Source organism: Sciurus carolinensis, chromosome 3 (assembly GCF_902686445.1).
Source record: "Sciurus carolinensis chromosome 3, mSciCar1.2, whole genome shotgun sequence".
NCBI lineage: Eukaryota > Metazoa > Chordata > Mammalia > Rodentia > Sciuridae > Sciurus > Sciurus carolinensis.
In genome coordinates this window covers 148,403,964-148,531,915 of record NC_062215.1, presented here as the reverse complement: position 1 = coordinate 148,531,915, position 127,952 = coordinate 148,403,964, and the positions used below count along the sequence as shown (strand labels likewise).

At 38.9% G+C, this 127,952-nt stretch overlaps 2 protein-coding genes and 2 pseudogenes across 8 annotated transcripts; 2 read left to right on the top strand and 2 right to left on the bottom strand.

Moving 5' to 3' along the window:
• Positions 1-3,503: 3,503 nt before the first annotated feature.
• Sumo1 (small ubiquitin like modifier 1) lies at positions 3,504-4,172 on the top strand. Its single transcript, XM_053743363.1, is given in 1 exon segment — positions 3,504-4,172. A coding segment is annotated over 1 exon segment (306 nt). The 3' UTR covers positions 3,810-4,172.
• Positions 4,173-20,011: 15,839 nt separating this feature from the next.
• Positions 20,012-20,371, top strand: LOC124980674 (protein yippee-like 2; annotated as a pseudogene).
• A 30,403-nt stretch (positions 20,372-50,774) lies between these two features.
• Positions 50,775-51,704, bottom strand: LOC124981090 (L-aminoadipate-semialdehyde dehydrogenase-phosphopantetheinyl transferase-like; annotated as a pseudogene).
• Positions 51,705-54,817: 3,113 nt separating this feature from the next.
• Positions 54,818-125,608, bottom strand: Casp10 (caspase 10). 7 transcript variants are annotated; one of them, XR_007107867.1, is made up of 11 exons: positions 113,997-114,143; positions 111,726-112,076; positions 110,389-110,482; positions 102,762-102,897; positions 100,160-100,269; positions 86,383-86,419; positions 84,209-84,297; positions 82,787-82,895; positions 81,685-82,171; positions 78,924-79,372; positions 54,818-54,913 (listed from the first exon to the last, which is right to left on the bottom strand). XR_007107867.1 is itself a non-coding variant. In XM_047546639.1 (10 exons), exons 2-10 carry the CDS (start codon positions 112,073-112,075, stop codon positions 79,225-79,227), a joined length of 1,560 nt encoding a protein of 519 aa, XP_047402595.1. In that variant the 5' UTR covers position 112,076; positions 125,482-125,608; the 3' UTR covers positions 73,602-79,224. The 7 variants fall into 7 exon arrangements, 6 of the variants coding, with proteins under 6 accessions (XP_047402595.1, XP_047402594.1, XP_047402596.1 ...); XM_047546639.1 differs by lacking the exons at positions 54,818-54,913; positions 113,997-114,143 and adding an exon at positions 125,482-125,608 and having other exon boundaries at positions 73,602-79,372; XM_047546638.1 differs by lacking the exon at positions 54,818-54,913 and having other exon boundaries at positions 73,602-79,372.
• Between the last annotated feature and the right edge of the window lie 2,344 nt (positions 125,609-127,952).

Below are 127,952 nucleotides of genomic sequence, written 5' to 3'. Positions count from 1 at the left end.
AGAGATTCTGGGGGAAAAAAACCCTTGAAATGAAGGAAACGATAAACCAAATTAAAAATTCAATAGAAAGCATCACCAACAGACTAGACCACTTGGAAGACAGAACCTCAGGCAATGAATATAAAATACATAATTTGAAAACAGAGTTGACCACACAGAGAAGATGTTAAGAAACCTTGAATAGAATTTCCAAGATTTATGGAATACCATGAAAAAAACAAATTTAAGATTTATCAGGATAGATGAAGGCACAAAGATACAATGCAAAGGAATGCACAATCTTTTCAATGAAATAACATCAGAAATTTTCCCAAATCTAAAGGATAAAATGGAAAATCAAATACAAGAGGCTTACAGGACCCCCTGTGCAAAATTACAATAGAACCAAATCAAGGCACATTATAATGAAAATACTTAGCATACAGCATAAGGATAGAATTTTAAAGGCTACAAGAAAAAAAAAATCAGATTACATATAGGAGGAAACCAACACAGATCTAGCTCTTTTCTCAACCCAGACCCTCAAAGATACAGAGACCTGGAATACTATATACCAATCTCTGAAAGAAATGAATGTCAACCAAGAATCCTATATCCAGCAAAATTAAGCTTCAGATTTGAAGATGAAATAAAAACCTTACATGATAAAAATTTTTAAAATTTTCAACCAGAAAGCCTGTACTTCAGAATATTCTCAACAAAATATTCCATGAAGATGAAATTAACAAAAAAAACAAAAAGAAAGAAAGAAAGAAAAAGTGAAAACCAGCAAAGGGAGGGACTAAAGGAATAGTCAATCAAAGGAGAAATTAATTGAAATTAAAAACTAGTAATTAATCAAAATGACCAGGAACACAAATCATATCTCAATAATAACCATGAATATTAATGACCTAAACTCATCAACCAAAAGACATAGACTGGCAGATTGGATTTAAAAAGAAAGATTCAACAATATTCTATCTCCAAGAGACTCTCTCATAGGCAAAGATAATACATATGGAGAATGAGAAATTCACAAGATAATGAGGCCTAAGAAAAAGAAGTAAAAATGAAGGCCATGCACTGATAGTCCTCATCTCCTAAGACAAAGTGTTTTCCAGGTGCTGGCTGAATTTCCTACACTGATTCACATTGTTACTACACTAGGTTTCAAACCTGGGTTCATCACATCTCAGAAGGACAGAATCAAGAGGCCAAACTTACTTTTCTCACCAGGCTCCCCTTCAGAGCAGGATATTAATATTAATTATTCATTAAATAGACCCCCATGCTTTCACCATAATCATGGGGACCCTTCACATAAATTGTTAAAATGGACTAAATGTGTTACACCTTATCCACAAAATTTTTCTTTTGCAGGAAAACAGGTTATAGGTTGGGGGTCACATGGAGTACTAATGGATGCTCAATCTAAAGATATGGGACGGACATACGATCATAAGAGCAGTTTAACTCAGGTGCATAAAATGAAATTGTTTTAGTCAGGGTTCTCACACAATATGGTTATAAAAGGGGATTTATTAGATTTGGCTTATACAACCAGAAGCTGGATAGTCCAAAATGGTCATCTGCAGCCAAAGAGCTGGAAGAACCAGCAGCTGCACAGTTCAAGATGCAGAAGCCCCAGAATAAGAAAGATCAATAGTGCTACCCTAGTCCAAGACCAAGGTTTCTGGAGAATCACTGGCAGAGTCCCCTTTGGAAGAGTGAAGAAACGAGAATCTGATATCCTCAGACGATTAAAGCAGCAATCAAGAACCCATTCAAGAAGAGCCAAGCTTATATCTGTATCTGCTTCCTTGTTCTTCCAGCTTTTATTCCATCTTATTTGGTGGTGCTGCCCATGCTTAGGGAGGGTCTCCACTCCATTTTCTATCCCACATTCCAGTTATTCCTAGACACACCATCATTGATACCTTCAGAAGCCTCTTAATCATTGGCATCTATTAATCCAATCAAGTTGATAATTCAAATTAACCATTACAGACATAGAGGCCCACATCATCCAGTATTGTTATAAAGGGGACTTATCAAACCCACCCTGAGAATGGATTTTGAGCCAATTCAGGATTCCATATGGAAACTAGGTTTAACTCAGGAAGATTTTCAAGTCTGGAATGGTGAGTCTCAATATGGGAAATTAAAAACAGTTATCCCCCTTAACTCTTCCTTTTATAAGGAATTCTACCTCACAGCATGTGTATTAAATTCCTATGTTTTATTATCTGGGCCCATTCAAATAAGATTTTGCCTCACAAAATATATACCATGTTACCTGTGAAAACTGTATGTTGCAGCACTGTATTAATCTGACCATATGGCAGGACCCCAAACTGTTATGATTCTTAAGAGGCCAGTAGCTACCTGGCTCTCCATAAAACTAAGAAAACCATGGCAGGGAATACCTTCAGTAGCATTCATGCATAAGCTGCGAAGACATTTAAATCACGGGGTTAAATGGTTTATCAGGTTGTTAATAGCTGGTGTTGTTGGTCTGGCTGGCCTCATTGCCTCTGCCTCCACAGCAGCAGTGGTCTTACACCAAGAAGTTCAAACAATACATTACCTTCAGCAACTTCATAAGAATTATACTGAAACCTAGCAGACTCAAGTATGTATGTATTGACCAGGAAATTCTAAGTGAGCTTCAGCAACTAAAAGATTCTGTTATCTGGCTAGGAGAACAAGTACAAGATTTTTGATGGACTCGGAGACTCCAATGCCATTATAATATTACTCACTTTTCCATACAATGACATTGAGGTTCAATGGCAGAGGTATGTAATCATTTAGTGCAACTTGATTCTTTTCACAATCCTCTTTGGATGTATTAATATTACAGTCTCAGGTCCTGGCCATGGTTAATGCCCATCCACCTACTTTTGATGATGAAAAAATTTGGAACAGTTTAGTTGAAGGAATATCTTCCCTTACCCTTTTAAGTGCTTTTCTACACATATAGCTAGGTTACTATCCTTGACAATACTGTTCATTGTGTCTCTGGCCTTATTTTATGTAATTTGTTGAACAGGATGGAGACAACTAAACCACTAGGAAAATATGGTTCCAAGATTAATCATGCTTGCTATGTTCCAAAGGAACCAAACTCATGAACTCATTGGAAGAACACCCCAAATCAGATTGGCCCTTGACTAAAATTAACAAAGCCCTCAATTATGTTACACATTAAAATCATTTTTCTTAACATTAACAAATTAATTAGAATTATGCCTTTAACATTAGTAAGCTAATTAGTCTTCATTCTATACCATGTAATTATTTCCCCTAACCTAACAAATTAATCTTCACATATTATTATAATGTTTTTCTTTTCCTTACTTTTAGCTTTACAGTTGTTTGTTTGTTTGTTTTGGTTTTTAAATAAAGTGGGCGGAAGTCCCTGCAGCCGTGGTGTTGTGCTGTGGCGAAGAGAGACGGATTTGTAAACTCGGACTCAGGTTCTGCCTGCCAGAGGACGCTGTGCGGAGACCCTGGGGTGAATGTCTGATCAGGAGGCAAAATCTTAGACTGAGGATTTGGGGGATAAGAAGGAAGGAGAATACATTAAGCTCAAAGTCATTGGATAGGATAGCAGTGAGATTCACTTCAAAGTGAAAATGACAACACATCTCAAGAAACTCAAAGAATCATACTGTCAAAAACAGGAGGTTCCAATGAATTCACTCAGGTTTCTCTTTGAAGGTCAGAGAATTGCTGATAATCATACTCCAAAAGAACTGGGAATGGAGGAAGAAGACGTGATTTAAGTTTATCAGGAACAAACAGGCGGTCATTCAACGGTTTAGATATTCTTTTAATTTTTTTTCTTTTCCTTCAATCCTTTTTTATTTTTAAAAAATAGTTCTTTTGTAATGTGGTGTTCAAATGGAATTGAAAACTGGCACCCATCTCTAAAACATCTGGTAATTTGAATTCTAGTGCTCATTATTCATTATTGTTTGTTTTCATTGTGCTGATTTTTTGGTGATCAAACCTCAGCTCCCTTCCTATTGCCCTCTCCTTTTAAAAAATTACACGTGTACACAGAGAGGCCACCTTTTTCAGGACTGTGCATTTTCAGGCTTGTGGTGGTAAAGAAGATCAACCAATGTGAGTGTCTATAATGACTTTCTAGTTGGCCCTGAAGTTCTAGCATGTGATTGCTTCACTCCTGGACTGTAACTTTCAGTGGGAGATGGAAGTTTTTCAGAGAACTGAACTGTGGGAAAATGACCTTTCCTTAACTTGATGCTACTTTTAAAATCTAGGGTCTGGACCAAAAGAGGAGGAATATCAGCTTTGGAGTCAGGACAACAGACATGGTGAGAATGATGACTAACTCCAAAGATGGCTTCACTGAAGAGAAAAGCATTTTAAGATTAAAAAAAAAAAAAATCTTGTCAGAAGATCCCAGAAAAGTTCTAATTTTCATTAGCAGTTAATAAAGTTATTCATGCAGAAGTGTATACAACAGAACACTGCTCCTTTGATTTTATTTGTACTTTTGGCCTGGGCTATGGGTTTTAAATGGACATTGTCTGTACCAGCTTCATTAAAATAAATAATATTTGTAAAAACCTTACTAATGCTTATTTGTTTTAATTGTATAGAAAAGAAAAAATTGCCTAAATAAGGTTTTCTTGCATAATACTGGAAATTATTTGCACATGATACAAATATTTCTTCAGTACTGTATAGTGATGATGCTAATGACTTTGAAGCACTGGAAATTATTAAAGTGCCTTCTGAATCAAAGATTTAATTAAGGCTAAAATATCTCTTTAAAAACTCACAGTGTTTTGTTTTTTAAAAATTTGATATTCCTGTATGGTGCATATATATGATAATCATGTTGAATAAATGGAAAAAAATTAAAATAAATAAATAAAGCGGTCAGTTCAAGAGCAACTGCCAAAAAACATCTCAGAATATCCCTCCTCCCACTGCTCACCACCTGACCTCCTAGACCCGCATGAAAAGAGTTAACATTCCCGGTGATGACTTCAGGACTTCCTCACACATTCCTCTCTACGCACCCCTATATTCTCTTCCAGAATTCTGAAAGGACGCCCTTTCCCCCACTTTGCCCCCTCCCAGCTCGATTTCCTCTTTCATTGCCCAATTTCCTCTTTCCTTTCAGAGTCTGGAATAATAGATATGGAAAATGAGAAATTCCCAAGATAATGAGGCCTGAGAAAGAGAAGTAAAAATGAAGGCCATGTACTGATGGCCTTCATGTCCCTGCAGAGAGGGAGGTGTTTTATCACCCCTAAAGTAACAGTCTCTAGGAGGCATTAATATCCTCCAAGGTAAATCCTCTCCAGACACTGCCCACAGAACTTTGACCAAAAAAGCTCAAATTCCAGAGTGATCAAGGAAACTGATATGTTCACTATACCATGCCTCAAAATAACCTACATAAACCCAGTCCCTTTCTTCATTCAGGGACTCTTTTTCCACCAGGAGAGTGAGTTCCACGATGCCATTTCATTCCTGCACCCACTGTTCCTGTGTGAAACTTCGTTCCTGAATAAAAGAGCTGAGCTGATTCATGGAGTTTGCACTCATCCTGGTTGCTCCTTTTCGTGCTAACAAAAGACATCCACAGACTGAAGGTAACAGGAGGGGGAAAAGCATATCACTCACATGGATCATGCAAACAAGCAGGGGTTTCTATGTTCATATCAGATAAAGTGGACTTCAAGTCATAGTTAATCAGAAGGGACAAAGAAGGACACTCATATTCCTAAAGGGAAGTATACATTGAGATATAGCACTCATAGATATTTATGCCCCAAACAATGGAGCATCTACGTACATCAGACAAATCCTTCTCAACTTCAAGAAACAAATAGACAACAACTCAGCAATACTGGGTGACTTTAACACACCTCTCTCACTACTGGATAGATCTTCCAAACAAAAACTAAACAAAGAAACCATAGAACTTGTAATATAAAGCTGATACCCCGCCTCCCAACCACCTGTCAATCTGCACTCTGCCCACCTCTTACATTACAGGAATTTCCGGCTTATGCTGCCACCATTATTCTGCTTCCCACATTACGTCCTAACATGCTAGCTGGCTATTGGTTCATCAGTCAACTTGCAAGTATTCTCCTCCGCTACTGGTTCCTTCCAGCCCAGGAGATTCCAATATCTGGGAGAAGTGCACACACCATCTTCCCCTTTTTTTTCCTTTCTTTTCACCCTGGAGCGGACATGTTAGTCATCTGCGTGAGGCCTGTGTCCGTGGTGCATTTTTCTGGGAGCTATTGGCGAGCCGCAACTGAGACGAGCGATAGGGCAGCAGTTCAGCGGGAGTGTGCAGTGGTGGCTAGAATCGCCGGGGGTCCCAAGCTGAGCATTTTTTTTTCCCTTACAGAATTAAATAATACAATCAACAATGTAGACTTAACAAACATATATAGAATATTTCATCCATGAATGAGTGAATACACTTTCTTCTCAGCAGCACATGGATCCTTCTGTAAAATTGATCATATATTATGCCATAAAGCAACTCTTAGCAAATACAAAAAATATAGAGACAATACCCTGCATCCTATCAGATCATAATGGAATGAAATTAGAAATCAACAATAGAATAAAAAATAGAAGCTACTCTAACACCTGGAGACTAAATAATATGCTACTGAATGATGAATAAATAACAGAAGAAATTAGGGATGAAATAAAAAAAACACTTAGTGGTAAATGAGAATAGTGATACAACATATCAAAATTTCTGGGACACCAAAAAGGCAGTGCTAAGAGGAAGGTTCATTGCATTGAGCTTATTCAGTAAAAGAATACAAGGTCAACAAATAAAATACCTAACATTACATCTCAAAGCCCTAGAAAAAGAAGAATATATCAAAAAGCTATAGAATTCAGGAAGTAATTAAAACCAGAGCTGCAATCAATGAAGTGGGAAAAAAAGAAACAATTCAAAAATATTGACAAAACAAAACAATGTCTGTTCTTTGAAACAAAAAACAATTTGATAACCCCTTAACCACACTAATGAAGAGAACAAGATAGAAAACTCAAACTATAATTTGTGATGAAAAAGGAAATATATGACAAACACTACTGAAATAGAGAGGATAATTAAAAATTATTTTGAAAATTTATATTCCAATAAAATAGAAAATCTTAAAGCTCTACAAGAACTTCAAAGAAGAATTAGCATCAATATTTCTAAAATTATTCCATGAAGAGAACCCTTCCAAACTCATTCTATGAAGCTAATATGACTCTGATACCAAAACCAAACAAAGACACATTAAGGAAAGAAAATTCAGACCAATATCCCTGATGAACACAGACCCAAAAATTTTCAATAAAATACTATGACAATGCATAAAAAACATATTAAAAAGAAAGTACACCATGATTAAGTGGGGTTCATTCCAGGAATGTGAGTTGGTTCAATGTATGGAAATCAATAAAATGTAATTCATCACATCAACAGACTTAAAGACAAGAATCACATGATCATCTCAGTAGATGCAGAGGAAGCATTTGACAAAATACAGCACCTCTTTATGTTCAAAACACTAGAAAAACCAGGGATAGTAGGAAACTACCTCAACATTGTAAAAGCTATCTATATTTAACTATAGGGTTTCTTCCACATCCAGCATGGGTGAGGGAAAAGATTTCTGTCAGAGGGATGAGCCAGCTGTAGATTAATCATAAAGAACTTATTTAATAGAATAACCACAGGAGAAAATTATATTTTTAAAGATAATTTTTAAAATTATCTTCTTTAGTTACGCTAAGATCTGACTTCTAACAATAATGAAGAAGTCCACCTTCCCTTTATTTATAGTTGTACAGGTAAAGAGGGACCAGGAGGACCTTCTTCTATGAGGAAAAGGATGGGGTGGAGTTAAAGAAGTCATTTGCTCTAGTGGGACATCCCAGAGGACCAGCACATTCCCAGTGGTGAGCCACTGCACAGACATCACATACTTCAGGTGATCTGGAACAATCGCTCAATGATGACCAGTTCCTAAAAGCCAGATTTCCAAGTCTGACAGCTCACCAAGCCTGGTTTTAATTGCTGGTCATAAATGGCTCCCCACATCTCCTCCCTTTTTCTTTTAAATGTAAGTGATGGGCAGCTACTTCGAGGTCCCAGATCTTGGTTCTGAGGGTATGGCAATCTATTATCATGATACAAAAAAGAATTAGTTGCATATCTATCATTCCAATAATATACCATTCAATTTAGGAAGTATTTGATCAGCTAGAGATGCAAGGTTCTTGAGATCAATTTTGCTTTTTCGAATATCCTGGATGTGGTGATGTAATTTTATAAGATCCAGGCTATTATTATTGCTGTGTCAAATGTCCATCCGATGATTCTTGATTATCTCCCAGTCCCATTGGGAAGTATGATATTTGGTTGCAGTAACAAAGATGTACTTACAGTCATCATGGCATTTAAGACTTTGTTTAAATCGGAGAGCAGAAAGCTCATTACTGGTATTTGTAATAGTAACTGTTAAACCATTTAATTTGATCTCAATCATTTTATTAATACTTAACTTTCAGGGGCCACAGCATCTTGACAGAATGTTCATGCCCCCAGATATATTGAATGTAGGAACACATAGAAGCCTGAAAGAATACATTAAAATATATAGAACCCAAATCATCATCAAATAAGAAATAACTGTTAGAATGCAAATGAGAATTACTCATCTTTCTAGTGTAACATCAATCAGTTTGCTTGGCTCTAATTTGGTTTTCATTGCATGGTTACTAGTAGGGCAAGGTAATATCCAAACAAAAGGGAAAAGTCTAAATTACATGGAGTTTCAAAAAATCAGAATGATTGTATATCTAATATTATTTTGTATTCTGAAAACAGTTTTAAATAACTCACCTATTTACCTAGTTTCTTAGATCTTCCCTTGTATTAAAAAATCAGATTAAACATGGTTGTTTATAAATTCTTTTCATGAAGAAGTAAAAGTGAAACATGTTTAGTGGCAATGCTGCCACGTTAAGCCTTCCTGGCTTTAAACCTTCTGGAGGAAGTGACGTTCTGATGTAACCATCTTTTATTAATTTTTCAAGATAATCCAAAACATACCCACCATCTTTAGAGATTTTATGTTGAACTGGCAAGACATTTGTATATTTTATCCATTTAGGAAAGGTGCAGATTCTATTGCAGAACAATTAGATGGTAAGATATTGGTGGATGTTTCATAGATATGACTGGCTTTTTATGAAAAAGTTCCATTTTAATGACTGTTCAAACATATAATGTTAAATTCCAAGAGCCAGTATGATTGGCTAGCCTAGGTATTCCCTATGCTGTCTTTTCCTTGGCAGTCACCTTTAGATAGGCAGTGTCTATCATGGGACCAGGATATAGATATGTTTCCAGTGGAGCCAGTACAGTTAAATCCAGTCACATGGATAGGTGTAATGTGAGTATCTGTAAAACCTCCCATCATGTGCATATCATCAGTAAATATTGGAATGGATTCTCCAGCCTACATCACTGGGTGTATTAAAGGTGGATCTGGGAAATAGGCCTAATAAGTTTCTCCATGGATTCCACCTACCTGACAGCTCAACAGAGCTAGCACACAAACATTGTGGTTGGAGATTTAAGATCTCCTTATTGTTGAACCATCCTGTCAGCCTGAAGTGTCAGGCCCTTCAGTTGTCTCCACAATGACAGGTTTTTTTGTTTGTTGGTTGGTTTTTGAAATATACAAACATAGCTTTTACCCTATAGTATTATAGAATCTGGTGCATTCTCAAGCTCCATGTATCACTCAGCAGTGGTGAGACTCCTAATATCATAATATTTAGAACATTTTTTGAAATTGAGTGGGTTTACATACATCTCTCTCTCTCACTTTTTAATTTTTTTAAATTATAGAAAAAAGTTAATATAAATTGGAGCATTATTAGCCTTAAATTGTAGACGATGACCTAGCATTTTATAAGTATTTAAACCATAAGAAGTGACTTAATAAATACTTTATTTGGCCAGGGAAATTGATAAAAAGTTACCTATTGTTAAAGTCAGTGTTGCAGCGTTGAAGAGGGTGTCACAGAAAAACAAGGCCTAGTTTTTACCAAATATATGATTTGATTTTGTCTCTAGTAGTGAACTGTGAGCAACAAAGTTATAAAATGGAGTCAGTATAAATACTGAAAGTCAGTTTTACTTGTCTTATAGGTAATGGCCTTATTATCTTAAATTAACTTGTTATTACGTGAGAATTGGTAGTATCTTTCAGGATAATGATCCAACAAATTATTTTAAAAGTTTTAGAATTTCATGTCATTGATCTATCAATCATATTTTAAGGAGTTTATGCAAAAATAATTTTTATATATAAAGATATAGCTGTATAAATATTTTTAACAACCTTGTTTTCAAAGTAGCAAAAATAATTTAAAATGTCCAACATAGGGTTTTGGATAAATGAACTATATGATAAAAAATCTGGCATTAAAAGTAATATTGTAAAAGAATACTAATATGTGCAATTTAAAATAATTTTACAAGTTCTAAAATTAACAATATGATTTTACATGTACAAAATAAGTATATGTTTAAGCTTACGTATGGAAAACAGTTCAGAAAGTTATTTACTAAGTGTTAATAATAGTTACTTATGGATGGTAGAACCTCAAAAGATTCCTATGTGTACTTAATTTTTTCTAAGTGGGTCTTTTGACAAAATTTAGGAAAGTGCTTTAATTTTGAAACCATCCCTATCCTATTATTTGAATATCATTTCATAAAACCTCTATATATAATTTTTTGGATTAATATAAATTAAGTAACAATTTAATATCATCTGAAACATGAAACAGACAAGTTAAGAGAGCTTTAATCCCCTCTTGGGGGAAGGTGTCAAAATATTTCTATATCCCATGTTGCTAACCTTTAAATAAGCTAGTGTCTCTAGAATGTGCTTTAGAAATATAGTTAAGTTTACTTCTCAGTGTAAAGAGTAACATAAAAATTGTATATATACTTTTATTTATTTAATTTTAAAATATTAAATGACAATTAAAATTTTGATTAATGTTATTATTATGTAAGTTTGTAAGAGATCATTATTGTAAAAAGCTTTAGTTTGGAGAGCATCAGCTTAGTAAAATGTCCCTTCAAATCTTATACTTTAAAGACTTCTTTATCTGGGAAACAAGAATACAATTAGCATAACAAGTTAATATTAATCACCATAGTTAATTAAAAAATAATTATTGATGTATTTATATTAACTAAATTTAGCTTTTAAAGAGAAATTTGAAATCTGGAATGTAAGCTGGTATTTTAAAATAACAGTTATTGTTTTAAATAAATTGTAGAAATCACAATTTCTTTAAAATTAACTTTTCTAAATAATAGAAACTCAACAGGTATAAGAAATTATTTTATTGGAATGAGAGATTAATGTTTTAATTATTTTCCTTTTTTTGTTTATCCTTAGAAATTTTAGACCTTCTTTATATCAACCAAATTACAAACACATCTAATGCTTAAGTATATTTTAGTTAAGAATATCTGATATTTTTATATTTAGTAGATGATATTTTAGTATCCAATGATCTTTTAGCATTTTATCCTTGTAAATCAACAAGTATCCCCTGCAATAAAGGTTTAGACAATTAATCCCATTCACTTTAAATTTAACTTATTTATTCTTAATTGCAAAAGTCAAGACAACAAACAAATGTAAATACCAGTATTAATCATCGCTTTCCTATGGAAGAAAATTGTCAGAAATAGATGGATATGGATTTTGAACATAATAGAAACTAGCAATTTTACTAATTATTTGACCAGTTGGAAAAATGCGAATAATAAATTATAAAGAAAACTTTATTTTTATTTGCTTATCCAATATAAATTAAACCTTATTAATTCATGTGAATTAAAGTTATTTGGATCCATTTTTATCTTAATTTTAAATTAAGCATGCTCATTGAACTATAAATTTTGATATCATGTAAATGTAATCATTGTGTGTACACCTTTATAGATCATTCAAATAAACAAAAGGAAAAATTTTATAACTTTTTGTAAGTGGAGACTCAAAAATATTTGTCCTGATCATTGTTATCCACCCTTAAAATCATCCCTAAAAAGCAAATAAATTGATTCATTAAAAAGCACAATTAGAAAATCTTTTATGAACTTCTGAATTTTTCTCGTTTAACTTTGGTTATATGTATAACCTATTTGAGAGAATGAAAGCAAACGCTGGCGAGAACAGTGAATTGCAACCTGTTAACAGGGATGCCCTGGTGCAACGGTCAGCTGAGATCAATCTATAAACACAATTGTTTGTTTTAGCAAGTAGTTACTCAGGGAAGTAGCCAAGATTTCAATTTCCCTTTCCTCTCGTGCTGTAGAATTAAGAAGAACTAGGTTTTGAGAGCAAAGGAACAGCGGGAAGGGACTAGAAATGATCCCGAGAAAACCGCGCATCTCCGCCTGTTTCTCGACTCTTTACAGCTTGCGCGGTATGGCGATTCCGATCCCCGGGTTATCTTTCCTCTCGTCTCGGTGGCCTGGCCCCGAAGGCCTCTGCCTACGCAGGAAGTCGCCCTGCTCTCTAGGAGCAAGTGGCACTCCGTGCGTTTTCCTGGCGGATCGGAGAGTGTCCCGGGTGTTGCTTCCCATCTTTCCCACCCGTGATCAAAAGCCATGCGGCTTCTGCAGCGGGGAAAGTCGAGGCTGGATTTAAACCTCGAAACCAGCCAAATAATCTCCCCTCCCTAGTTAGAGATCCTTAAATTCCTGATTAGGATGTTTTCTCCCAGGGTTTTAAAACTTTGTACCTGTCTCAGCCAAGTTAGGCTTCCCCCTCAAGCTAAGTGCACAGACTTTGCAGCGCTGCGGCCATGGAGACGCAGGCAGACCAGGTTAGGCAGACTTGCAGCTGGAGTCCGGAAGGTTTGTTACAACTTTCAAGAACTGTGAAAGTTGCGTTCTCTCCACTGAATTTCCATTCTGACTACTGTTATTGAGTACAACTGAATAGATTTGTCTTTTACTTTTTCTCTGCAGAGAGTGAATTCCGGGGCTTTACACCACACTATTAAAATTCCTTTCTCTTCCTCTTAATAAGCGATTCACACGCACGTGCTTCACAGGAGAAAGGGCCGGATACTCACCTTAATTTACTTCTTGTAAATTGCTCTCAAACATTCCCGTTCCAGGCTCCAAATTTAGGGTTTCTTCCACATCCAGCGTCGGTGAGGGAAAGGGTTTCTGTCGAGGAATGAGCTGTCTGTAGATTAATCACTAAGAAACTTATTTAATAGAATAGCCACAGGAGACAAATACCTTTTTAAATCAAAGGGGACTTGACGGATTGAATCATGCTAAGATCTGACTTCTAACAATAATGGAGGAATCCACCTTCCCTTTATTTATAGTTGTACAGGTAAAGAGGGACCAAGAGGACCTTCTTCTGTGAGGAACCAGATGGGGTGGAGTTAAGGAAGCCATTTGTTCTGGTGGGACATCCCAGCAGGACTAGCTTATTCCCAACGATGAGCCACTGCAAGGACATCACATACTTCAGGTGATCTGGAACAATCGCTCAAAGATGGCCAGTTCCTGAAAGCCAGATTTCCATGTCTGACAGCTCACCAAGCCTGGTTTTAATTGCCGATCATAAATGGCTCCCCACAGTAAACCCAAGGTCAACATCATTCTAAATGGAGGAAAATTGAAAGCACTCCCTATTAGAACTGAAACAGGGATGCCCTCTTTCACCACTTTTATTCAACATCATCCTTGAAACTCTAACCAGAGCAATTAGACAGGAGAAAGAAATTACAGTAATGCAAGTAGGAAAAGAACAACTCAAACTATCACTATTTGCTGATGACATGATTCTATATTTAGAAGATCCAAAAAATTCCACCAGAAACATTCTAGAATTAATACATGCATTCAGCAAAGTAGCAGGATATAAAATTAACACCCATAAGTCAAATGCATTCCTATACATCAGTGATGAATCCACTGAAAGAAAAATTAGGAAAGCTACCCCCATTCACAATAACCTCAAAAAAAATAATAAAATATTTGGGAATCTATCTAACAAAAGAAGTGAAAGACCTCTACAATGAAAACTATAGAACACTAGAGAAAGAAATTGAAGAAGACTTCAGGAGATGCAAAGATCTCCTATACTTTTGGATAGGCAGAATTAACATTGTCAAAATGGCCATACTACAAAAAGTGCTATACAGATTTAATGCGACTTCTATTAAAATCCCCATGACGTTCTTCATGGAAATAGAAAAAGCAGTCATGAAATTTATTTGGAAAAATCAGAGGCCCAGAATAGCCAAAGCAATCCTCAGTGAGAAAAGTGAAGCATGAGGAATCAAAATACCAGACCTTAATTATACTACAGAGCTATAGTAACAAAAATGGCATGGTATTGGTACCAAAATGGGCTAGAAGACCAATGGAACAGAATAGAAGACACAGAGACAAACCCACATAAATACAATTATCTCACACTAGACAAAGGCACCAAAAACATGCATTAGATAGCCTCTTCAACAAATGATGCTGGGAAAACTGGAAATCCATATGTAACAAAATGAAATTAAACCCCTATCTCTCACCCAGCACAAAAATCAACTCAATGTGGATCAAGGACATAAGAATTAGACCAGGGACCCTGTGCCTAATAGAAGAAAAGGTAGACCCAAATCTTTACCATGTCAGCTTAGGATCTGACTTCCTTAACAAGACTCCTAAAGCACAAGAAGTAAAATCAAGAATCAATAAGTGGGATGGAATCAAACTAAAAAACTTCACAGCAAAGGAAACAATCAATAATGTGAAGAGAGAGCATACAGAATGGGAATATATCTTTACCACACTCACCTCAGATACAGCATTAATCTCCAGGATATATAAAGAACTCAAAAAACTTAACACCCAAAAAACAGATAACCCAATCAAAAAATGGGCTAAGGAACTGAACAGACATTTCACAGAAGATATACAATCCTTCAACAAATATATGAAAAAATGTTCAACATATCTAGCAATTAGAAAAATGCAAATCAAAACTACATTGGGATTCCATCTCACTCCAGTCAGAATGGCAATCATCAAAGATATAAGCAACAAAAAATGTTGGCAAGGATGTGGGGGGAAAGGTACATTCATACAAGACTGGTGGGACTGTAAATTGGTGCAACTACTATGGAAAGCAATATGGAGATTCCTCAGAAATCTTAGAATGGAACCACCAATTAACCCAGTTATCTCACTCCTAGTTTTATACCCAAAGAACTTAAAATCAGCATCCTACAGTGTTGCAGCCACATCAATGTTTACAGCAGCTCAATTCATAATAGCTACACTATGAAACCAACCTAGATGCCCTTCAACAGATGTGGATAAAGAAACTGTGGTATATATACACAATGGAATATTACTCAGTCTTACAGAAGAATGAAATGATGGCATTCGCAGGTAAATGGATGGAATTGGAGAATATCATGCTAAGCAAAATAAATCCCAAAGAACCAAAGGTCAAATGTTTTATTTGATATGCAGAAGCTAATTCACAATAAGGGTGGGGGAGGGAAGAATAGAGGTAATTTAGACTAGACAGAGGGATGTGAAGGGAGGGGAGGGAGCAGGGGGTAGGAATAATAATAGAATGAATTAGACATTATTACCATATGTGCATATATAATAACATGACCTATGTAACTCTACATCATGCACTAGATGAATGAGAACTTATACTCCATTTATGTATGATATGTCAAAATGTATTCTACTGTCATGTATAACTAATTAGAACAAAGTAAAATATATATGTAAAAAGATTTTTTAAAAAGATTGTTATAGCTCTGACTTTTGCATTTCTCTATAAATTGTTGACATTTCCCCCTGTTTTAAAAAAGAAAAAAAGACGGGATTTTAATAGGGATCATGCTGAATCTGTAGGTTGCTTTAGGTAGTATACATAATAGATTAAAATTTGTGTTCCCTTTAAATTTGTATGTTGAAAACTTAATCCCCAGTGTGATGAAGTTATTTGGAGGTAGGGCCTTTATGAGGTGATTAGGTCATGAGGATGGAGTCCTCAAAAGTGGGATAAGTGCCCTGTGGAAGAAGCCCCACAGAGCTTCTTTATCCTAACACTAAGTGAGGATACAGCAAGAAACCTTCTGTGAGCCAGAAAACAGGCCCTTGCCAGCTACCAAATCTGCTGTGCCTTAGTCTTGGAATTCCCAGCCTCTAGAAATGTAAGAAACAAGTTTCTGTTCTTTATAAACAGCTATTGGTCCATGGTGTTCTGTTTTAGCATATCAATTGAACTAAGACACTGGATATGTGTGGATTTATTTCTGGGTTTTCTATTCTGTTCCATTGGTCTGTATGTTTGTTTTTACTATTTTGATTACTGTAGATTTGCAAAGTATTTTGAATAGTAAAGACCACAGCTAGGGGCTAGGGTAGTGGCTCAGTGGTAGAGCACTTGCCTAGCATGTGTGAGGCACTGGGTTTGATTCTCAGCACCACATAAAAACAAATAAAAATAAAGACTCATCCACAACCAAATACATACATACATATGTGTATATATATATATACTTATATATATATATATATATATATATATACTTATATATATATAAAAAATATATAAATAGAGAGAGAGAAAGAAAAGAAAAGCCCACAGCTAACACGATAGTCAATGGTGAGAAAATTTATATATGCCTTTGCTATGCTGAGGCACTTTTCTTCTACTCCAAGCTTGTTGAAAGTTTTTATCATGAAAGGATGTTGCATTTTATTAAGTGCTTTTTCTGCTTCTATTGAGATGATCATGTGATTTGTGCATCCTTTATTGTGTTAATGTGGTGTTAAACTTTAATTGATTTTCATATGCTGAACCATCTTTGTAACCCAGGGATAAATCCCACTTGGTCTTGGTGCCACTGAATTCACCTGGCTAGCATGTCATTGAGGTTTTTTGCATTTGTATTCATCACAGTTAGGCTTTTTTGTGATGCCTGTGTTTGACTTCAGTATCAGGGTAATTTTGACCACATAAAATGAGTTTGAGAAAAATTGGCATTACTTCTTTAAATATTGGGAGAATTTGCCAGTGATACCATCTGATCCGCAGCTTTTCTTTATTTTAAGGCTTCTGATTCAATTGATAGTTGAGCTCTTTTCATTTTTGTTAATGTGGAAGTCTATCACAATTGATTCAATTTCCATATGAATTATAGGTCTGTTCAGACTTCCTGGTTTTTTTTCTTTTTTTATTAATTTTTTTTTATTTTTACAGACTGCATTTTGATTCATTGTACACAAATGGGGTGGTACAACTTTCCAGTTCTGTGGTTGTACACAATGTAGATTCACACTATTCATGTAATCATACACATACATAGGGTAATATTGTCTGTCTCATCCTACCGTCTTTCCTTCCCCCACCTCCTCCCACCCCATTTTTCTCTACACCATCCAAAGTTCCTTCATTCTTCTTGCCCCCCCACCCCCCTCGTTATATATTGTCATCCACTTATCAGAGAAAACAATTGGTCTTTGGTTTTTTTGGGCAGACTTTCTGTTTCTTAATGATCAGTCTTGGACCCTTTTTCTAGGAATTTATCCACTTCTTCCAAGTATGCAGCTTGCTGGTGTATAATTGTTCATCGTGTAACAGTGGACCACTTCATCTTTTCAACACAGCCCTTGCTGCTTCTTTTAAAAGAGACATGTTTTTCTTTTCCTCTTCTCCCTTTCCTGCTCCCTAACCTGGGGGCAGGGAACAAGATTAACTTGAATTATCTCTTCTCCACAGGAAGGAGATTTCATCAGAAGAACTAGGAAGTGACTGTCTCCTGCATGAACAAGTGAATTTCGACACACCATAGGGGCATTCCGAGGACGGCCTGTTGGGGCACATCTGGAATGTAGCCTTTGAATAACTCCTTTAAAAGCCCTCTGTTTCCCCTGATGGGTAGAATCAGAGCCAGTAGAACAGAAGTCTCCTGTGTTTCTCCTTTGCTAGAAAAACAATAAAACTTGTTTTTCCTTTTTCTTAAAACCATGTTCTCATTATTGGAGTGGCATCAGGGACAAGGACTGAACTTTCAGTAACAAAATTGACACCCCGGATGAAAACTGAGAGCAGCCCCTGCTCCAACTTTCTTGGGCAGGCCTGGCAATCCAAGCAAGCTCACTACCATTCTGAGGATGTAAGGTGGACTTTTTGAGAGTTGACTGCTGGAAAGGTAGGAGAAGGGCGAGTGTGCCTTAGGTTGAACCAGAGGAGCTCTTCTTGTGAGTAAAGGGAGGGACTGAGGGAACATCCCAGCAGCTGCCAAAACCCCTTTTGCTTCCAGGAACTCCCACCTTCCTTTCCTGAACTGTATGGATTTTTCCATCTTGGTCTACTTTGAGAAAAAGAAAACCAAAAACAGTAAAGTTGCAATGCCTTAGCCATTTGGTAAGCTCACCCCATGTGCAAATGGAGAACTTTGATTTTACACATCTGGTTCCCCTTTGTGGGAACATCTGGTCCCTCTCATGGGGACATCTGTGGTTCTGCTGGTTTGAAAGTCACAGTTAAGCAGGAGAAGGGAACTTGGGGGAATTTTTCCCTCTCTGGTCTGTCTGTTTTAAAGGTTCTCGTCTATCAACCATGGTTTGGGGGATCCTTTCTGTTTATCTGTCTTTATGTTGTTTTGTTTCTTTGTTTGTATCTATTTCTGGTCCTTTAAGGCATGGGCACTACTGTGTTGATCCTATAGATCATTTCTTGGGAAAGATCCTGGCAGAATGGACCATATGGATATAAACCTATGAATATAAACCTATCTAAGAAAAAAATGATGTTTTACTGTAACAATTGGTCTTTCAATGGTTTTCTGAATTATTGTACAATCTTGCAGTTACAGTTGGTCTGTCAAAGATAAAATAAGTGAAAGATTCTGCATGTACAGGCACGTATGCAATTAAAGAGTTTAGACAGTCAAATACTACTTTGGATGCAAAAAAGGTGCTGCCTCTAATGTGTGATCATAGCAGGACACCAAAGAAAGGATTTAAAACATTTTTTTACCAAGATCTGACAGTTCAAGTACTACTTCTCAGCCTGGCCCCAGGCGACTGCAAATCTTCCTGCTGTGGGTCAGGGACACCAGTCCTGGGATAAAGGAAAAGAAAAAAAAAAAAAAAAAAAAAATCCCAGGAAAGCTGCCTGGTCTATAGAGAAGTGGGCAGAGGACCTGGCCTGTGCCTTGCTTTCCAACCACTCTTTGCCCATGGGAATAAAATGGGAGTTTGAAAACAGGGCTCAGTTCACTGCTTCTTCAGACAAATGAAATCTATGTGGGTTGTAGGTCTCACTGATTTTCTTTCTGTGTTCTTGTCTCATGAGTTCAAAGAATGAAATCCATGGATGGTGGCAGAGGACAAAAATAAAAGAAATAAAATTAGTTTTTAATGAAAGGAAAAAAGGTGGAACTCCCTGTGATGTGAGGGGGAAACTGGCAGAAAGTCTTTCCACTTGAGTATACGTAAGACTCCTAGGTAGGGCTAGGGATATAGCTCAGGTGGTAAAGTGCTTGCCTCACATGCACAAGGCCCTGGGTTCAATCCCCAGCATGCCCCCCCCCCAAAAAAAATTCTTCTGGATAAAGGCGTTGATCAGAGTCCATGCTGAACAGACATTAAAAAGCATGGGGGGTGGGCATCCTTCACTGCTGTGCACCCACACAGAGCTAAGCCCAGGGCTAGCCAGAAGGGGCAGCCTGCTGCAGGGCTACTGAGAACCAGCCCTTGACCTCTACTTGACATCAGTGTGTGGAGCCTGCCCCACACCCACCCTCTGAGAAATCACAGACTTTACCTGTGTCTTCCAGTGTTTCCCATGCCACCTACCTACCCTGTGGGAGTGCCCCTTTGGTTGCTCCAGAGCTCACCCCATGCTCCATGGTGCCAATGGTGAAGATGATAAGATCCAAGACTTTCCAGGAGTATCTGCCCTCCTGCTACCAGACCCGTAACTGCATTTACTGCAGGGCTCACTTGGCCAATCATGATGAACTCATTTCCAAGTCATTCCAAGGAAAACAAGGACGAGCATATCTCTGTAACTCAGTAGTCAATGTGGACTGTGGACCTGCAGAAGAGTGAGTGTTGCTAACAGGATTACATGCAATTACAGACATTTACTGTGAAATCTGCAAAACCACTCTGGACTGGAAATATGAACATAATTTTGAAAGCAGCTAGAAATATAAAGAAGGCAAATATATCATGGAGCTATTACACATGATTAAGGACAATGCCTGGGACTGATCTGACAGCATCTACCCAACCCAGTGTCCACATGAATGCCATCCAACTGAACATTCTACCCAAGCATGAGAGAGTGACTGAACATTTGGTTTTATCCACTTGAGGTTCTTGCCATCTGGGGCATCCTCCCACACTGACACCATCTTTCTCGTGACCAGCTTCTAATTTGCTGTCTCTCTGTCTTTGCTTTGTATCTGTGAGTTGATCCTGGCTCCTCTCTTTCTACTGTTGGCTGAAAACAAAACAATGAAAGGAACAGATCCTTGATCACATGGCCCAACTTGAAAAGGGCCCCAGGGCCATGGCAAGAGCTGCCTGATGGCCTCTTGTCAGGAGAGTAGTAGCACATCAGGTGGATGTTAGGAAGAGGGAAAGGGGGAATTCCGAGGGTCCTAAGAATGGGTAGGGGGTGGGAGGGTGGAGGTAGGAACAAAACCACACTGCTCCTAGAGACCTGACTTGAAGTAATCAACCTGTCTAAAAGGACAAAGAAAGACATGGATACCTCATGACTGCATTCTCTCTGATCAGAAGCTTCTGTTCCTGACACCAGGATAGCAAATGAGCACAAGCAGTGGCCCTAATTCTAACTGACTGGACAAGGGCCTTGTTCTCTTGGACTGAGTTGGGAAATGTACTGGCAGCAGTGAGTGAGGTGGGTGAATCCCTGATGGGTTCTGATCTGGTTCCTAACTCAGCCTCAGGGCAATCATCTCTGCTTCCTTAGTCACTGAAGATGAAGGCAGAGAGGACTGACATTTGGAATGAGTCAAAGATACAAATGTTCCAAAGTATTGCACCAGCAACCAAGCAAAATCAGTAATTGAGGCAAGAAGGGAATAAGAGGGGGGCTGTAGCTTGGGAGCTCCAAAAGAAATGACTGACATTGAAACAGAAAAATTGTGGGTTAGAACCAGTTAGCAATTCTGTTGGTCCTTTTTCCTGACCCTTAGTGATACTGAGTGATGTGGTCAGGGGAGGAAGCTAACTGCTATAGTGTGAGTAATGGTTTATATTTGAACCAGTCCAGATTAGGTGCATCCTTCCTTTTTGGATATGCAGTGGTTTCAGTGGGATCAGTGATTCTTTGCAGTGTTTTGGGCATTTTTCTTCACTTCCATGTTGTAGGTTGCAGAAAACAAAGGCCTATGGCCTTGAGCCTAGGGATCACCTGGTTGGTGGGATCCTCATGACCCTAGTGGCTCTTCTTGAACCAGAATGTCTTATGTGGAGAGAATCTGTCAGAGTGGTTCAGCAGTGGGAAGGGGTTACAAATTCCAATATTACACTCTTTCTCCTCCCCTCCCATCCAAACTTCACTGTATTAGGGAAATGAAGATCAAATCCCTATTAAAAAAGAAAAGTTTTTTCCATTTAATCAACAATGTGAAGTCTCCTCTGTTGCAGTTCAGCCAGTACATAGTGCATGACCAAAATTCATTTAACTGAGTTACTTTCATTGCTTAGACTGAAAATATTGTTAAGATACTTGTAGATTAGGTAATTCTAAGCATCTCATTCTCCAAGCAGGTTGCTCCTATAGGAAAATTCATCTTAACAGCCTCATAAAGAGAGATTTTATGAAGATAAGAATCTGTAAATTTAAGACTAAAGTAGCCAACCCAGGATATTTTCAGAATATCATCTGCGACAGAACCAAATTCCCATAAGAAATGAGTCTAAGATGGAGATACCTCTTATGTCTCCATGTACTGAGTATAGCATGGGAGATTTGAGATAGCCATGGTCCTGCCCTGCCACTGGCAGATGGCAGAATAACAAAAAACAGGGTAGTTCCAAGTTTAGCAATAAACTTGCCTCTCCTCTGTAAGACAGAAGGATTTCTAGGAATTGAATTCTGGCCAGACATGGTGGCATACCACTATAATCCCAGCAACTTGGGAAACTGAGGCAGGAGGAGCTCAAGTTCAAGATCAACCTCCACAACTTATTGAGAACCTGTCTCAATATAGAAATAGCTAGGAAAGTAATTTATTAGTAGAGTGTCCCTGGGTTCAATCTCCAGTACCAAGAAAAAAAAATTATATTTTGTTCTTGTCAAGGAAGCAGCCCTAGAGATTAAGTTGTTCTCCCCACTTTATTGCAAGGCAGATGAAGGTTCAGAAGAATTTATTTTCTGCTACCAAAGAAACCATCCTTTGGCTCCAGGCCCAAGTTTTCAAACATTTTCCAATTTTCACATTCCTAAGCTGACTTGCCATGACAAAAATCATGGATTTCCCCTCTTTATCGCTCCTGAAACAAGTGGTTTTCATTTATGGATTTGATTAGATCCTTTGCTCAAGGATTCTTCTGGCTATTAAGAGTCCATTTCATAAAAAGAAAATGGGAGTTAAATGAAGGCAGATGTTTTGTCTTTAAAACTACAGTTGGAATGTAATGATGTACTGAAACTGGACATGGGGTGTCCTAGAATTGTCAAGGGGTAGAGAGGGAGACCAATGTGCCACTGTTCTTCCTTGAAGATAGAGCCTCTGACTGTTGCATGGATCAGAGCAGTTTCCAATCAGACCCTGCTTCTGGTTTTTCTCCAGTCACTATCCATCGAGTATCCAGAGGGTACAAGAGATGTGAGTACACTTTTGTTTTTTCCATAAATATATGGGGGGAAAAAAAAACCCATTAGGCTTCTTTTTGTGTCAGTAAAACCAAAAATGTTTCTTATAACTAACTCCATTTGTGGTTTGTCTAACACTTAACAGTATTGGACAGGTCACAGTTGAGCAATGGAGACCCATCAACTCATGACCTTGGTCAGTTTATTCTTTAATTTTCTAATTAAATTATTGGTTCAGATCATAACCAAAGACCTCATCCACTCACCCTAAGTAGGTTCAAGGAAGTGGAGTTTGTTGATTAAACCTTGGGTGGGGTTGCAGGGGAAAGGGAAAGGAAAAGGAGAACTGGGAAAGGGAAAAGCAGGAAGTTCTGTACTCAGCCATCTACTGCTCTCATTTTTAACTGAAGTCTGACAGATTTGCCTCCAACTCCCCTGCACCACTCTAGGTCATGTGACCTTGGCTGCCCTGAAGTGCACCCAGACTCCCACTTCACCCCCCAGGATATTAGTCTCAGGCTGCTGATTGTAAACTCATGGCCCACAAATCATGGAGGCAGGAGACAGTAAGCAAACCTCCAATCAGCAAACTTTCCTTATTCTGCCACAAAGTCTATGGATCAGGCACGGGAAGACTCATTTTCTGGGTATGGAGCTGGCCCCTGGGTTGTAGGAGGAGGTCTGGATTTTATAGTTTCATTGGAGATTTGGGACATGCAGTTTGGATAGTCAGGGGCCAGTTGTGAAGGTCACTGGGAAGTGTTCACTGCTTATCTGCTTTCCTCTGGGATCCATTGTTACCTAGAGCTTTACTATTTGCTTTTCTCCTTACAGAACTCATCTACAGTGGGGAAGGGTAAAAGTCCAGGGCCCAACATTTCGTATTTGCCTCCTTCCTTCAAGATGCACTGGGGTTGGGAAGGGATAAATGTTTGCTTTTGGTGGAGATGCTGGCGATGAACATGGGAAGGGATGAAAGTTTGCTTCTTCCCCTCAGGGACCATTGTTATTGGGAAAGGATGTACTGGGAGAGGTTTAATATTTGGCTAATTTCCTTCCCTCCTCCTGGGCCTCCATTTTTATTTGGGAGCTGTCTTGTAGGAATATTATTTTCCATAACCCTTCACTGATGGATTGATTTTACATGAATCAAACAGAGCCAAACTTGATGCCCACACATTCTCAGCTGGGTCTGAGTACGGCCTCAGCTCCTGTGACAGTAAGATCACATAGATAGGATAAAATTAGTCTTCATTGGTCAGTATGTGCAAAAGAGGTGTCCCTTTATAGTAAGATTTCCAAGTATATAAATATATATATGAAAAAAGTTGATGTGAAATATATTTTTGTAAGTAATACTTAATTTTTTAAATAACATATTAGGTGCTGTTTTCTCAGATCCCCTGAGAGCACATTTTATTTTCATATTTAAAATTCTATGGTTTTGGGCTGGGATCATGGCTCAGTGGTACAGTGCTTGCCTCCCATGTATGAGGCACTGGGTTTGATCCTCAGCACCACATTAAAAAATGAATAAAATAAAATAAAGGTATTGTGTCCATCTACAACTAAAAAAAACTTTTAAAAAATTTCATAACTCATATGTGAGTTGATATTTTTTAAAAAATTCTATGATTTCCTCTGCATTTCTTAATATATATTTAAAGGAAACAGTAATCACCAATATACTTCTTTTTTTAAAGATATCTCACTTTAATCTGGATTGAGACAGCAATGCCTGTCTGTATTCCACCCCCCTCCTCCACCAAGAGAACAGATTGCAGGAAATTACCAGGTTGAGAACTGAAATATTTTCTTGTACCAGTATTGACTAGAAAAGAAAAAAAAATAAAACCAATGAAACAGACAGTATTACCCTATGTATGTATGGTTACATGAATGGTGTGAATCTACATTGTGCACAACCATAGAAATGAAAAGTTGTATCATTTGTGCACAGTGAATCAAAATGCAGTCTCTAAAAATAAAAAATAAAAAAAATTAATTAAAAAAAAGAAAGAAAACCAAGTAAATTTAGTATTAACAACAGAATAATTACACTTGTTGGGAAAAATTCCAACAAATTGGAATCTTGAATTTGTGTGTGGGTGTGTGTGTGTGTGTGTGTGTGTGTGTGTGAGAGAGAGAGAGAGAGAGAGAGAGAGAGAATGTGAGTGCAAACACTTCGGATTGTGCCTCCTCGCACGAAGCCACCTAGGACCTGCAATAAAACCTCAAGCTTGGTTGAGCTATCAGACAGGGAAATCTGGCAATCTGACTTCAGGAACTCATAATTATGACAAATTGTTCGAGATTGCCTGAAGTGGGTGGTTGCCCTGTGGCTGGAGTTTGAATGCAGCCCCTAGAAGTGGGTTTGAACTGCTAGAGTCAAATGGCTTAACTCCACCCCACCCTGTTTCTCAGGAAAGAAGCTTCTACCGGCTCCCTTTTGATCTGTACCACTATAAATAAAACCAAGGGCTCCATTTTTTATTAGAGCCAGTCCCATATAGACAGCTCACATGGTCACGCCCCTGCTTCAAAAGATAATTCTCTCTCCTGTCTTTCTTTATGATAAATAAATTTCTTAGCTCTTGCTTTTCAGCCAGCCCATTCCTTCTACAGGAACCCTTTCCCTCACCCATGTGGGATGTGCAGCAAGACCTCCTGTTTTCTTTTCTTTGGGGGCACTGTAACTACAGTTTACACTGTAGACACATAAGGTTTTCCTTCTTTCTGTCTGGTTGTTTTGTTTCTAAGTGGACCAACAGCACAAACCGTGAGGTCTCTGTTTTCCTGAGCACGGAGCAGTTGCCACTGTGTTCTGTGTGCTTAACTTTCACAGACTGTATTGAAAATCTGTTCGTGAAGATCAAGCAGAGTCAGATCTGTTTTAACTGAGATATGAGCTTATTAATCATGTGTTCCAGGGTGCCGATTGTTTTAGAAGCTACATCATGTTAAACATTAACTGGTTTGGGTTAAAAAAAACATTATTAACGTAGTACACATACCTCACATACCACCTAAATAAGCAGGTTTTTTTTTTTTTTTTTTTTTTTTTTTTTTCAAGGTCAGATTGCATCAGGTTCAGGAAGAGGCAGGGAAATCAAATCTTGAATGCAACCAACTTACATATCTTAAAAGAATCTGCCTTAAAGGAGAAAACATGTTCATCCTATGAGAAGAAAAAAGAGATTTAATAGTATATTTATATATATAGTCATAAAATTTGTTGGGAGTAAAAGATAAAGTCAAAAAACTAGCTATTTTCTCATTACCCAGTTTTATCTGCCCATGTGTTTTATACAACATTTTGTAAAAAGTAAGAGTTGGTTCCTTTCTCCCAACCTGCAAAGACTATCTTACAATACAGGATCTATTTATACTTGTGTTTACAAATTGAATTCTGGGGGTTGGGGTTGTTTTGTTTTTGTCTTTGTATTTTTTTCAGGTCACTTTGCTTCCATAAGAAGGTAATTGTTATCAAATAATTTGTCTTCAATTTTCCTGTATTCGTACAGAGTGATTCAGTATTAGAGAAGGGCATTTTTTCTGCCATATTTCTGATCTGTGTTGGTTCTCTTTTAAGTAAATAAAGTTTTCAAATATTAAAAAAAAAAAGCATTGGGGCTAATGATTGGAATCTATACTGTACAGATATTGGGAAGTTACCAAGGCCCCTGACTTTCTATTTGACTGTGCCTTTAGTCCTTAAGTCTGAATCTTTTGTAAACTCCATTTGGGTTCACCCCCATTTCCATTTTCCTGCCACTCTGGGACAAAGGAGTTGATTAGAATGCTTAACCTCACAGAATCAGCTTTACATTTGGAAAAAAAAAAAACAAAAAACCAAAAACCTTATTTAGAACCCATTACCCTCATTATCTGACAATTAACTACCCTATCTTAATGGGGTGGAGGATGAAAGATGCCAGTCACAAAGAACAGGGTAATGGGTTCCAGGGCTATTAAATTATAACCTGGGGACAAAATAGCCTCCCCTTTTAAGATCTGGCAGGATGCCCCATTTAGCCAGGGAACACTTTTGGGAGCAAAGAGCTAAAATAAAAGTGCTTCCCAGAGTCCCCACATATGCAAGTGCCTGTGTTCTGGTCCTGCTGATTTCTGCAGAGAGAGGCCCCTAACAGTCTGCATATGGTCAATGTGACCTTCATTGGACAGAGTGATATATATATATATATATATATATATATATATATATATATATATAAACATATATGTATATATCAAACTGGAAAGAAAAAAAAAGATTAAGCACTTTTTTTGTTTTTGTTTTTGTTTTTTGTTTTTATATGCCAAACTATCTGATCTCTCTCCTGGGATAAAATTTGTTGTGTAAATTAAATGTACAGATAACATTCCCACCCCAAAAGCAACTTCATTTGGAAGTGCTTCCCAGGAAAAGGAAACTGTCTGCTCCGTTGGAGGTCTACCAAAAGTGAGTCAGGCCTTTTAGGCCAAAGGGACCCTGAGAAAGATGATCAATGTAATTTAACCAAGATTTTGTTTTAGGAGGAAATACTCCCCCGCCCCAGGGGTGGGGATGTTGAGAAATAACCCCTTTAGAAAGAGGAATTGACTGGGATTCATTCTCTTATGGTCAATTGTTTAAAATGTGAATTGAGTCAGCTTTGCCAGATATCCTACTCTGCCTATTCCGCCTGTTAAAAAAAAAACTCACACTGATGAGTACCAATTTGGCAGGACTTGAGAGGTCTAAGTATAATTTCCCTTGCTTTTAGGATTTTTTTCTTTGTCAGATAAACAGATGACCTAAAATTTTGACCAGCCTTGATTTTCATGAATAACCTAAATATGACTAGAGACATATATACATCTGAAACTAAATATGTTTGTCTGAGCCTTATCTAAATGTTTTGAAAAAGTTTATAAAATGAAAGTTCATATAGGTTTAACTAATAAGTGCTTTTTTATATTGCATCTGGCATAAAAATTTCACACTGCCATTTGAAAAACTGGCTTGTATCTGCCTGCTTTAACTAAGTGTATTGCTGATCATTAACACTGTTCCCTAAATATACAAGATTTAAGGCTATCCTTAAGTTTTGCTAATACTGCCAAATTCTACAAGCCTTTAATTATCTATGGATCCTGAATTTTACTGTGAGAATTAAACCTAGTTAATATAAGGCCATCTGTGTAACTTATATCTGTGCTATTAGATATTCTTTGTATATTAAATATATTCATGTTCTTCCTAGTATACAAGTTTTAAAATACAAAGCTTAGAAGAGCACTTTACCAAGCTGGTGTTCTCCAAACTAAAGTTGTTTGTAATGGTAATTATAGAAATAGATAATTTATTTTTGAATTTATTTATGTTGTTTAATGGTCCGTAACTGGACATGTTATCAATAAGCTGTATGTGAAATTTCATGTTACTTTTTACACTGGAGTGGTAATTTAAATATGTCTGAAAGATAATGACAACCTGATCCTTTTAAAGGTTAATATTTGAAACATGAAAACATTTTGCCACTTGTCCACAAAAAAGGGTTAAAGTTTCCTTAGCTTTTGTTTGATTCATGCTTCAGATGTAATGTCATATCATATTAACTAACATTCATATAGACTCAGGAAACAGTATATAAAAACTTTGTAAAATAATATTTAAGAAAGAGGCAAAGATCAGCTTCCAAAATAAAACACTTTACCTTTGTCAAGAGACCCACCTCACCTAAATTAAGACTTTGCCTCTCACTTTACTGATTGTTAGGGTGATTTCAAAGTAAGCTAAACTTAAGCTCATTTAAAGTTATGTTCAAAGGATAAATTTTTATAATAAAAATTATTGTGATCTCAAAAATAAACAGGAGATCTAAAATATACCTAAGTAAGTTTGGGATTATAAAAATTATGGCTTGGGTCATAACTATTATACAAATTGAATATGTTTTTGCTATTGTTAATTTCATTTTGTATTTTCTTTGTAAACTTTATAACTGTTGCCTCTTACTGTTTTACAGAGGTACTCTTTCTAATAGAACACTCTGAGTTAATTTGAGATCATAAGCCATCACCTACAGGACAGAAAGGATACAAGGTTAACTTCCAGTGTTAATACTGACCCCAATTAAATGAAAGGGGTAACTTTAAAATGAAAACCCATTATTCTCACTTAAAGATTGGTGAAAACTGACTGGTTGGATGTTTAAAATGAAAAACTTGGAGACTAAATTCAAGGGAGAAAAAGGAAAAGCAGTCAATATTTGGCCCTTGCCCTCTAAGGTTAGCCAGTACCCAGAGAATGATGGGATTCCTCTAAGGGCCCTGCAACTCTGGAAAATCACCTGAACTGCCAATCAGAGAGGTCAAGAGGACCCCAGATAACATGAAGTCAAACAGTGCACATTCTGCTAAGAGGAGGGTCATTGGAGAGGGAAATGTTCCTGACACTTCCAAAAGAAGCCATGTATTGTCATCCTGGCAGATGGCACCACTGGTAGAGGAAAACTCACACAGCCAAGAGGTTTCACACATGTTCTCAAGAGTGTTCTCTGAGGAATCTCAGCTGACCCTTAACAGTAGATAAGAACAAGGTCAGTTTTGACCAACTTGCTCTTAAACACCTGGCAGGAGAGTATAGCCAAAGCAGTTCTATTGGACATTTAAAGGGAAAAACAACTTTTTAAAATGTAATTTAAGATGTACCTAGTGACAGCTCTACCCAAAATAAGTAAAGTTGGAGGATGTAAAAAAAAAAAAAAAAAAAAAAAAAAAAGGAAGGGAGGGTTCTTGTATGGGAATGCCTAATATTTAACTATCACAAAGGACTCTAGAGACACAAGTTTGTCCTGTGTTTCATAAAATGGCTAAACTACTATTTACTTTCGTATTAATTGTTTACAAAAAAGTAATGCTTTGCTGTCTTGTTTATTGTTGTCCAAGATCATGATCCTTTTTATTTCTGTAACTTCTGTTGTAATCTCTGTTCTTTCATTACTCATTTTTTCAGTTTATCTTCTTTTCTTCTTAATTGTTCAAGATAAAGGTGTCAATTTTATCTTTTGGAAAACAACTCTTAGTTTTGTCAATTTTTTCTTTTGTTTTACTATTCTCTAGTTCATTTATTTCATAATATTTGTTATTTCCTTCCTCTACAAACTTTGGGCTTAGTTTTTGAAAGCACCCAAAAAACCATCTGGATGCAGGAACTCACACAAGAGATTTTATTAAGTGGACAGGCAGAGTGTCTGCCCACAGGGTGAGAGAGAGAGAGAAAGAGAGAGAAAATGGCAAGGGAGTTATTCTTAAAAAGTGGAATTTTGCAGGCTACTAACAATCTGGACCAATGACTGACTAGGAAGTTTGAGGTAAGTGATTGGACTAATGACTGACTAGGAAGGTCACAGGCTAGCAATCTAAGTTGTAAAATGGTGTGAGGGAGGCAGAATAATGGCAGTAGCAAAATAGTAGGGGAGAAATAACTGCAGCCTTGTTAACCCACTGTTCCTTCAGTTCTTGTTCTTTTTTTCTTCTATCTTGCCTCCTCCCGCTTCTTTTCACCTTGAGTCTTAAAGTTAGGTTGTTTTTTTGAGCTCTTTCCACTTCTTTTGTTACAGAGCTGGGGCCTTCCAAGAAACTGAGACAGTGCAAAGACCTGCTTCAAACCCTGGTTCTTGTAATCAAGTCTGAAAGATTTCAGACGTCACTCAGAGTAGCAGGCATGAGTTTTATTGAAGGGATAGGAAAAGGGAAAGGGGACACTCTCAAGGTAAGGAGTGGGTCCTCTCAGAGAAGAGAGGGATAATGTGCATTTCCTGCACTGCATTTTTATTAGGGATCCCAGAGAAGTTTCTAGAGAGACCTGGTCAGGTCCATCTCTTGACTTTTGACTGACATCAGGGTGACATCAGACTTTCAAGTACCTATTGCCATGACAATTCTAGGTTCCCTTGGTCCATGCTGAGCAGTTCTAATTGGATTCTCAACCATAAAACCATAAATCAGGTTTTATGGTTAGGAGGAATTATCCTTATATCCTGGAATCTGGTCTGTGAAAAGCATAAAAAATGTCTCTCTTCCTTCAAAGTAACTTGGGTTCCTCTTATCAGGGTTATTTATTGCCTGCATTTCCTTGCAATTACAGGTAGTTTGTTGAGGAATATGACATATCCTGTCCACTTAGGTAAGGCAGGTAAATCGCTTTTTGGCAAATAAAGCAAGTGGAGATCAGCACAGTGGGCACATTTTATAGAATTATTCTCTAACCTCATGGTCCCACTGAAGCCAGAATTATAGACATGTCGTTAGGATAGATAGGTGATCTGGTCAAATTGGGAAAGTGGAGGCCAGTTGGATCCAGGAAATTGGAGACCGCCCCTGGGAGATTGGAATGTCAATGTCTCCAGAGTGCTTTGATCACCAAGGTTACCTACCTATGCTACCCCTCCCAAAAGGCTGCACACAGGGAGTTTTTAATTAATGCCCCTTGGGCTGCTACCTGCCTGGATCACTCCCTTCCCCCTGCCCATCTGCTTCCCAGCTTTTGGTCATCCCACCAGCATCTCCTGGGCCTAATCGTGTAGGCAGGAAGGAGGGAGATAAGGGGGGAAGGAGCAGGAGAACAAAGGAAACCTTAGTCTATAAAAGGGGCGGGGTGCTCTCACTTCCCCCTCCTGGGAGAAGTCTGTGTTACTACCTTTAAGTAAAACCTGCTCTATATGCTTGCCTTGGCGTGCTTCTCTAATGTTCAAACTCCAACATTTTAGAAAGCAGAACTCATCTCCAATAACTGGCGGTATCACCACCATTCTCATCTGTCTGTTCCCTAACACTGTGATTGTAGTTTTATCACAAATCTGTCTCTTAGTACTACTGTTGCTGCATCCCATAAGTTTTGGCATGTTGTCTTTTCATTTTCATTTATCTCAAGGTGTTTTCTAACTTCCTTTTTGTATATTTTTTTCTTTGATTAAAGATTGCTCCAGAGTGTCTGCTTTGATTTCCACATATTTGTGAACTTCTTAGTTTTCTATCTGCTGTTGATTTCTAGTCCCATTCCACTGTAACCAGAAAAGATACTTGGTACAAATTCAATGCCTTAAATTTGTTAAGGATTATTTTGTAACTTAACATGGCAATCTATCCTGGAGAATGTTCTGTGTGCACTTGAGAAGAATGTGCATTCAGAATGTTCTGTATATTTCTATTGGGTCCATAGGAAATATGTGAAGAAAGATATATGTATATATATCTTTCCCCAACCGAGGCTGAAGGTTTTATAACTCTATAGCCACAAGGCTGACATGATCTTCAATTTACCTTGAAGGAAGGTGAATTGAGGTTCATTTTGTCAGTCATTGATGTCAGTATGTCAAGTCTCCCATTGTGACAGGCAACCAACACTCCACTGAGCTGGGAAGACACCCTGATCCTTCTGGTGACTTCTCTACCCCAGGGCCATCTTTCACTTTGAATGCAAAAAGACCACTGATTGTCTATATGAACAGTTCCCCTTGCCCTTCAAACTCCTTCTCAATCTTACATCCATCACCCACAGAACTGTTTGGAGCCCCCTCAATTTGATGGTTCTGAAAGAACTGGCAGCTGCAGGAAATCTCATGCTGCAGTGTTAAAACCACAGCTCCTCCCACAGCAACCTCTCAGTAGGCCCTCTCTCCCCTTTCTGGCTTCCTCTCTCCTATTTACTTTAAATTCTCTTCGGTTCTTGAAAACAGTAAGTCCCAAAAGAAAAGAATTTTAATGGCTCAAATTTCATTTGTGTCTAGCCTCTTCCCACCCCATGCTAACAATGGGCCTGTTTTTAGTAACAGGAATTCTTCAGGAATATCTGTGAGGTTTTTTTTAAAGTAGTTTGTTCTAGTTGTAGGTGGACACAATACCTTTTTTTTATTTCTATGTGGTGCAGAGGATTAAACCCGGGGCCTCATCCATGCCAGGAGAACACTCTACCACTGAGCCACAACCCCAACCCGTTGAGCTAATTTGAGATCATTTATTTAGAAACTTACCTGTCAGTGAGGATAAAGGGGACAATGAATGGGTAAGAAGAAGGGAATGTAAGTTCCCCAAATGCATTAAGAGTAGGGAATTACTGGTATTGAAAAAAAAAGGGCAAAGCATTTGATTTCATTTATCAATGGACACTGTACCAGATTGCATTAGAAGCCACCAAAGGCAGCAGCAGAAGACTCACGGTGCTGCTGCAGGACCAGCTTCCCAAAAGTGTCAGAGGACTGGGGTAAGGATTTCCTGTCATGAGAGCTGGGAGGATGTTCTTGCTTGAAAAGGGTGAAAATGATCAAGCTAGAAGGGAAAGAAACTAAAAGATGTGACCACTAAGAAAAACCAAATGAATGCAAAGGCAATCTATCCAAGATACCCAGGAACTGAAGATAAATTGTATTAGAAAAGAGAGCTGGTAAATATCTATATAACTCCTAAAAAGGTTTCTTATTAACCTTTTTAGGTTAATAAGTTTAAGGTTAATAAATCAAATCAGGCAACTGCAAAACAGAAATTGAGATGGGGCAAAAGATAGGTAGTCAGAGTAGATAATGTTGGGTCAGTTATCAAAGAAAAGGAAATGGGGTGTTAACACCTCCAGGACACTGTCCCCCCTCAGCCACTCAACTGTTAAACTGGATGGTGATCTGAACTTTCCAATGCAATCAATTACCCCCTGGGGTTGCTCTTTCCTGCCTTTGAGCACCTACAAGGAATGGGGAGGAGGAGAGGAAGTCTGGGGTCTATAAAAGGGCAAGACACACACTCTCCCATAGACACCCAACTCTGGGCCCCCACTTCTCTCTAGAGAAGTCTGTTGTTTCTGGTCTCTTTCTTTAATAAAACTTGCCTTCTATGCTTGTAATACTGCTAGTTATCAGTGATGAGTTCTGCTTACTCAAATGTTGACATTTGAACATTAGAGAAGCACACTGAGGCAAATGTAGAAAGTAGATTTTATTTAAAAAGTAGTAACACAGACTTCTTCCAGGGGGAGAATGGGGCCATAGCTGGTGTCCTAGAATCCTCAGAAGTGAGAGTGTCCTGCCCCTTTTATACATTTTAGGTTTTATTTGTTCTCCTGCCCTCTTCCCCCTTATCTCCCTCCTTCCTGCCTATGTGACTAGGCCCAGCAGATGCTGGTGGGGTGGCCAAAAAGTGAGAAGCAGGTGGGGTGGAAGGGCCAAGGTGGAGTGATGGGGCAGAAAGGGAGTGGCAACCAGGGGGCATTAATTAGCAGCTTCCTGTCGAGGGGTGCTTCATTAATGACCTCTGGGAGGGGCAGTGTAGAAAGGTAATCTTGGCAATCAAGGGACTCTGGAGGCACTAACACTCCAATAACCCAGGGGTGGTTCCAACTTCGGGGACCCCAACTGGCCTCCATTTTCCAGATCTGCCCAGATTACCTATTTACATTGACTGCTTGTCTTTAAGACTTGCTTCACTTGAAATGTTTCTCAAATATTTAATCTTCAACACCCAGGAACAACAAGGGCTCAATCCTGATTTCCAAGACTGGTATCAAAATTAGATGAAGATACTTAACAGTTGAGGAGAAATGCATTTCAGAACAGTAAAGAGAATGAATGATTCAGCATCACCTGTGCTGAGATGTTCTCCAAAATTATCTCATAAATAACCTTTGGGGGTTGAGGTTGTAGCTCAGTGGTAGAGTACTTGCCTAGCACATGTGAGGCACTGGGTTTAATCCTTAGCACCACATTAAAAAATAAACAAAATTAAGTTATTTTAAAAAATAAACTTTAGAAAATGTAAGCCATGTGCCACGTATTTAGGACATATTTCTTCACTTGTCCCCAAAGATCCTAAGCTTTCTCAGGACTTCTGGGTCATTTCAATTTCCATTCAGCCTTAGGTCCCTGAGGATATCATGCTGTTCCCTCAACCTTTTCTCCTTTGTCCCCTGCCCTGTTTTGCCCAGTTTGGAATTCTCCCTCTACTTTGATCCCTTTAAATTTCACTTCCTCCAAGAGGCCCACCCAGACTAACCCAGACTAGAACTCTCTCATCTAAGTTCTTGCCCATTCTGTCAGAAATGGCTACTCCCCAATGTTCCCAGAGTTTCTATCAACATCGTTGGATCAGATTGAATAATGTGTCTTCCAATGTTTCCCATTCTAACCCATGTCATGCCTAACATCCAAGCTCCTGCTTGATTGTTGGCTGCCTGCAGCAACGAGACCGCGGGAATTTATCGGAGGCGGACTGGGAATGAACTACTTCTTTATTTTTCTCTGCTATGCTTCCTTGCTTGCTTCCTTGCTTGCTTGCTTGCTCCCTAGTTTATAGAGGAAGAGAGGCTTGCTCGCTTTTAGAGATGCTATGCTTTCAGAGGTCTAGCTGCTTCTTAGAGGTCTGCTGCTTCTTAGAGGTGCGTTCTCCTCCCAGGTGAAGAGAATGTCTTATATACACTAAAGCAGCCAATCAGCTTAGGATTAAGTAGCACGATTGGAGCACGCACCACGGTACCAATCAAGAAAGAATGAGGAACATCTGTTGACCATGAGCCCAGAAGAGACATCAACCAATCAGGCAAAAGGTCTTGAGAGATCACGCCATGTTAACACTAATTATGCACCACCTCTTGGCCCAATGACAGCCACCATCTTAGAGCTACTTCCTCAAACTGCTGTAAGTGTGTCTCTATACTTGATGGTTGCAGAAAGCTGACCCACAGGCAGCATTGGCAGAGACTGAAGACTCTCAGAGTTGAGTTGAATCTCAACTCTAACCTCTACCTATATGGGCTAAGATGAAGCCAGAACCATCCACTGATACACAAGTAAACTAATGACTACCAACCAGCATGCTTTCCTGGGATGAGTATGCATTTGGGAAAAGATGTGATTTTCTTAGTTCAGGGAGGAAAAAAAGAAATGAAAGTAAGTCTAAACAGCCAAAAAATTTATCAGGATGTACATTTATGACTTGTAACTTCTTCAGTATGTGTGTAGTATTTTGATACAAATCTTACATTAGAAAACCAACATCAGTCCAATCTTCTGACTTTTCTGGTTTTTTTTTTTTTTTTTTTTTTTTCCTCTTAGACCTTGCTAGATGTTGTTACAAAAATAGAGAAAAGGATTATACTGGGGGAAAGAAGCTGAACACATTGAAAAGAAGCCAAATGGTCAAGATCATAATCAAGAAAGTCAAAGACTCTGAAGATGAAAGGGAGAAGTTGTAGAAATACCTGACAGTGTTTTTCCATTAAACTCATTCTTTAATTGAAAAACTATACCATGTCACTCTTCTTGTTCGTTCATTTGTATGTTTTGCATTGTTTTTGCAGAGGAAAAAATGTGGGGAAATCAGAGGGAAGAATGTGCTCTAAGAAAGATCTATGTGAACCTTCAGGAATTGTTTATTTTCTATATTCATCACCTTTACTCCCACATTTAATCATTTACTTTTTGGTGGAAATATCTTACAGAACAGAAGGTCAGTAGCTTTTTTTTTTTTTTTTTTTTTTTGCTATGTGAAAAAAAGTTTGAAGGTTGTTGAAAAAGTCATGGTTCACTGCTTTGAGTTAGACCATTTGCAAACAGGTATTTCTCCCTTCTAAATGCCTTTCTGTTGTCAAGGAACTCAAACTCAGTTTTGATGGTCATGGGTATCTTCATTCTTCTCCTTTGCTTATATTTATTAATCAAATGTACCTGGTCTCTGTATAGTTCAAATGACCTCTGCTAATTTAAAATAAAACTGCAATTTGGATCTGAGGCCTTTTGGCTAGGATATATACATTTTCTCTGCCCTTCTTACCAAGTAGGAGGCTTCCCCCTCACTCCTCTTGAGACACAGTTCCCCATTTATCTGTCTTTCCTAATACAGGATGTGTCAATTAGATCAGACTCAGGGAACCTGTAAGCTTGAGGACAGGGGTTGGTGGACAAGAAAAGTGGGCAGAAAGTGGCCAAAGCAAACTTTATTGGGATTTGACTCTTGGGCAAAATTCCCAGCCCCCTGGGGTACAGATCAGGATGGAGACCGGGAGAAAATCGCATGTGGCCCCAGCTTCCCAGGGTCTTTATAGGCTAGAATAGGTGGGGGTCCTGCTGAGTGATAGGTGAACATAAGGGTCTGCAGAGTTTATCTGTCCCTGTTTGATTGGTTGCTGTTTGGTGTGCTACCTGCTGCCTCAGTTGTTTTGCTCTCTCTCATGTAGCCGCTCAAGTCCCGACCTAACACCTTCAACAAATAGTCCTAGGACCATGCTCAAAATGTGATCATTATCATTTTTTTCCAATTTTGAAAGTCTTATGTAGGAACCATAAATAAATTGGAAATGCAAAACTATAATAAGAATATAAAATTCTATAGCAATCACTACCCATAGGTATAGAGTCTGTGTGTGTACGTGTGTGTATGTGTGTGTGTAAGCTATTAGATCATAGTGCAGTTTTGTGTACACTTTCCTCTTGATGCTCACCCCAGTCTTCTTTCCCTGCCCTTTAAAGACTAACACTAAGCCCCCTACATTCTGCAGTTTCCTCCTTTTTCACCTGCCTGGACCTATAAATAATTGAATCAGAACTTTTTAAATAGAATTTCTTGTTTACTTGCTGCCCTCTGGTGGGATTATTAAAAAATATATCACAAATGGTATGAAATTCTCTCTGGCAATGATCACTGACATAAATTACCCATGGTTCTGGGTGAAGGGTTATGGAAAATAAAATTCCTGTAAGGTAGCCCCCGAATAAAAATGGAGAGAGGTGTGGCTTGGGAGGAGAGAAGAAAAACTAGCCAAATATTAACCTCCCAACAGATCCTTTTCTGATAACAATGGGCCCTGGGGGAAAGGGGCAGATACTAATGCTGGGCCCTAAACCTTGACCTTCCTCCATGGCAAATTAGTCCTAAATGGAGGCATATCAAATAACAATGGGCAAGATTTGAATACTCATCCCTCAGGCTCTGGACTCTTATCTCCCCAGACAAAAAAAGAGTTTCAACATTTTTACAACTACCCTCCTAAATTAAAGTTTTAACCTGGACAACTAACCCCTGACAATCAAAACTGCACGTGCTTGGCTTCCAATGATTACATCATCCTCATTGTATCCTATAAAACCAAAATCCCCTCTGTAACTGAGGGCCATTTTCCCATCTGGGGAGTGAGCCCCAAATAGCACCTGAGTCCCTGAATGAAAAAAGGCTTCTCTGAATCCATTGAGGTCTGCATCTCATCCTTTAGCACTTACATTGAGTAATAGAATATCTATGGAGTCAGGAATTTTTCAGTGGCCTGGACAACAGAAAAATGTATGGAAAATCTCCCAAAGTACTTGAAAACCAAATGATGCACTTGTAAATAACCAAGGTATTAAAAAGAAATCAAGAGGAAATTAGGTAGTAATTTTTGAATTACAAAGAAAAAAAAAAAACTAGCACAATGTATGGCATGACAGCAAAGCAGTCTAGTGGGAAATTTATAGCACTAAGTGCCTAAAAAGTATACAGGTGGGAAAGGACGGGATTCAAAAGGGTGTAAGAAATATATCTTTGCTACAGAGATAGTTTCATAGGTGTGTGTGTGCGTGTGTGTGTGTGTGTGTGTGTGCGTGTGTGTGCGTGTGTATGTACTATCAAATTATACATTTACATTATATGCCATTTGTTGTATATCAGTTGTACCTCAGTAAAGTTGTTTTAAACAGACATGTGGCTAGTGGCCATACCTTGGACAGTGCAGCTCAAATGTAACCATCAAAAGAATGTATTATCAGAATATACAATTAACAAGTTAATAATGGGGTAATATATGTTGAGTTTCCCTCATCCTAGAAGTATTTCAGATTTAGGATATTCTTGGATTTTTGGAATATTTGCATATATATATAGTGAGATATCCTGGGAAGGTACCAAGCAGAAAGTTCATTTATATCTCAGATACATGTAGCCTTAAGGTAGTTATCTACAATATTTTAGTGCATCTGCATTTTACTGCAACCCATCACATAAAGTCAGGGGTGGGATTTTTCCACTTGTGGCATCAATGTCCATGCTCAAAAAGTGTCAGATTTTGGAGGATTTGGATTTATATTTTCAGATTCGGGAGGTTGAATCATAGTGGAATATATAACATTAATTAATTCATCTAAAGGAAGTTAAGAAAGTAGAGAAAAGTGCATTGATGCTACAAATAGAAAACAACCAGGAAGATAGTAGATTTAGGCCCAATTATGGCAATACATAAGTAAATTAAAATAGATTACATATTATAATTTTAAGGAAGATACTAGACTTTTTTACTGAGAAACACACTGCCTTTAACAGACACATTTCAAACACTGAAAATATAAGAATGGAAAAAGGGTGTGGCAACTGGTATTATACTAATTGTAAACAAAGAAAACATAGAGCAATAATTTTTGGAACTAACATTGCTACCCCTGTTTACCAGTGGTAAGTTCTGTTTCCTCAGGTGTTGAAGTATTACATTAGAGAAGTTTGCCAAGGCAAGCATATATTAAGCAGATTTTATTTAAAAGTAGTAACAATACAGACCTCTCCCAGGAGAGAGAAGGGGGGCCATGACTGATGTTCTAGAGTCCCAAGAAGTGAGCACGCCCTATGTCTTTTATAGGTTAGGGTCTCTTTTGCTCTCCAGACCCTTATCTCTCTCCTTCCTGCCTATGTGACAAGGCCCAGGAGATCCGGTGACATAGCAAAGAAGGTGAGAAGGAGATGGCAGGGGGAAGGGCCACAGGGAGAATTCAGGCAGGTAGGGGCCCAGGGGGCATTAATTAGCAACTCCCTGCCTACAGTTTTTTTGGGGGGAGCAGTTAGGCAGGTAACCTTGGTGACCAAAAGGGTTCTGGAGACACTGACATTCCAATCTCCCAGGGTGGTCTCCAACTTCCCTGAGTCTGATGGTTTTCATGGCTTCCATGACTTCTGTTTCCTTGATTTGACCCTATTCTCTATTTCTACACTAACTGCCTGTTCCCAATTCTGGCTTCATTTCCCCCCTCTAGTCTTAGGAATTCCTTACTGCTATAAAAAATTTTTAAAAATTTTTAAAAAAGGGTGATGACCACTCTGGCTGCTTCCTGCTGGAAGGGGGTGGCGTGGGGCAAGCAGTTTGGAGTTCCCTTTTAGAAATTGGGTCAATCAAGGGGTCCACAGTAGAAGTATGTTTGGGGAAGAGCAGGTTGTAAAGTCATCTGGGGGTGGGTGCTTCTATAAGAGAGAAACAAAAAGACATGAGTACTGAAATGAGATTAATACAAAATAAATGTTGCAGCATCTGGAACATGTCAGTGAATATCATGAAGATGACAGAAGTCAATAATCTCTAACCAGGAGGTGGAAGAACTGAGAAGTTTTTCCCATAACAAGGCCTAACAAAGGTTGCAGAGGACAAGGCCTTTATTTGGGAACTTTAACATTGTCAGAGTTATCAGGACTGTAAATACACCATTTAATTCTTAATGTCATTGATGTTACCAGAAAATGTAGTTAAGCTACTTAATGTCATCTGATTTTTATAAATTATCCTTTTATTGGTATAAATTGTGTTTAGTAGAGATCTCTATATTTCTGTTACTTAAGCTAGATAATCATACTAGCAAATAGATTAAGCCTACCTGTGTAGCTTAAGAAGATCTGTAGACCTTAAACTGACTAAAAATTTGTGATTCTGGCAGTTTCTCTTGATAGTTATCAGGCACATCTGCCTAAGAATCTCTCTTAAAGCTTTCAGTCTTTACTTATTCTAGGGGGCTAACACAAGTGTACTTCTTAAGTTGCATTTAACTATTGTTTATTAAATGCCTAAGAATGGCTGTATATTGGTTTTAACTGTTTTGCTAGGTGTTTAAGATCAAGCTGGTCAAACTGACTTGTTCCTGTCTATTAAAGAGCCAGCTGAGTTCCCACAGGGGTCACTCATGGGGAACTTGAGAGCAGTTTCTTAGCTCCTTTAGTGCCATTCAATAGGTAGGGTCTTCTTGATGAGGTGGTTTCCTTTGGAAGCATCAGGGATGTCTCCCTTTTTTAAGTGACCCTCCTCTGTAGCAGGTGCACTGATTGGCTTTTCATCCTCCATTGGTCTCATCAATCTCCGTGATCGGGAGGTCTGGTGACCCAGAGTTGCAAAGCTCCTTAGAGAATTTCTCTTACTCCCTGGATTCAGGCTGACTCTGAGGGAAAGGACCAAATACTGGTTTTCTAGGCCCGTATTTTAATCTCAATCTCTAAGTTTGATCTTAACCATCCAGCAAGCCAGGCTCACCAGTCATAAAGTAAGAGTACTGGGATTTAACTTCAATGTCTATAACTTTAGTCATTTACCCCCTTTTATTTAATTGGTGTTTATATTATCTTATCTGTTCTACAGGTGATGATTTATTATCTCTAATTTAGGTTGTTTGTTCTTGAAACAGTACTTCTGCAAAACATTTATCAGGCAACAGTTAGAGTTTACAAGAAAAATACAAAATGGAATTAACAACAGTAAAAACATACCTAGTTTGTGTAATAGCTATCTTGAATTTTGGTTGAGCTATGTATTATATCCCCTGTTTGAGATCACAGTAATTTTACAACAAAAACCAATCTTTTGACTATAACTTTAATAAGCTGAAGTTTGACTTATTTGGGGGCCACTCTAACATGCAGTAAGGTGGGAGGCAGAGCCTTATCTCAGGTAAGGCTGGGCTCTTCACACATCTTAGGTAAAGTGTTCTAGTTCTGAAGCTGATCATTGCCTCTTTTTAAAATATCATTTTACAAAGTTTACATGTATTGTTTCCTAAGCCTATGTGAATGTTAGTCTTTATAATACATACAAAACATAAATCAAGGAGAAGCTGAGAGAGCTTTTAACTTTCCTTTTGTGTGGCAAAATCCTTGTATGTTTCATGCTTCATTATACTAACCTTTAAAGAAGTCAATTCTCACCAACTTTTAGAAATACATTTACATTTAAACTTTTATCTCAGTGTAAAAAGTAACATAAATTTTAGATATACTCTATTGATAATAGGTCCTGTTATAGAACATTCAAATCCCCCATAAAATTTACCATTCTTTTAAGTTTAAAATTACCATTACAGACAAGTTTAGTTTGGAGAATAGTAGCTTGATAAATTTTTTGCTTTAAAGACTTGTATATCTGGAGGATATAAACACGCTTAATATACAAAAAAAAGTGATCACTTCACAATTACCTTGATATTTTTATATTAACCAAGTTTAGTTTTTAAAGAAAAATTTAGACTCTGTAACATAGTACAATACTCTTAACAGTTGTTGTTTAACCATAATTGTATAAACCCTAATTTTTAAAGACTCATTGTTCTAAAGAATAAAACTTGACAGACACAATGTTAAGTATAAATTAGTATTTTTAAGAAATTCTTATCATTTTAAAATATAGATTAAACTCTGGTTATGTCAGCCCATTAATAATTTGACCTTGAGGAAAAACCTGAATTAGTTTTAACTGATTATCTCATAAACATAACCCACTTAGTTACATACAAACTTGTTGAAATCTGACTTTTATTTACACAGACTTTCCTAGCACTTACTTAAATCCTCATGTATTTCATCACACAAGCACTTTCCTACCCAGAAACATTTTCTTTTCCCTTCTACTAAATATATTTCCATATCTAGAACCTTTTATTTTCTCTTTCCTATCAGTTGACCCCCTTTTGTTCACATTTTGAAACAGCACTTATGAAATTACTGAATTTAGATAAATTATTCCACTTTAATAATATGAAATACTTTATGTTATGACAGTACTCTAATTGAAACACAGTTGAAATTTTTGAATTCCTTTGTGTACAGAATTATACCTGTTAGGACTTAACTCTTAGTAACCTTGTTTTTAGTGATGACACAAAGCAATTTTAAGCCCTTTTTATTTACCAATCTATGAACACACCAATAATGTTTAAGTGTGTTACCCCATGGAATTTAAGGAGTTAAGAGTACTCAATGTTATTTAACAGTTAGCATTTTAACTTTGTAAATTAATCCAATGTCTCTAACAAACACATTTGAGTAATCCCATACATGTCAAATCTAATTCACTCATCTTACTGTAAAAAAACAAGATATCACACAAGTGTATTGAGCAGTATCTGCCATTCTCTTTCCTTTTGAAGAAAATTTCCATAAACAATTTATACTAGACAATTTATAAACATCAACATTTTGTTAGTTTGAATATTTAGACTTGTACATTAAATAATTTTAAAGACATTTTACCTTCATTTGTTTACCCAATTTAAATTGAACCTTTTTAAATCACATGAATTAAAGGTATCTGGATCCATTTTTTTAATTTAAATTTTAGGAGCGCTCATTGTTTGTCAATTTTGATATCATGTACATTACATTTGGATGCACAAACATAGACAACACAATATACACATAACACAAAAGCAAAGAAAGGCCTTGTAGATTTTTATAGGTGAATCTCCATTGCAATGTAACCGATGTTGAAAAACTCTAGTTGAATATTAAAATAGGAATGATCAAAAAAGTCTTGAACTCAAAAAATATAGAATTAAAGAAAAAAAAAAACAAGAGTCCTGGAAAAATGACACAATCATTAATTATTTTAGTAAAGCACCATAAAGTTTACTTTTGCTGGAGTTCAGGTAAAAGACTCTTTCCCCCCTTTTTTTCCCTTGGGTCTGATATTGGTCTCCTACTGAGCCTTCAGGCTTCTTTTGTTTACATTCCAATGTAAGCCTTGACTGAGATCTGAAAGGAGCTGAGAGATAACTGGTTCCAGCAGAAATTGATGCCTCGGGCACTTTAATCATTTCTATCTATCAGAACAGGTTTGGATGTCAGAGAAAATTATGAGACCTTATTTTCTATTACTTTTGAGAATGAAGCTACTATGTTAAGTTCCTTACTGAGATATGCCATTGGCTATTGACCTGGTTTGTCCATAGCTGCCTATCTAGTATTTTGGGGTGAATATTTTTAGGATAGTTTTCCTCTCAGTGACAAACAGGTTAAATCTTGCTCCATAGGTAAGCTGAGTACAGGGGCTTGAAGTAAGGTCCCTTTTTATATTTTTGGGGGAGACAATGTTGTCCTATGGTGGTTATTTTCCTGTCCTAGCTTGTGGGTTCCTTGAGACAGTTGCAATACTAAGTATAGAATCTGTTAATGGCATAATTGAGCTTTCTTCTTTGAGATCTTATAATCCCCCTCAGTTAAGAAGTTTAGGAGCTCTGTAATGGCCTTTTGATATTCCTCCTGAGTGGAGGCACATAAAAGATGTCATCTACATATTGGAGAACAATTAGATGTTTTATCTCTGAATTTTGCTAAGCCCTTAGCTAGGGTTTGTCCGAAACAGGTGAGGGCTATCTCCAAATCCTTGAGGCAACATTGTCCAGGTTAGTTGAGATCCACTATCTGGTTCCTCAAAGGCAAACAGATATTGTGATTGAGAGTCTAGGGTATACAGAAAAAAGCATCTTTCAAAACTAACATAGCAAGCCAAGCAGCTGCTGGAATTTCAGGTAACAGAGTAAGAAGTACAGGGTGGGGGTGGGGGAAATTACTGCTTCATTAAATTATTCTAAGGTTTTGGATTAGGCAGTTTGCTTTTTAACTCCTAAAATGGGTGAATTGCATGAGCTGTTGTAAGACATTAAATGTTTCTGTCATCTGAGATTTTGAATGATCTTTAATAAGATCTTTTTCTTGTCTTTATGTTCCCTTTCTTTTCCTTTTGATCTCTATTATAAAAAATGAAAGATGCAAGCTGGAGGAGATCATCTAAGGATCGATCAGGGCCATATGCCAATTTTGTAATTTTCTCTAAATGGTTGGGGCTGACTGAAAGATAAATTAATTTTTTAAAAGTAGGTGACCCTCTATGGATTCAGGATTCAGGGTGGTACATTTTATTGCCTTCCTGAGTCTCTTCATGAAAATAGCAGGACTTTCCTGAAGGCCTCATATAATAGTTTTCTAGTCATCCTGCTCAATATTCGAATCCCAGTTAGGATGGTTTCTGGGATCTAGATGGTTAAATAATAGCATAATTCTTCCAGGTGAAGTCAAATACCTGGAATAAGTTTTGAAATATTTCAATATATTTATTTGGCTCCTCCAAAAACCTCCCTAAATTTATTTTCATCTCTCTTAAGTTGGGGGCGTCCACTTTAATTTTTCTCCCTCACTATGTGATTCCTCAAGGCTTTCTCCTCTCATGGTAGAGATTATTGACATCAATCCTGGTAACATATGAAAGGTACTTTTCTTGATCATTTGTAATTTTGCAGCATGCAGGCTAGCGGTGAACCTGGCAATACTTCTGAGTTAGAAGTAGTATTAGGGATGTCTCCCTAACTTTGAGCTTCCTTACAGTCCAGAAAAACCCATCTCTCATTACCTGGCTTTGCCAAAGTTATTTCTGGCCTTCTTTGGCAAAGTACTAGGGTCCCAGTTTGCCCTGTGCTAGAGACCCTTGGAGGATTCAGACTTGGGCATTACTACTTTCCTCCCTGCCACTATAAATTCCTAATTACGAAAAAAAATGACAAAAGTAAAAATTGTGCATTTTTGCCTATTTTTTTTGTCTTGTAGACTTAAAGGAATCCCTGGAGGGTAAGGGGACATCTATTGGTTGTTAGATGTATAATGCCCTTTTCTTGGAGGGCAATGCCTCCTCGTGCAGCTTAAGGAGAACACAGTGAGCACATTTAAGCACAGAAACAGTAATGGGGAGATTCTAGATAGACTAGTGAAGGCTAACTACGTGAACAAAGGGAACCTGGGCATTTTTTCTTACTAATCATGCCAGGTCTTTCTTTTTTTTTTTTAAATTCATTTTTATTGTAAACAAATGGGATACATCTTGTTTCTCTGTTTGTACATGAAGTAGAGGCATACCATTTGTGTAATCATACATTTACATAGGGTAATAGTTTTTGATACATTGTTTCTCCTTTCCCCCCCACCCCTCCCACCCCTCTCATTCCTCTATACAGTCCCTCCTTCATTCCTGCCCCCTTCCCACCCCCTATATGTGTTGTCATCCGCTTATCAGTGAAATCATCTGTCCTTTGGTTTTTTTGAGATTGGCTTATCTCACTTAGCATGATATTCTCCAAGTTCATCCATTTGCCTGCAAATGCCATAATTTTATTATTCTTTATGGCTGAGTGATATTCCATGTTATATATATATATATATATCGCAGTTTCTTTATCCATTCATCAATTGAGGGACATCTAGGTTGGTTCCACAATCTGGCTATTGTGAATTGAGCAGCTATGAACATTGTTGTGGCTGTATCTCTATATTACGCTGATTTTAAGTCCTTTGGGTATAGGCGGAGGAGTGGGATAGCTGGGTCAAATGGTGGTTCCATTCCAAGTTTTCTAAGGAATCTCCACAATGCTTTCCAGAGTGGCTGCACTAATTTGCAGCCCCACCAGCAATGTATGAGTGTACCTTTTTCCCCACATCCTCTCCAACACCTATTGTTGCTTGTGTTCTTGATAATCGCCATTCTAATTGGGGTGAGATGGAATCTTAGGGTAGTTTTGATTTGCATTTCTCTTATTCAGGTCTTTCTTTTAATCTTACAATCTGAATTCCTAATGTCTGATTAGTAAGGGAAGGGGAGCATTTAGGATGTGGGAGTGTGTTATATGGCCCATAAGGAGGCAAAGGTAATTGGTACTTTTCCTCAGTGCCATTTGTCAACCCATCACCCTAGATACCCCTTAGGGCAGTTGGGAGGGGATTCCAGAGAAGGAACCTTTGGGATCTGCCCAAGAGTAGCCTGGGCCAGAGAACCCCGCAGTTGTTCCAACCCTTCATCCACCTCCATGTATCCAAGGTAGATCAGGACTAGGGTCACTGTATACTGACAGATGACAATTGTGCTCCAGACCTGGACAGAAAAGTAGGAAATGTCTTCAGCAGATTCCAACATGACTGGTCTGCATTTGATTGGGAACTGTCTGGGCCAGGAAACCTTTCACCCAAGTCTTGAAGGATGGCGGCTGCACTAACTGCATTTAAGTAGCCAACGGTGCCCATTTTGCCCTCCAGAAAGAAAGAAACAGAAAGATGTACCTTAAACAGATGTGGGGTGCATGGAGAGAAGCTTACTTTGGTGTAGATCTTGGTGGGACCTCCAAATCTGATACAGCCATTAACCGGCGACAAGTTCTGCTTCCTCGGGTATTGAAGTATAACATCAGAGAAGCTTGCCAAGGCAAGCATATATTAAGCAGATTTTATTTAAAAGTAGTAACAGTACAGACTTCTCCCAGGAGAGAGAAGAGGGGTCATGACTGATGTTCTAGAGTCCCAAGAAGTGAGCACGCCCTACATCTTTTATAGGTTAGGGTCTCTTTTGTTCTTCAGTTCTCTCCCCCCTTATCTCTCTCCTTCCTGCCTATGTGACTAGGCCCAGGAGATGCCAGTGGCATAGCAAAGAAGGTGAGAAGGAGATGGCAGGGGGAAGGGCCACAGGGAGAATTCAGGCAGGTAGGGGCCCAGGGGGCATTAATTAGCAACTCCCTGCCTACAGTTTTTTGGGAGGGGCAGTTAGGCAGGTAACCTTGGTGACCAAAAGGGCTCTGGAGACACTGACATTCCAATCTCTCCCAGGGGTGGTCTCCAACTTCCCAGAATCTGATGGCTTTTATGACGTCCATGGCTTCTATTTCCTTGATTTGACCCCATCCCCTATTTCTATGCTAACTCTCTGTCCCCAGTTCTGGCTTCAAAATGAGAAATAAGCTATCTGCAATCCTGCTGTGAGATATTTGTGTGCCTCTCTTAGTAACTTATCAGATAGACAGAAAAGTAGTGCAGTGGTAGAAGATTTGAGCAACACAATTAATGATATTGACCTAAATGACCTGAAATTAAACAAGAGAAGTATAAGCATGTTATGTAAAATGTGGAATTAAATATCAAAAGAGACAGCTTTAAACATTAAAACTCAAAGAGGACTGGAAGGTGGACTTTAACTGACGAACAAACGCTATTGTCTCCTCCTCTTTTGCAACCTGGAGAATCTGAAAACACCACTCTTTTTGGCCAAGAAGAAAAAACTGACTTCCTGCCAAATGGTTCATAGTCTGCTCTATTTGTCTCTTCCTAATTTTCCCAGATTTAAAAAGCAGATGTTCAGTGAAACTCAGATACAAAAGCACTCCTTTATACTTTTCTAAAATCACTGATCTCTGACCAAGGCTTTGTCTAGAACTTTCTGGAAACAGTCTATACTTCCATAGCTGAATCATCCACTGGTGCCAAGATAGAGCACAGTAGTAGTGTCCACAACTTCTTCCTAAACCTCTTCTGGAAATTCCAGGCTCACCTCAATATTCATGAACTCTAAGTGGCCAGGTTTAGCAATCAAGCTGCAGAGACCCAATCCCCAACAGCTGGAAAGTGAATGACCCCAGGGGGTGTTCCCAGAAGGAAGGAGAGATGCTGGTGAGGGGAAGCCAGAGTCAACACCTCTGGCTTGGCTCACCCTCTACCAACATCTTGACCCATAGCCCACAGCCTCTGAGAAAGAAACTAAGGGTGCTGGTCAGCCACCAGGCTCAGCCTCCCAGATGCAGGCAGCTGGGGAAACCAGCTGGCCTGGACTTTTACTATCTGGAAAGCAACTTGACATGGTGGGATGAACCTGGACTTGAGTATCAGACAGATCTGGATTTAAATCCTTCTTCTACTTCTCACTTGATTATTAATGGGACACTTTCTTTGCTTCACAGAAACAGTCTTTGTGGAAATAACTACTTGGGAAGTTTGCTATGGGGAGTGAGAAAAGCAATATATGTGCTGCTTCCTATATAATCATACAGCGAGCAAGTGCGAATTCCCTGGCTCCCCCAGTCCCCTCAGGCAGCCACTGGTCACTTTCATCCCGAAGCTGTTGAGACACTGGGAGAGAAGGAAGGGAGGAAGTGTAACAGTGGTCCACTTCAGTCTTTGAACATAGCTCTGAGGCTTATTTTTTTCCCATAACAACTATTAATCATTTTATTATCATAATGACAAGACAAATGGTTTTTCATATCACCATTACACTCATGCTAGCGATAACAATACTTTCTGTATTATAAATGCTACTTGATCTTTTTAAAACACATTACTTAGTATGCTTGGAGTAACTGAGCATGCTTAATAAAATAAAAAATTATAAAACATTCCAAGATTTTTAATTAACAAAAGTACCTATTTTTATACAGCTTACACATGACTTTAAATGTTAGTAGTAGAAACAATGAAATTATTTCTTGATATTTAACAATAACAAGACAAACTTCCCAAGACGTGCACTACACACCTATAATAGATTCTGTCATCAATATGATGGTCTTGGCATCTTAATATATTATGTTCACATTTTAAATTAAGTCCTATTTACTAAAATAAACACAGATAAAGACAATAAAAAAGAGGATCATAAAGAAGGAATACAAGTAACCAGTAATGTTTTTTATCAACCTCATTTGTAATGAAAGAAATACAAATTTTAAAAAATGACACATCATTCTTCAGTTATACTGACAAAGATTAAATACAGGGGGGAAAAAAGATAATACCTATGGTTGACCAGGGAGTATACAGATAAGCATGGTCACACATACACTACTAAAAGGAAGTGTAAATTGGACAGCCTTTTTGAAGAATAACATGTTAATACTTATCAGAGGTCTAAAAGTAAGCCCTTTCAATCAGTCACTCCAGTTCTAAAAACTTTCTTAAGGACATAATCAAGCATGTGCCTCAAAATGTACTAGGACATTCACTGCACCACTTACAGTAACATATAATACAGACAATCAAAATTCCAAACACAGAAGAAAAGAAGTATCTTATGGCACATCTTTCTTATGCCAGGCAGTGGGCGTCACCTCAATGTCATAATCCCAAACCTTTTGTAGCTTTTTCCTTTCCAACAGAGTCTACCTCTAATAGAGGTGAAAAAAAAATGTCTGACTCTAGCTTTCTCTATGACCAGATCTGAGTTGATGGAAAATAAGGGGAAATAACCTGAAGGCTACCAGCAGAAATCTTCTGCACTGATAAAATAGTGTTATAGGAAAAATGGTCTTTCCTGCCTTATAGATGCAATTTAGAAAATATAAAACTGGAAGTTATAACATTATGCTGGGTAATGGGATGAGCCTAAGGCAAAATCAATAAATTGAGCCCCCCCCAAAAAAAAGTCTTTAATGACACCTCTGAATGTATGTTATATAATAAATATCATTGGTTACTTAAGTCAATTACATTTGGACAATGTTGCCTCTAGTCAAAAGCATTTGAACAGATACTAGTCATAGAGGGGAATACTTTAGAACCACTAAAAGTTTATGTAACAGAGGTATTATGAACAATAGACAATTTTGAAAATTTACAAAACGGTATGTTCCCATTTAAAAAAAAAAGTTAACATGGATTCAATGATGAAGAAAAAAGTCTGGAAAGATAACTCAGGGTTTAAAAAGTAGTTCACCTCTGAAAGATGAGATCCAAATGTTTCCTTTTTCCATATCTGCACTTACCATATTTTTCTAAAATGAGCATGTAAAATTCTGCCAACCTTTTTCTGTTTCTATCTATTCAATGCAATTTTAGACAGGAAGAGGTAAATGTATTGTACCAGAAGTTTGCTTTTTTAATAGTAAAAGTTTTCAGTTTAAAAAAAGAAGTTTTGTGAAATAAAATTTGATACCATCAAGCATTGATTTTTTTTTCTGTAAATATGGAAGATTATAATTTTTAATTCCCTTCATTATGCAGGGAATCATATCATGACTTTGTGCCATTTCGGATTGGAATTTTTTCTGTGAAGCAAAAACAGTCCCAAAATGAAGGATCTTCAGGTGTCATGGGAACAGCAGATGATATTAAATCATTAAAGGTGAGAATAGTAAACTGCCTCTGCGTTGGTATAGAATGATCCTGGGATGGAACATCCTCATGCCTAGATCCATTGGGTTTCCTAAGAGCTACTGCAACAAATTGGTGTTTGTCTATTTTGCTTTCCTAGAACGTCCATTCTTTTTCTTCCTCTCCATCCAGGAACAAGCGTGTTTCTTTATAAACTTCGCCTATATCCAAGTTTAATGGAGATATATCAAATTCAAGCCGTTGCAATTTAAATCCCAGTCCAACACCAATAGCCTTTATGAAGCTTTCCTTCAGTGCCCAATTCCTATAAAACATATCCAGCTGAGTCCATTCATCCTTAAAGCTTCTGATTTTTTCCCATTCTTTGTTGGTAAACTTCCTTTTCATAATATGAAAGAACTCTGGAATTGAACCACAGCCTGGAAACTAGTCTTCATTATATATCAATTCCAACTTGTAGCTCAGGTTCAGCAGCAAGCACTGCATAGTCTCCTTGATGAGAGATGTTAAAGTTGAAATTAGGGTAAGGATTCAATGAGTCCTTTGCAAGAACTGGTTTTCCTTTTGCCTTTCTTTGCAAATGGATATGATTCCAAGGAATATTCAATTTCTCTGCAACTAATTTCCTTATCATCAGACGACCAGCCATGGCTGCCTTAGCGTCCCGAGCAAAGACAACTGGCCAAAGCGCTCCTTCTCCTCGGACTGGATCCATCGTACCGCCTGCAGCCATTCTGCACGACTTGGCAGCCAAGTGCCACAGGAAAAGGCCCAAGGCACACCCTCTGTGGATGGCACCAAGCAGAACCCTTTGGCGGGGAAAACCATACACTGAACACGGACCTCACCGCGGCCTTGGGCCTGATCCGAGGCTTATTTTTAAAAGCAACAAGTTTCCCTTTTCCTCTTCTGCTCCCCCTCCCTAACCTAGGGGCAGGGAACCAGATTACTTTGAGTTATCTGTGCTCCACAGGAAGGAGAGATCTGCCAGAGGATCTAGGAAGTGAATATCTCCCCAGTGCCAATGTTAACGCGCATCAGGGCCCCTGGGACACCCTGTCAGGGCACAGCTGGAATATGGCCTTTGAAGAGCTTCTTTAAAATCCCCCTGTTCCTGCTGAAGGGCAATCACAGCCTTTGGGACAGGAGTCCCCTGTATTTCTCCTTTGCTGGCAAAGCAATAAAATTCCCTTTTCCTTTTTCCCAAAACCGTGTTCTCGTTATTGAATTGGCATCAGGGACAAGGAGCAAGCAGCAGGATAGTACAAAACCAACCTTCAGACCAGCCCAGACACAATGTGACCCAGAATCCAAGAGCTCAGGGATGTGACTCAGCTTCCTCCAAAGTTTTGCTTCACCATGTCCCTTCTCCTTCCCTGTCCCCAGAGAGTGCTCACAATCTCCATCACTTTCCAGGCACTTGTTTTTCCCTGCTGGGCATTGTGTGTTGTCATTCATTAATTATTTCAGTTTATCCTTTGAAAAAATACTCCCCAAACCTGCCACATACAAACATAAAAGAAAAAGCAGTAGTTGATGTAACCATATTTAAAGTACTGATTTTTTTAAAAAGTGAAAACCTGGCCATAACCTTTTCAGTGCCTCCTTGACAGTGACAACTGTTAACATTTTGATTCTTTCAGACTTTTTCCTAGTTTTATCAGAAACTAATAACTCTCACTCTGCCACTACTAGTCATGTGACCTTAGGCAAATTACTTATTGTCTCAGTGCTTTTGTGTCCTCATTCGTAGGGGTAATAGTAATTCCTGCATTTGAGAGTTAATATGAGAATCAAATGGGTTAATGTATACAAAATACTTAAAAGGGCTCCTGGCGTGCACAGTAAATACACAATAAGTATGAACAAATACTGTCAAAATATATATATGCTGACGCCGTCGATTTGGCGACGATTTGGCGCGGGGGACAAACGAGTAGTGAGACTCTTGAATTCAGAACGGTTTATTGTTGAATCAGGAAACCCGGGAACCCTGGCTCTCAAACCTGGAACCTCCAACCTCGAACTCAAACTCCGAACCCCGGCACTCGAGGAGAGCTGGCTTATATCCCCTCCAGGAGGTGAAGGGTAGGGCTGACGCCAATTATGCGAAGATTAGGTGAGTCGCTAGCTGCCCAATCATGGCAAAGGTCAAAACGAGCAGGCATGATCAGGAGCACTTGGGAACACTTGTGTACACGTTGTGTGCGTGGACTTAATTGAATACGGCCAATGATAAATCACCTGGGTGTGCTTATGTTAATCAACCTCCTCACTGCCAATGTGACCAAAGCAACTTCTGGCTGGCTGCCAGGCGCCATCTTGGTGAGTCCGCATGGCATAGCCCCCGACAATATACATCATATCACACACATCATTTTATTTTTATAAGCAGGGTCAGTATTCTTTGCTAATATCAATCAATGTATTGCTTCTCAGCTGCAAATCACTTTTTTTTTTTTGGTACCAGGAATTGAACACAGGGGCACTTAACCACCGAGTCACATCCCCAGTCCTTTTTTATGTTTTTTTAGAGACAGGGTCTTGCTGAGTTGCTTAGGGCCTCACTAAGTTGCTGAGGCTGACTTTGAACTTGTGATCCTCCTGCCTTAGCCTCCCAGGTTGCTGGGAGTGCCCGGCTCTACTCTTTTATTTATCGGTTCTTTTTAGTTATACATGACTATAGAATCCATTTTGATATAATTAAATAAGCATGGAACATGCTTGTATATATCTCATTTGAATTAGGATTTCATTCTTTTTTTTTTTTTTTTTTTGTCGTGCTGGGGATAGAACCCAGGGCTTTGTGCTTGCAAGGCAAGCACTCTACCGACTGAGCTATCTCCCCAGCCCAGGATTCCATTCTTATGAATGTACACTATGGTGAGATTAACTGTTAATATGGGGTATTCATATATATATATGTAGGAAAGTTATGTCATATTAATTCCACCATCTTTCCTTTTCCTATCCTCCCTCCATTCCCCTCATTCTCTTTGTCTAATCTATTGAACTTCTATCCTCCCCCCCACTACTGTGGGTTAGTTTCAAGACTGAGTAATACTCCATTGTGCATATATGCCACATTTTCTTTATCCATTCTTATGTTGAAGGGCACCTAGGTTAGCCCCATAGCTTAGCTATTGTGAATTGAGCTGCTATAAACATTGATATGACTGTGTCACTGTAGTATGCTGTGCAAATCCACCACTGTTTGGTGACAACAGTTCTAACTGGGTGAAAATTTCTTTGCCAGCTGGCGCAATTTTATTCAATGTCAATAGAGGGTGCTGAAGGGACAGTGCAGGGCCTGGCAGAGGAAGGAGTTTGTTTTCCTGGTTCTTGTATATTTCTACCCACTCCTATCGTTGCTGAAAGCTCAGTCCTTGTCCCCAATGCCAATTCAATAAGGAGGATATGGTTTTGAGAAAAAGGAAAAAGTTTTATTGCTTTGCTAGCAAAGGAGAAACACAGGGGACTCCTGTCCCAAAGGCTCTGATTCTGCCCCTCAGGAGGAACAAGGGGATTTTAAAGAAGCTCTTCAAAGACCATATTCCAGCTGTGCCCTGACAGTGTGTCCCAGGGGCCCTGATGTGTGTTAACATTCACTTGTTCATTGGGGAGATATTCACTTCCTAGATCCCCTGGCAGATCTCTCCTTCCTGTGGAGCACAGATAACTCAAAGTAATCTTGTTCCCTGCCCCCAGGTTAGGAAGGGGGAAAGGGAGAACAGGAAAAGGAAAACTTGTCCCTTTTAAAAATAAACCTCAGAACTATGTTCAAAAGGTGAAGTGGGCCATTGTTACATTTCCCCCTGTCAATTTCTACATTCCATTTCTATGGAAAAATGGGCGATGACATTTCCAAGCTGATTCCTGCTGAGAGAGGGTGATGCTGAAGGGAAGTGACTCAAAGACCTAGTTTCCTGTCAGGTGGAATATCAACAGTTAGGGGTTTTCTGCATCATGGTAGTCCAGAGGTCCAGGGTGGCAGTTGGCAGGTGACTGCAGAAGGTATGCGTAGGGCAAGGTTCATACTAGGACAATAAACAAAAAATAAAGCTTTACTCTTTTTTGGTAAACAATTAGTATTTCAGCCAGTTTCTGAAACACAGGACAAACTTGTATCTGTAGAGTCCTTTGTTAGTTATTAGGCATTTCCAATAAGAACCCTTTCTTTATAGCCTCTAGCTTTCCTTACTTTTGGTAGGGCTATCACAAGTGTATGTTTTAAGTTGTATTAAAAAAATATTGTTTTTCCTTTTAGTTGTCCATGTAGGACTGTACTGAGGCTATACTCGCCTGCTAGTTGTTTAAGACCAAGCTGATCAAAATTGACTTTGTTCTATCTATTCTTAAGAGTCAGCTGAAATTCCTCAGAGATCACTCTTGGGGATGTATGCAAAGCTTCCTGGCTCCTTTACCTTTCCTCTACCAGTGGTGCTATGTGCCAGGATGGGTTAGGTCTTGATGACCACATGTGGCTTCTCTGGGAAGTATCCAATGACCCTATTTGTAGAACATACACCACCAGTTGGCTTTCTGTTCTCTAGGGTCCTCTAGGTCTCCCTGACTGGCAGATCAGGTGACTCACTGGAGTTTCAGAGCCCTTAGAGGGGTCCCTCCTGTCATTCTCTGGGTACTCACTGACCTTAGAGGGCAAGGGCCAAATATTGGCTGCTTTTTCCTTGGCCCTTTTTATTTCCTTGACTTTGGTCTCCAAATTTTTGGTTTTAAACATCCAGCAAGCCAGTTTCACCAGTCTTAAAAGCAGAATACCAGGTTATAACTTCAATATCTATAATTTTACAGTTATTTACCCCTTCTATTTAATTGGGATTTGTGTTAGTTCTGGAAGATAGCCTTACATCCTATGTGTCCACTGCAAATGATGGCCTGTTATCTCAAATTAACTCAGGTTGTTGTATTAGAAGTTACACTTCTGTAAGGCACTAGCAGATAACTGTTAAAATTTGCAAGGAAGATACAAAATGAAATTAACAATAGCAAAAACACATTCAATTTGTATAATAGCTATAGTCCAAGAAACATAACTTTTATAATCCCAAACCTTAATTATATTATATCTCCTGTTTATTTTGAGATCACAGTAATCTTTACAACAAAAATCAATCTTTTGAACACTTTAAATGAGCTGAAGTTAAGCCTATTTTGGAGCCATTCTAACGTGGAGTAAGATGAGAAGCAGAACTTCATCTCAGGTAAGGAGGGGCTCTTCACAAATAACAATACAACATTATATATGAAACATGAATCAAAGAAAAGCTAAGAGAGCTTTTAACTCTTTTTTTGTAGTGAGAAAAGTGGCAAAATGTTTTCATGTTTTACAATATCCACCTGAAACATATCAGGCTCTCATTATCTTTTAAAAATACATTTAAATTTCTACCCTAGTGTAAAAAATAACATAAAATTTTACATACATCTTATCGATAAAAGGTCCAGTTACAGAACTTTAAATAATATAAATTTCCAATTTAATTTACTATTTCTATAAGATTTAAAATTACCAGTTCAGACAACTTTAGTTTGGAGAACACCAGCTTGGTAAAGTGCTCTTCCAAGCTTAATATTTTAAAATTTATATACTAGAAGAACATGAGTATACTTAATTTACAAAAAACTAATAGTGTCACCATGACACAGATGTCTTTATGTTAACTAGGTTTAATTTTTACAGAAAATTTCAGAATCCACAGACATTTACACATTTGCAGAGTTTAGCAGTGCTAGCAAAAATCAAGGATAGCCTTAAATCTCTTATACATTTAGGAAACAGTGTTAATAATCAAATTAGACTAAGTCAAAGCAGACAGATAAAAGTCAGTTTTTTAAATGGCAGTGTTGCCCTTTTATACCAGATGTAATGTATAAAAGACAGCACTTATTGCTTAAACTGAAATGAACTTTCATTTTATAAACTTTTACAAAACATTTAGATAAGACTCAGACAAGCATATTTAGTTTCAGATGTATACATATTTCTAGCCACAAACATTTAGGTTATTCATGAAAATCAAGCCTGGTCAAGATCTTAAGTCATCTGTTTCTCTAACAAAGAAAAATCCTAAAAGCAATGGGCATCACACTTTAATATTTTATAGCTCTCAAGTCTTGCACAAATTGGCACTCATCAGTGTGAGGTTTTTTTAACAGGCAGAAGAGGCAGAGTAGGATATCTGGCAAAGCTGACTCATTGTACAATTTAAACAATTGTCCAGAACAGAATGAATGCCTCCTCTTAAGGGTTATTATTATTATTATTATTTTCCCTGGGGCAAGTTATTTCCTCCTAAAACAAATCTTGGTTAAGATAACCAAGGGTTATCTCAGGGTCCCTGTGGCCTAAAAGGCCTTCCTCACTTCTAGTAGACCTCCAGTAGAACAGGCTCTATTTTCTTTTCCTGGAAGGCACTTGCAAATGAAGTTGTTGATTTCGGGGTGAGTATGTTATATTTACATTTAATTTACATAACAAATTTTATCCCAGGAAATGGATCAAGTAATCTGGTATATTTTTTAAAAAACTGTGCCTTAAATCTTTTTTCTTCCAGTTTGCAATCAAGGGGTTGAACACAGGTTATTGTTTGACCAGTCTCTCTTATCATCATTATAATACCATCAACTTTAAGTGAGTTCCCCACTGTCAATTGTACCCAGAGAGTCTCCCTTTATATGCCTATGTATCTAGGGCACTCTGTGTAGTGAAGGTCACATTGACCACACAGAGACTATTAGGGACATCCCTCTTCAGAAGTCAGCAAGGCCAAGATACAGGTGCTTGATTTCATGGAGACTCAAGGAGACCTTTGTATTTTAGCTCTGTGGGCAACAGGCAGGGTTGCTCCCAGAAATGTCCCCTACCAAATAGGGCAGATCTTAAAAAGGGGGACTATTTTATCCCCAGGTTATAATTTAATAATATTAGAACCCATTGTAATACAAAGCTGTCCCCCCGTCCTTTCCGTTGCATCACAACCTAGCTTGTTAGTCTAAAAGCTGCTCTCCCCACCCTTTCCGCTGCAGCCATTTTCCCCGCCTCCAAACTACTTGTCAGTCTGTGAACATCCTAGCTAGCTATTGGTTCATCAGTCAGCTTGCAAGTATCCTTCTCCGTTATTGGTCCCCTGTTAGCCTGGCGGAATTCAACAGCTTAATGGTAGCTACCCCTCCATCTTTTTCTCATGCTTTCTCCCTCCTACTCACTTTCTTTCTCTCTCTCCTCACTTTCTCCCTAGCATGTGCCTGTCCTCTCTTTTCCTCTCATTTTCTCTCTTACCCTGCAGGGAGACACTCTGTTTGCTTAATAAACTCCCTTATGTGATTTCCCGAGTCTGGTGAGGTTTTCGTGGGTTTTCTTACATTGGTGCTGTGACTCAGAATGGACTCTTCCACTGTCTCTTAAGCAACTGGAAACCCATCTGATGTCCCAGTGCTCCCCAGACACAGCCTCACCTTCCATTTTTCCCAGATGCTCTGCTCTGCATCCATCACCGGACTTCAGATTGGTGAGTCCTCTAGGTGGGTTCCCCTAGGCTGGTTTATCCGGGCCCCTCAAGGTGGCTGAGGGGTGGGGGTACCCCAGCCACGACGGCTGGCCCCCTTAGTCGGTCTTATCTGCTGAATGGATTCCTGATTTTATGGTGGAGATTCTCTCTCAGGGTTGAGGCTCATCTCACACTCGCACTCGCGCTTGCACTTGCACTCGTACTCGAAAATCCTGATGTCAGGTCCTCAACCCTCCTTGGCTTTTGCCTGGCCCTACATTGATACTTGTGTGACTACACAATCAATGTGCTGCCTTCTCGTCTCCAGTCAACTACTCTGGTCTCAGGACGCCCTGGCCACAGACTTGGCTATATCAGTCTCCACCATGGGCTCTGGGTCCTCCATTCTGGCAGATTCAACCCTGGGAACACTTCCCCTGACCCCCAACTTAAAACCATCAAAATTCATTTGTGTAATGGCACACAGCTTCCGTGAATGAGCAGGCAGATGGAAAGGGATTCCTTATCTTCAAGTCTCTTCTTTCTTGCTTCTTGGCTCTTCCTGCAGGCTCCGGCGCCTCCAGTCCGTGCTTCTCCGTCTCCCCCTGCTTCTCCATCACCTTTACCCCGTTCTGTTTCTGCTTCCATTCCGCTGCCCAGCCCACATAGTCCTCCTGCCACGAGGTCCCACATACACCGGTGTGGAGGGAGTAACCAGTCCAACCATCAGTGGCATATCCCAGTAAGGAGTATGATATAGCAGCCCCATTCCCCACAAGTACTGGGAGATTGTTTCACAATTTTCTGCATCCAAAATTGTTTCACAATTTTCTGCATCCAAACTTGAATTGATTACTAACCAGGAAAAAGGGTTAAAATGCCCTAGGCATGAAGTTTCTGCTAGAACAGGTGAGCTCCTTTCAAATCTCAGTCAAGGCTTACATTGAAATGTAAATGGAGGAAGCCAGAATGCTCAGTGGGAGACCAGTCTCAAACCCAAGGAAAAAAGTATCCATTTTAAATTTCTCCTGGGCCGCCACACAGAACACTTTATCTCTCCCTTCCCTTTTACCTCTTCTCTCTGCCCTTCTCTTTCTCATTTTCTCATGCTATAATTAATGGCCATTATCATTTTTCTTCTAGGACTTTTGTTTTTCTTAAATGCTATATTTTTGAGCTCACAATTTTGATCCTACATACCTAGGTTAATGATTTTTGATCAGTTCTTTTTATCCAACTCTAGAGTTATTGTTGAACTTCTATTACATTGCAATGGAGATAAACATTACAAGGCCTTTGCTTTTGTGTTAAATATATGCATGAATAAAAATTAAAATTAAAAAAAATGGATCCAAATACTTTTAATTCACATGATTAAAAAAGGTTCAATTTAAATTGGGTAAACTAATAGAAGTAAAATGTCTTTAAAATTAACTCATAAGTCTCTAGGTGGTCAAACTAATAAAATGTTATGTTTATAAAATGTCTAACATCAATTTTTCTAGGACTTTTCTTCAACAGGAAAGAGATGGCAAAAACTGTTTGTACACTTGTCTGATATCTTGTTTTATTACACTTGTCTGATTTTTTTTTTTTTTTACAATAAGATGAGTGAATTAAAGTTGCATGTATGGGATTACTCAAATGTGTTTGTTAGAGACATTTGATTAATTTACAAAGTTATTCCATGGAGTAACATACTTAAACATTATTCTTTGTATGTTAAATGTGTTCATATTTTCCAGGTATACAAGCCTTTTTGTTCTAGTCTCTGTAACTTTCCTGAAAACAAAGAATAATGCTTACATACATATATAAAGATTGCTGACATAACTCTTTAGATCTGCATTTCCATCAGAAAACAGAGCTCTATCTGATCTCAGTTTAATCTTCAAAATCTGTGTTTATAAACCTTTATTTTCTAATACTCCTTTGCCCCTCACTGAACTTGAGAATTTGGTCATGCTGGTCATGGCAAAACAGGAAAAATTAGCTTCAGGAAAAGCCCCACCTTACCTGAGATAAGGTTCTGCCTCACAACCCTGCTTCACGTTAGAATGGCTCCAAAGGAAGCCAGACTTTAACTCATTTAAAGTTGTATTCAAAAGTTTGATGTTTATTGTAAAGATTACTGTGATCTCAAACAGGGATATAATGAATAACTCAGCCAAAATTCAAGATAGTTATTGCACAACTGAATGTTTTACTGTTGGTGATTCGATTTTATATTTTCCTTATAAACTCTAACTATTGCCTGATTAATATTTTGCAGAAGTACACCATAGATTAACTTGAAATAAATAGTAAGCCATCATCTATAGGACAGATAATGTAGATCCCAATTAGATAAAAGGGGGTAAATAACTGTAAAGTTATAGACATTGAAGTTAAAGCCCAGTACTCTTACTTTATGACTGGTGAGACTGGCTTGCTGGATGGTTAAGATCAGACTTAGAGATTGAGATTAAATACAGAGGCCAAGAAAAACCAGTATTTGGGTCTTGCCCTCAGTCAGCCTGAGTCCAGGGAACAAGAGGACTTCTCTAAGGAGATTTGAAACTCTGGGTCACATGATCTCCCGAACAGGGAGATTTAGAGGCCACTAGAGGATGAAAAGCCAATAAGTGCACCTGCTGCAGAGGAGGGTCAAGGAAAAAAGAGAGACATCCCTGGTGCTTTCAAGGGAAGCCACCTCATTGAGGAGACCCTGCCTAACGGATGACACTAAAGTTAAGGCTCTCAGGTTCTGAACTAGTGACCCCTGTGGGAACTCAGCTGACTCTTTAACAGACAAGAACAGATCACTTTGACCAACTTGATCTTAGACACAAAGCAAAACAGTTAAAACCAAAATATAGTCATTCTTGGGCATTTAAAATAAATAATAGTTAAATGTAACTTAAGATGTACACTTGTGTTAGCCCACTAGAATAAAGACTAAAAACTACAAAAGAGAGATTCATAGGCAAATGTGCCTGATAACTATCAAGAGAAACTGCCAGAGTCAGAAGTTTTAGTCAGTTTAAGGCCTACAGACACAGGTAGGCTTAATCTATGTTTGCTAGTAACAGAAGTATAGAGATCTCTACTAAACTCAGTTTATAACAATAAAGGGATATTTTACAAAAATAAGATGACATTAAGTAACTTAACTATATTTTCTGGGGACATCAATGACATTAAGAGTTAAATGTTGTGTTTACATTCCTGATAACCTGGACAATGTTAAAGATCCCAAATAAAGGCCTTGTGCTCTCCAGCCTTTGTTAGGCCTTGTTATGGGAACAACTTCTTAGTTCTTCCACCCCCTGGTGAGGGATTCATTGGCATGCTCCAGATTCTGCAACGTTTATATTGTATTAATCTCATTTCAGTACTCATGTCTTTTTGTTCTTCTCTCATAGAAGCACTCACCCTCAGATGTCTTTACAACCTGCTCTTCCCCAACCAGACTTCTACCATGGACCCCTCGATTAACCCAATTTCTAAAAAGGGAACTCCAAACTGCTTGCCCCACGCTGCCCCCTTCCAGCTCGAAGAAGCCAGATCAGGCATCACCCCCTTTCCCTACAGCAGTAAAGGAGTTCCTAAAATTATAGGGGTGAATGAAGCCAGAACTGGGGACAGGCAGTTAGTGTAGAAATAGGGGATCAGTCAAATAGAGGAAATGAAGTCCATGAAAACCATCTGCCTCTGGAAGATGAAGACTGCTCCTGGGAGAATGGACTTTTTACATCTCACCTGCAAAACCAGCCCTAGTCACTTAGGCAGGAAGGAGAGAGAAGGTGGGAAAGAACTGGAGAACAAAAGATTTTCTTATAAAAACAGAAACGGGGGAATGTAATACAAAGCTATTCCCCCGTCCTTTCCGTTGCATCACAACCTAGCTTCAGTCTGAAAGCTGCTCCCCTGCCCTTTGCATCACAACTTAGCTTGTCAGTCTGAAAGCTGCTCTCCCCACCCTTTCCGCTGCAGCCATTTTCCCCGCCTCCAAACTACTTGTCAGTCTGTGAACATCCTAGCTAGCTATTGGTTCATCAGTCAGCTTGCAAGTATCCTTCTCCATTATTGATCCCGTTAGCCTGGCAGAATTCAACAGCTTAAGGGTAACTACCTCTCCATCTTTTTCTCATGTTTTCTCTCTCCTACTCACTTTCTTTCTCTCTCTTTCTCACTTTCTCCCTAGCACGTGTGTGTCCTCTCTTTTCCTCTCATTTTCTCTCTTACCCTGCAGGGAGACACTGTTTGCTTAATAAACTCCCTTATGCGATTTCCCGTGTCTGGCATGGTTTTCATGGGTTTTCTTACACCCATTGTTTCATTCCTTTTGATTGACAGATTTCATCCTCTATCCCCATTAAGATAGACTAGTTAATCATCAGACAATGAGTGTAATGGACCCCATATAGTTTTTTTTTTTTTTTTTTTTCCAAATGTAAAGGAAATCCTATGAGGTTAAGCACTCCAGTTCACTCCTTTGTCCCAGAGTAGCAGGAATGGGGGTGGAAATGGAAATGGAAATGGTGGTGGACCCAAATGGAAGTTACAAAAAATTAAGACTTAAGGACCAAAAGTACACAACCAAATAGAAAGTCACAGGCCAAGCCAACAACCTTGGTAACTTCCCAACATCCGTACAGCATCAATTCCAACAATTAGCCCCAGTGCTCTTAATGTCTGTTCAGCATGGACTCTGATCAATTATATCCAGAAGCCCAAGTCCCTGAACTAGTATTCTCACGTAGAAAAGCTTTCTGCCAGTTTCCCCCTCACATCATAGGGAGTTCCACCTTTTCTCCTCTCATTTAAAAATAATTTTTTGCAATCATCTGTGGATTTCATTCTTTGAACTCATGAAACAAGAACACAGAAAGAAAGAAAATCAGTGAGGTCTATAGCTCACATAGATTTCATTTATCTGCAGAAACAGTGAACTGAGCCCTATTCTCAAACTGATTTTATTCCCATGGACAAAGAATGGGTGGAAAGCAGGGTAGAGAGCAGGTCCTCTCTGCCCATTTCTCTATAGACCAGGCAGCCTTCCTGGGATTTTCTTCTTACTCCTTTATCTCAGGCCTGGTGTCCCTGACCCATAGCAGGATGATTTGCAGCTGCCTGGGGCCAGATTGAGAAGTAGTACTCAGACTGTTAGCACTGGATTGAAAAGAAAAAAAAAATTTTTTTTTTTAAATCCTCCTTTGCTGTCCTCTATAGATACTCAAACATGACAGGGAGCACCTTTTTGCACCCAACTTAGTTTTTGCCTGTTAAGACTTATTAGGTAATCTCATACATTCCTGTACATATAGATTCTTTTTCACTTATTTTATGTGTGACAGACCAAATCCCAACAGCAAGATTGTATAATAATTCAGAAAACCATTCAAAGACCAGATTGTTACAGTAAAATATCATCTTTTTCTTAGGCAGGTTTATACCTATAGGTGGCCCATTCAGTCAAGATCTTTTCCAAGAAACGATCTGTAGGATCTATAGGATCAACATGGTGTTGCCCATGTCTTAAGGGACCAGAAGCAAATGCAAACAAAAAACTGACAGGATCCAAAACCGTGGTGACAGATGGAAACCTTTAAAACTGACAGGCCAACTATGACTTAACCAAGTCCCAATTCCCACTTAACCATGACTTCTACACCAGTGGCACCCCATGAAAAGAGACCAGATATTCCCACAATGTGGAACCAGATGTGTAGAATCAAGGGTCTCGGTGTGCACACCAGGGGAGCTTACTGACTGACCAAGGTGTTGCAAATTTACTGCATTCAGTTTCCTTTTTCTCAAAGTAGACCAAGATGTAGCAGTCCTTACAGTGCAGGGAAGGAAGGTGGGAGTTCCCCGAAGCAAAGAGGGCTTCCGCAGCTGCTGGGAGTTCCTCCGTCCCTCCCTTTACTTACAGGAACAGCTCCCCTAGTTTGAGCTAAGGCATGCTTACCTCCTAACTCAGTAGTCAGCTTTCAAAAAGTTCACTTTACATCCTCAGCATGGAAGTGCCATTGCTTGGAGTGCCAGGCCTGCCCATGAAAGCCAGAGCAGAGGCTCCCATCTGGGGTGCAAATTTGTAACCAAAACTCAATCCTTGTCCCCAATGCCAATTCAATAATGAGGACATGATTTTTAGAAAAAGGAAAAAGAAGTTTTATTGCTTTGCTAGCAAAGGAGAAGCACAGGGAACTCCTGTCCCCAGAGAACTGTGATTCTGCCCATCAGGAGGAACAGGGAGATTTTAAAGAAGTTTTTCAAAGGCTACAGTGTGCCCTGTCAGGGGGTCCCGGGGCACCCTGATGACGTATTAACATTCACTTGCTAATTGGGGAGATATTCACTTCCTAGATCCTCTGGCAGATACCTCCTTCCTGTGCAACACAGATAACACAAAGTAATCTGGTTCCCTGCCCCCAGGTTAGGAAGTGGGAGAGGAAGAAGAGGAAAAGGAAAACTTGTCCCTTTCAAAAATAAGCCTCAGAGCTATATTTGAAAGCTGAAGTGGACCATTCTTACACTATGGTGTCCTGGCCAGGGACCTTCACAAGACCCAGTGACACTTACCCTCAGAAAATTTTGAGAGCAGCCCAATGGGCAGCTTTCTGTTCCCCAGCCCTGACTTGCTCTCTGCAGCCCCCCTGCAGCTTCTCACCACCATTGTTCCACAGCCACATCTTCTTCCTCCAGTTCTGACTCCCAGCGTTGGCCAGGTGCTGGGAGGAGTCTTGCTAGTCGGTTCCTCCCTTGGGTTCCTTCCTTCCTTGAGGTTGCAGCTGTTGCCACTCTTTTTTTGTTTGCCACTTTTTTTTTTTTTTCCTTTGGAGTGCCCTTGTGCCTCTTGTAGGTAGAATTCTTTTACAAGTTCGCAATTCTTCCTATTAAATTTCCTCTTTCAAACTTGTTTCCATCTCTAACTGGATCCTGAGATAATATATAGCTCTAGTTCATTAGTTTAATTTGTGCCTACTATATTATTGTATACCTTGTAAAATGTATTTAGCCATTCCCCTAATTAAGAAAACATGGGTAGTTTCCATTTTTTTTTTGGCTATCATACCCTGTGCAGTGGTAAGCATGTATTTTTGTTCATGTTACTATTTCTGAAGGAAAAATTCCTGAAGAGTGAATTGCTCTGTCCTGAGTTGTGAAATTAAAGCTATGCAAGACATTGTGAAATTTTTCTCCCTTACAGGCTGCTCTACTTTATATTTCCAACAAAGTAGATAGAAGTGCCCAGTGCCCAGGACCCTGACTCATCTTTTTGTCTTTAATATTTGCTTATGTTAGGGGTAGTGCCCGTTGATTAAGGAGATTAAACATCTCTTAACAACTTAATTGCCCATTTTTATTTCTTCTGTAAAACACAAATTTAGGTTCTTGATGCATCAGTCAGATGGATTTTTTTCCCCTGATTCATGGACATTCTTTGTGGGATCATTCCTAAAAGTATGTTAAGTTTTACAAATTTTAATAGGGAGTCTTTATCCTTAGTTACTTATGTAGTAAATATTTCCATCTTATTCATTACTTGTCTTTTTTAAAATGTCCAGATAACATGACATTTGGCATTTTTATATCAATTTTTTTCTTTTTCCAGTGCTAGAGATTATACCCAGGGCCTCATGCCTGTCTGGAAAGCACTCTACCCACTGAACCACATCCCTAGCCCAACAGTTAGCAATTTTAAGTGTACATGAAGTACAGCAGCATTAATTACATAACACTGTTCCATCACCACCATTCAGTTCCAGAACTTTTTCATCTTCCCAGGCTTAATTGCATGTTTTTATTTGTTTGTTTGTTGCAGTACTAGGGATCGAATCCAGGACCTTGCACATGCTGGGTAAGGATTCTCACTGAACCACATACCTCACCTTTTTTTTTTTTTTAATTTTTAAAAAATTTTATATTGAGACAGGGTCTCACTAAGTTGCCCAGGCTGATCTCAGACTTGTGCTCCTTCTGCCTCAGCCTTGAGTACCTGGGATTTCAGGTGTGCACCGTGCTCTCAGTTCATTGTATGTAGCAGATGCTTTGTGCCTTGTTTATACAAAAGTTTTATACTTTTACGTAGTCAAATTTATCAACCTTTTCCTTTATGACTTTAGAGTTTTATGTCTTACTGTGATCCTTCATTGCATTTCCTTATAATATCTTTCTGGTTTTAACTTTTATGTCTTTAAACCTTTTGGAATTTTTGCTCATGTGTGCATGGTCTGAGGTAAGCATCTAACTTTACTTTCTTGCAGGTAGGGACCCAATTGCCCTAACACCTTTTTAAAAATCCATTCTTTCCTAATTTTTTTATTATGCCACCTTCTCCAGAAACAAAATAAACAAACAAAATCTGACTTCTGTCCTCAACAGATTAGAATTTTTGAGAGGAAAAGGACATTTCATGCATTATAAGCTTCCTGCCTCCCTGCACATATAGAACTTGGGACATGTGGGTTGGTGTTTGTGACTGATAGGAAGCTGAAGAGATCTGGAACTTTGCTTTGGTGAAGCAAAGCAGCAGGTGGTGTCAGAACTCAGAATAAAAAAAGCTTCTCCTCAATTCATGAATGGATGTGAGGGTAATGTTGATTTGTGTCTTAGGATTTGAACAATCTGGCTCAATCTTTTGTGCTAAGCACTTTTAGGTTGGAGTGTGGGGAACACAAGATCGTAAGATACAGTTTCTCTCCTTATGCTGTTTGCAACCCCTAAATGCCCATCAGTGGGGGGGCCAGTTAGGTCATGAAGTTTCCTACTTACCATGGTGCCCTATCAGTCATGAAAAGGATCAAGGAAGTTCATATGTTCTGCTATGGAACCGTCTCCTAGATACATTAACGGGATAACCAGGGTGTGGAACAGTCTGCTGGCATTCATGGGGTGGGGGGAATGTAGGAAAGGGCCCAGGTACACATATGGCTATATAAGAATAAACTATCTCTGAAAGGCTATTCAAAACACTGAAAACAGGGGACTGAGGTTGTGACTCAGTGGTAGAGCACTTGCCTTGCATGCGTGGGGCATTGGGTTCGATCCTCAGAACCAATAAATAAATAAAATAAAGGTATTATGTCCATCTACAACTAAAAAAAAAATTTTTTTTTAATATTGGAAACAATAATTACCTCTGTGGAGAGAACTGAAGTTTTGGAGGACAGTTTGAAATTTGCTTTCCCCTTTGAATCTTTTTGAATTATTTCACTGCTGCTTATATTCACAAATAAAGAAAATGAGAATTTTAAAAGTATGTTTATTACAGGCACAGTGGTACACGCTTATAATCCCAGTTACTTAGAGGACTGAGACAGGAGAATTGCAAGTTCAAGGCCAGCCTCAGCAATTTAGCAAGGCTCTATCTCAAAATAACAAATTAAAAGGACTGGGAATGTAACTTAGTGATAAAAGTAACCCTGAGTTCATTTGCTGGTATGCAAATAGTAACCGTAATAATAATAACAAAAATAAAAGTATTTTACAATAAAATGAGATACACACACACACACACTTGCACACAAAAGTGTAAACAGTAGCAGAGAACAGAAGAGGGCTAAGGTCAGAAGTCCCAGTTCTCTGGTTCCAAAATAAAAGAATGACTCCGTATAGGGGCTGTCTTTCCATGGTGCTGTCAATCTCAGATAATGCAGCTGGTGGGTGGACTGAGGAGCAAGAACTGTGAAACTGCTCTGCTTATGCATGGGGTGGGGCATCTGAGCAAAGGTGGCCATGGGAGGGGAGGCTGTGCAGATCTGAGAGTGTTCAGTGCCCTGTGGGCAGTCTCTTCCTGCCTCTGAATTACTCTGATTTTCCTTCTCAGAAGTTATAACCTCCTAGTAGACATGAAGAACAATAAAAGTGGAACTTCCCGACCAAGGAGGAGGACCTGGGGAGGCCGGAGCAGCCTGAGTCTCATACAGACAGCTGTGCTTGCAGTTACTGCAGAATGACTCACCTCTCTCATCAGTGATATATTTGATCACAATCTTCAGCCTAAGTCAAGCCCATTTCTTACAGGCCTGAAACTATTGGCAAGTTGCCTTGTCCTTGACATTTCAGGGTTGTAACTCAAATGGAGAGGTCTTGACTCCCATTTCCAGGACTAGGGCTGGGGTGTGAATTACTTTACCAGATCTGCTCTCTGTTCCTCAGGAAACATTTTGATAAGAGCAACATGGTAGGACTGGGGTTGTGGTTCAGTGGTAGAGCACTCGCCTAGCATGTGTTCGATCCTCAGCACCACATAAAAATAAAATAGAGGTATTGTGTCCACCTACAACTAAAAAAAATTAAAAAAAAAAAAAGAGCAACATGGTAAAAACAGACCCGTGGGCTTAGAGATCAGCCAAATAAGAATTCAAACCTTGTTCCTCTAAGTTTCTAGCAGCATGACCTTGTTTATTGCTAAGCTTCTCTGACCTTTGATTTTTCTGGTCTATAAAATGAGAACAGTAACACACCTCTCTGGCACTCCCATGGGTCATTATTTTCAGCCACAACAAGTATCTAGGCTCAAAGTCTGGGGTCGCTAATTTGGCAGCAGCTCCAAGCCAATTTGGAAGAAGTCACAGGTCAAGACTGCCTCACTGTCTCCTCACAGAGTGGCCAGGCACAGTGGGTATCACGTGAGTGATACCCACGGCCCTAGTAGAAGACGCATCTTGAAATCTTCCTTTTCCTTTTGCTTATCCCACCTCCCACCCCACCATACCCCTGATGACCTCAGGTTAATGGGGCATGTGTAACTTGCGGGGAGGGGGTGAAGCTGGGACATGATGGTCTTCCCTTTCCTGGGGGAAGTTTGTGGCATTTTCCTGGCAGCGTAGAAGCTTTCTCCATCCCTTCCCCCACTCCACGCAAGTGACCCTCTTAAAGTTTTCTAAGGTCTTGAAGATTTTGTAAATGGGGAAATAGACTGACAGGAGATAGTGCTGAGCTTCTGATCATGCACCATGAGAGCCCGGCAATGTCAACAGCAGTGGCCTAAAAGGGGTGTCACAGATGAAAAGGTTGAATCTGAACTTGAGAGCCTTGACTGACTGATTTATTAGAAACAGGGTTAGGACCTACAGAGGCATTGCAGGGAGTTCCCCATCTGCATGCAGGTTTGCTTCCTGTCTCAGAGTAGATGACAGGATAATTATTTTGCCACAGGGATGACCAGGACAATAGAAATTGAGTCTGTGACCCTTATGACTGCCTTGGCAATACTAATTCTGTTATCACAGAAATAATCACTGTTGGGGTTCAACATCCACCGATCCCCAGAGAGTCAAAGTGCTCACACAATAATGCAAGACACACAACGAGGTTTTATTGCAAGCTTGAGCTTGGACTGCAACCAGCCTCTCAGACCAATACAATGGCTGAGTGGGGAGCAGTCCCGAGGTGTGAGAAAGCCCTCTATTTAAGAGATTTTCAAGCATTCACACACAAAGACCTATATATTATTGGTTAACATTTGAACAGCTAAACATTTGTCCTCTTTGGTTGGGTCCCGCCAATCTATTTGATTTTCATTGGGTCCCGCCAGAACTGAATGGTCCTGGAGGAAGAAGGGAGGAGGGAAGGGGTGAACTATGCAGATGAGTCGGGGCGAGGTTCCCAGGCAGCTGCACATTCCTCAGACAGGTATCTAAGCCTGGGGACCCAGTCCTATTTGTCCTGTATTGGTTCTTGAGGGCGCTGTTGCAAACACCTGCATCCTGGTGATTAAGATAGTTTCTCATTCCTCAGTGTTTGCGCGCCCTTTTCTGTGGGGGGTTTTACAGATGTCACCCTGTTCTCAGTGTCACCACCAAAAGTACGGTCAGGCACCGAAGTGAAGAAATGTAGTCTGTCCCAAGCAAGAGAGAAAAACCACCCTGCACATCCTAGCTTCCAGGCCCAGTATTCAACAACACAGCAAGGAAAGAAGTCACAGATCTGGTGGCAATATTCCATTAATCAACTTCAACATGTGAAGATTTAAGGGGAGTCCCCACACATCGCTCACTCAGTTGAAGAATTAAAACATGACCAATGTATTTGGAGCCCCTGTAATTCCTCTGAATTGCATCTTCCTCTGTCTCCCCAGATCCCAAGCCCGCTCCATAATCACTATTCTGAACTCTTTGTTCACCACCCCCGCTTCTATGTGTTTGTATAATACACATCATGAGTTCATAAGCTACACATAGGACCTTTTGTGTGTTTTTAACATTTCATAGATCATATCATAGTATATATTTTTATTTGCTCAGAATTATGTTCCTGAAATTACTGATATTTAGAATATGTAGAAGATCTCGAAGTATAGCAATTTTATTCGGGTCAAACAAATAACTGTAATTCATTGTATTTCACTATTTGGTAGTATTCCTTTATATGACTATACTAATGTTGCTTCTTTTCTTCAAACAACGCTTGTTTGAGAATTCTCCTCCATGTCTCCTGACACGTGTACAAGACTTTCTAAAATTTGGATTACACTAGAACATACTGTGTCCAAACATCCAACTTTTACTGTAGTTAGTGCAAAATGTTCTCTAAAGCAATAGTGTCAAGTACCATTTCTCTAAGCAGTGTAACAGAATTCCCTTCACATCATGTCCTTACCTATACTTGGTACTGACAGATTTTGAATGTCAATATTATGAGAATAAAATAGTATCTCATTGTGGCTTGATTTTTGCAATTCTCTGATTACTAAATAGATTGATTATGTTTTCCTGTGCCCATTGCTCATTTGCATCCCTTCCCCTGACTTGGGTTGTGTTTGTTTTCGTTTAGTACTGGGGGCTGAAGTAGGGGATGTTTCACAAAACCTGAGCTACATATGCAGCCCTTTCCAGTGTGTTTGTTTTAATAGGGTCTCACCGAGTTGGTGAGGTGCTGAGGCTGGCCTCAAATTTGCAATCCTTTTGTCTCAGGTTCCTAAGTCACTAGGATTATAGCATGTCCCACAGAGCTCAGCATCCTTCTCTTTTAATACTGGTTCAAAGGTTTTTGCTCATTTTAATCACATTTTTTGTCCATCTAACTTGATTGTTTAATTTTTCATGGATTTGCAGACCTATGTACATCTCCCCATTATATATGTGGATCTCCTTTGTCAGCTTTATAATGTGACAAATGCCAATTCCAGTTTGTCTCATCCTTTCAATTTAATATTGTTTTTCATGTTTTCAAATAGACAAGAAGAAAAATTGTTTCTACATAAATAAATTCAAAGTAACTGCTCTGTAGTAGGCTAAAGTGGGACTTTTCAGGAAATATCTTCAAAGAGATATTAGGTTGGGATTGTAGAGAATTTTTCTTCAGAATTCTGGGCTTGAGGACACATTGATCTAAGTATGACAGTGTTCATATTCTTACGCAAGTGTTAGGTGTGGGAGTCATTTACGACCAGCAATTAAAACCAGGCTTGGTGAGCTGTCAGACACGGAAAGCTGGCTTCTAGGAACTGGCGATCATTAAGAGATTGTTCCAGATCACCTGAAGCACGTGGTTTCTGTGCAGAGTGACTCATGGCCTGCAATAAGCTGGTCCTGCTGGGATGACCCGCTAAAGCAAATGGCTTCCTTAACTCCGCCCCATCCTACTCCTCACAGAAGCTCCTCCTGGTCTCCCATTTACCTGTAGGTGACTATCGGAGAGAGGCAAACTTGCAACTGAGACTCAGGTGGAATACATTTATTACTGACAACACAGTTTACTAGATGCATGGTTAGGTAGTGTAGACAATGACGTAGTTCAAGGAGATGGGGAAGATCACCGACAAATGCAGAAGTTGAAATAATGGGAAAATATATACTGTACAAAAATGGAATTATAGGGCTGGGGAGATAGCTCAACTGGTAGAGTGCTTGCCTCGCAAGCACAAGGCCCTGAGTTCAATCCCACAAAAAAAAAAAAAAAAAAAAAATGGAATTATAAATGAATATACTCCTGTTTGTGTGTACTTATATTTTCCAACTATTCCACAATGTGCATACATTATACAAAATCATAAAAAAAGTTAGCAAATAAAGTCAAGGATATCACTCAAAAGATAAGAAACATTTCTCCTTATTTATAAATAAATAAATTTCTCATTTATAAATAAATCTAGTTACCGTCCACAAAGCTCATAAAGTTATTCCCATTCTGAAGTTGTACCAGTGTTTCCCAAATATCCTAAAGAATTACTCATAATGAGATCAAATGAGAGAAATGAGTTTCACAGTATGTTTTCTCTCTCAATAATACCTACTTTAAACAAATGTATCTATTCATATTTGTTGGATTTGCACCTATAAAACTCTGGAGTAATCTATGGGTTGAGGATATAGAAAGGACTGGATATATGGTAGACAGAAAAATACAAGACTGTTTTGTTTGTTATTTATACAACCCTATTGGTCTAGGGATTCAAACCTGGGCCTCCAGGATGAGAGGCGGGAACTCTACGAGATATGCTATATGGCCTGCACAAGACTTTTTTGAATACGCTTTCTTGTTTTCTTATCATGAAACAATGTAAAGTTATTATCTATCCAAAATTAAATGTAAAAAGTAAAATTCAATACACTTCAAAATTTTTAAATAGAAAAACCTTTTAAAACTTTTTATCTGCAGAAGTTATGGTAGGAAATGATTGTTTGCATTGCCAAATTAGTTATTGTTTAAAGATTTCCTCTAGCATTTTTTTAATGAGTACACTTTTTTTTAAATTTGAGGATGCATGAATAAGTTATATATGAATATATAATAATACATATGAATATATAATTAATAATGGAATGTATGTCAAAATACACATAAATATTCATATTATCATATATACTTTTACATAAAATTAGGTTTAGGTATAGGGGTGTTTTAGTCACCTTTTTTGCTGCTATGACCAAAGAACCTGACCAGAACATGTGTAGAGGAGGAAAAGTTTATTTGAGGACTCATAGTTTCAGAGATCTTAGTCCCTAGAAGGCTGGCTCCATTCCTCAAGGCTCAAGATGAGGCAGAAAATCATGGAGGAAGAATGTGGCAGAGAGAAGCAGCTTACATGATGATCAGAAATCGAAGAGAGATCTCCACTTGCCAGATACAAATATATACCCCAAAGCCATGCCCTCAATGCTCCACCTATCTTCAGTTATCACTCAATTAATCCCATCAAGTGATTAATTCACTGATTGGGTTAAGGCTCTCACAACCCAATCATTTCCCCTCTGCATTGTCTCACATGTGAGCTTTTGGGAGACACTTCACATCCAAACCATAATATTCTGCCCCTGGCCCCCCAAAGTTCACACAAATACATTTTGTTCATTTCTAAGAGTCCCCATAGTCTCAATAGTTCCAAGATTGCTCAAAGCTCAAGTCCAAAGTCTTGCTCAAAACAATCTCACATTGTGAGCTCATGTAAAATTAAAAACAATTTACAGATATCCAATATATAAAGATATGCGTAAACATTTCCATTCACAAAAACAGGGGCATAGAAGGAAGGAATGGGACCAAAGCAAGACCAAAATCCAAACAAGTCCTGTAGTTCTGCATCTGGCATCTGGAGCATATGGCATGATGCCCTCTCCAAAGGGCTTGGTAGTTCTTCCCCTGTGGCCTTTTTGGGTGCAGCCCAAGTGGCCTTTCTGTTGGCTTGTCTCTGCTCAATTCCTACAGTTTTCCTAAGATGGTGTCCCATATCACTAGCATTTCTTAATCTTGGGGGTCTCCACTGCAGCTTTGGCTTCCTCCATACATCTCTGTGCTTTGTCTTCTCAGGGGATGCCTGCAGGGACTCTGACACTGCTGCACCTTACCTGGCCTCCAAGGTCTTTCTTTGAAATCTTGGTGGAAGCCTCCATGACCCCCTAGCTCCAACATCCTGTATTCCTTCAGAACCAGCACCATGTGATTGAAGCCATCTCAAGCAGTAGCCAAGTCTCCAGGGGCCCTGGCTGCAGCAAACTCTGAGTGCCTGGGTGGCTGATCATATTGAAAAAACTTTCTAGGCCCCCTTGTACAAGAAGAATTCCCCACTGGTCTTGTCTCAAGAGAATTTTTACTTTTACTTCTTTGAGTCTGAAATGGGTGTGGTCTTGCCAATTCCTGAGATGTCCTCAAACCACCTTTCTCCTTGTCTCTGAGCAAAGTGTTTGACATTTCTTTAGTGGTCGTAATGTCTACAACAACTGCAACTTCCTTAGCCCTAGTTTTACTCCCACCTTTTAAGTCCATGCTTTCCAAATCTTTCTGCTCTGTTTTCTGCTCCTGATTATCACAATAAGTTTGGCTAAAAGCTGCCAGCAATATCCATGCCACTGCCTGAATGCTATGCTGCCTAGAAATTTCCTCCACCAGATTAAGAAGTTCATCGCTTTTAAAATAAGCCTCACAGAAAGTCTCAGGACATGGGCAAAATACAGACAACTTCTCAGTCAGAACATAATGGGAATGTCCTCTAGTCAAATTATCATAGTGTTCTCCTTTTCCTCTAAACCCTCTTGAGCCCTGTCTTCATAGTCCACAGTCCTATTGGCATTCTGGTCTGAGCTCCCACCAGAATCAGTCATTAAGCTCTGCTTACAACAACCTAAAACATTTCCAGCTTACACAGCTAAACATCTCAAAATTCCTCCCACCAATTCCAAAAGGCTCAAAAAGCTTCAGAACCACATGGTCAGGTTAATCACAGTAACGACTTCACAGTAACAATTTCTGTTTTAGTCAGCTTTTTCACCGCTGTGACTAAAGGACTCTATCAGAATATATGTAGAGGAGGACAAGTTTTATTTAAGGGCTCATGGTTTCAGAGGTCTTAATCCATAGAAGGCTGGCTCCATTCCTGAGGGCTCAAGGTGAGGCAGAAGGTCATGGAGGAAGAACGTGGTAGAGGGAAGTAGTTCACATGATCATCAGGAAGCAGAGAGCTCCTTTAGCATTTTTAAGAGGGTCCCATTTTTAAAATTTTTTTAGAGTTCCATTTAAAATAAAAACTAAACTTAAAATTTTAGTTCCTATGCAAAGCTATAACTATATAGTATATTCATACCAATCCTTAAGGGCAATCTGTAGACCTTCTATAAGACACACACCATACCAGAAAAAGATCAATGATTTTTCACAAACATACCTCACCAGAGGACAGTTACTCTTATTTTGTATGGCCCAAGTTTAGAATGAGAACAAGTGGTTTTTAAATTGGTTCCAGTTCAACAGGAATAAAGAACAATTAAAGCTGCCAAAAGGAGACCAAGTGACTTGGAGGCATAAGATTGCAAATCCACAGATACACACCAGAGCAAATCCTCCACTAATGGCTATGATACTTTTGTGAGTTGTTTAACACTCTGAGTCCTGGACAATGAGGTCACTGGGGTCCTTTAAAACTCCCAGCTCCATGACCCCACTTGTGGTATGACCCCACTTCCTCCTTGGAAGACTTAAGCAGAGGTGAAGGACTGTAAAGTAGACGTTGATCATGGAAAGAGAGGATGAGTTGGAGTAGTACCAAATGGATTAACTACTGGCTCCTGACAATAATCTGACACCCATCCATCTATATTAACAGTTCAAGGTAAATTTCATTATTTTCTGTGGGTACCAGAATGTCTGCACAGAAATTGTGTGTCAGTACTCAAATCTGAAACAGTCAAAAGAGCCCAGACACCTATCTATTAATTTTTAAAGATTATTGGGAAAAAATAATTTTTTGAAATTATTTTATTTTTTTCAAAATAAAAATTGAAAAAGAAGATGGAGAGCTCATAGACCCTAAGAATAAATTCACAAATACTCCAAGGACCCAAGTATTCTAGGTTGAAAACAATTTGCCTGGATCACTTAGAAAGTTATCTGAGTGAATGTATGGCACAAAGATTGCCTGTAAAACGAGGTAAACGTCTAAGTTGGTTTATCTTCATGGAGACTTAATCATGAAAAAAGGGCTGCAAATCAGCAGCATGAACCACTGTGTTACACCTGCCAGGGTCTGCTTTAATGGGTCAGTACTCATAAGACACCATTTGCTCAGATGTGTAACATTACCTGAGCACTAGTGAAATACAGTGTTCGTTAAGAGTAAGCCGCAAGATATCAAACCCACCCGCCCCCACTGGCCCCCTGAAGTGAGGTCAGTAGGATGTCCTACCAGTAGCTCTCATAATAATAATCAGTTATTAATAGAATTCATATTAAATCAGTAGAATTTAATCAGTAGAATTAGTATTAAATAACTATACAATTGCATAATACCTTTTTGACTGTTTTCATGTCTTTTGATTTTGTGTGACAGTACCCAAACTTTTGTGAAAGAATGAGAGAACAGAAAGGAAAAAAATAATAACTAAAACTCTTGTAGGTTGAGCATGACTGTGCAAAATATGTAAGAACTTCACTCAATTTTCCCATTTCCTTCATTTAAGTCTGGACCAACAATGGCTGTAGCCACTCTCAAATAGCTATCACCAAACAACCTGTTATTCCTGGACTTTAAATTCACACAGACACTTAAACACAGATAAATATGTTTTGCACCTTCTTGGAGGGTGCACATGCCCTGAGTAGGAGAAATGAGTCAAGAATGACTGTACCCCTGGTGACTGTATATATCCATGACTCAGCCCAGGAATTCCTAAAGTTGCTTGCTGGAGGCCTCTACAAAGTTCATGGAAAATTTTCTGATCAGAATTTAAACAATCTATATGCACTAGGTTCCAACGATACCAAAATGTGAAATAAATCTCAGGCCCTGGACTTGAACATCAGCCCCCAACTGCTGCTGAAGATTTCATCAACTGTTGAAAATTTTATCAACTGGACTCAAGCCAAAAGGCCTTCTGCTGCTGGGGACATCTCATGATGTCCAGTTAAGGGAGACCTGGCTCCTCACTCAGAGGATGTCAGGGGCTATTGCTAGTGTGCTGCTAGTGAAATTAACTGAAATTAAGCACAAAGGAACTCAAGTCCTGCTATTTCCACTTAGAATACTACCAGAGAACTCCACCACCTAAAAGTCATGCATGTACATGTCACAGTTGAATTTAAGTGCGTATACAGATACACATTCTTTCATCTTCCCAACAGTTATTATTTTCTACAACAGAGAAGGCTCAAAAAAAATCTGATCTAGCAACTGTTTCAGAGCATAGAGTTTTGTAGGGTGAAATGGAAATCCAAGGCCTCAATTTTCAGATCCTTTGTTATTTCCTTTATACCACACCAAACTTCATTGAAAAAGACTGTTAAACAGCCAAAGGCTATGTGTATACAACTAGACAAATACTATGATGACCAGCTTTTATCCTTGATCAGTTTGAACAAGGATTTTGCAAGATCATCCTAACATAGGTATTGGGTTTATTTCCGTAATCAAGCTACATTCAAGTCCCTGCAATGATCAGTTACATTATAACAGGGTATTTAGGAATACTTCTCACAGCAAATTCACTATGAATTGGATTTTCATATAAATAATTATGAAGTCAAGCACCTCTGAGAGTTATTTTTCTTCATTCCTTAACACCTTTTATAAGCATCTGCATATTCAAAGAAATATAATATCCTGTCAGGCCCCGTGACATTACAGTCCACTGGAGTGGGAAATGGAATTCTGTAAGCAATGACTGGCTGAAGGACTGTAAGCAAATTGCCTCAGCTTCTTCATCAATAAACAAAGACTTTACCACAAAATTTTCCATCCTTTTCTTAGGTCAAGCCTTCAAGGATTCAAAATATGTTCCCAGGAATTAAAAAGAAAAAAATTTCCTCTTGGAATTGAGAAAAACATTCAAGGACATGTTTAAAACCTTAATGTAAAAATTATCATGGCTTCTATACAAAGTCAGCCCCTCCAGGCATCGTCAGACATCCCTCTGGTCAGAGAGGGTCCAACGATCCCTATGAACAACTCCTATCCCTGAGGTGACCTCATTCCTCATCTTTGGAGCAGAGGAGCACTGTGTACTAGTGATAAGGTGGAGCTGTTGACTGCAGTCCACAGAGCACAGTTGCCAACCTGAGAACAGCAAATGAACAGACAAGTGCTGCCTTGTAGACTGAGTACTGATTCAAGAGTCGCCTGAAGCCAGTGCTACTGACTTGTGGGTTTCCAAGAAAAAAAGGGAGGAATAAAAATTCCCTGCTTTGCTTTAGTCAGTTTGATTTGGGTGTTGTGTCACCAGCACCTGAAAAATTTTTGAGCAACAGAGAATGTGACATCAGGTTATGAAGTTTCTGTTTCTAAAGCAGCTGAGTATGTCTGTCTTCCCCCTGAGGTGTCTTCTTCCTAGAACCAAACCTCTGCCCAGCCCAAGTAAAACAGTTCCTGCATAAGCACCTTCCCTACACTAAATCAGGAGATGGGCTGTGGCATAGACCAGATTCCCCTTACTACATGTGCAGAAGAGAAGCTTAGGAAGGGGGATAGAAGAGGGAAGGTGCATCATAATCTCATCATCCAATATCCAGGGCCATGCAGAGAGGACACAGAATTATAATCAAGCTGCAGTCATCTAGAGAGGAAAGTCAAGCTCAGTCTAGGCTAATGGTTCTTAGAACTTGAAGGAATCTGAAAATGTACCTGATCCCACCTTGCATTTCACAGATGCACAAACCAAGGTCAGTTATTTGTTCTTTGGAGTACACACCCAAAACCAAGGTTACAACCCAAGTCTTCAATCAATAAAGAAAGTTTTCTAACATCTAGACTTGTCAAAAGAAAAAAAAGGTAGAATTGACTGTGTCATCAAACAAGGTATTTCCTATTGCTAGAATGACAGGTGGAGACCAACTCACCACCTATCACTAATTCCTATACTGGAAGGGAGGCTGGAGGACATAACCAAAGTTTCCATTCATGTCTAGGAGTCAATGAAAACTCTCTACAATAACAGTCGTGGTACAGGGAACACTATTTTTTTCCTTAGTGTGAAAGCAGGCTGGGGTATCTGTCTCCGTGTTCCATCTCTGCACATCTGTTGACTCACATCATCGTTGACAGCAGTGAGGATGGATAAGATGTCTTCCTGTCTGCAAGAAGAAACCACACACCAGGTCTTAGAATGATGCCTCTCAGGTCAGGTAGATGGATATGTGGCGGATACATAGTATATTAATAATGCCCTCTCTAGTTTATGTTTAAGGAGGGTTAAAAAGATAAACATGGCACTTCTCCTAAACAGAATGCAGACATAAAAAATTTACCAAGGATGGTTTACATGTGCTATTCAAAATACAAGACAGAATGTGATCAATGCCATATGGAAATAGTAGGTCAAAGTTCCACTATATGTTGAGAGGCGAAAGTACTTCTAGCCAAGAGAACGAGAGAAGGCTCCACAGAGGAGGTAGCACTTGAGCCTGGGTTTGTAGGTATGGTATTTACCAGAACCTTTTGGTGCTGGATATCTACACATCACTTGAAGCAAACATAGGAGACAGAACTTAAGTTGTGAATTGTGGATCCATCACTCACTAATTGTGTGGTCTTAGGCAGGTTATTTACTTCTCTGTACTTCAGTTCTCTCAGCTCTAGAATGGGAGACTTAAGTACCCATGTTAGGCATTACCATGAGAACGAAATGATGTAATTCAAACAAAGCAGTGAGAAAACCAACCACACTACTCCATTATCATTTTTTAAGTATCACTATTACTATCCTCTTCCTCCTCTTCCTCATCTTCATCACTATTTTTCAGATGGAGGATATGGGTCCTGACTGATCTCAGTCCCTACATCCTGCTTGGTACCAGCTGTTTTCTGTCCCAAAATATTTTTCTGTGAGTTAATCTTTCTCATCACTGGTCTCACCTGAAATATTACCTCCAGTCAAGAAGACTTTCAAATAGCTCCAGCCCCATTCTCAATTTTTTGGATTACAGGGTTCATGCATGGCAGGCAAGTGACCTACCACGAAGTCACATCCCCCATCTTCCCATTCTTTATCCTGTTGTTCTTTGTTCATGGCAGTTATCACTCCCTAAAATTGTCTTATTAATTTAAATATTCACTTGCTTACACTTTTATTATCTGTCTTTTCCTCACTAGACTGTATGTTCCATGGAGAGGATATTTTTGTCTCTTATATTCACAACTGCACCCTCACCCTCACCTCCTAGCTCAGTATTCAGTGAAGGAGGCACATAATAGGCCCTCAACAAATATTGTCTTATTCCTTAAGCTACAGATATTGGTGTTTGATGACTATGGTGGGGATGGAAAAATTGGTAAAAAAAAAAAAAAAAAGAAAAAGAAAGAAAAGAAGAGCAAAGTTGATTCAAGGCACCAATCTGGAATTCCCAGCAGAGCATGGGCCATTCCTAGAAATGGGAATTCCTAGATCCTAGCTCCTAGCTCCTGGAGAGGGCTAGGAAGATGAATTTGGAAAGATGCAAACTGAACATGAGGTTCAAGGGCAGTACAGGGTGGGATGTGTGGCAGGTTGTAAATGAGGTTGACTCGAGCAATAAGTCATTTATCAGCCCAGCAAATATTTATCAACCTCATCAATCTGATATTACACCAGTTCTGAAGATACAAAGTTGAATTAAACAGGGTCTCTCCCTGCAAGAATTCAGAAATGCGTGGACCAGAGATGCAGTTTGGGCGACATTTTCATGGAGCTGCCAATGGGGAAGAGAGAGGGAGACAGAGATAGAGACAGACAGAGAGAAAGAGAGAGAGGGATAAAGAGAGAGCTAGCAGATAAGAGGCCCAGAAAAGAACCTGGCGAAAACCCATTTCTAGGGTGCAGGTAAGAAGCATTATGGCAGAGACAGAGGGAAGTTGTCAGAGTAGTGGCAAACAGAATGCCAAAGACAGTACATAGGCACTCAGTAAATATGACAAGTAAATTAATAAATGAAGGGACAAATAAAAAGTCCCCACACCTTTGTTCATGCTGTTACCTTTTTTCAGCACATCTTTCACCCAGATTCTTTGCATAGCATCTATTGGTCATCTCTAGAAGCCTCCTCCAATCCTCCAAATCTGGATGAAGTACGCGTCCTATGATCCATAACACCTATGCTTCACAAAGTGTATTGATCACTGGGATGCTCTTCCCTACCTGTTTGTCTATCCCATTAATTTGGAAGCAAATTGAGCATAAGGACTATGCCTTTTGGAGATTGTTTTGTTTCTGTACCTTCCTTTTCTTTTCAGGTCTGTGCTGATGCTCAATACACTTTTGTTGGATGGATGCATGGATGCATGAGTGAGTAGATGGGTGGTTGGATAGGTATATAAACAGGTAGGCAGATGGATGATGAGTGAGTGAGTGGGTGGGTAGATGGATAGGCAGATAAATAGGGAGGTAGATAGATCAATGCAGAACACTCACCTTGGGACCAACTTCTTCAGATGCTTGCACAGAGACTGAATATACCAGCTGCCATTTTGTATGTGTCGAAAGGACACATAACCTGGGACAGTGGCCAGACCAAGCAAGAAGTCTGCCTCATTGGGAACACTATCCTGAAGGGAAAGTTGCTCACAATTCTGAGCATCTGCTTCAATGAACACAGAAGGTTGTATCTCTGTCCCTTGACAGGCCTGGATGAAAAAGAGTTTTGGTTTTCGAGCCAGCCCGGGGCACTGATAGGCTGTGAAGTGATGTGTGATCTCCCGAATAGGAATTAGGACCCCATCTGAAGAGTAGACTGCTCCAAATTCCCCATGGGTCAGAATGCAGAACACAAAACAGTCTCCATCATCATGGCCTGGATGACTCTTATACTCCTGCAGAATTTTGTCCATGACTCCTTTAGTCACATCATCATGTCTGTGTGTTGTGAACCCAAGCCACTCAAACACAAGCTGTAGGCTCTCTAGGAAGAAAAAAAGAGAAAGAAAAAAGAAAAAACAAAGGGGGGGGGGAGGAAATACTGAAATGAAGTGAAGCAAAATGAAATGGAGTGAAACGATGCTAATAGTTATAAAAATTGTACAGCTCTTGAGTATAGAGCACTTGCCTAGCATATGCAAGGCCCTGAGTTCAAACCCCAGCCCTGAAAATTAAAAAATAAAATTAAAGCACAGCAAAAAGCCTATAACTTAAAATTAACTTGCCTTCTCGTAGAACTCACAGTAGTGTCACAATAGTCCTGAGGGTCAGCATTGACCAGTGTTTTATTCAATTTTACAGTCTAGAAGCTGAAGCTGAGGCTGAGGGCCTGTGATCTTCCAGGATCACAAACCTAATTAGAGGTGGAGCCAGAGATCAAACCCCAGATTTTTTGTTGGACCAGGCTTGCACTGCCCCCAAGCACAGAGCTGTAAATAGTCAGGGACTCCTCCCACTTAGGATGCACAAGAGCCTCAGAAACATTTATGATATCATCCTTACATTTCTATGGAAGACAAAATTTACTGAAAGGAAATATGAAAGTGAAAAGGGATTTAAAGATTCCCAACTAGCATTTGATATACTATCCCAAGCTTACCAGCATCTTTATGGGTTCCTGGTCTATCATACGAAGAGGTAAATCTATGATTGTTGATAATGACACAGTGGCCTCTGTGCTTCCGATCCATCCTGTACATACTTGTCTCCTTGAAGAAGAAGAGACAAAACCCCTTAGTTGAGACCATCATGTTAGGGTGCTCAATATTTCTAACCAGCTACTTCAGCAGATCCTTACGAGGAAAGCAGGGTGTATCTCTTAATGCCAGTTCTTTATTTTTTTTATGCCAGTTTTTTAAAAATCATTTTTTATTAGTCTAAACTCCTTAGGCTGGAGGTGTAGCTCAGTTGTAAAGCAACTGCTTAGCATGCACAAGGCCCTGGGTTCAGTCCCCAGCACCAAAGAAAAAAATTTATAAAAATCTTTGTAATATAGAATAGGCCAGATAATTGCTAAAGTTACACACAGAAAGACCAGAGTTTCTGACCACTCTACACTCAATTTTGCTACTGAGTTGTAATCTGAATAAAATTTCAAATATTCTTTTTAAGTCCTAGAGCCCATTTGCATTAAAGATCAGCCACTTCTTTCTTTCAGGATTCCACTCCTAGTATCAGGAGCTGAGAGTTCTCAAGATCCTGACTCTGGTTTGGAATTAACCAATTAATTCTAAAGTAGGATGCCAGGTCCTGTCTAAAACTCAGACTCCTATCAGGTTAGATTGAAGAATCTCAATTTCCAGGGTTAAAAAATAAAACATGTATGTTAACTTTGGCAAACCCAGGGTATATGCAAAAAAATCTTCCTTTTCAGATTAGAAATGTGAAGAAAGAACAAGCAGGAAATTTAACAAGGCAACAAAAATATCAAGCCATGTATATATATATATATATATATATTTTTTTTTTTTTTTTTTTTTGAATGGTCAGCTTCTGGAGTGACTGATTCCTCCGAAAGCTGAGAAATCTCTTTTGTAACTTTATTTCTCAGTGTAAATCACAGTGGGAATTTAAAAACACGTTGCAATTATTTTTGAAGGCTACTGTAAACATTTTGCAATTACAGATTAGCAGTGTTAGCTTTGGATGGGTCTCTGGAACTAAAATGATTTGAAAACCTGTTATATTTTTGATCAAACCAGAAAAGAAGTGACTTCACTTGAAGGATGGATGGATGGAAGGAAGGAACAAAGGAAGGAAGGAAGGAAGGAAGGAAGGAAGGAAGGAAGGAAGGAAGGAAGGAAGGAAGGAAGGAACCTCCTCTGGAAATAACCCAAAGGGTATGCATGCCCCAAAGTGCAATAGCAATCTCAAGGCCTTCACAGGCAAAGATCACACACTTCTGATTATCCCAGAAAAATGTGGGATGATCAAAGAGAATCAAAGAGGGAGCAAGAACCAAGGCAGAAACACCTCTGAGCCTTCTCAGCTCAGGTGAGAGCCCTGAGGAAACTCTCCAGACCTTTGTCCAGGTTTCAGAACCAAGGGTGTTAGATGCTCCCAACGTCGCCCCGGACACAGGGATTGGTACAGCATTTGCTGCTCCATTGCCTAGAAAGAAAAATACCCAAACTTCTCAAATGTCTTTCCCTAAGCACTTAGTTTTCCTTGCTAATAGATTTCTGACATAACATCCAATTCTGGAGAACTGCTTTACTCTCAAGGAACTCTCAAGACATAAACTTGGCCTGCATGTCCTTCCTGATACGAAAGACAAATGTCTTCATATTGCTATTTGTTTTGTTTGGGTTGAACACTGTACTGCTGGCAGAGAATGGATGGGGGAATTAAGAACATGTGGATCAGCTCAAAGGTTCATGGTAGAAAGCAGAGCTGGGTTGTCAGCATATCTCTGACTCTGGGTATAGAGAAGCCTGGTGGACATCAAGAAGGGAAACAGGGGCCTAGGGGAAGGCTCACAGCATGGAATTAACTAGTGCCTTTGTCACTGGCTGAAGATTATAATGCTTTGAAGGGTTCCTGCAAACTCCATTTCCTCTGGATAATAATCTATCCTAGAGGGGAAGTCCATGATACAACAGTTATAGGAAAATATAACATGAAACTGTTTTCTTCTCCCACTCCCAGTAGAATCACCAAGCTCTATCCTCATCTCTGGGACATAGTCAGTTACTTCAGCTAAGGGTCAGTCTTTGGGGCTCAGATCAGTTGCATGAGTCCAGTACTCCACAGACCAGAGGACACATCAAAAGGAACCCAAGGTGCAGTGGCCCTGTACACATGCACATCTTTCTCACTTTGGGAAAAGGTAGCACTCCAGGGGAAACCACATCTAAACTTTGGAACTGCAGAGTTGTAAACTGGAAGAAACTGCCTTATTCTTCAGAGAAATGACTTGGCTGTCCAAGCTCAGACAGTGCCCAGATGCAGAGTCAGCTCTTGGAAGGAGAACTCTGCACTCACACTGTTGAGGTCAAATCCCCGGTCCATTCCTTTCTAGCAGTGGGACATTCAGCAAAAGGGTGGGCTTCATGGGTCTCAATTTTAAATGGGTATTAAATGGGAAAACATTAGTACCTATCTCAAGGCAATGGTAGGATTAAATAAGATGCTCCTTAGAAAGACTCTTAGGACAGTGCTTGGCATATGCCGAGTGCCAGGGTAGCTCCCACCAGCCTTGTCAACAACATATCACGTTAGCCAGTGGTGTGTCATGAATTCTGAAGGTTAAATTTCCAGGGGAAAAAATGAGGAATAGACTCTGTTAAACTTTACATATCATAGATGCTATGTTTGAATATGGTTCATGACCCCCAAGGCTCCACGGTGAGTGAAGGCTTGGGTACAGGGAGATGGAATTGGGAAGCGCTGTGGAACTTTCAGGAGGTGGGGCCTAATCGGAGGTCCCCAGGTCATTGGGAGTGTGGCCCTTAGAAGGCAGTTCAGATGTTATGAAAACCTAAGTTTGGTCCTATCCAGTTCTCCCTCTGCTCCTGGTTCAAGATGTAATCACTTGCTCTCTGGCATGATATGATATAGGCAAGAACTCAGCTAGTGCCATTTGCCATGCCCTGGAACCTCCAAAACTGTGAAATAAATCAATATCTTCATTTTTACAGATAGCCTGTGTCAGATATTTCATTATAGTAAGGAAAACCAATTAACACAACAGATTCAGTCCACTTGCAGATTCTGGAATATTTTCCTTAGGGCAAGGACATGAAAACACACCGCTGCCATTGTTTCTCCCCCTTGTTTCTGTGTCTTTGAAAAATAGAAGCGGCATTTGGAGCCACTCTGTAGACAGCATTTCCTCAGACTGCATATGACCTGTCACTGCTGGACTGCAGGCAACAGCCCCACCAGAGGTTCCTTCCCTCCCTACAGAGGGGACCTGATTCTGAAGGGTAGAAGGAGGGTAGCTGCCAGAATTCTCCAGAATCTTCTATCCTAGGCTTTCAGAGCAGAAACAGGTCTGTCGTCTCCATCCCCCACAGAAAAACTTGGTACAAGTCACACAGTCTGTGGCATGCCTCAAATTCCAATCCGAAATGAATTCTCTACTAATACGTAAACCATCTCTCTCATGTTATCTTGAATCACTCGGTGCGTATCAAATATAACTACTCCTACTAATACTGATTCAGTTGTAAAAAGTACATTAGAAACACCTACCATGATTCCTTGAGTGCTCATTTTGCCACGGTACCTCCTGTTGAGGAAACAAGAGATGTATGAAATGTAGGAAGTTCACACAGTTAGGATGATGCTGAAGACAACTGGAGACACCATTATGTGAAAGAAGCAAAGTGAAGGACTATATTTTAGTATGCTACCTCTTCTGTAATTTAGGGAAGATCCAGGATTTGTTTTTTGTTTTTTGTTTTTTTTTCCAAAAATAACAATAGGATAATTTTTTAATGATAAAGATGGTAACTGAATAGGAAAGGAAGAGAGGCAGGGAAGAAGTGCAGACTTCTCTGAGTGTGCTCTATAGGTTTTACTTCGGACCTACATCAATGATGTTTTGTTTTGTTTTATTTTGTTCAGTACTGGGGACAGAACACAGGAGTATCCTGCCACTGAGCTACATCCCCAGTCCTTTAATTTTTTTTTTTTTAATTTTGAGACAGGTTCTCTGTAAGTTGCCGTCCTGCAACTTGCAATCCTCCAGCCTCAACCTTTCGAGTAGCTGGGATTATAGGTGTGTGTCACCAGGCCTGGCTTAATGTTTCATATTATAAAATACAAACTTAAGACAAACTGGGGGGCCTATCTTTTCTAAATCCTCCTCCTCACCCAGTACCACCACCACCCCAACTCCCCCAGCCTCAGTCTGCAGCAGAAAGCCCCAAAGGGGACTTGACCAAGGTGCCGGGAAAGGAGTACCCTGTGATGAGCACCAGCAGGGCCCACGGTAGCAACCAGCAAGTCACCCTAGGTCAGTGATATGCATCCCTGCTGAAACCCCCAGGCTTCTTGGCCACAGGGAAGTGACCTTTGTTTAAGCCAGACCCAAGCTGCAGGACTTCAGTCCCAGGGCTGCACAATACTGGAATTTCCTATCTCTGGGGGATCAAATACAAAGGAGGTCCAGCTTCACTTTTCAAAAGACTTCCTGCCTTTCTCTTCACAGTCCACGTTTTCCTTCCTGCAGTATCCTGGATTCCTTCTTGGTGGCACCCAACAGCTGGACCAGGCTGCTTTCTGGTTTTGTCTTTCTGGTTTTGTCCAGCATTTCAGTGGATCTTCTGAGATGAAGGGAATGGAAGAAATAGCAGAAGGCTCTGCCCAGCAGCTCCAGGCTGGACTTTCCTTGACTTGTCTCTTCAGGCAGGTGGATCTAGGGCAAAGCTTTATATCTGTCTACCTCTCTCCCTGAGAATATCACATCCTCGGTTGATACCACCCACATCTTTATGTCAGAGAATAAATGAATGACCACAGTCTGGCCACCTTCAGCCTTCTTTCAACTGTTTTCAAGAAGAGTCCAGTAACTTCTCAGAAAGAAGCAGTTGTCACATCTCAATAGAAAGGCATGCCTCTCTTTAAAAAACTCTCACACTCAGAAAGACTTAGTTTTTAAACACATTAAAGAATGTAGCTTGAAATGCAAAGGATTTTTTCTCTTTGAATTTAAATTTTAGCAGTGTTCTTTTAATAAGAAAACCCCAGATGCATATGAAACATGAAATGATTTTCCATGGAAAAAAGGCAGGGTTCCCTAAATAATTTTTAAGACACCTTCCCACTCTGAGTCTGTGAGAGCATATGTAACGTGAGGTGCTGCCCCCACCCCACCCCCAGCCCTCTGCACTCCCAGTACCCCACAACCACCCTATTTTCATGTGGCCATGACCAGAATCATCCCACATCCGCTTCAGAGAATGAGGGCAAGCCACACCCCTTTAGAAAACAATGAATTTCTAAGAGGCAAAGTGTAAACTCTGGTGTGTGTACAGAGGTGTATGTATGTGCGTGTCCCTGTATCTCCTACATGCATGTCAAGCCTTTAGGTACAACAGTAGTTGAAAAAATAGGTGAGGGCAGTTAAGTTTAGCAGGCAATTGAATTAGGGAATCCTAGAAGGTCAGTGCTGGGAAATTACTTTTTTTTTTTTTTTTACGTTTACATAGGGTAATGATGTTTCTTTTTTTTCCCTTCCCCCCCACCCCTCCCACCCTTTTCCCTTTATACAGTCCTTCTTTCCTTCATTCTTACCGCTCTCCTTAGCCTAACTCTAAACCTAACCCTAAACCTAATGCTAACCCCTCCCACCCCCATTATATGTCCTCATCCGCTTATCAGCGAGATCATTCGTCCTTTAGTTTTTTGAGATTGGCTTATCTCACTTAGCATGATATTCTCCAATTTCGACCATTTGCCTACAAATGCCATAATTTTATCATTCTTCATTGCGGAGAAATTCAAGAAAACCTTAGAAGATGGAAAGATCTCCCATGTTCCTGGATAGGCAGAATTAATATCGTCAAAATGGCTATACTACCTAAAGTGCTATACAGATTCAATGCAATTCCAATTAAAATCCCAATGATGTACCTTGCAGAAATAGAGCAAGCAATTATGAAATTCATCTGGAAGAATAAAAAACCTAGAATAGCTAAAGTAATCCTCAGTAGCAAGAGCAAAGCAGGGGGTATTGCAATACCAGATCTTCAACTCTACTACAAAGCAATAGTAACAAAAACGGCATGGTATTGGTACCAAAATAGACAGGTAGATCAATGGTACAGAATAGAGGACATGGACACAAACCCAAATAAATACAATTTTCTCATACTAGACAAAGGTTCCAAAAATATGCAATGGAGAAAAGATAGCCTCTTCAACAAATGGTGCTGGGAAAACTGGAAAACCATATGCAATAGAATGAAATTAAACCCCTATCTCTCACCCTACACAAAACTCAACTCAAAATGGAAATTACATTTTGAAAAACTGCTGTATGTGTGTAGGGAGGTAGGGGTGGTCTGCAACTCCCTGCTCAAAGCTATGCCCGTGGTGGGGACTTGATAAATGTCGGTCTACTTGGATTGCAGCGAAATAATTGAGGGGAGCCACCACCTCTTTCTCAACTCCTCTTCCAATTAGATGTCTAACTGCTTTTCTAGGATAAGAATTCATTGATTCAAGGGGTGTTTTCCTAGAAAAAAAGAAATCAATTTAGGATTTAGAATAATTGCAATTTTGTCCCATTTGAGAGAGGAGAGCGGGAACCCAGATAAGTAAAGAATGAACAATCTTGTGAGATCACTTGCAAAGTGCCTTCCCAACACATAAGATTCCTTCAAGTGCTTAACCACCTCCACCTGCAACCTGGAGGCCAGAGCAGAACCTCAGGCTCCAGCCAGGCTCTGGGTCAAGCTCTGGCTGCCTGTGCAGGCTATGGGTTGTCTTTGTCCAGCCTTTGCAGCAAGAGGCCTTTGGATGTTTGAGAGCCTGTCTTGAAAAAAAAAAAAAAATTAAAAAGGACTGAGTATGTAGCTCAGTGGAAGAGCACCCCTTGCTTCAATCCCCAGTATCACCAAAAACAAAAACCTATCTATACAGCATTTATATAAGGTATTGCAAGTAATCTATAGATGATTTAAAGTATAGGGGAGGATTGTGTAGGTTATATGCAAATACTAAGCCATTTTATATAAGGGAATTGAGCATCCACATATTTGGGTATCTTCTAGGTGGGAGGGATGGCTACATTCTTCAAAAGTCTCCATGTCATAAAAGAGACAGGAAAGTTGTGGAAATGTTCAAGATTAAAGGAAAGTACAGGGACATGACAACTAAATAAAATACTGTATTATAGTTATATGATCTTAGATTGAATTTTTTATATTATGCTTATATACATGCTGATATTAGAAACAATTCAATAACAAGTCACATTTCAATTTTATAAGAAACATGCAAACTTTAAAAAACTCGTTACAGAAAACAGAATGGGAAGGAAAAAATATAAGCTATAATATTCCCTTTCATTAAAACCAGCACCTTCTGAAAAGAATCAAATCAATTAGTAACATTTATCCTGAACAAGTGGAATTACTTATGTTCCAAACTATACTTTAAACAAAATATTCTCAAATGTTTTGGTCTCAGGACTCCTTTATACTCTTAGAAATGCTTGAAGACCCTAGAGAGTTTTTGTTGCTATAACTTGAATCTATCAATATTAGACAATAATAGAACTTTATACTAAGAAAATGTCAAAATAACTATGTATTATTTTATTTAACAATGACAATAATAAACCCAATTACATAAAAAAATTCATCTGTACTGCAACATAATATATCCAAAGGAAAGGTAGTGATTGTACCGATTTTATTATTTTTTCTAAGCTATTTTGTCTTCCTCACACTCAATGCAAAGAAATAAAACATTATGTAGAGAAAAACATGTCACTATTATGCACAAAAAAGGGTCTACTGCATCCTTGCAGGCCTAAGAGTATTGTTTAAGAGGGAACGTTTAATGGCTCAAGTGGATCAATGGACCATTTGATTCTGATCCACTGAATAGAATCTCATTCACATCTGGTGACTGGATAAAATCCATGGGAGCTGTGACAGAACCATTTCCATGATATCCCCAGATCTCAATCAATAAGTAAAGACCTTACACAAGTAAATCTAACAACCAGTCTATGGATGATAGACTCTTTAGTATAAGGTGGAAAAAGAACCCTTTCTCAAGTACATGGATAAAAGCATTATTGTGATCTAAAGATTGCTGGATTGATATTGGGTTGCTCTAATGAAGACAAGGTACACAACACCAGATTAAGAAACTTCCACAACTTAAAAATTCTTCAAGTAAAGGAGCAACGCCCTTTCCTAAGCTGACAATCAGTCCCATATTGGCATGCTGCTGGCTCGGAAACCCGGCATCACAGATGAATGACTGAATTGAACCACCTGGTAGGTGTTACAGTAACAGATGATGCTTTTGTTTTTTGAAAACCCAAGTTCACTTCCTTGGTCTGTAGGAAGGGCAAAAGTAGATAAAAAACCAGGTCTCAAAGCATGCTCTGGAGCATGATCATTGCCCTCTTTAACAGGTACTCTGTATGTCTGATACAACAACAGCATGGAGCCTTCAATGCAGGGATTGCTTTAGGTCATCCACGATGATGAACCCCTTTCTCTCACAGGATCGATCTTCATGCCTAGGTTTCTGGGCTGCCCAATTATCTTCACTGCACTCCAGTGACATTTTCAAAAACAGGTTCCTCTGTAAGTCCCCTAGATTGAATTTTGTACTGGCAGGGTAAAAAACTATCAAGGACACTATTGGGTCAACAGCCAAAATTGAAATATGAACCATCAATGTGATAAAAATGTAGTATTCATTTAACATTTTGGCATCGATAGCTCTGCAAAAGAATATTCTTATTCTTGGGAAATACATACTGAAGCAATTAGGGATTAAGGGTCTTGATATATGCAACTTGTTTTCAAAAGGTTCAGAAAAAAATTATGTAGGTGTGGAGAGAACACAAAAATGATAAAGTAAATGGAAAAAATCTAAGCAAGCAGCATACAGGTGTTCTCTGTGTTATTTACATTCTTGCAACTTTTCTGAAAGATTGAATATATTTCCAAATTTTAATGTTATAACTATCAAAATATGAGACCAGGAAAATAGTAAAGTGTGGGAAGTCAACCATGTTTAGCAGAATCAGGTTTGGCTGAGCCATGGGGTACAGAGGTCTGACTCCCAGGAACTGGCAGCCATGAGAGACTGTTTCAGGCAACCAGTGGGTAGGTGGCCCTGTACAGAGTTGGTTCACCATCAGAGGAAATGCTAATTCTCTAAGCAAATTGCTTGTCTAACTCCACCCCATCCTGTTCCTCGCAAAAGAAGCCCCTCCTGGTCAGGGTCCCTTTACCTGTGGGACTATAAATAAAGGTGAAGGTAGGCTCCTCCATCTTGTGGGAGGCCAGATCTTGGCATGGCTCAATTCATCACACCCCCTTCTATTTGAAAAGATGATTGGCTCTTGTGCTTATTCGATTACATAAGCTTCTCGGTAATTAATCGATAGCACTGTCCTCTGATAGAAATCCTTTCCCTCATCCACACTGGATGTGTAGAAACCCCCATAATTGGCACCTCGACTGGAGCTGTTGGAGAGGATTTTATAAGAAGTAAGTTAAGTGTTGGCCCTTTCTCCTGGGAAGCACATGCTTGTGAAGAGCTTATTAAGAGGAAGAGAAAGGAATTTTTTATTGTGTGACGTTAAACCTGGAGAATTCACTCTCTACAAAGACAGAAATAAAAACAGAAATCTATTCAGCTATATCCAATACGTAACCAGAGTGAAAATTCAGTGGAAAGAATTCAACTTCTACAGTTCTTGAAAGTAGCAGCAGACCTGGTAGTTTTAAATCTTTTTTTCGATTTTTTTTTATTTATTGTACACAATTGGGGTACAACTTTCATTTCTCTGGTTGTACATGAAGTAGAGTCACACTGTTTGTGTAATAATACATGTACATAGGGTAATGATGTTTGTCTCATTCTACTATCTTTCCTTCCCCCCCGCCACCTCCCCACCCCTCATTTTCCTCTTTACAATCCATTCTTTCTCCATTCTTGCCTCCCCCTGCTGTTATATATCATCATCCAGTTATCAGAGAGATCATTCAGCCTTATGGTTTTTTGGGATTGGCTTATTTCACTTAGCCTGATATTCTCAACTCCATCCATTTAGCTGCAAATGCCATAATCTTATTCTTCTTTATGACTGACTAATATTGCATTGTGTATATATGCCATAGTTTCTTTATCCATTCATCTATTGAAAGGTATCTAGGTTGGTTCCACAATCTAGCTATTGTGAATTGAGCTGCTATAAACATTGATGTAGCTGCATCTTAAACACTGATGTAGCTGTTTTAAATCTCGCAGACTCCATCGCAGGCCTGCCTCGGTCTCTCTCCTGTAGCGCTGTGAAGCTTCACTGTGCGACTTGGCTCCTCACTGAGTCCTAACTTGGATGAGATAGGTGCAGAAGTTTAGAATCCTGGGAAGAAAAGATCCTAATCAGGAATTCAGGGAAAATCTATAACTTAAAAAGGGGAAATTCATTGGCAAGTTTTGTAGTTTAAATATGGGTGTTCCCGCCACAGCCTCCAGTGCTGCAGAACAGCATGGTTTCTGGTGGTGTGGGGCGGGTAGGATGGGAGGCCGTAGATAGGACGCTCTGCAGCAATGCTGGGAGAGCCACCTGCTCCTAGAGAGCATGACTGGTTCCTGTCCAGGCAGTGCCCCTCAGGGCCGGTCACCAAGATGAGAGGAGAAATGGCACAGGGATTGGAGGCCCCATGGCACGAGTTATGGGAATTTTAGAAAAATGGAGGAACCACATGGTCTTTGAGGGCTCGTTTCTAGCCCCTCCCAGCTGCTCGCTGGAAAAAATAAGGCTGATCTCGGCTAACTGCGGCTGCAGGGCATCTCTCCGTTAAGCTGCAGTTCAGTTTTCACCAGCGCTTTCCTTCATTCTCTCAAATAGACTGTCTTTAGCCAAAGTTAAATGACGAAAATTCTAAAGTTAAGAAAAGATGTTCCAATTGTGCTTTTTTTATATATACATAGTTTTTTAGTCGTCAATGGATGTTTTATTTTTATTTTTACATGGTGCTGAGATCGAACCCAGGGTCTCACACGTGCCAGGCAAGTGCTCTACCACTGAGCCACAACGTCAGCCCCTGATTGTGCTTTTTAATGGATTAATTTTTTGCTTTTTAGGGATAATTCTAAAGGTGAATAACAATCGTCCGGACAAAAACCGGTAATCCGAAATATTTTGAAGTTCTTTTGTATCTTAAATTTTTAGACAAATTAAATCAAAGCTTTGATGGATATTTGTTCATTGATGTGAAGCTTCACTTATGATAAGTTGTGAAAATTTCCTTTTTTGACCGATCTATAAATGCGTGCATGCAATGATTAATTTACATGATTTTAAAATTTACTTACAGTTCAGTGACTATGCTCACAATTTTAAATTAAACTAAAAATGAATCCAAGTAACTTTAATTCACATGAATTAATAAGGTAAAGTACTAAAAATAAAAAGACTTCTTTATAATTATTAATTCACATTTTCCAGGTGGTCAAATAAATAATAAAATTGCTAATTCCTATAATATTTAGGATCTATATCCCTTGTTTCTAATGGTTTTCTTCAACAGGAAAGAGATGATTAATATTAATATCTACAATTGTTTGATGTCTTGACTTGTGCAGTTAAGAATAAATAAGTCTAATTTGAGGTAAATGGGATTAATCATCTAAACTTTTATTACAGGAGATACTTATTGCTTTACAAGGATGAAATGCTAAAAGATTATCAGTTGGATACTAAAATATCATCTACTAAATATAAAAACATCAGACACTCTTAACTAAAATATCCTTAAACATTAGATGTATTTGTAATTTGGTTAATATAAAGAAGGTCTAAAATTCCTTTATTCGCTGTCTTCTCATTGAGAACCAAGATGCTAGGACTTAAACTATCAGATGTGATATATAAGGGTCTAAAAATTTTTTTTCATTTGGTAAAATAGAAAACTATAACATGTTTGAGTAAATTAAAACAAAATTTTTACAAAATAATTTTCAAAAGGTTTACATGTAATTAAGTTGGCTATATATAATTAACATAATCAGCTAAGATTATTTAAAGCTTTTATTCTTTAAATTCTACTAAGTTTCTACCATAAAGGCTTTTTACAAATATAGATAAGATCTCTTCCCAACCCTTATTAATTGGGCCTTCTAACTAAAGGATAGAAGAAAAAGGAAATACTTAAAACATTATTCTCTCATTCCAATAAAATAATTTCTTATGCCTCTTGAGTTTCTATTATTTAGAAAAGCTAATCTCAAGGAAATTATGATTTATACAATTTGGTTCAACAATAACTGTTATTTTAATATACCATCTTACATTACAAATTTCAAATTTCTCTTTAAAAGCTAAATTTGGTTAATATAAAAACATTGATGACTATGTTTTAATTAACGATAATGATTATTACTAATTTGTTATGCTAATTGTATCTTTATTTCCCAAATAAAGAAGTCTTTAAAGTATAAAATTTAAAAGGACATTTTACTAAGCAGATGCTCTCCAAACTAAAGCTTTTTACAATAATGGTCTCTTACAAATTTATATAATAGTAGCAAATTAATTACGAGTTTAATTATGTTATTTAATATTTTAAAATTAAATAAATATAAGCTATAAATTTTTTTTGGGGGGGGTGCTGGAGATCGAACCCAGGGCCTTGTGCTTGCAAGGCAAGCACTCTACCAACTGAGCTATCTCCCCAGCCCCTTGTTATAAAATTTTTATGTTACTCTCTACACTGAGAAATAAACTTAACCATATTTCTAAAGGACATTCAGGAGATACTGACTTATTTAAAGGTTTACAATATGGGATATAGAAGTATTTTGATACCTTCCCCCAAGAGGGGATTAAAAACTCTCGACTTGTCTGTTTCATGTTTCAGATATGATATTAAATTGTTACTTGATTTATATTGATCCAAAGAATTATATATGGAGGTTTTATGAAATAATGTTCAAATAAGAGGTTAAAGATGATTTCAGAATTAAAGCACCTTACCTGAATTTCGTTAAGAAACCCACTTAGGAAACATTAAGTACACACAGGAATCTTTTGAGAGTCTACCATCCACAAATAACTATTATTAATATTTAGTAAATAACCTTCTAAACTGCTTTCCATGCATAAGCTCAGAAATATGCATATCTTATACATATGGAATCATATTGTTAATTTTAAGGCTTATAAGATTATTTTAGATTACACATAATTAGTACTCTTTTACAATATTACTTTTAATGCCAAATTTTTTATCATGTATTTCATTTCTCCAAAACCCTATGCTGAGCAGTTGACCTATTTTTTGCTACTTTGAAGGCAGTGTTGTTAAGAATGTTCATGCAACTGTGTCATTATGCATGAAGGTTATTTTCACAAAAAAATCCCTTAAAATATGATTGCTAGATCAATGACATAAATTCTAAAACTTTTTAAAAAATTTGTTGGATCACTGTCCTAAAAAAGGTCATTACCTATAGGACAAACAGGTCAAGAGATTTTCAATGCTTGTACTGACTCCATTTTGTAACTTTGTCAGTCAGCCCACTACTGAAGACAAAACCAAATCATATATTTAGTAAAAAAAAAAAAAAAAAAAAAAAAAAACGGGCCTTCTTTTACTGTAATGCCCTCTTTAACTCAACAACTTTAATAACAGGTAACTTTTATTAATTTTCTTGGCCAAATGAAAATATTTAATAAGTCACTTCTTATGGCTTGAATACTTGTACAATCCTAGGCCATTGTCTACAATTTAAGGCTAATCATGCTCCAGTTCGTATCGATCATTTTCTATAATTTTAAAAAATAGGGGGAAAGAACCCTATGTAAACTCCCTTAATTTCAATAAAAGTTTCTAAAAATTATGATATTAGGAGTCTCACTGCTGCTGAGTGACACATGGAGCAATAGAATACACCAGATTTTACAATTAGGAGATCTTGGATCTCCAACCACAATGTTTGTGTGCCAGCTCTATTGAGCTCTCAGGTAAGTGAAGTATATGGGAAATCTGTTGGAACCATTTCCCAGATCCACCTTTAATACACCCAGTGATGTGGGCTGGAGAATTCATCCCAACACTTACTGATGATATGCACATGATGGGAGGTTTTACAGATACTCACATTACACCCATCCATGTGACTGGATTTAACTATACTGGCTCCAGTGGAAACATATCTATATCCTGGTCCCATGATAGACACTGGCTATCTAAAGGTAACTGCCAAGGAAAAGACAGCATAGGGAATACCTAGGCTAGCCAATCATACTGACTCTTGGAATTTAACATTATATGTTTGAACAGTCATTAAAATGGGACTTTCTCATAAAAAGCCAGTCATTTCTATGCAACATCCACCAATATCTTACTGCCTTAATTGTTCTGCAATAAAATATGGAACCTTTCCTAAATGGATAAAATATACAAATGTCTTGCCAGTTCAACATAAAATCTCTAAAGGTGGTGGGGATGTTTTGGATTGATCTTCAAAAATTAATAAAAGATGGTTACATCAGAATGTCACTTCCTCCAGAAGGTTTAAAGCCAGGAAGGCTTAACGTGGCAGCATTGCCACTAAACATGTTTCACTTTTACTTCTTCATGAAAAGAATTTATAAACAACCATGTTTAATCTGATTTTTTAATACAAGGGAAGATCTAAGAAACTAGGCAAATAGTTGAGTTATTTAAAACTGTTTTCAGAATACAAAATAATATTAGATATACAATCATTCTGATTTTTTGAAACTCCATGTAATTTAGAAATCCCCTTTTGTTTGGATATTACCTTGCCCTACTGGTAACCATGCAATAAAGACCAAATTAGAGCCCAGCAAACTGACTGATGTTACACTAGAAAGATAAGTAATTCTCATTTGCATTCTAACAGTTATTTCTTATTTGATGATGATTTGGGTCCTATATATTTTAATGTATTCTTTCAGGTTTCTATGTGTTCCTACATTCAATATATCTGGGGGCAAGAACATTCTGTCAAGATGCTGTGGCCCCTGAAAGTTAAGTATTAATAAAATGATTGAGATCAAATTAAATGGTTTAACAGCTACTATTACAAATATCAGTAATGAGCTTTCTGCTCTCCGATTTAAACAAAGTCTTAAATGCTGTGATGACTTTAAGTATGACTTTGTTACTGCAACCAAATATCACACTTCCCAATGGGACTGGGAGATAATTAAGAATCATCGAATGGACATTTGACACAGCAATAATAATAGCCTGGATCTTATAAAATTACATCACCACATCCAGGATATTCGAAAAAGCAAAATTGATCTCAAGAACCTTGCATCTCTAGCTGATCAAATACTTCCTAAATTGAATGGTATATTATTGGAATGATAGATGTGCAACTAATTCTTTTTTATATCATGATAATAGATTGCCATACCCTCAGAACCAAGATCCAGGACCTCGAAGTAGCTCTCAGAACCAAGAACCGGAACCTCAAAGTAGCTCCCATCATTTACATTTTAAAAAACAGAAAAAGGGGACTAAGTGGGAAGTCATTCATGGTCAGCAGAATCAGGCTTGGCTGAGCCATGGGACACAGAAGTCTGACTCCCAGGAACTGGCAGTCATGGGAGACTGTTTCAGAGACTGTTTCAGAGTTAGCTCACCATTGAGGAAACACTAATTCTCTAAGCAAATGGCTTCCCTAACTCCACCTGTCCTGTTCCTCACAGAAGTCCCTTCTGGTCCAGGCCCCTTTACCTGTGAGACTATAAATAAAGGTGAAGGTGGGCTCCTCCATCTTGCAGAGGCCAGATCTTGGCATGGCTCCATCCATCACACCCCCTTCCATTTGAAAAGATGATTGGCTTTTGTGTTTATTTGATTACATAAGTTTCTTGGTTATTAGTCGGCACCATCCTCCGACAGAAATCCTTTCCCTCAACCACACTGGATGTAGCAAACCCCTCACAGTAAAGAAGTCATAAATTTTTTTTTTCAGTGCTAGAGTTTGAACTCAAGGCCGTGCACATGCTAGGCAAGCACTCTACCACTGAGCTACACCCCCAGCCTCCTGTGAAAGAATTTTTTCAAGAATGAAAAGTAAAACTCCCAAAAAAGACCCACTTAGAAAGTGGGCAGAATATTCAAATAGACATTTCTCCAAAGAAGGTAAACAAATGGCCGATAAGCATATGCAAATTAGCTCAATGTCACTAACTGTTAGGAAAATGCAAATCAAAGCCACATTGAGATACTGACTCACAATCATTAGGAGGGCTACTGTTAAAAAAAAGAAAGAAAGAAAATAACAAGTGTTGATGAAGATATGGAAAAATGAGAACACTTATACATGGCTGGTAGAAATGTAAAATGGTACTGCCACTGTGGAAAACCATATGGCAGGTCCTCAAAACGTAAATAATAGAATTACTAAATAATCCAGCATTTTTACCAATGTGTATATTGCCCCAAAGAATTAAAAGCAGAGTCTCAAAGAGATCTTTTATACCAATAATCATAGCAGCATTATTCACAATTGCCAGAAGGTAGAGATCCCATTGGTGGATGAACAAAGTGTAACATATTCTGAGACATGCTACAATGTGAATGAACCTTACAGTCAGTCAAAAAGGAATATATGTTGGGACTGGGGTGTCTCTCAGTGCTTACCAAGCAAGCTCAACATGCTTACCATGCACAAGGACTCTGGGCTCAATCCCCAGCATGCAAAGGGGGAAAAAACTCATTTCTATGAAGTATCCATGTAGTCAAATTCATAGTCTCAGAGTAGAATGGTGGTTTCAGGGTGAATGGGGAGTTACTTTGTAATGGGTACAAAGTTTCAGTCAAAGTTTCAGTTAGGGATGATGAAAAAGTTCTGGAGATAGATGTTCGCAATGTTCACAGGACAATGTGCTTAACACTACTGAACTGTATATTTAAAACCAGTTAATGTGCTAAGTTTTATGTAATGTGTATCTTATAATTAAATGACTAATGGTAAGATGCTGATAGATATTGGTAAAGTAGAATTACCCAAGCATGTTGGAAAGAAACGAACTTAGGAAAGAATCAGCATTCCCAAGGTTAACCATCACATTGTGAGCAACACTGCAGATTCTCCCAAGGTTGCTCTACACAGACTTCAATTGCTGAGCACAATAGAAACTCACTTGGAATCAGCCATGGTGGGAATATTTACAAATGCTACCTAGTAAAATTGATTCCTCCTCTCTCTCTTCCTATAGACTGGAGGTGGAAGTCAGGCAGCTCATAAACACTGCCCAGCACACCACTCAACTTACTGGTAGGGCTCCATAGAACTGTTTAATGTCTGATGGGGAAAATATTCCTTCCTCTCCTTGATGCAATGACTCAGTTTCTTTGTCCACAGGAGGTGTTGCTTCCTGGGCAGCTGTAAATAAAACCACAGATAGAAAAAAATTCACCTTCTAACTAATAGCAATCCAAGACTATTAATCATCAAAAGTAACTATTTTAAAGAGATTTATGGGCTGGGGATATAGCTCAGTTGGTAGAATGCTTGCCTTGCAGGCATAAGGCCCTGGGTTCAATCCCCAGCTCTGCAAAAAAAAAAAAAAAAAAAAAAAAAGAGAGAGAGAGATTTATAAATTTTCACTGGCATTTGATTATGGAAAACTGCATAAATACTCAGAAAAAATGTAACTTATAAATTATTTTTATTTTCATTATATTTTTATTCTTTGTCTTTCATATACTCCTTCTTATTGTTCTTATTATTTTTATAATTTTACTAATTCCTTAAAACTACCATATATTTTACCAAATAATTTATGGTACTTAATGTTCCATATAATTGCAAAGATCCCAAAAGCATTACCTCAAAAGATAATATCAGGATTCAGACTGCAAGAACAGAAAGAAAGAAAAAAGTCAAAAGAACAAACATTCAGAAGTGGTGGGTAAATGTATCATATCCATAAAATGGATTTCTTTGAAACTTGATAAAAATGAGCTAGCTATATCTGTATTATATTCATGAAAAATGTCAGGCATATTAGGTGGGAAAAAAGCAAGTTACAAAATATGATTAGCATGGTCCTGTTAAATTTATATTACACACACCGTCACAGTTGTTTCTCTACAGAAAGGAATCTACAAAAATATATTGGAAACAGTGGTTATCTCTGGGGAATGTGTTGGCAATGGAAGGAAGAGGAGAAAGATTTTTACCTTCTACACTTTGTATTATTTTCATTATTTGAAGTTTTATTCAATTTTATTATAATTATATGCATTATTTTTAATAATAAATTTTAAATATTAAAGCAAACAACAAAGTTCAAGAAAACTCAGAAAGTGAGTCAGGTGACCTTAAATAAAGCCAGGTCTTAAACAAACAAAAGGGACTTGGATTTTAGATCACACTTATAGAACAGATTGGGCTGTGCACACCTTTTCTGTTTAGTTCTTAATAGCCTTTCATCCTAAAGGCAGAATTAGGCCCAAACTCAGGATTATATAAAGCCAATATTAAAAAATTAATAATGTTTGCCATCCAAACAGACCACACACAGGTAAATTTTAAAAAGAAAGAGAAGAATTAGAACTCGTCTGATACACTCAAGACTCAGTGAGGCAAATGGAAATGCTGAGTCTCATCCAAAGTTCAAATATCCAAAATGACCTGCTCCCCTGTCCTGTGTTTCTTTGTGTGGGATACTACATTACAGGGGAAAAAATAGGTGACTAGAAAAAACACACACATCAGCATTTGGAGTTCACATGAGGATTCCAAATACTCTTTCAGTATGAACTTCCTGCTTTTTATTTCCTATTTGAGAATTTGACTGTAAGAACTGTTTTTATTTGTCATAATTTTTACTTAAATTTACATTTATTTATTGCTTTAATTATTGTTTGAGGTTTTTTTTAAAATCAATTTAACAATAGTATATTTTGTTTCTCAACTCATTTTGTCTTCACTGAATTCTTAGAGGGAACTTCCTCTTGGCTAGTTTCATTTTTAAAGAAAGGATTTTGCACACTAGATTGACTCACTGAACAAAAATGTGGGTGTAGCAGAGAAACTTCCTGAATATATTCATGAATTTCTATATATCACTCTAACAGTGGAAATAGACCCAGAGAAACATAAATATTTAGCATATTGACATTTGTCAGGTGTGATTCCTGCCCTGTGTTTCTACCTTTATATAATATCATAGAAAAGCTGTCTTTGTAACACATATCAAAGCTCTTGCCTAGCATGTGCAAGGCCCTGAGTTCAAGTCTAAGCACAGTTGGAAAAAAAAAAAAAAAAAGGAAAGAAATGAAAGTAATTTCTGGAAAGATAAAAGTCTTTATGACTTCTCTTTCTGATAAGCATAGCTACAGTAGCAACATGTAAGGAATGTTTTCTCTGTGCCACACAAGCATTTTATAGGAATTATCTCATTAGAGTCTCACCAAAACTATGAGGTAGATATATTATTACGCTCACTTTACAGTTGGAAAAAGCAAGACAAAGAAAGACTAAGGAAAGGGTCGAAGCACCACTAATAAGTAGAGTCCTGGCAATCTGACTCCATAGAGCTCACTCTTAATCCATATGCCTCCTTCTTTTTTATGTTATTTTATTCAAAACAATTTCTAGTTAATAAGAATGAGCTAGCTATCTCTGCATTATATTCATTTGCCTAAAATTACTTTCCCCCACTGAAACATAAGCTCCAAAAGAGCAGAATCTTTGCCATAGTCCTCCAATTTATAAAATAATGCCTGGTCCAAAGTATGAATTCAATAAATATATACCAAATGAACAAATGGGGACATTTCTGGTTTTCCCAAGAAAATATTACCAAAATGATAAGAAAACCTCATACACATAAGCATGGTGCAAGTAAGCAAAAATAAACTGCTTACCTTTCTCTCTTTTATAGTTCTCTATCTTCTTTATAAGGCAAGGTAGAATCTTTTGAAAAGCTTTCTCCAGTATAATCAGATTATCTTCATCTATTTCAGTTTTTTTTTCTAGATAGTCCAATAAACTTAGAGAAGTCTGCAAGAGAATCAGTAGAGTCACATTTACTTACCTTCTGATTATCATTCAGATGTTAAACACTACATGCATGGACACTAAGCACCAGGTTGTGCAGTGATAAATGTGGTACAGCATCTGTCCCCAAGTGGCTCGATAGTGTAGGGAAGAGGCTTTACCAAGCAAATCTCTATACAAGCCACGTTAATACCAGATATCAAATACGCATAACTCATTGTATAATAGGAATAGTGCTTATTATGTATTAACCTAAAAATGGCCCAGTACTGTTACAGTAGACACTATTATAATATCCATTTTAAAGATGAAATAACTGAAATACAAAGAGGTTCTATAATTTGCTCAAGGTCACAAAGCCATTAAGTGGCAGAGCTGGTGCTATCTGTCAAAGTCTGTCTTATTGGCCAAAGAGCTATACTGATTCTAACTCACAGTCATAAATGATATAATTGATTAGGGAACCAGAAAAACAGGGACACCAAAGAAATGAGGGAGAAAATATTTGGAAAGAACCTCACGTTTGATATTTTAGAAGAAAATATCAAGTTATCCTGGTGCAGGGATGGAATCACAAATTGACTAATATTTTAATATATATTAATATCAATTTAATTATATATGAGGTAGAAGGTACCATAATCCTTTCAGAGATTAGGACTTAATATATTGATCTGATTATTAAAAATATGAACAAACTTATATCAGAGCCCACAGAAAAGAGCAATTAGAAAGAGAACATGTGAACATCATCTAACTGCACATGTAGGCATTGGTCAAGTGGGAAACGGGAAGGGAGACTCCAGTCTCCACATTGAACAGTTTAAAGTTTGAAAACTTGCCAAGTACTTGGGAACCTTGGAAAGAGGCTGGAGTACAAACCCCAACAAGCCTTAGGACATGGCTGAAATGGTGGGCTGTTGTCAGGCCTTTTGAAGGAACACACACACCACAGGAGGAATTTGGTCAAAGTCCCAGGGGTCAAGGACTACCATCAGTGATCATTAAAGACAACAGGAACACGAACAGATTTGTTTTCAAATGAGAATCTTGGGAGTAAGTCGAAGGCAGAAATGAATTGAGAAAATATTGGCTGAAAGATTAAATAACCTGGTGAAGATGATCAAGACCTGCCTAGGACTAGTGGTGGAAATGCAGAGGAGACACTGGACATCTGTGAAATATAATTTGGTGAGTTTTATGGATCACTTTTAACTGGGTAAAGAAATGAGGAAAGAATCACAGATGTCTTCCAGTGGTGATGATATTCATTTATTCACCATTCATCCATTCCACATACCAGCCCCGTATAAGCTGCACGTGGGAGCTGATGTCTGAACTGATGAAGAATGCAAGGCCCTCAGTGACAAGGTGGAGAAGGGTATGCCATGCAAAAAGAACCAAGTGGGCACATGAGGAGAAACTGGAAACTGGTTATTAGGAAGTGCTTGGTGGCATCAGCAAGAAGTTTCATGGGCACGATACAGGTGGAAGCTATTCTAGAATACATCAGAATGTGTCTAAGAGTTGAGTTAGTGGAGATAAGAGTGTGTGTAGACTACTCTTTCAAGAGGGTTAGCAGGAAAGGTAAAGAGGAAGCTAGAGCAGCAACACAGGAAGAGGCAGGGTTAATAAAAGTGTGTGTGTGTGTGTGTGTGTGTGTGTGTGTGTGTGTTTTCCAACCTGGCACTCAAAACACAAACAATCCAGGCAAAGGCCAGAGTTTCAAAGTCTTAACTGGTTTCTGTCTGCATCTGGTTAAAAAAAAAAAAAAAAAAAATTCAAGAAATTCCAGAAACAGGAGGACCAGAAAGGCAAAGACGTATGTCACTCCAAAGCAGCCCCAGCACACCAGCTGGTCAAGGGGCAAAGTAGAAGACAGGCGTGGAGGAAGAATCTTCCTGAGCTAATCTGCTGGGCACAAAGGTCAGAAGGAACTCCCCCAACACCCCCGCACAGTGTTCTGCAGCAAATAATACACAAGTGAGCTCTCTAGGAACCTCAAAACCAAAATCCATGTCTTGACAACAGCTTACCAGGAGGAAGAAAAGGAATTAAGACATGATTCCCAAAAACAATGATGGAAAGTTTATAATGTGTAAGAAGTTTATTAGGTGTTTGGTAAATGACACACACACAAACACACAATTTAAATGGAGCCCATACCTTAGTTTAAAAACACCACCCTGGAAAATACTAGCAGAGACAGTCCAAAGCTTTTTATTTTGTTTCTTCCCTAAAGAGCTAGTAGGTTTGGGTGTAGTTTCCTTCATATCAATCATCTATGCTGAGTGCTGTGCTGAGGACGGAGTTCTGGACAGTTGTTGGGGTCTCACGGGAAGTGTGCAGGTAGCTAGACTGCCTAATTGCATAAGAGAGTTATCAAAGTGGAACCCCAGAATACCCCAGAGAGGTCACTTTTGACTAAGCCTAGTGGTGCACATCTGTCTTCCCAGCTACTACTTGGGAGGCTGAGGCAGGAAGACTGAGTTTGAACCCAACCTAGGCAACAGAAAGACACTGTCTCAAAATGACAACAAAAAGTCATTTTGTCCCCATGAAAAGACCATAAGAATTTACAACCTTTTCCTTTTGGTTGAAGGGATCCAGGTCCTCCTCTAATGGCTATAAGTAATTTACTTTTTCTGTGGTAATTCTTTTGAAATTGTAATAGTAGATAATGCAGACTCTTTAAGCCCTGGTAAGAAACTCCTCTGGGATAGTTAGAGGTTGCCCTCCACGTACTTCAGAAGCTGGCCTGATTGCAAAGTCCAGGAGAGACAAACCCAGTTATTAAGGCATATAACTCAGCCACGATAATGACATGAAGAATTGGAATCCCTTGGGAATGAAGCTGAGCTCATTTGAAATCGAAGAAGGAAGTGATCCTGAATCTGATCACCTCCATGCCACAGCTAAACACAATGACTTCCTTTTACTGTTGGACTGAGAAAAACATTAAAAGAAAATCATTCGGCTGCTTGAGCATGGGCCTTTGTTGCCTGACAGGCTGATTTAGCAAGGGGAGGAATGTTTGGAAGGCTTTGATCATAAAAACAATCCTGTACACACAGACACCTTCAAACAGAGGTCCAGCACCTATGCAAATGGAAGAGGAAGGACACTCTCCCAGCTGTTCTGGGTGGACAAACTCTGCCGTGTGGAGCGTTGCGGGACTCCTTCAACAAGTGTCCTTTCCCCCACCTCTCAATCCCCACTCCACGTTGCCCTGAGTAAGGACTTCTGTCCAGGACAGAGGGAGGGTCAGAACCATAAAAAGAGGTCTCATTTTATTTATAAATCCAAACACTGGAAAACTTGTAGGAAGACGCCTCAAGTTGGGACAGAATATTTTCAGAAGCACAGGGAGAGCTTTTCAAACTACAGGAATCTCTCCAGTGTTGAGAATTTCAGCATTTAAAGAAAAATGCTATCAGTTCAGCACTTTGCATGACTTTGCATGACTTTGCCTCACTGCAAATATGAGCACTGAAATGTCAGGCAGAAGCAAAATACCCCCTTGGTGCTTTATAAAAATTATTTAAAACAAAAATTCTTGTTTTTTATTTTCTAAGAACTCACACACTCTCCCTCTCTCTCTCTACACGCACATGTGCACACACACACACACACAATGTTTATAGAAAAAGATCTAAATGTGAACTAAAAGGGAGAAGGGGAGTGTAGCATAGAATGGCTGAATGCTCTGACATGGGAGAGGACAGATATAACACATGCAAAATAATTTTCCATCTATGTGAACAATGATATTGGTGAAAGAGGTAGGAATATATACTCTGAGACTGTAGTATGTGTCATATGAAATAAAACAAAAAACATAGATTATCAAACATTCTATTATCCCCTGTGACATAAGAACCAGGATTCTCAGTGTGAAGAAAAGGAGATGCAGGGGGGTAAGAGAAGAATGGAGGAACTTTAGATTACTTAGAGGGAAGAGGGGGCAGGGGGCAGGGGTATGAAAGATGGTGGAATGAGACAGACATCATTACCCTATGTACATGTGTGATTACACAAATGGTTTGAATCTACAGTGTGCACAACCATAGAGATGAAAAGTTGTGCCCCATTTGTGTACAGTGAATTAAAATGCAGTCTGTGAAGATAAAAAATAAATTTAAAAAAGGAGATGCAGGTATAACATAGAAATGATTAAATAAAAATCTAATGGATATGAATTTGAGCTGAAAATAGAAGTGTGAGCTCATGAGATATTTTATATTACAACAAAAATTCTCTTCTCTCTCTCTACACACACACACACATACACACACACAATTTCCTAGCTCTATCCTTTGGGGAAAACAGCAACAATCTAGGAGCAATTATCAACCAAGAATCAATGAATAACCCCAGTACCTAGTTTGTGGTCTTGAAATAACACTTCTCATTATAAGAAACCACAGCTTTTTAGAGATGGGATGGATTCTTGGACTGAGCAGAATGTTTATGAAGTGAGCCTCAGATATCTTTGCCAGAAAACAAAGAAGTCTTTAAAGACTATGGCTGAGGAACCAACTTGAAGCGGCTCCCAGTGATCAAAAGAGGAACAATCTGCACCTCAATAGAGATAATGATTGCAATGGATTGAAATATCTCAAATACACATAAATCCATAAGTTCGGTTTTACATATATATATATATATATATATATTTTTTTTTTTTTTTTTTTGTACTGGGAATCGAACTCAAGGCCTTGTGCTTGTGAAGCAAGCACTTTACCAGCTGAGCTATCTCCCCAGCCCTACATATATTTTTATAATGGGCCATCTTCAGAAACTTCAGGAAACCTATTAATTATCTAGAAAACTAGGTAAGTAAAAGAAGAATCAAAGATTTACATATAAACTGTGTCACTGGGTAACCAAATCGTAGATGAGGAGAAAACATAATGATAGAATTTTAATATTTCTATTTTGCAATCCCCAAAGAAACAAGCTATAAAACTGTTGAAACTTAATAGTTGCTAATATTAAAAAAAAAGAAGAAAAATAAAAAAAGAAATGGCTTTCTATGAAAGAACGTAAAACCACCTACAGTCTTTCCAAAAGTCTGATGGAGCCTCAGGATCCAGCTGCCAGGTTGCAAGGAATGCAGAGGACAGAGGAACACGCTGGCCGGTACCATGAGAGCAGCATCGGCAAAACCCAGACACTGCTCTTCAACAGGCCGGGCTGAGAAAAATAGACTGAGGGGAAGGCCATACAGCTCAGGAGTGGGGCACCTGCCTGGCATGGGCAAGGCAGTACTGGAGGGGAAGAAGAGACAAAGAAAGAAAAGAAAACGGGGGAATGGAATTTAACCTACAGATTCAAAAACTCTTGGAAGAGGAAAAACTGAACAAGACTAGAGATCTAGAGACTCACAGTGAAGTGATAAAGTCATCAAGAAACATAATGATGCAGTTCTAAAAAACCAGGATACTGGTTACTTCTAGGAGCCAAGAAGAAGCTTGACTGGGATGGGCAAATGGAGAGATTTCCAGAGTGGATGGAAATTTTTAATATTTTTAATAAATTCCCATCTATTCACTTATTTTGAAAGCACTCAACTCAGGAGCACAAACGGCGAGTTCAGGTGGCACAATGTACAATAAGATTCTGTAAAATGCAAAAGGTGATTTCTTGATCTGGGCTGCAGTTTCAAGGGTATTAGCTTTATAATAGTGCATTACTCTGTGTGTTCTGTATCATTTTCTATACCTGTGTTCTGTTCGTTGGTTGGTTTTTTTATAATAAAAATGCAAAAGAAGAAAAAAGTGTAAAAAAAAAAAAACCAGAAATGTGTGAGATGACAAACACAGGCTTTCCAAGGACCATCTGAGGGAGAAAGTTAGTAGACTCTGACAAGGAGCAACAACTATGAAAATATTTAATCTTTGCACATCACCCTCGCAGTTCTTCAGTTTTCCCTGCTACCTCTCCTAGTTATTACTTCAAAAATCACATAAAAAGAAAAGGTTCAGGGGACTGGGCACGTAGCTCAGTGGTACAGTACCCGCCTAGAATATGCAAGGTTTGATTCCCTGGCACCGCAAAAAATAAAAAAGGGTTCAGGCAGCTTTCTCCAACAGAAAGAGAAGGGAGAGGATGGCCTCATCATTATACCATTTGGTAACAGATCCTGCAAGTTCTGAACTAAAATATGGGTAAGACTCAGTCCCCACCCCCAAAAGAACCCACAGCCAATCTTCGGGAGCAAGAAACACAAAAGGGAGAATAAGAGGTAACCAACAGAAGAACTCAAGAGGCCGAAATCCCTGAGGACTCTAAAAAGGGAATAAAATGACTCAAAGGTTGAGACTGGAAGACAGGGAACCTGCTCAGGTCTCATACCTGATTCCAGAAAATGAGGCTAATGAATTACGAACATAGTCCTCATTTGACCGACCACATAAAACCACTTCCCGCTCTCCAGAGGCTTTCTCATGAATAACGTCAGTTGACCCGGGAGGAGCTCACAGGTAGCTCAGGAACCATTTGATGCTCCCTTTCTGAAGTTGGATGGTGAGTTCATGACTGTTCACTTCATGACTACATTTCAAAACTTTTACCCACATTACATGCACTCTTTTGTACTACTGAATACTATTGTATTCTTATGTACTTACCTAACTTAAAGTCTAATAAAAACACAAAAAATAACACAATGGTATAGGGTAAAATTTGAAAGTCTCCCCTTCTCAAATTAGCTAACTTGTTTGTCACAAGTTATTAAAGTTAAAAGAAAAATATATATAATTTTGAGGCCTGGAAGAGACACATGCAACAATCCTCCTGCCTTTAAATGTGACCAATATAGAGATAATACTAGCTGATAACAATTCTGTTAATATTAAAACCATTTCTAGTAATTCAACACACCTGTTCAGCCCTTTACAAAACATTCTCAAACATTTGTTTCACTTGGTCTTTACAAAAACGCTACAGGGGAGACGCTACAAAGTCTACTAAAAAGGACACCTGGGCCCCCTCAAGACCCCCACCTGGTGCTGGTGATGAACACAGAACTCCCACCCTGCCATTGCTTACCACCTCTTCATTCCCTTCTTATGCTCCCAGTTTGATTTTATACCATAAAACACAATGGCTGTCAACAATAGTCAGTATTTATTGTGCAGTTAAAATGCCAAACAGTCCTACTAGTGCTTTTTGCACATTTTTTCATATAATTCATCAGTACTAGAAGGAAGTGGTATGACTGGACATAATTTGACACACAAGAAAATAAAACTCATAAATGTTCAATCACTTGCCCACAACACAGTGTTAGTAGCAAAATCAGGACTAGAATCCAAACCCATCCAATACCAAAATCATTTTCCTAACAATGTTACAGGTCCAATCATGGAAGAATGTTCCTAACCACATATGGTACTGGTCCCTTTTTCAAAAGAAACCTTCCTATATCACTTTCCAATCATGGGTGAAGGAAATGCTTGTCTAGACCCCCTGGCTGTAGGACCCACTCACCATCGGGGTTTTGGGAATGTTATCTCCTAGCAGGAAGATGATGTCTTTCAAATTCTCTTCACCAATGCCTTCTGACAGTTCAAAGAGCAGTTTCCTAAGAAATATATCCAAAAGTACAAATGAAACCTCACACTTGCAGAGGATACTATGGTAAATCAAAGTCTTTCACAAATGTTATCTGTCATTTGAATGATTAACACTGGGAGTGGATAATTATGAGGTCTTCTTTGATAGATTCAAAAACAAAAACTCTGAGCCTCTAAGTGACCTATTTAAATTAAGATAATACAGTGAGCAACAGAGGCAGGCTTTCTGATTCCTAGTCTAGTGCTATCTTCACGCTAGGAAAACATAAACGCAAATTCAGCATGCTTTCCCAGTCTGACTCCATTCTAGATCAGGATTAGTTTGTAGGCCGGCGTTAGAGAGGACCTCGTGTTGGCTAATATACAATCCACTATATATTTAAAAAGGAAAGAAGTGACTTTAAGTTCTGGATAGTCCTATTGTCCACAAACAGAAAAACACATTCACACACTAACACATGCCAGAAGCATCACTCAGATATTTAGCTGGCAGAGGGCAGTGTGGAATTCTGGAATTCATCATCTTTCCCCTGACCCCAGGATAGCTCAGGTTCTGGGGCCTGCTTCAATGACAAGGCCTGAAGGGCTGTAATCTCCACAAAACATCTTTTGAAGATGCCTTCTTGTGAAGTTCTCCTAAGCGGACACTACATCTGTAGGCAGTTTAAAACACTGTTGTCTAAGGTGTGGTCATGACAAGCCCAATGCCAGTATTTTACCTTCTTGGGCAAAATGTCTATATTACATTTTATCTCTCTGAATTTCTGCCAAAAAAGTACAAAAATCTATAACCAAACATGACACAAGTGATATCTCCCAGAGACAGATCTCCTTTTTCATTTTGCTTATTTGACTCCAAGTAGTCACTATTTTTTTTTTTTTTTTTTTTTCCTTAAAATCCTTGGATATAAGTAGACACACCAGGGCATCCCAGGAGGAAGAGCTGTGTCTGCCGGCATAAAGTCTGGGAACCCAGAAAAGCTCAGGACCCACCACCCAGTGTGGCTTCATGGATAGTGAGCAGCTCAACAAAGAAAAGTCATGTTCAAGTCCAGGGCTGGGTCTGGAAACTTCATCGACCCCCACAACCATCTGAAACCGACAAGCCTCCCAATGTAGAATCTCCTGGTTTGTCTTTTAAGGAGGAAGCTAAGAAAAAGATCTTAGTTCCAGATTTCTTTCAAAGCCCGAAGGCCAAAATGCACCCTCAACAGAAAAAAACCCTGGTCTTTCTCACAGACGCCTCCTCACCTGAACAGAGAGAGCTTCCTTTGGGTGGGGAGCAAACCCTCCACCTGCTTTTTGGTGTAGCCGAGGTGATGCAGCAGACGATTCTGCTTGATGGTATAGAGGAGTTCTGCCAGGAAGAAGGTTTCTTTCACACTTAGCAACTCCCGCGCCATAAGGTGATCAAAAAGATCCAAGGCCGAGCTGGACTTTTCCAGCTTATTCTGGGAGATGAAGCCTATGCAGAGAAACTTTAGGCTTTCCACATCTTGAACCTTCAGTTCTTCATCAATAGCCAGAAGCTTCTCTCGAAATCTCCATAGACAGTTTTCATCTGAACTAGAACCCGGATTTTGATCTTGAGTTGTAGCCATCCTGAAAGAGAGAGTGGCAAAGGAAGGCAGAATTGAGCAAGATGCAGGGCCCCTTTGGTTCTAGATCTGCCCTCAATTCCAGTCTGCTTTGTTCTGGGCATTTGCCAGGCTCTCCATCAATCCCAGTCTCTTCTGTTTGGGGAATTAGAATTCTCTGGAAGTGCCAGAAATAAAAATTATACAGGGTTACTTTAAAACCCAACAGCCCAGTCAGGCATATGGGTGCACACCTGGGCATATGGATGTAATCCCAGTGATGTGGGAGGCTGAGGGTGAAGAAGGATTGCAAGTTAGATCCTTGGCACAAAAGAAAAATAAAAAAGAACTGGGGATATAGCTCAGGGGTAGAGCATTTGCATAACATGTGTGAGTATCTGGGTTCAATTCCCAGCACCAAAAACAAAAACAACCAACCAACAAACAAAGAAGAGAAAAAAAAAAAACAAAAAAAAACCCAGCCCAGAAAACTCTATCCCTACACTTACAAGTTACCATCTAGGAGATGTGTGGAGGGAGCTTTTATTGGAACTCCATTTACTTTGTTTTCCAAATCAAAACTGTCTCCAGCAGGAGAGATTTAAGAGTAGGGATGATACAGCACAATTTCTCTGGTAATTTGGTTGGAATTTGTAAGCCCCCTAATTGGCAGAAATAGCACTTAGATTTACTCTTTAAGTTGTAGAAACAAAGCAATCTTGGCTTGGTGGACATTTCAGAAAGAACAACCCAAGACAGTGAGGCACCCTGAGGGACGTGGGTGCCTCCTTAACTGCAGGTTGCTAATGCTAACAGGGTAGGCCTTTATTTCACAACAAGGAAGCCATTACCCTAGATCCTGGGAAAAAAAGGGTGGCTTTTTTTTTTTTTTTTTTTTTTTTTTTCTGTTGTTTTTAAATAAGAAGTGCTCAAATTAGTGTAGAAATTTACAAAAAGTACTTATCTACCTGATCTATTTATAAACTATGGGATTCTCTACATTGAATTTCATTCTACTCAAAGGAGCAATGCATTGATAAAAAAAAAAATTCTAATAATCTTCTTCATCCTATAAAGACTGAGGTATGAATTCACTATGCAGAATTTCAGGTATTTTATTTTATTTATTTATTTTTTTGGGGGGGTGCTGGGGATCGAAGCCAGGGCCTTGTGCTTACAAGGCAAGCACTCTGTCGACTGAGCTATCTCCCCAGCACCTCAGCTATTTTAGAAACAGCAAAATACTTTCTAAAGGTAGGAATGAAATTTTAATAACAAAAAGTGGTTATATAAAGGTGGTATAACTTAGATATTATAAATTTTCTTCTGGGCTTCCATCTGAGTTTTGTTGTTTTTTTTTTTTTTTTTAATATATATTACTTTTGTTGTCAGAAAAAAAGAAAACAGATGGTATTATGGTGTGTGCCCATTGTCCCAGCTACTTGTCTGGGCAATATGGCGAGGCCCCACCTCAAAAGAGGAAGGAGAAGAAAGGGAAGGAGGAGGATTAGGAGGGGGAAAAGAAGGAAGAGAAGGAGGAGGAGGAGAAGGAGAGAGAGGGAGAGGAAAAGAAGGAGAAAGTGGAAGAGGAGGAAGAGGAGGAACATGGGTTGGGGTCTTTGCTTCTGGTGGCCCTGAGATCCATCAGTTGGTTTCTCAGAGAAACTTTCCTGGTCTACCTCATCATCTGCCTTGTGGTTTCCTAAAATTCTGATCCCTAGCTTCCGTGAGTCTGACAAACTTGTCCGTGGACTACATCTACTCATGTTGAAGATTTCCTGGTTTTCAACTAACTTTCATTTTCCCTGACACAGCAAAGACATCCAGGCAGAAATAATGTCATCGCTGACAATAGGATTTTTGCAAATTTCTATGACATGAGTAAAGGAGAAGGTCGAGCCTGAATCTGGAAGCTGGGTGGTGGGTAGCGGGTGGAGGTACTCACATGTCTTCGGCTGTAGTTCCACCAAGCCTCTGGAGGTTAAAAATTGCCTGAACACGAAGTTTTAAAGAAACTAGAATTGTTGGTGCGCTCTGAGGTCCAAGGAAGCTTCCATCTGCGCGGGAAGAGAGAACCCAAACCCTGCTTCTCCGATTGGTCTGGAGGACTTTGACACCAACTTCCTGATTGTGTCATTACTGCCCACGCTTTTTCCCTCCCTGTCGCCGGACTAAAATAACCTGACAAACAGCACCTCCTACAGGCCAATGTATACTTTGTTACTCACAGTAGAGCTCAGGAATTTCCTATAGGAAAAGCCAAATGGCTCTGGGACCCAGGAGGTGCTTCAGCCTTTCCTTTAGAACACAATCCCCCCAAAAAGGGAACTCGTCAATTTCCCTACCTATCTCCTTTACAAACTCACTTATCCTTTAAAATAAAACCAGAAAACTCATAAAATTGTAGTTACCTTAATCTTTTCTTGAGTATGCCCATGTGCAAATAAATAAAAATTTTAAGTAAGCCCACATGCACATATATAAAATTTTTTAAAAGACCAAAAAAAAAAAAAAATGGAAATGGGGAACTATCAGTCCACTTGGAGTGTCTTGCAAGTGAATTAATTAATGGTAGCCAACAGTGTCTGCACTCTCAACACATTCAATCCAGTAGGAAAAAGAGGATTTGAAGACATTATTTCTTATAATAAAATGATACTATACACTGATTCCCTCGTCTTCTGAATGTAACTCTCATTGCAATGAGGCTTGTTTTCTGGAAGAACATGTTTTTTTCTCCCCTCTCCCCTTCCCTAACAAGATTAGGAAGGCAGTGTTATCTTTTTCTTCCCCTAGTTAATTGCCCTTCAACACACACACTACAGGAAGGAGATGACCATTTCCCAAATTAACAATTGACTCCTAATCTGCCATGCCACAGAGGGGCCCTGGAACCCCCACCAGAGCACACCTGGAATATAACCCTTGAAGAGTTCCTTTAAAAACCCCCTGTCCCTCCTGATGGGGAGAATTACAGTCTTTGAGACAGGAGTCCCCTGTGTTTTTCCTTTGCTAGCAAAGCAATAAACCTTCTTTTTCCTTTTTCTCAAAACTGTGTCCTCTTGACACATTGAATTGGCAACAGGGACAAGAATCGAGCTTTCCGTTACAATACTAAATATTTGTATTGTACCTACCATATACTTCTTATAGGGTATTGACAAATATTTACTTATTTAATCATCATAACAACACTCTAAGATTAAAAACTATTATTACCACCCCTGCTTTAAAAATGTGAAGATTAAGGCACAGAAAAGTTAAGTAATTTGCCCAAGGTCACACAGTGAGCCTGAGAGCAATATTTAAACTGCCAAGTTTGACTCTTAAGTCCCTACACTGAAATTAACTCAAATGTGCAGAACTCTAGAAAGAGATACAGAAGCTTGGGAAAATGCTCATCTCTGGAAAGAAGCAAGTGTAACCAAACTGGGTCCTTTTCCCTGATGCCAATTCATTAATGAGGACACAGTGTTGAGAAAAAAGAAAAAGAAGGTTTATTGCTGTGCTAGCAAAGGAGAAACACAGGGGACTCCATCTGGAGGGACAGGGGGTTTTTAAAGGAACTCTTCAAGGGGTGTGCTCTAGTAGGGCGCTCCAGGGCTCCTGGATGGCAGGTTGGGATTCACTCCTTAATTTGGGAGATAGTCATCTCCTTCCTGTAGTGTGTGTATTGGAGGGCAATTAACCAAGGAAGAAAAAGATACCACTGCCTTCCTAATCCTTTTAGGGAGGGGGAGAGGAGATAAGAGAAAAAAACATGTTCTTCTAGAAAATAAGCTACAGAGCAATGAGGAAGACAGGGGACCACTGTTACGTAAGATGTAGGATGCTTTTTCCAGCAAATGTGCTGAAGTGCCATTCCATACTCTAGGCCTCAGCCAGAGAGCTGCTGTGTTTGAGAAAGACAAGTACTGGTGGTGATAGTTGCATGACAACATCCATCTACATAATGCCACTGAATTGTACATTTAAATTTTTTTAAATGGCAAATTTTGTTATGTGTATTTTACCACTTTTGGGGGGGCAGTGGGGAGTGAACTCAGGGTTACATCCCCAGCCTTTTTTATTATTTTTAAATTTTGAGACAGTGCCTCCCTAAGTTGCTGAGGCTGACCTCATACTTGAGTGCCTCCTGCTTCAGCCTCCTGAGTTGTTGGGATTATAGGTGTGAACCACCATACCTGGCTTACCCTAATTTTTTTAAAAAGGAAAAAGACAGACAAGCCCCAAGTCTTAGTCCTCTGATTCAGTTGTTCAGTTATAAATATTTCATTCCTTAGACCATCTGGGGGGGCCATTTTGTAAAACTATCACTTCTTTCTCACTTTAACTTTTTCAACTTTTATTTAATAATATTAGATATTTAGCAAACATTTCCTAAACCTAAAGCATGGAATTCCTTTTGAAAGCAAAAGGGAATAAAACATGGTGCCAACCTTGCATAATAACTATAACACTACCTCTTCATTTTCCCCCGATAAACTTTTATTATCTACTTTTTGCTTTTGTTAGCGTTATTATCCACATCCAATAGATGAGGAAACAGAGGTTCAGAAAGCTAACTCTCTTGCCACCATTCCGAAGCTGGGAAGAGCTGGTAATTCAGGCCCAAACCAGGGTCTCTTTGACTCCAAATTCTGTGTTCTTGATCCCCAGGCTACTGTTGGCTGTTACTCACTACATCACTTTAACAGTGGTCCACTTCACCTTTTGAATATAGCTCTGAGGCTTATTTTTTAAAGGGACAATTTTTCCTTTTTCTCTTCTCCCTCTCCCTGTCCCTAACCTGGGGGCAGGGAACAAAATTACCCTGATCTATCTGTGCTCTACAGGAAGGAGATGTCTGCTGAAGATCTGGGAGATGACTGGGAGATGACTATCTCCCAAATTAACAAGTAAATGTTGAAGGGATATGGAAAATTATATTTCTATAAGGCAACTCCCCAAGAAAAATGGAGGGATGGTATGACTTGGGAGGAGGGAGGGGAAATTGGCCAAACATGAAACCTCTCCCAGTGTATTCTTTCCTGATAACAATGGGCCCTAAAGGAAAGAGGCAGATACAGAATACTGGGCTCTAAACCTTGACCTTCCCCCGTGGCAAATTAGTCCTCAATAACAATGGGCAAGATTTGAGTACTCATCCCTCAGGGTCTGGTTTTAACCTGCACAACTAGCCCCTGATGGTCAAAACTTTGGTCAAAACTGCACATACAGGGCTTCCATGATTACATCATCCTCATCGTACTCTATAAAACCAAAATCTTCCCTGTAACTGGAGGCCATTTTCCCATTCAGAAAATGGGCCCCAATGGTGCCTGAGTCCTCGAAGGAACAAAGGTTTCTCTGAATCCATTGAGGTCTGCTTCCCGTCCTTTTGCACTTACATTTTGGTCCCTTGACCAGGAAATGGGTGTTAGGCAACATGTGCCCTTCCCCATCACCCCGAAACCCGTTCCCCTTCCCCTGCAGTTCAGTTAAATGACCGCTGGGACATGGGAAGTGACCGTTGATGTTCCCGACATCCCCAAGGATCTCTGCACCCCTGCAGGAAGAGACCTTCCACACCCTCCGAGTCCACTTTGGCTGGATGACTACCGGTACATGGCCTGTAACTGACCCTAACACTGGGCTAGGTTGTCGTGGTCTATGCTATGTGGATGGTGCAAGGATTTGTATCAAGTCTTTTCTTGGTGCTAGAGGCATTCTCTTTCTGATCCCCTGCCCTAACCCTTGGTATTTTCTCCTCATTCCCTCCTTCCTGATACCCCAGAGACCTCTGGATCTGAGACCCCTTTACCTTTTGCTCCTCCATCCAACACCAAGCTTTAAATTCTCCAGAGAGGTAAAACTCTGTCCATTCACTCTCTAGCAGACAGGTACCCTGCCCTGAGACCCACGCCTTTTGGCCCATGGAACTCCAAGGGTTCCCCCACCTTTGTCATCTGGTCTCTAGTAGATAGTTGCACTGCCCTGAGACCTACGCCTTTTGGCCCACAGGACCCTGGGGGTCCCCCTGCCATTGAAATTGGAGTGAAACCTCTATCTATCTGGTCTCCGGCAGATAGGTACCCTGCCCTAAGACCCCACCTTTTGGCTCATAGGACCCCGGGGGTCCCTCCACCATTGAAATTGGGGTGAAAATATTCCCCCATTTCTGGTGGCACTGTACAGTTTGGTGTCAGAAAGAATCCAGGGGACGCTTTGGTTTCAATATGACACCCCGTTCACCCCTCCCCAACATGGGAATCAGTCAGTCAATTCCACAGGACTCCACTTTGGGTTATCTCATTAATAATTGCAAGACCCTTTACTCTCAAACTGACCTCAAAATCAAATGCCTCATGAAGCTCAGCACTTGAATTTGGCTACAATACAAATTAGATAATCTGCACCAATGGCCCAAATATGGAACTTTTCATCAAGAAATTCTCCAAAAATTAAGAAATCATTTATTGCAAAATGACAAATGGAATGAGGGCCCAGTCCAAAGTCATGTAAAAAGACTTATTTCAAGTCCCTACCCTCAACTTACCTATGGAGCAAAAATTTAACCTGCTTGTCACTGAGAGACAGAAAAATAATCTTAACCAGCCCAACAGCCAGTGCCATGTCTCAGTAAGGAGTATGATATAGCAGCCCCATTCCTCAAAAGTAGTGGGAGATAATGTTCATAGTTTTCTGCATCCAAACCTGACCTGATTACCAGTTAGGGAAAAAGGGGTTAAAAAGTCCTAGGCAGCAATTTCCCTTGCCCAGCCTTGCTGAAGCCAACATTGGAATGTAAACTGCAAAAGCCAGCAAGTTCAGCAAGGGACCAACCTGAGACTGAAGAAAAAAAAGTATCCATTTTAAACTTCTTCTGGGCTGCAACACATAAAAATGATTTTAAGATTCTCTCTCTCTCTCTCTCTCTTTCTCTCCCTCCCTCCCTACCTCCCTCCCTTTCTCTGCCTTTCTCTTTCTCGCTCTCTCATGCTATTTTACTAAAATAATTAAGGAGCATTATCCTTTTTTCTTCTAGAACTATTGTTTTGTTTTGTTTTGTTTTTAAACATAATGGAGATTTGCCTGCAAAAAGCTACAAGGTCTTTACTTTTGTGTTATGCGTACATTGTGTTGTCTATCTATATGTGTGTGTTCATCTATATATCATGTACATGATATCAAAACTGGCATATAGATAATGAGCACTCATGAATTAAAATTTTAAAAATGTGTCCAAGTACCTTTAATTCATATGGTTTAAAAGGTTCAGTTTATATTGGGTACACGGATGACAATGTAAAGGTATAAATTCATTATTTCTAGGATTTTTCTTCAACAAAGAAGAGTTGATGTTGGCGAGGATGTGGGGAAAAAGGTACACTCATACATTGCTGGTGGGGTTGCAAATTAGTGCAACCACTCTGGAAGGCAGTATGGAGATTCCTTAAAAAACTTGGAATGGAACTACCATTTGACCCAGCTATCCCACTCCTTGGCCTATACCCAAAGGACTTAAAATCAGCATACTACAGAGATACAGCCACATCAATGTTCATTGCTGCTCAATTCACCATAGCCAGATTGTGGAACCAACCTAGATGCCCTTCAGTTGATGAATGGATAAAGAAACTGTGGCATATATATACAATGGAATATTACTCAGCCATAAAGAATGATAAAATCATGGCATTTGCAAGCAAATGGACGAAATTGGAGAATATCATGCTAAGTGAGATAAGCCAATCTCAACAAACCAAAGGAAGAATGATCTCGCTGATAAGTGGATGATGATACATAATGGGGTGTGGGAGGGGTTAGTTTTAGGGTTAGAGTGAGGGTTAGGGAGGGGGGCAAGAATGGGGGAAGGAAGGACTGTATAGAGGGAAAAGAGGGATGGGAGGGGTGGGGGGAAGGGAAAAAAATAACAGAATGAATCAAGCAACATCACCCTATGTAAACGTATGATTACACAAATGGTATGCCTTTACTCTATGTACAAACAGAGAAAGAACATGTATCCCATTTGTTCACAATAAAAAAAAAATAAAGTAAAAAAAATAAATAAATAAAAAAAAAGAAGAGTTGAATGCTGTCCAATACATTTGTCTGATACCTTGATTCTTATAGTTAATAAGTAAATTAGATTTGACATATATGGGATTAATCTTCATAAATGTGTTTGTTAGAAACATCTGATCAATTTACAAAGTTAAAATGCTAACAAATATAACATAAAGTACTCCTAACTTCTTGAAGTCCATAGGGTGATATACTTGAATGTTGTTTGTGTTTTCATAAATTGGTGAACAAACAGATATGAGAAGAAAAAAATGTTTCTGAGCAAAAAAGTCTTTGTGTGTTGAAATACATGAGGGTCTAAGTAAGTACTCAGAAAGTCTGTATATACATAAAGGGCAAATTTCAACAAGTTTGTGTGTAACTAAGTTGGTTATATGTATGTAAGACATACATATTTAAGGTTTTTCCCTAAAGTCAAATACTAATGTACTGATATAAAACCAAGGCTTAATCCTTATGTTAAACTGACAAGGATTTCTTAAAACATAATTTACTCTTACCATTGTGTCTACTGAGTTGTATTCTATAAAGTGACTAATTTTGAAGGAATTGGGATCTGTGCGACACTGGTAGCACAGCAACGGTTGTTTTAGAGTATTATGCTACATTACAGAGTTTGAATTTTCCTTTAAAAGCTAAACTTGGTTAATATAAAAACATAAGTATGGCATACTAAATGTGTTCATATCTTCCAGGTATACAAGTCTTTAAAACAGAAAATGTAAAAGAATATTTCTATCAAGCTGTTATTCTCTAAACTACGCTTGTCTGTAATGGTAATTTTAAACTTATAAGAATAGTGAATTTTATTGGGAATTTATTTATATCATTTAATGTTCTGTAACTGGACCTGAACCTTATTTTACCTTCTACACTGGGATAAAAATGTAAATGTATTTCTAAAAGATAATGAGACCTTGGTCTTTTTAATGGTTAATATCATGAAACATGAAAGCATTTTGCCACTTTTTCACACAAAGTTAGAAAGTTCTCTCAGTCTTTCTTTGATTCATGTTTTAGATATAATGTTATATTGTGTTAACTAATGTTCACATAGACTCAGGACACAACATATGTAGACTGTAAAATGACATTTAAGAAAGAGGCAAAGATCAGCTTCAGAATTAGAACACTTCACCTAAAATTTGTGAAGAACCTCACCTTACCTGAGATAAGCCTCTGCCTCCCACCTCACTGCATATTAGAATGACTCCAAAGTAGGCCAGACTCCAGCTCATTTAAAGTTGTATTCAAAAGATTTATTTTGATTGTAATCTCAAATAGGGGATATAATGTATATCTCAGTCAAAATTCAAGATAGCTATTATGCAAGCTAAATATATTTTTACTCTTGCTAATTTCATTTTGTAAAACTGCACCTGTTAATGTTTTGCAGAGGTACTGCTTCAAGAATACACAAACTAGGTTAACTTGAGATAATAAGCTATCACTTATAGGGCAGATAGTATATAATGGTAACTTTCAGTACTAATACAGACCTCAATTAAATAAAAGGGAAAATGACTGTAAGGTTATAGACATTAAAGTTAAAGCCCAGTAGTAGTCTTACTTTAAGACTGGTGGGACTGCCTTGCTGGATGTTTAAGACCAAGTTTAAAATCAAGATTAACACAAAAGAGCCAAGAAAATCAGTCTTTGGCTCCTGCCCTCTGAGTCAGCCTGAACCCAGGGAATGAGAGAACTTCTCTAAGGAGCTTTGCAACTCTGGGTCAAAAGACCTCCTGATCAGGAAGATTAATGAGACCACTGGAGAACCAAAAGCTAATCAGTGTACCTGCTGCAAAGAGGAGGGTTGTTGGAAAAAGTAGACACCCCTAATGCTTCCAAGGGAAGTCACCTCATCAAGGAGACCCTACTTAGCCAATGGCACTAAAAGAGCTAGGAAGTTGCTCTTAAGTTCCCCAAGAGTGACTCCTGTGGGAACTCAGCTGACCCTTAACAGCAGATAGGAACAAGGACAATTTGACCATCTTGGTCTTGAATGCCTAGCAAAAACAGTTATAACCAAAATAGTCATAACTGGGTTTAAAAAGAAAGACAATAGTTTCTTTATTGGAACTTAAGACCTACACTGTGTCAGTCCCACAGCCCTGATGCCCCCAAATTCTGAGGCTTTTTTCCTTTGGGAGACTCATTTATCCAAAATTACTCCTCAAACTGACACTTAACCCCACAACCAAAGCCTACCCATTCCAATAATAGCATACACCAGATGCAGGACCCCCCCCCCCCCAAATTATTCCCTTACTCAGAGGGCTAAAAACACCCACCAGGATTAACACAGGAGCAGCAGAGTTAGGAACCTCTATTCACTATAAAAAAGCACAGGTTATTGCAGATATCCAACCAGTCACTGATTTGATACTGACTTTACAAACTCAATTGGCCTCCCTGACATCTTGTCATCCTACAACCAATCAGGGAAGAATGCTATTTCTATTTCCTGATTGCTTTACCAATCAGGAGTGGTAACAGACAAGGTTATCTCACAGCATGTGTATTAAATACCTATGTTTTATTGTCTGGACTTATTTAGGTATGATACAATGCCTCACAAAATATGCATCATGTTAAATGTGAAAACTGTATGTTACAACAATGTATCAATCAGAGTATATGATAAAGTTCAGGACAAACAGTTATGTTTCCCAAAAGACCAGAAGCCACCTGACTCCCTGTAAAAGTACTAAACACTTCATCAGGTGGCTGATAGCGGACATTGTTATCATGGCTGGGAAAATCACCTCTGCATCAACTGCAGTGGGGGCATTGCACCAGCAGGCACCACAGCTCATTTCCTTCAACAATTTCAAAAATTGTCAGGCTGGGGATATAGCTCAGTTGGTAGAGTGCTTGCCTGTCAAGTACAAGGCCCTGGGTTCAATCCCCATCACCACAAAAAAAAAAAAAATTGTACTGAATCCTGGCAAACTTGAGTACACATTTATCCTTTTCAAAATGCCTCTTTGGATGTGTTAAAATTACAATCTCAGGTTCTGGTCCTGGCCAATGCAAAAACACCTACTTTTAATAATGGAGAAGTTTGAGGTAGTTTACCTGAAGGAATTTCTTCTCTGAACTTTTTAAAATACTTTTCTACACATGTAGTTGGGTTACTAATTATAACTATACTGTTAATTTTATTTCTGTTCTTATTTTGCATAATTTGTCAAGCAAGATGGAAATGATTAAAGGGTCAGGAAACTATGATTCCAAGGATAATCATGCTTGCTGCGCTTCAGATGACCTGGACTCCTGAAATTATGGAAAATACACCCTAAATTTAAATGGGCCTTGATTAAGGAAAATAGGGTCCCAACTATTTTACCTGCTATGTACTTGAGGTATATGATTCCTGGCATTTTAGAAGAACATGTCCTGTTCTGACACTGGAAAATTGTTTTCCTAATACTAGCAAATTAATTAACATTCACCTTTCTTATAATAACCTTTCTTCTCCCTAGTCTTAATTTTGTACAGAAACAGTTTCTTTATGAGGTAAACTGCCCTGCTCAAACTGCCTCCCAGAACACACTTCTCCCCCAGGAACAACCTAACTTTCTGAAACCACAAAAGGAGGACTTCACCTACAGTGACCTCAAGACTCATTCCCACACCTTACCCCACCAGATCTCCATGCTCTGTTCCAGAACTCAGAAAGGAGTCCCCCACTTTGCCCCTTCTCAGCTCGAAGCAGCCAAATCTGACCCGGCACCCCAATCCTTTCTCCCCTTTCAGAATCTGGAATGAAGGGTTATGGAAAATAATATTCCTATAGGGCAGCTCCCCAAGAAAAATGGAGGGACGGTGTGGCTCAGGAGGAGGGAAGGGAAAATGGCCAAACATTAAACCTCTCCCAGTACATTCTTTCCTGATAACAATGGACCCTAAAGGAAAGGGGCAGATACGGAATGCTGGGCCCTAAACCTTGACCTTCCCCCATGGCAAATTAGTCCTCAATAACAATGGGCAAGATTTGAGTACTCATCCCTCGGGGTCTGGTTTAATCTGCACAACTAGCCCCTGATGGTCAAAACTGCACGATCAAAACTGCATGTGCACAGTTTCCAATGATTACATCATCCTCATTGTACCCTATAAAACCAAAGTCCCCTCTGTAACTGAGGGCCATTTTCCCATCCGGAAAATGGGACACAATGGTGCCCAAGTCCTCAAAGGAATAAAGGTTTCTCTGAACCTGTTGAGGTCTGCTTACTGTCCTTTTGCGCTCACAAATGTTAACACACCTTCAGGGTACCCTGGAACCCCCTGTCAGGGAACACCTAGAATGTAACCTTTGAAGAGCTCCTTTAAAATCTCCCTGTTCCTCCTGATGGGCAGAGTCACAGCCTTTAGGACAGGAGTCCCCTGAGGAGCTTCTCCTCTGCTAGCAAAGCAATGAACCTTCTTTTTCCTTTTTCTCAAAACAGTATCCTGATTATTGAATTGGCATTGGGACAAGGACCGAGCTTTTGGCAACATCACCATACAGGATCTGTAAGTAGTGGGCAGGGTGTGGTGGGCCACAGTGGGGTTTCCCCTCAGTGTCACAGAGGGGCCAAGGAGTTGTGGACAAGTCCAGAGAAGGATGCCAGGGATGGGGAGGTATTTGATTTAGGCCTGGAAACTTAAGCTTTTGTCTTAGTAATCCTAGTACTCAAGGGAAAGTCTTAAGTGGAGTTACCAAAGGGAGATAGTGTGCAGCAGCAGGGTGTATGTACTCAGTATTTCAAACTCCTCCTCTTTAGAACACAATCCCAAGGGCGCACTGAGGCTAAGCTGACAATAACATGAGCAATTCTCACAGCCTCTGCCTGAAGGACAGTCAAGACCTTCACGTCCTTTCATGGTGATGGGTGTCAGCTACTACTCTGGTGAGGGAGAGGAAATGCCTGTTTCTCTGTAGTTCTGCTTTGGGAAGCAGAAATAGAAGAATGGGTTGGTTTTTCTTTACTTCCAAGCTCTGGTCCAAGTTTTGTAAGAGTAAAGGACTGACATCCAGCTAGAGAAGAGCTCAGTGTGCTGAAACTTCCATCCAGTTCTTGAGAGTCCTCAAGAGGTTCTGAGGTAGCAGGTGCTTTTGATTTGACACCTTCCGACTTCCAAGACTCCCTCCCCCCACACAATATTTCACACCATACCTTCACCCACTCACTCCGGACCTTCCCAGAACCAGCCTTAAATGGCATTTGGGAGTTAAGTGAGACTAAGTTCTGAAGGAAGAGATTTTTGCTCACTTAAATTACAGGGCCCACTTACCCTCCTTTATTTAGTATCTCTTATGGTTTGCAAATAATGTAAACATTGATGAACATTATTCATGGAAAATGGGTACCTACTTTCTCTCTTTCAGTACATCACTTCTGGATCTAAGAGTCAGAGATATTTGGATTCTAGTTCCACTCAGTCTTGGCAGTGCTGTTGGATAACTTGTTCAAGTCATTTAGCCTCTCTGCATCTCTGTTTCCTCATCTGTAAAATAGAGTTAAATATGTGTAAAATTGATTCTGACTCTAAAATTCTCTATCTGCCAGCAGAAAAACTTTGTGCTAGTTTATCATAAAACTAAAAGTGAGAAAAGCCCATGGGTGAGCCTCTGTGTTGTACCACTGAGAATATATTACAGAGGGGAACTATTGAGGACTACAAAAAGAGAAAGAAAATTTGAGAAGGGAGGACTTTAAATTCAGACAACAGAACCTCATAGATACCATGGTCTTTAGGTTCAGGGGAAAACAAATCCTCTTAAAAAGTTGACCATGGAAGATTCTTGCCTGTGACTCCACCCACTTTTCCTGCCTACATCTGGGCCTCAGCTGCTAAAGCACTGCTCTGGCAGCAGAGCTGATGGACCTGAGGGAACATTCTCCGTCATGCCCATGTGGAAATCCATGTTTCAGATATAATTAGATGCCAGGTGCATTATTAGGGAGAGTGAAAGAGATAAATTGAGTTACCCAAGGGCTTAGTGCTAAGCAGGGTTGGAACAGCAGCTGCTGAGAAGATGATTCACCGTGGAGGAAGCTGGGGAAAGTGGTGGAGGCAAGACTGAAATTTGCCTTCCTAGGGCAGTATAACCCAGCCCTTGAGCAATAAAGAGAGGTCACAGTGCTAATTCACCAACAGGCAGAAGCATAGTGGTGACCAGTGTGTTCAGTCTGGTTATTACCAGCTTGGCCTGAATCTTATTAAATGCAACCTACAAGCTAACACAAAGAGCCAGGCTGAGAATGACTGTTTAAGAGAGCAAGATTCTATCACCCTCTCTTGTCCTTTCACCTCACACATTCTGATATGCCAAACCTTTGACACATTAAGAATGACTGATAAACTTGCTACTGTGCATGGCGGGGATGGGTGTGTATACACTTCTCTCCAGACCGGTCAGTTCAGTTTTCTGTCTGTTACTCAGATTGGATAGGAAAAGGTTGGTGAGGAAGAAATGGAGAGAACAGGATCCCTGGATTTCCTGGCCCCCAAAAGCCTGAGCGTCACTTGTAATTGTATATTAATTTTTTGTGTTTCTTGCTCCTTTCCCACAAGCTGTCTTCCTTAATCTAAAGTCCACATGGGAAGGGGAAAATGTTGAATATCATAGATATGTTATTAGTATATATAAATATGTATCTACATAATTTTGTACATTTAAAAAACTGCAATCATCAGGACAGTGTGGTATTAGTGCAGGACAGCAGGTAGGTCAAGGGAACAGAGCTGAGAATCAACTCAGAAACAAACTCTTACATTTATAGTCAGGTAATATTTGGTGAAAGCAACAAGAAAGTTCAAGGATAAGTGGGGTTGAGACAAATGAGTATATACAAAAGAATAAGGTTGAACACTTACTTTGTACCACATATTTTAAGAAGTCACAATGAATCAAAGAACTGAAATCATAAAACTAAGTAGAAGAAAACACACTTGTTAACAGCTCATTACCTTGAACAGGGCAATGGCTTAGATACGACACCAAGAGCATAAGCAAAAAAACATCAGCAGTTGAACTTGACCACAATTTTAAAACTTCTGTAAAGGATATCACCCAGAAAATGAAAGATCATCTGGAGAATGGGAGAAAATATTTACAAACCTTTATTCTGGTAAGAGACTAATATCCAGAATAAAAAGAAATGAATACTTACAACTCAACAACCACAACAACAAAACCAACCTCAAACCCACAAAAAACAAACTCAATTTAAAAATGAGAAAGGATCTGAACAGGTATTTCTCCAAAAAAGATTTTTAAAAAATGGCCAGGGAAATGTAAATAAAAATCACAATGAGACACCACATCATGCCCAATAGGGTAGCTTATAATTCAAGGCGGGAGGGATGATAACAAGTGTTGACAAGGGTATGAGAAATTTGAACCCTAGTACTTTGCTGGTGGGACCGTGAAATGGATCCTCCACCTGGGAAAATAGTTTGGCAGATTCTCAAAATGCTGAACATAAATTTTCTGTTATTCCCAGCAATTGTACTTCTAAGTAGATGTCCAAGAGAAATAAAAGTATATGTCCACACAAAACCTTGTACATGAACATTCATAGCAGCAATGTTTAAAATAACCAACAAGTGGAAGCAATGCGAACTTCCATTGATTGATGAATAAATAAGGGTGGCATATCCATGCAACAGAATAACGTTCAACCTTATACTAGAATGAAGTGCTAATGCACTCTACAGTGTAGCCAAACACTATGCTAAGTGAAAGAAGTCAGGCACAAAGGCTATGATTTGTATGATCTGTTTTTGTAAAATATCCCGAACAGGCAAGTCCAAAGAGACAGAAAATGGATTACTTATT

What these genes read in the sequence shown, in the direction of transcription:
- Casp10 (XM_047546638.1), bottom strand. An exon ending in AGTTCTATGGAGCCCTACCA is followed by an intron (nt 86,420 to 100,159) that starts GTAAGTTGAGTG and finishes TTTCCTCAACAG; the next exon opens with GAGGTACCGTGGCAAAATGA. An exon ending in TGAGCACTCAAGGAATCATG is followed by an intron (nt 84,298 to 86,382) that starts GTAGGTGTTTCT and finishes TTTTCTTTCTAG; the next exon opens with GCAATGGAGCAGCAAATGCT.